The 121896-nt window shown below is 36.3% G+C and overlaps 3 protein-coding genes and 2 long non-coding RNA genes across 13 annotated transcripts in view; 3 read left to right on the top strand and 2 right to left on the bottom strand.

The window, feature by feature from the left end:
- The first annotated feature begins 1702 nt into the window (after window positions 1-1702).
- On the top strand, window positions 1703-19121 carry paxip1 (PAX interacting (with transcription-activation domain) protein 1). Of its 3 annotated transcripts, none has more exons than XM_079612151.1 (21): window positions 1703-1940; window positions 2581-2715; window positions 2873-2916; window positions 3088-3151; window positions 3255-3365; window positions 7702-8331; window positions 9596-10469; window positions 10623-10717; window positions 11121-11213; window positions 11392-11529; window positions 13849-13970; window positions 14182-14366; window positions 14483-14526; window positions 14689-14756; window positions 15092-15194; window positions 15333-15501; window positions 16797-16897; window positions 17092-17226; window positions 18140-18215; window positions 18375-18435; window positions 18691-19121. In XM_079612151.1, exons 1-21 carry the CDS (start codon window positions 1860-1862, stop codon window positions 18704-18706), a joined length of 3345 nt encoding a protein of 1114 aa, XP_079468277.1. In that variant the 5' UTR covers window positions 1703-1859; the 3' UTR covers window positions 18707-19121. The 3 variants fall into 3 exon arrangements, with proteins under 3 accessions (XP_079468277.1, XP_079468278.1, XP_079468276.1); XM_079612152.1 differs by having other exon boundaries at window positions 18375-18439; window positions 18695-18852; XM_079612150.1 differs by lacking the exon at window positions 18691-19121 and having other exon boundaries at window positions 18375-18646.
- Window positions 19122-21553: 2432 nt separating this feature from the next.
- On the bottom strand, window positions 21554-90428 carry LOC306998228 (sickle tail protein homolog). Of its 7 annotated transcripts, XM_079612138.1 has the most exons (21): window positions 89707-90407; window positions 50184-50464; window positions 43900-44095; window positions 43077-43275; window positions 42024-42117; window positions 36390-37180; window positions 35265-35366; window positions 35083-35123; window positions 34752-34918; window positions 33759-33934; window positions 31665-31801; window positions 30225-30372; window positions 29698-30133; window positions 29349-29529; window positions 28629-28876; window positions 28168-28308; window positions 27567-27683; window positions 26212-26286; window positions 24371-26089; window positions 23781-23903; window positions 21560-23146 (listed from the first exon to the last, which is right to left on the bottom strand). In XM_079612138.1, exons 1-21 carry the CDS (start codon window positions 89870-89872, stop codon window positions 22610-22612), a joined length of 6075 nt encoding a protein of 2024 aa, XP_079468264.1. In that variant the 5' UTR covers window positions 89873-90407; the 3' UTR covers window positions 21560-22609. The 7 variants fall into 7 exon arrangements, with proteins under 7 accessions (XP_079468269.1, XP_079468270.1, XP_079468264.1 ...); XM_079612143.1 differs by lacking the exon at window positions 27567-27683 and having other exon boundaries at window positions 21554-23146; window positions 25988-26089; window positions 89707-90428; XM_079612139.1 differs by having other exon boundaries at window positions 21560-23903; window positions 26212-26289.
- On the top strand, window positions 69535-72790 carry LOC306998230. The gene is made up of 3 exons (XR_013797531.1): window positions 69535-70034; window positions 70731-70832; window positions 71510-72790. It is a non-coding gene; the product is annotated as an uncharacterized lncRNA (long non-coding RNA).
- On the bottom strand, window positions 74601-76118 carry LOC306998229. Its single transcript, XR_013797530.1, has 3 exons — window positions 76001-76118; window positions 75740-75855; window positions 74601-74736 (listed from the first exon to the last, which is right to left on the bottom strand). It is a non-coding gene; the product is annotated as an uncharacterized lncRNA (long non-coding RNA).
- Window positions 90429-117673: 27245 nt separating the features above from the next.
- cUnh10orf67 (chromosome Un C10orf67 homolog) overlaps window positions 117674-121896 on the top strand; it is a 25796-nt gene continuing 21573 nt past the window's right edge. The window contains exons 1-2 of the mRNA XM_079614527.1: window positions 117674-117860; window positions 118024-118144. Coding sequence (XP_079470653.1) covers window positions 117775-117860; window positions 118024-118144 — 207 coding nt within the window. The 5' untranslated portion in view covers window positions 117674-117774. The remainder of the gene's footprint in view (window positions 117861-118023; window positions 118145-121896) is intronic.

The raw sequence follows: 121896 nt of genomic DNA, 5'->3' as shown, positions 1-121896 counted from the left end.
ACTGTAATTTCGTAACGCAATTCAACTTAGCCCACTACTGAATTAGAAAGACTAACTTCCAAGTGAAATGACATTCATATTAGGCTATAGCCTACTTCAACTATTATATCTACAGCATCATTCATCATTAGCCTATAGCCAATACGTTGCTCTGTCAGATTTACACAAGCGCGCATTCGCGGATCTCTCCACAACTGTTTATTGTTTTTCTCCCCTTCCCACTTACCTTAGGAAACAACACTTTCGCTTCAGCGACGGCAGTGTCACCCCAATCGGTAGAAAACAATATCCTGAGTGTCAGGATCTCGTGCAAGAGAGGAGTGACTGACCGCGCGCTACTGCAGTTTCTCAAGTCGCCACCTCGGCGCAGACCACATTGATACAAGGTTAAGAGCAACAAAGTGTTACCATATCACATCCCAATGACTTAGACAACGGAGATGTTTTCTCGTCTACGTTTTTTGATTGTTGCCTACCCTGTTTCCTTTTTTCGTGATTGTAGATTTCTGCAGTCTTTACGCAGGGGAATTCACATTCACCGAAGCTGGCAGCTATTTCAACACGTGAAAGGCAAAACAAACAAGCAGACTTGAAACTGAAGCTGCTGTATATTATAAAGCACCAATACAAGTTTTTCTTATAAGCTTTATCATTTACGCTGTCTCTAAACCTAACTCTCACATTGTTATTATATCTAGGCTGTTAATAATGTAGCCTATAATGTTGCTGCTTTTCGAGCATTTCAACTTGAGAAAAGTTTTTTTCAGTAGGCCTATGTTAACTTATTTGTGAATACAAATTCGTGAATCGTGTTTTTTTTTCTTTAACAAAAGTATCCTCACAAAGCCATAACAAGGCCTACAGAAAGGGAGAATGAATGGAAAAGTAGCTCTTAGCTGACTTTTTGGTTTTGGACTCACAAAGGAACTGGGAGCAGAAAAAATACAAATATTTTTCCTTGCAACTATGTAACCTTAAGGCTATTACATTATAGTAACATAAGCAATTTTTCTTAACATACCAACAAAAATCCACATTTATTTTTAATAGATATTTTTCATTTCATTTTCTTTATCCATGAAAATGTCTTCTGACTGACATGTCCTGGAGCCAGCCAGTGCATAGGCCTACATTGAAATAAAAGGTAATTAATGCTTCTCTTTATTTTTTATTTTTGTGGACATAATATTTTATTAGATTTGAAGTTTCACTAGGTTGCGTCATCCTTGTTATATTAGGGCTTATTAACAGCCCTTTAAAATGTTTGACCTGTAACTGAATAAGTTAAATCTATAATGATAACATTATACATCAAGTAAACAAACACAGGAAAGTGTAGAACTGTGTAGCAACACACTGATGCTTATATATTTAAATGGATCATTAGGTTACATTTCTTCCTATATAAGCACGAAATGTTTTGGTGCTACAAAATGAAACGCTCACAATACAAACACAAGTGTTTCATATTTGGCGCTTTTATTAATGTAAATAAGCGCGTAGGAAATGACGCGCCGCCCACAAATGTGACATATTCCACAAATATAGGGGTGTTATGAAAAACAGAGTATATTTTATTTTATAAAACTAAATACTTTAAGTCTACCAGACGATCTGCGAAACAGGATAAGTAAGTTAATAATGGATTTTGTCACATTTATTCTTACATTTTATATATTTGCCAGACGTAATTGCGTAAAGTGATTGATCTCCCCCATGAAATACATGTAAGCGCCCAGAGCCCGCCGAATCCTCTTTGGCGCTTCTGTACCTCTTTCCTATGAGGCCGGTGGTACGCTAATCTGACAGCCACATAATGCTTACTTTCCGCTGTAAAATAATTTAAAGCAGTCAAAACAATGTCGGAAGACGACTTAAAAGTACCGGAAGAGCTTTTCAAGGACGTGAAATTCTATGTGGTGGGAGACATTGATCAGAAGGTATATTTAACTGTAATACATTCATTTAGCCTTTTGGCTAATAGTGGCTTACTGACTGGTGTGTTAGCATAAAGGCTAACCCACATAAACACTCATAACATGGCGAAAAGTAGAGGATACATTTTGACAAACTGTATTTAATGTAACTCTTGAGAACATTAGGGTTTATTTATTCAGGACGCCCTCTTTTGTATGTATGGTGTACTCTCCTTTATCTGCTGTTAGCGAAAGTCCTGTCTTCAGTATGTTAGCCATCATCAGTGACAACAATGCGAGACTACCCACGTTGAACTAATCTTTTAGTTGTATCAGCGATTTATTTGCAAGTGAATGAATAATCATGCCCCTGAACTGTGTGTATACAGTATTTGTCAAGGGTAGCCTGTATCTTAAATGGGAAGTCAAGGAAACGCTATAACGCTAGCATCTGTAGCCCTCTTCTGTAACGTATTTATCATAGTGTCTCGTCTTTTGGCATTATGTGTAACGATAGTTTTTGCTTACATTTTTGCACGATTGTATCTACGGTTCCTGGTCCATACATTAAGAGCTTGCAGCAAGCAGATTATAAGCTTGTTTTTATGAATTATCTGTTTTATGACTGACATGGTGATGATCGCCTGCTGACATTTGCTTATAGGTTGTGCAACTTCTGAAAGCTGGGAAAGGAAAAGAAGTGTCTTACAATGCCCTCGCCACCCACATTATAGCAGAAGATGGGGACAATCCAGAGGTCGGGGAGTCCAGAGAGGTCTTTGACTTGCCTGTTGTGAAGGTACACCGACATAAAATTGCACTGTAGGGGTTAGAAGTCAGGCGTTTTTAGTTGGCAACATTTTACAAATCTCCTGCCTATAATTAGATGTGATCACTTACTGTGGCTAATAAAATTGTGCTGCAATGTTTAACATGCATATTAATTTCTGGTTCAGCCAAGCTGGGTGATCCTGTCTGTCAAATGTGGAGACCTACTACCGTATCCTTTTAAGATTCACTGGTTTGAAAATGTTCAGTTCTACTGTTGTTTTTGCACCCATGTTCACATGTCACCATCAACTTCATGCAACCTTTGAACTGATAATGAGTTAAAGAAGAATATCATACCATTTACCGGTAATTATTTTTACCTTGACGGTTAATACATCAGAGTTACAGGATTTTCTCCAGAGTCAGGACAAGTGTTCTTTGGCGTCACAGCTTGTCTGCCACATGTAAGTAATGCATGCATATTCATTAAAATCTGCATATTATCGTCTACCATTATCAGGCAGCAGGGTTGATTTTAGTGTTTATTAATCTTGTCTTTGTTTATAGCTGGCAGAGGATCTCAACACACTTTGGGCTTTTATCACGTTCTATGGAGGTGACTGTCAGCTCCACTTCAACAAGAAGTGCACCCATCTTGTTGTGCCTGAACCGAAGGGGGTAAGCGCATGTCTGTCATCTTGTCTTTATTTATTATTAGTTAGATGTCAGTCAGATTGAGGCTGTGTGTTTACTAATACTAAATATATAGGGCACAGTAAGGCATAGGGCATCAACACAGTCTTATGGTCCACATTCTCCATAGTAAAGTGGGGGAGGTGTGTGAGATTCAGCAGCTCAGTTAAAGTTTACGACTAATAGAGTGCCTTTAACAGCTGCTGTCTGCAAGACGCTGTCTAGGTTTACATCTATGGGTTGTTTTCTCTTGGATCAATTGAGGGATGGGACTGGATTGCTGGTCTCGGTTTATTGGCTCTGTTTTTGAGGTCTGAGTGGTGTATTTAAAAAGGGTCAGTTTTATTGCCCTATCTTCACTGTCTATCACACAAAATTATTGGGGGTCCACTTGAACCGCTTCAAAACATTTACTGGAAACACAGCACTAAGAATTATGCAATTATGCACTAGGTATTATGCAGGATTCTAGTCATCTTGCACACAATCTCTTCTCCCACCTTCCATCAGGGAGACGTTTGTAGAGTATCCCAACGCCCACATCACGTTTTAGGGATAGTTTTTATCCTCAGGTAATAAGGCTACTGAATGATAGTACAACACAGGGCTCCAGACTAACTTTTTGCCTTGGTTGCACTGGTGCGCCTAACTTTTTTATTTGGGTGCACAATTTTTTCCTCGGCTCACGTCACCTTTAAAGCCACAATTTCAAGGTCACATTTTTATCACACTCTATATACATTCATATTCTTGTTTAAAATCATTTACATAATATATAAGGTGTAGGTAAATACTTTTATTTTAATTTGAAGCACAATTATACTGTATCTAAAAATAAAAATCTTAAAAAAAAAAAAAAAAATGTTTAAAGTGCTTCACTGAGCTGCCAAACGAACTATTTTGAGTCTCTAGCTCTAGTAGGCTCTACCTCCGTCTCTGAGTCGGATGCCATCTCCGACGAAGGACCAGGGCTTGGCATCTTACCAGGGACTGGGGAGACTGGTGGCTGAAGTTGCTCCATGTCTGGGCTGTTGTCAGAGCATTGACCAGGGAGTAGGGTTTTAATGGTATTTAAGTAGCGGTTTTGGTATTACTACTCTTACCGATACTGCTTATCGATCCGGTACTTTAACTGTATTCTTATCGGTTCTTTTTGTTATATATATATATTAAACAAAGATAAACAATAGATAAAATATAAACAATTAAACAAAGATACGCATTATATATAGGCCTACACAGTGCTTTAATTTCAGGAAGGTCTACTAACATTACTGTTCAGGTATGGTCTAAAAAGAAATCTAATAAAGTAATCAAATGTAAAATAACACTGCATAGTTTATTATAGATCGACTAATTCTTATTAAAGCTGAAGTTATTCATTCAAGAGCGATGAATAACTTCAGCGTGATTTTCTTTTTGCCTTTTGTTGTTTGATTCGCAGTAATGGCGCAATCGTCCGCATGTTTATTAGACTGCGGCCCCTTTAAGACCGAACAGCATCTCTTGCGCAGATTTCTGTGCTTTTAATAGCTCTTTTTATTATTAAACGTGTCCCGCAATATAGCAACAGTATAGACTGCATTTTACAACAATCACGATCGTGCTGATTCTGTCGTTAAGTTTGAGTTTTAGGGAGAAATGACAGCATACTGCTGCCAAGGGAAGGAAGTTGCGCTAGACAAGAAGTTGCGCATGTACGGTTCCAAATTGGTCGCACTCTAAAGCCCTGCAACAGGAAGGAGGGTTGAGGTTTAAGCTTAGTTACTATGTTGACTGCTTGGATGTTTTAATGTTATTCATAATTGTTATTATTGACTGGTGCTGCTGAGAGAGTGCCAAGGCACATAGTATTTCATTGCTATGGTACTCTGTACTAATATGCATATGACAATGAACTTGAACGGAACAGTCTAGGTTTTCAAAGCCTGCCTTGCCTTTTATAGGAAACTCTTGGTAACCAAACAAATGTTGTTGGTTATATCTGGTGAGCAATGCTGAAACCTTTGTGATTAAACTCATAATATTGAGAAATATTCTGTGTACTTTGACAAGTATCATGAAAATATTGTCACTGCAGTGATGTGATCTCTTTTCTTTGACTTTTGGGGTTGTGGATTGTTCAGTAGGCATTAGTGTATCTGTCAAACCCAAAAATGTATCATTATCATGCTGCAATTTATCGTTAACAGCCTTATTTTAATAAACTGGCAATGAACCGAAAATGCAGATTATGGATTACAGAGCCCAGGCCTGGTTTCTGGGTGCTCTAGCCTTAAAGGGAAAGTTCACCCAAAAATAAAAATTCTGTTATATTTTACTCACCCTCAAGTTGTTCTGAACCTGTATGAATTTCCTTAGAATTCAGAAATTAACTTTTCATAATGTTCATATTCTTCAGCCTTTAGAAATAGACAACACAAAGAGATGGAAGAAAATGCTATTGTCGATGGTAACCTGGGAAACGTTATATTCACCAACAAATATAACGCATATTTTATTGAATGATGAGAAAATCGCTAGAGGTCAGATCCATTCTTTGAAATATCACATCTGACATTCCTTCACTGCAGATTATGGGTCGCCAGTTTTTCCTGTGACGTCGATGGCTAAAGTTTTTTTTAATGGGATTTATAACCTTTATTAAAATGATAGTTCACCCAAAAATGAAAATTATGCCATAATTTACTCACCCTTGAGTTGTTTCAAACCTGTTTGGAACACAAATACTTGTGGAGCATTTGCCAAATCTGTTTCACCAATATTCTATTATTACAGCTTATAAAAGGCTATAAATAACATATTTCAAGTTTCAACAACATATGACCAAAACCCATATTAAATCGCAATTGGAAATTATTGCAAACATTCGTTGGTGGTTTAAAGGGAGTTTTGAAGAAATCGTATAAATTGTCTTATGTAGCTTGATGCTAATTGTGGTTTTAATGCACCTGCTGCACAGGTCCAGTCATATTTCATGATGTATTTTGTCAAAAGAATTTCACGCAAGTTTATAAATAAAGTTTTTTATAATATGGATAAATATGGGCTCGACATTAACGGTTGTCCGCTTGTCTGGGACAAGTGGATTTTTTGAAGGGACAATTAGAAGAGAATTTTACTTTCCCAACTGGACAAGTAGCCTGATTAAAATGTCAAAAACAAAAAAAGATTATAAGCAGATTTAAATATATCAAATCTGATTGAACACTGATGAGAATATTACTTCAGAATAAATTATATTTACAACACTTTTTTTTTTTTTTTTTTTTTTTTTCGGTCAAGCTACTTTTTTTACTCGGACAAGTGAATGACAGATTTACTTGTCCGAAGGACAAGCACATTAAAAGGCTTAATGTCGAATCCCAATATACAGGGTCAAAGCAGTGTGAATGGGAGATAATACCAGAATAAAATCTAATAGCCTTCAAATAAAAAGCAAAAGAATAATGATAAGAGTAATGAAGATTAGGTCTCACACTCGGCAGAGGTATGAAAGAGTTTTCGAGTGAGAATAATAGAAACTTGAATAGGGCACTTACCTCCGGGGCAATTATCTCCAAAGCAGACATAGTGAGCTTTTCCATTGCATGGTATGGCTCAGCTCGCTTTACTTTGGCTCGGTTTGCTTTTCCACTGCAGTTTAGTACCGCTTTAAAGTGGGTTGGATTATAGACTGATCGTTATAGTTGCGCCAAATTCAAATGACTCAAAAACAATGATGCTTTTAGTGATGATTCTCTCTGGCCAATCAGTGATCTGCAGTGTTTATACATCAAATTTTAGTATCAGTACGGCTCGCTTGGAACCTCAACTGAGGTGGTACTAAAAAAAAAAAAAAAAAAACAGGTACTAGGTACTGTACATAAAATGTATAATTAGAGATAACATCCTTAGATTTGAAATGAAGCATGAGCAGACTTGTGACTTCAACTTCATTGTATTTCTAAGTTGCTACACCGCAGCCACATACTATTTTTATACATTTAAAAATCATTCTAAATATTTTTATATTTGTTTTTATGTATGAGCTTACATATCTCCATATTAATAACAGTCTGACTAATTCTAAATCTTTAACTGGAAACTGTTTTTAAGTTACCGGTAGTTATGTGTCTATTCAGAATAACTTATGAGCAGCAACTTATTTTTATTTTGGGTATGTTATTTATGGCCCACTTGCCAAAATGGCGAGTGCAGAGAAAATGGTTAAACAAAATGAAGAATATTACTATTGTAATATTTCACTGTAAAATAAAATTGTATATTTTACAGTACAACTGAAATTTGCTCTCATTTGTTTTTTTTCTGTGTTTTTCAGGCCAAGTATGAGTGTGCTTTGCGGCATAACAACATTAAGATAGTAACCCCAGAATGGATTTTGGACTCTGTAAAAGAAAAGAACAGGAAAGATGAGACTTTATATCACCCACGGCTTACATTATATGAGGCACCGGAAGAGGATGGCAGCGAGTATGAAAATGAGAGGAGCTCAGGTTCTGAAGGCAGCTACAGTGACAGACGCTCACCTCACAGCCGAAGGTCCAGCCCTACATCATCTCGTGGTGCTTCCCCAGTAGGCAGGCGTAGTCGTTCAACCTCACCGAAACATGAGCCCAAATCAGAGTTGATGTTCGATGACTCTGACGACTCGTCCCCAGAGAAGGAAGACCGCAACCTGAACTGGACCCCAGCTGAGGTGCCACAGCCTGGCCCTGCCAAGCGTCGACTACAGCCTGGAAAAGAAACTGGTTTGATCAATCTGTGTGCCAATGTCCCACCTGTACCTGGAGGCTTTGGGCCGCCAGATGCTCGGCTGGTCGGCACAGGTGGAGGTGTGCCTCTAGGGGTGGAGAGATCTGAGGTCATGGGTGGATGGAATCCAACTCCCAGGACACTGAGGAACATTACTAACAATGCAGATACGCAACAAGCCTCGCGACCCTCCAATGTAAGAAATAGTTTTTAGCGCTATGACTGTATGAACTATGTGACAGTAAAGATGTATTCATTGGTAGAGATTCTGATAAGTACACTATTTGGGCTGCACGATCTGGCTTATTACAATTGGCAAATCAGGCAGGCTTACTTACCCTATTTAAGTAAATGTATGTGCTACCGATTTCAGACTGAAGTGTTCCATTTACATACAAAATTCTAAATGCAGTGTTTCAGAGTCTCAAAGTGGCTTGGTGATCGGCACGCATGTAAATGACCTTACTCTCAAACCAGCACACTTATTTATTTGCTGGAAATGAGGTGGAATAGATCGTAGTTTTGCCTATTTAAACATTTAACCGTTTTTAAACCTTTTAGGCACAAGAAGAGGAGAAAGAGAACTAAATTCGGTACTCACACGCTGTTTTCTGTGCGCACACTCAAAATGCACACAGACAGTGCGTGAACACAGAATTGAGTTCTTTCATGTCTCCTTGCGTTTGAATGGACACAAAATTATCTCAAAATGCCCACCTCTGCAAGGATTCTATTAAACGCAGTCGGTTATGTCTTAAAGGAACACTTTTTTTGGAAATAGGGTCATTTTCTAACTCCCCTAGAGTTAAACCGTTTTACCGTTTTCGAATCCATTCAGCTCCGGGTCTGGCGGTAGCACTTTTAGCATAGCTTAGCATAGATAATTGAATCTGATTAGACCGTTAGCATCTCTCTCAAAAAAATTCGATATTTTTCCTACTAAAAGGTTGCCTTTAAAAGCTTGATTTTCTAGGCCAATATGACTAGGACCTATACTCTCATTCCTGCGTAATAATCAAGGAACTGTGCTGCCGTACCAACAGGCGCAATGATATTACAAACTTGGTGCCGGTCACGTTGGAAGTTAACGAGCTGGGGACTATTTTCAGGCGCTGCGTAATATCATTGCGCCTGCTGTACACATGGTACGTCAGAACAGAATGAGAAGGTTTTTTTTTTTTTTTGCTGATCTGAAAAATTATCCAATCCATATATATATATATATATATATGAATGTAGTATTTATTGCTAATTAACTTCTCATGTTGACATCCGTTAAATTGGAACATACTGTGATATCAGGTTTTGGCCATACAACTCACCCTTATATAACCCCCCCCCCCCCCCACCCCCCCCAAAAAAATAAAAAATTCTGAGTTTGATTATTTTCTTTACATTTATGGAGCTGGTATGATTTATATTTGTATTGTCTGTGTGTAATTAATTGTATGTCATTTTAGATCCTCCAGGGTCTTTCATCCTCCTCTAAAGGTGTGGTGGACCACTTGGGAAATCAAGGCCAGTCTGGTGTTCCCAACCAGATTCTGTTTATTCCAGGTAAGACCCAACAGCAACTAACACCTGAAGCACAACAGCAGTTAATGCAGCAGCAGCAGCAGCAGCAGCAGCCACAGCCACATCAGCTACCACAACATCAACAACAGCACCCACAACAGATGGCACAACAGCATACTATGATGCTGCCGCAGGTCATGCAGATGCACCACCACCAGCAACCGCAACCACAACAGCAGCAGCAGCAACCGCAACCGCAGCAGCAACCGCAGTCACAGCCGCAGCAGGGCTTTCCTCAAATGCCTCAGCAATCCCATCAGTTCTTACAGCAACAGATGCATCAGCAGATGTATGCACAGCAGCAACAGCAACAGCAGCAGCAGCAGCAGCAGCAACACACATTCCCACAGCAACAAATGCGACCACAGCAGCTCCAGAGGCCACCCTTGCAGCAGCAGCATGCATTGCAGCAGCAATTGCAGCAGTTACAACAGCAGCATAGACTCCAGTTGCAGTTGCAACAGCAGCAGCAACAGCAACAACAGCAGCAGCAGCAGCAGCAGCAAAACCAGCAGCAGATGCACCAACAGCATTTGCAGCAGCAGCAGCAACAACATTTCCTACAACAACAACTCCAACAGCAGCACATGCAACAGCTGCAACAACAGCAGCAAATGCAACAGCAGCATCTGCAGAACCAGCAACCTCTGCAGCATCAGAACCAGCAGGTTACTCCACATCAGACCCAGACCATGCTGCAACCTCCAGTGATGCCTGCACAGCTGCACCAACTCTTTGGGCATGAGCCAGGGCAAGACAGTAAGTACAGTTTTTTTTTTTTGTGAACTCAATACAAATGTTATTGAGATGTATGCTGAGTCTCAGCTAATTTTAGCTGACCTAAACAGTTATTTTTTTCTGAATGAACTAAGAAGATGGCAGATAAATTTAGCTTAATGCTTTTTTTTTCAGTCCCTGAAGAGGGATTCCTGGTTGGCTGTATCTTTGCTATTGCTGACTATCCAGAACAGATGGCTGATAAACAGTTACTGGCCACATGGAAAAGGGCAAGTGACTCCACCACACGTCAGCTAATACTGAATTAGTTACTTCAAACTGTAAACTTTGTGTTTTGTTTTTTTTGTTTAGAAAGCAGTTTAGAGCGTAAAAGTGCTTCTAAATATACAGAAAATAACAGATAACAGGTGATGGAGTAACCCAGTTCCAGTGCAACAAACTTCATTTAGTGGGAGGAATGAATTAAAATTGGATGTTTTCAAGTGTCAGGAAAATTATTAAAATTAATCAGTTTCTTAAATTCTTAGATTCTGAAGGAGAGTAGCACATGATGAAATGGTATTTTAGAGCATCTGTAAGAAGGTGCATCGACCCATCGCTTAACACCCTTTTAGATATTTTTGTTTTTGTTTTTCTGTCAATCTAATTAAGACATTGTTATTTTGCAAACAGATCATTCAGGCAAATGGAGGCACTGTAGACTCTGCTCTTAGCCGCTGCACTCATTTACTTTGTGAGAGTCAAGTCAGCAACACCTATCTCCAGGTAAACATAAAAGCTTGCTTTGAAAAGAAACATACATTATACATCATCCCCACTGTCTTTTATACTGCATGGTTTAATTGGTGGGAATACATCCTGAATGTTATGTGTGCTTTTTTAGGCTACTCTCAGTCGTGACATTTACTAATGATCTGTTATTAAACTGTTTTTCCTTCGCTAGGCTCTGAGAGAGGGAAAACGTTGTGTGACTGCTCACTGGCTTAACACTGTCCTCAAGAAGAAGAAGATGGTCCCCCCTCACAGGACGCTTCATCTTCCCTTCAGCTTCCCTCCAGGGGCCAAGCCCTGCTCGCAGCATGTAAGAACCAGCCCTTTCTATTCAAGGGGTTCAACATCATGTTAAATTAGGCCTGGGTAAAAACATAACAATTATAGATTAATTGCAGTATTCATTACATCAGTCTTTTAAACTATACCTGACTGTTATTACTTGGAAGTAATAGATATTAGCGATAATTAAAATAATGAATCATATTAATATATTGGGGTTAATTAAAATATGTCCATGTTTTTTAAATAATCCTTATATTTTATTGTTGTTATTGTTATTATTAATTATTGATAATTAGGGATACACGATACAAAATATCTGCTTCATACTGATATCCGATTATTTGAAATTACATCTGCTGATGCTGATAGTTTGGTGGCAATGTCTCAGGCTTTTGTGCTGTACTTGAATTTTATTATGCTGTCGAATGGTACGATAACCATTTTTGAAAATATCATGGTAAATGGTATTACAATGGGAGTTCAATTCAATATTGATTAGTTTGTATATATTTTAGGTAGTACATATCTCCCAACTAATGCTGTAAACTATACAGGGAACCTTCTCATTTAGTACATTTATATTATACGAAAGGTTAAAATGAATAGCAAAACCCAAACTATTATATTTAACTTTGTTATATTTACAAATTTGTTTTCAGATATAATTCACACACTCAAATAACATCTGTATGACAATTACATGAGAGATGATACATTTTACTAAGTTGTACTTAGGGCTGGGCGATATGGCCAAAAAAAATTATCGATATCGATAATTATCATGATAAATGTAATTTCTTTCAAGTTTAAAGGCAGATTTTTTGCTCCTAAGTGAAAGTTGTAGAAACCAGAGTGTTAATTGTGGTTTTAAACTACTCTTTATTGTCAGAACATATCGCTTGCCAAACAGGTGAACATTCACAAATCTGTCATTTTTCCTTAACAAAATAAATATCTTAATAGAAAAAATTATTTCTTAGTTTCTGCATGTGCTCCTTTTTATTTGGTAAAATGTAATATTCTGACTGTTTGAATTTTATTCAAATTAACCATTGGTCATCCAGCATCATGCATTTAGATCAGGATAACCTCGGATAAAACCGGGCATAGCCTATAGCACCTCACTATCATGGCAAAATGTTACTTTATGGTTTCTATGGTATTTGTATGACAAACAGTAGCCTAAATACTGTAATTATATTCCATAAGTCCTTTAATACATTTAATAATATAATACAATTCAATATGTATATCCCACATTTCATGGTGCAGTTAATATTACTAAGCTAACGTTACAGTAAATGATAGGAATTTGTAGACGGTAAAGCCTTCTGACTGTATCGTTGCGCAGTGTTTCTCCTGTTCGTCAGCGCTGTCTCATCTGCCTTTAAAGTTTTAAACTGGACTAAATCACTGAGACATTTGTGTTCTTCGCTGAATTCAAGCGCTTCTCACTGGATCTCGTGACCGAGACCAATCAGTGTAAACGCATCCTCTAGTGAGCTCGCGCTGCCATTTTGACTTTGAGCCAAGCGGATAAACGGTCCGTGTGGCGCCCGGTTCAAACTAGTTTCGTTCCGCTTTAGTAGTTCCGATATCGTTTTATCGAGTGAAATTATATTGCGATAATTATCGTTATCGTTTTATCTATAGCCCTAGTTGTACTGTATCTTTTAATATACCTTCTGATGTTCATTCATGTTTATTTTGTGCTATCAAAGTGGCATTTATTGCTTGAATTTTGTGATGAAATTGACAGAATTTGAAACCATGGAATGGGCAACCCTCACTTGACCTACTTGTGATTCATAGGGTCAAATAGATCCGGAGCTAACGCCAGTAATTGTTTTTTTTAACTGTTCTAAACTGAGATCGTGTTATTACATTATCGCTTTAACTTCGACAGCCTTAAATTCTACACGAGACATTTCTTCACACTCAGTATGAGTTGTAGTACTATTTGTTTTACTGCCCCCTTTTGATTGGCAGGATACAATTGGCCCTGATCATCAGCTATTAAAAAAAAAAAAAATCAGCCAATATTGATTATTGGCCAATACATTCATGATAACAATAATGTCCTGATTTTAATTTTTTTTTAATAAAAATACTTGTGTTATTGATAATAATAATAAAATACTAATCCAGGGCATGAACATTCACACATTTTAGTGTGTGAACCATACTCATTGATATTGAATCAATACAAAAACCAAATAAAATATAATCAAATACCCAGTCCTATGTTAATCTAATGCCATTATCTAGTTTATCATGCATTTGAGTGGCTTTTACATGAACTTCAGTGTCATTATCTGCTTTTGTGTTTTTTGTCGTAACTCAGGTTATTTCTGTGACTGGATTCGTGGACAGTGACCGTGATGATTTGAAGCTCATGGCCTATCTAGCAGGAGCAAGATACACAGGCTATCTGTGTCGAAGCAACACTGTGCTCATCTGTAAAGAGTAAGAACCGATGCAGTCTTCTGTTGTTGCCTGCTTCCAACTGTTTGCTCACTTTTTTTCTTCTATCAACTGTTAAGTGTCTTTGTGTGGAAAGTCTAAAGTAGAGTTTTTTTTATATAAACTAAACCAACAGTAATTGTTTTATTTCTCTGGAAACTCAATTTGTCTGTTTTTAGAAATTATCGTTAATATGCTATGCTAATGCCACCAGGCCGAGTGGGCTGAAATACGAGAAGGCAAAGGAGTGGAGGATCCCATGTGTGAATGCCCAGTGGCTGTGTGACATACTTCTGGGGCACTTTGAAGCTTTGAGGCAAATCCAGCACAGTAGATATTCTCAGTTCAATTTGCCCGAACCACTGGCACCCAACCCGCATCTTGTGCACAATCTTCTGAGTAAGTTTTATTTCAAATTTCAGCAATGTAATGTCAAGTTATTTTGATGCTATAGCTTGCAGATTTCCAAGCTATCGAGGAGGTAGAATATAACATGCTCTCATTTTTGTGGTCAGGTGCTTGGCGCATTCCTGTGAAGATCTCACCGGAGGCGTTGGCGGTGAGTGGGCTCTCACACGGACACACTCTGATTGCTCTCTCTCCTTTGTGATGCTTGAGTCTTGCAGTGAAGGTCCTCAGTGGATACACATGTAACAGCATGTCTGGGCAGAGGTGTATGTGTGCAGACTCAGTCATCTTTTTTTGTTGTCTTTTCACGCAGACCTTACGACTGCAGCTGAAACAGAAACAGGCTGACATCAGCTTGCAGCCGCCCAACAAGAGGCCCAAGTGAGTACAAACAGTGAAAGATTGCTGGAACTGTAGGTAGAGCTGTATAGCAGAATCTGGATTGTGGTGATTTCCGTTCTTCCTATGATTTTCTGTTCTATGTGTATACAGTACACGCATACTATAATGATGAGGAAATCTGCACCGTGCGCATTGTGCGTATACACTAGCGTACGCCTAAAGACAGACATATACTTAGGGAGTAGGTGACAAAAAAGCTAAAATAAATAAATTACATTAAAAGAAAGTTACATTAAGTACAAGAAGTTCAAAACCATGGAGAACTTTCCGAGCTGAATTTTGGACAAAATAACATTGTCTGTCTTATTTTGCAGGCTAGAGGAGTTGCCAACACCTACTAAAAAGCTTCCACCTGAGTCCACACCTTACGTGCTTTTCACAGGCTTTGAACCTCTGCAGGCTCAGCAGTACATAAAGGTATCTAAACACATGCTCACTTCCTGCTCCATTCAGATGCGCTTTCAGTAAGTAACCCTCATGGTGTTCTGTTTGCCCTCCCCTGCATCCTTTTATCCTTTCTTTTTTTCATTTCTCTCTCTCTCGCCTTGGCTGCAGAAATTGTATGATCTTGGAGGGGAAGTGGCTGACAGCACTCAGAAGTGCACTCATCTGGTTGCTAACAAAGTGACAAGAACTGTGAAGTTCCTCACTGCCGTATCCGTAGTCAAGCACATAGTCACTCCAGAATGGCTGGAGGAAAGCTGGAAAAGCCAGAAATTTGTGGGTGAGTCTGTGTGGAGTCTAATTTACATTTCAATTGATTATTACTGATGTGTAGACGCTCTGAGGAGCCTTGCTTCATATCCCAGCAAGAAAGGTTTTGGATAAAAAAATTAAATATTAATGGTATGTAATGAAAACATAGATTGGAAAAAAGTTGTTTCTTGAATTCATAAGCAGTTTCCATAGAAATGGATGGCAGTCTCAACTCAGCTCCATCTTGGGAAAGTAAAGTCCATCAGAAATGTGCTGATGTGGAAATTTTGTTTGGTATCTATAATTTATAATTTATCTATAATTTAACTTTGACATCAACACCAAAAAAGTTTTTTTTTGTAAATGAAAATTGGAATCATTAGTCTTTTAGTGTATTTTCCATAAGCTCCAATCTAGAATGTTACAACAAATGCATTAAAGCATTGAAATGCTTTGAATATACTGTTACCTTTTAGGTTTATTTAGTACTTTTCAAAATAAGGACTGATATGATCTGCCTACAATATTGTTTCAGTCACACCAGTAGCTGTAATTTAAAAGTGTAGTTCACAAAAAATGACCGTATGTCATCATTTACTCACCTGCATGTGATTCCAAACCTGTATGACTTTATTCCTTGTATTGAGAAATGTCTGCGTTTTTGTCCATACATTCGAAGTAAATGGTCATCAAAACGGTTTGGTTAACAACATTCTTCAAAATATATTCGGTGTTCTGCAGAAGAATATTTTTGGGTGAACTATGCCTTTAAAGGAACACTCCACCGTTTTTTGAAATAGATCTTATTCACCGTCTTTCCTACATTTAGATAGGTGGGCAAATGCATTTTTGTCTCAGTGCATGCATTGTTTTAGTCTGGCAGGGTCGCCGCTATCTTAGCTTAGCATAATGAATGGAATCCTTTGTTGCCAGCAGCATGTCCTGAGTAAAAGTGATAATAAAAAATAAAAAAACCCACCTAATTACTTCTTGTGGCCTGCGTATTCACAACGAGTACAATTAGCGATGCAGATTAAGACTAGGCGATTTCCTAGGCAGATATCGATTGGGACTATATTAGGGTGAAGCACTGCTACTTGGGCGCAGAGATAACACGTGAAATCCCACAACTTCTGTCAACAACATACCGGGGTGAATAGTAGCTGAATAGGGTGAAACACCTATCTAAATGTAGGAAAGACGTTGAATAAGCCCTATTTCAAAAAATGGTGGAGTGTTCCTTTAAGAACATTATATGAGCCGGCATAGATGTATTATGCATCCCTAGTGATAATTTGATTTGTTTGTCTTGCTTGTTTGCAGATGAGCAGAGCTACATGCTGCGAGATGCAGAGGCAGAGGTGTTGTTCTGTTTTAGTCTGGAGGAGTCACTGAAGAGAGCTCATGCAGCTCCGCTGTTCAAGGTGAGGACATTACAGTCCATACACTATCACATCCCCACTGTATCGTGTGCAGGTTCACTTGTTCACGTGACTGTGCAGAACAATAAGCCAAACAACTATTCATTTCAGCACTGACATGTGGCCTAATTGAATATCACAGAGAATGTGTTTCACTGATGGGTGTGTGCTCAGTCATCTCACTCTTCTTTTAACAGGGGAAGTATTTCTATATAACTCCAGGAATCTGTCCGAGCCTCAGCACAATGAAAGTTATAGTGGAGAGTGCCGGAGGTAAAGTGCTCTCCAAGCAGCCCTCCTTCCGCAAGATCATGGAGCACAAGCAAAACAAGGTACACTAATCAGATCCTCAATACAGGGGTGTACGGGGCTGTTGTATTGATGAGGATGCTGTGTCAGACTTAACCAACATCTATTTACAGCCTACACAACAGAGCTGTTTTCTAGATTTTGTGCTCTTTTTGTTTTGTTTGGTGTTTGGAATAATTGCTCACAATGTGAAATTAAAAGTACGTACTATTTAAGAGGAGTATCCAGGATTATGGTAGTACTTAATATACACTTCCAAAATATATATATATATTTTTTAAATAAATGAATACTTTTATTCAGCAAGAATGCATTAAAATTGTTCAAAAGCAACAGCAAAGACATCTATAATGTTACAAAAGATTTAGATTTCAAATAAATGCTGTTCTTTCCATTTATAAAAAAAACCCTTCACCACGAAAACATTAAGATGCACTACTGTTTTCAACATTGATAATAATGTTTTTTTGAGCAGCAAATCTGCATATTATAGTGATTTCTGAAGGATCATGTGACCCAGAAGTCTGGAGTAATGATGCTGAATTTTTTTTTTTTTTATCATCACAGAAAGAAACAAGTTTAAAATTTATTAAAATAGAAAATTCTTATAAATTGTAATATTTGACTGTTTGATCAAATAAATGCAGCCTTTGTGAGTGTAAGAGACTTTCAGAAACATTTATAACATTTTTCCCACCCCAAACCTTTGAACAGTAGTATATACAGTAATTATTAAATGCCATAATTATTAGTTATTGTAAGGTGTTACCAAAAGTTTTTGACTCATCTCATAACTATGGCCTGCTGTATAACTTTAAATAAGCATGCTGGAATTGTATGTAAGACATGATTTAAAATAAGTTTGTTCTGTTGATGTTTGTATGTGTAAAATAGTAACTGACTATTGCTCTCTGGATTCATCCATGTTTGATCTAGAACTTACCGGAGATCATTCTGATAACCTGTGAAAATGACTGGCATATGTGTCGAGAGTACTTCCTGAAGAACATTGGTAAGAGGGCATATCCTCCATGTCCAGTTCCCATCTTAGTATTTACATTTATCACTGTATAGTATAAAACCACTGTAGTATGAAAATGACATGCTATAGTATGTGTATAGATTCATCAGTCATCAAGCAGAATCTAATGATTTATTTTCTTTATTTCAGATGTGTACACTGCTGAGCTTATATTGACAGGGGTGTTGACTCAAACCTTGGATTATGAATCATATCCTTTTAAAATAGAAGCAAGATTTAACAGACAAATAAGCAACAATCACTTTTGAGTGGTTTCTTGTGATTCACTGAACCACAAGCATTTACTTTCAGTGATGTCGGACTTCTCTCAATGAATGGGAATTTGTGTTAAGCTTTGTGAAACTCATCATTTCTGATGTTATATGATGGCATTGAGTTAGACATTTGCAACATCTTTTTTTCTCAAAGAATTATGGATGTATGTTTTGCTCCTTAACAATCTCACATATAAATTCACATGATGTCCTTGTTAGGACATGAATATTATTTGACTGCTGGTGCCCTGCTCTGGACAGATGCTAAAGGTTACTTGTTAAATTTTAGTGTACAGTTATGTTATATTTCAATGTTTGTATTTTATTACTTGATAAATAATTTGTTACCAATTTTGTAAACAAAGTAACAGTGACTCTAAATAAATTACTGTTATTTGTAATGATTGTTTAAATCAAGGCAAAGCTGTTTTTACTGTGATACATGTTTGCCCCTTTTATGGTTTTGGAATAAAATCTGAATTTGATTGTGATTTTTAACTAATGAGTCTGTCAATGTTTTGATTCTTATACACTTTTCTGGAGACTGCTTGAACATTGACTAGTATTTGTTAATGTCAAGTCTAAAAGATAACCTAGGTTAAAATAAAGTTTCCTAAATCACAGATCTTTTATTCTATCTAAAATAAAAATAAAAATACTACCAGGCTTAGCAGGTCACAAAACATATTTACACAATGGCTTCCAATCATTTCTCCTGACCGCTGCTTTTGGGAGTACACAGGGTGCTCTGTTCTCATTGAGGCATTCTTCTCTTAAAAGCATTATTCCTGATAGACGAAATTCAATTAAATGTTAATGAAGTGTTGGAGTACTTACCGGTGGAAGGAAATTGTGTGCTGTCAGACAGTTCGCCTGGGGTGATCCCCTGGCTCCTGAGCTGGGTTGTGGAGAGGAGTTGGCAGTAATGCCCTCTAAAAGGGGATAAATTAAAACTTACCAGCCAAGGTCATGTGCCAGAAATGCAACAGGGGAAACAATAGGTGGTTCGCTCAGAGCTGGGGATCACCCCTCCCTCCAGTGTGGATATATAGATCGATACATGTGCCTGAAGTGTCTTCAAAATGCTTTTGTTTTGGTGTCTAATATACTGCATCGTGGAATGCATTCAACTACCGTATATATATTTTTGTAAACTTTTACTAAATTGTTTAATTCATGAATCCATTGAAATGGTTCTTCAACCTTGAATTGAGTTTTGTGAAATATTTATCATTTTTTCTTTTGTAACTGCTTTTCATATTGTTTAGCTCAACATTCATCATTCATGGTTCTATGGCGACAAAATGTTTTTTTTTTTAAATATCGTTAGATGCTTAATATTTGCTTATGTTGCAGTAATTTAAACTCTAGCAGAAGATTGAGAAGCATAAATATGAGCTTGCTTTTCTAGAGGCCCATTAAAGAAATAAAGCAAACTGCTATTGCAGCCACCTTAATTTCCTATCCAATTGACACTCTCGTTAATTGCGATGAATTAAAAATGCAAATTAGTGACCAGATCTTTGATTAACTTACACAAGTTCCTTGTTGGTTTGTTAATGTCCTCAAAGATTTATGATGTTGATGCTCGTGTACCATAAAACATCAGGAGACAATAATTAATCTTAAATGCTAAAAGGACTTGCGCTTTAATTACTCTTGTTCTCCTCCTCTCTGTAGCATTGTAGCATTTGGTCTCCTCACTTCTTAATAGTAAATGTATTATAATATACAAATTACATGCTAATTAGATGGTGCAAAGCTTAGGGATTCAGTCATTCTAAAATTTGCATATGAACTAATTATCTTTCATTAAAGCTGGCTAATTACAAATTTGAGGAGGACCTGGAATGAAAATGCAGCGCTCCTTTGTCCAGACAGTGTTTTCATATCTAATTAGACATTGGATTGTTTGTGTCTGTATGACCATTTGGAGAAACTGTGATCAGATCGGAAAAATTCATTTATACAAATTAGAATTTCACTTTTAGAATTCATTACAAATGCCCTTGAGTGAATTTCATGGTGCCTAGTATGTGAATGGCAACAATAAAACAGTCAACTCAGCTGATGATCAACTGCACCATGTGTCTGAACAGGTATGCTAAATTAATTCTTGAAGACTGAATTGAACTTGGCATTAAAAGTAATGCATATCTAAGCACAAAGAAGTCCAAATTAATAGATGTGCCAATCATTTGTCTCAGAGGAGTTTTGCTGTCCACATAATAGATATGACTCTTACATCAATCAGGTATTAATTGCTTTCACGTCTCATATAATGAAATGACTGCTAAAGGGCATAGGCAGAGTTCTAAAATGGCTTTTGAAACCCATTTTTAAAGACTTTTGTTTAAGATCCCCACTTCAGTTTATCTGATATCTCAATATAGCCTTTCTTAAATTGTTACTTAAAGGTCTGAAACATTAAAGGGCAACTCTGGTATCACGCTCAAAGTGCCTGCTTACAGTGAGGCATGTCACATGTAAATACATATATTAAACATATATATATATATATATATTAAAAAACATACTTTTTATTACTATGAGTACTTTATCTACAAAAAGTGTGCTAAAATGGATGCCAGTTGCTTTCAAATTATTGGGTCAATATTATTTTTCCATCACAAAATACAGCTCTGCAAAAATGTATGATTAGAACAAATACGAAAAAAGAAAAGAAAACGTAACACTTCACCCAAAATAAATAAAATGAATGTTGAGAGGTTCATCCATTTGAGCTTTAGGTGATTACAGCATGACTCTCTTCACTGAGAAGTCCTGCAGGTCAGTGCTGCCATCTGCAGCTAAAATATTGTTGTGATAGGAACTAGAAGTGCTGTCATTAGTGTTTTTTAAATAGTTTGATCAGGCCTTGAAACAGGTTTAACTGGTTTATGTTTGCTAGAGAGAGAGACAAGTGGGATGTTTTTACATTTGCTTTGAATTCTGCTCTTCGTCCTTCCATTTTTCTGTATTGACAAATACATATTCTAAAACATTCCACACTAACATGAACAGCATGAAAAAAAGCCTCAAGTGAAACGGAAAGACAATACACTGGAAGCCCTTTATTTGATAATCATCTCTGGCAAGCATCTTCCAAACAATTCTTTTGTACAATTTATACAGTATTACAAAATCAGAGGTACTATTTACAGCATTTACCTTTGCATCATCCATGGTTAAATGTCTGAAAAGCATGCATAGGAGTAAAATTTGGAAATTATTCATAGCCAATATTTTTTTGTCTAATATTTAACATTTCAGCATGTAAAGCACTGTTTATTTTTGGCATTTGACATGAGCTACTTAAAGGAGTACAATAATGGTGTAACACAAAGCTAAGCTACAGAACCACCACAATGGTTGTACAACATCCACTCACACTATATACACTTATGTTTTAGTCTTGAACAGAACTTTATGGCAAAACACTATAAACTGCATATTGTTAGTTAAAACTGGCAGTGCACTGAGGGCAAAGAGGCAAACATTTGGTTAAATCCCTTTTCAAACAGTCAAATCAATCACCACAGACTTGTTAAGCCAATTCTTATAGACATACATTGGGCGCCAAACGTCTGAGACCTTTAGTAAAATTATATATACTATATATTATATTTTAATAATGATTCCTTAATAATCATTTTTTGTTATAAAAATTATAACAGTTTAAAAATAATCAATGTGCTCTCAGACTTCTGGACCTATATATATATGTATGGATATATGGCTAGTTAAAACTAAAAACCCAGACATATCATGTATTCATCTAATGTCCTTTCCCTAAAAAAGCAATGTATATTTTACATAGTTCATGTAAGTAAACAAATGCACGTCTATAAAATATAAAGCCAACACTGTCAAGTTTAATCCATCACATAAACCAAAAACAAAGTTCATTATTCAGAAGCACCATATGTGGCTCTAGATTCTGAACTACTTCTGGATTTCAGAGGAAGTGCACAACGACAATAACATCACCCCAAACAAACAGGCATAACTAAATCAGTGTTTCTGTCTGTAACAGAAGTGACAGAAGAACACCTTAAATCCCACCAGAATGAGTGCAAACAGAAAGAGCAAAAGAGAGAAATGCACAGCTCATGCCATGTCCCCGGTAAAGGATGCTGGTGTGATAGCGGCTTGGCCACTGCGGGCCTTCAGAGACCTGCGGCTGCTGAAGCTGGACACGTGTACAGCTCGACTTCCCCGGCACATGGCAGTGGGAGACAGGAGGGAAGGAGAGGAAGGGGATGAGGAGGAAGAAGTAGAGTTTGGAGAGACAGGGGAGGAGGAAGAGTACGAGCTAGAGGAGGATGAGGATGAGTAGGAATAAGAGCAGGACTGGCCATTTTGAGTCTGCGGAGGGAGGGTTAGGTTTTGACCCTCAGAACACTGAGAAGGCCCGGGAGACTGTGAGGGCGAGACGGGTCTACAGCTGGGCCAGCTCAGACTGAGACATGGGATTGAGGACTTAGAAGAAGAGGTTTGGTTAGTAAGCTTAGACGTATTTGAATGAGGAGCATGGGTTGATCTATGTTTCCATGAGCTAGGTATAAAAGCTGGGATCTTAGAAGCAGGCAAAGCAAGGAAAGCATGTTTACTATTCCCACCAGCTTTCATAGCACTCCCGTTAGCCTGCAAACAAAGATGCCGGAAGACATGGAAAGTCAAGTAGGATGATGACACATACGTGAAAATATAGAGCACTATATTCCCTAAAAATAGTCTACATTACAATACAACACCAACAAAAATATTACTCTTGTAACAAAAGGGGTAATCTTGTCTCTTTTCTCTCACAGTTTGAACAATAAAGAGAGAAAAGAGGGAATAAAAGGATGAATTTGGCCACCAGACCGAAGAGGCCAGAGGTTCTTCAAAACGTCTTCATAATCCAAAGAAATGGAAATATAAACCATCACTCCCCAAACAACACAGTGGGATTACGATCTAAGATCCTTTGTGTTTGTTTTTATGGGTGATTTTTAGATGACAACAGTCAGTTTTCCTGTATAGCTTAATTGGTAGAGCATGGTGCTAACAATGCCACGGTCATGGTTAGATTCCCAGGGAATGCACGGGTTGGTAAAAAAAGGAAGCATATCTTAAAAGTGTCTGTTTAAATGATAACCATGCACAAGGAATTGGTTGTGATGAAGCATAGGGGAAGAGTCATATTGGATCCATGTGTGTCCACAATAAAATTACTCAAACACATTTCCCGTCTGTGTCTTCATGCCTTACACTGGCTGCCCTACAGTAAAACTACCTGTCGGAATTGCCTCTGGGAGTCCTGGAGCTTTTGGGGCTTTCCGGGTTTTTCTGCACTCCCTGCCTGCTGGCGGGACTTAGGCGAAGAAATCCGACTCGAAACAGGAGAGTCATCAGAGGTCTGCAAAGATCGACAAGGAAACAACGTCAGAGACGGACTGAGGCGAATGACTACTACACATCAGAACAAGGACAGAGCTTTTAAAGATTTCTTATTTGTAGACATGATTGGAGACAGTAAAATACAGGCAGCATGCTCAAATGTCTAACCAATTTCTCAACCAGAGTACATGCACATTATTAATCCCACAATAGATCAGAAAGACAGAAACGGTTCATGGGTTCAACCTCAATGAAAGTCTTAACAGTGAAAGTAGACAAGAGTGGTTTGAAAAAGAAGGACATCAAGTAGATAATCATGTCCACTGAAATCACACAGACCCTTCAAAACAGAGTATTCCCAAGAGAGTTCACCAGAAGACACCTATGAAACACATTTACAGTTGAATAAAGTCAGTGGTTAGAAAGTCAGGCTCTTAAAGCAAACCCAAGCCACCAGCAGAAGGGTGAAGAGGAGATGAGAAAGACCTGTTTACTGCTGGAGGAACTGGAGGTGGACGTGCTTGAGGAGGATCGAGACTGTGTTTTGGATCTCTTTTGCAGTGATGACTTGTGGGGTTTGGGCTTTAGAGGTGCCGGCCTTTTTGTGGGACTGCCCTCCTCCGGTTCTGCATGACTGCCAATTCTCTTTGCTTTTGATTCTTCTTTGCGGGAGACTTCGGAAACCAATGTAGGTCCAATGTCACTTATGGTACTTTCTAGCTGCTTAATAGTCTGCTCAAGGCTGTCTAACGTTTCATACGTAGTCTTACGGAGTTTCTTGGTTCGGTCTTTGGTGCTCTGCGATGTGCCAGTCTGGATTTGTGATGAAGACCTAAGGGTGGTAGAATCAGAGTCTGTGTGGGACTTGATCTCAAACCTTTTAGCTTCTTTGAGCACAGTCACGGTTCCATCTGGTTCCTCTTCATCCTCGTAGACAACGACCTGCAGTGTCTTTTTGCCAGTTTTTGTACCTGTACGAAGGGCCTGGCCAATAGCTGCAAGCTGCTTCTTGGGGAACTTAAACTTGAATTTCTTTTTCACATCTTTAGAAGATTCTGTCTTGTCTCCTTCCTCAACGTCAAGAGCAGAACTCTCGAAGGAACTCTGTTGTTGTAGAGGCACTGAAGCACTACTATTTCTCTGACTGTTCACACTGTTCTCAGTTCTGCACTGATCTAGAACGTTATTTTTAGGTGTCACCTGACCAACCTGACTCTCTGAGTTGGCTTCTGCTTCCAACTCCTCCTCATTCTCTTCATCGATCCTCTCCTCTGACAGCACCCTCTCCAGCTCTTCTTCACACTCAAAGACAGTGGACAGTCGCTTGTAGGCCTGACAGATATCCATCGGTTCGTCAAAAATTATGAAAACCGGCTTCTTGTCATATCCAGAGTCCTCTGGGCCAGATAGGGTATGTTCTGAGCCTACTTTAAGAGTCTGGACATCTGTGCCCTTGCTATCTACCAGCTGTTGGTACTCTCCTGTCGACAGAGCCTGAACCTTGTTTTTAGTTATCCTAAAGGCAATGTTATTTGGTGGAGGAGGACCTTCTTCTCCTGGGAGGTCTGGACTTAGACTGGCCTCCTCAGTGTATCTGACCTGACTTCTAGATGTTTTCTTTGTTACTTCCTGCCCAGTCTCATGGTCATTCAGCTGTGTTGAACATGAGGCATTCGGTTTTGGCTGATGGATCGGCGAGTGATTTTCAGGTTCAGCACTCTGAGGACTTTTGCTAACAAGTGTAACTTCAACAGTGGTTGCGTGATATCCATGCTTTATTGACTTTTCCAGAACAGGTGCGACTTGGTCAGAGGACGTACACAGTATCTGCGGTTCTAACTTCTCAACAGGTGAAACTTTCTCAGAGGGTGTGGGAACTACTTGCTTTAGGTAAGACAGAACCAAGTCAGTCTTAAGCTTTTTTTCAACAACAGGGCTGTTCTTTGAAGAGTTATATGGACCAGATGACACCTGATGAATATAGTTTAGCTTGCTTTGGACCTCCTTGACTGATTGGCCTGACTGAAGTGAAATTACAGATAAGTCATCTGATGTTAACAATTTTTGCTGCGTGGAAAGGTCTGAAGCATTCTCAGGTGCAACCTTTGAAGTAGAAAATGTTGCTTCCTTGGGCTCCTTTAGGTCATCTGGCCTATAGGTGCCCTCATTTGATGTCTTTGACGTTCCGGTGATATAATACATGACCTGACAAAGAAATCAAGAATTCTTTGGACTTCAAACAACACATTTAAGACAGAGTGAGCACAATATCTCACAATTAAATCTCACATAAAACTAATGGAAACAGTAAAACAAATTATATTTACCCCAGGTGAACCAGGTGATGCAGTTTTCTCCCTACTTTCAGATAGTGCTCCTTCTTCAGATAGATGAGTGGTGGTCTGCTAGGACAATTGGTTAGTACAGAGTCATTACATTACACTGTGACAGACCTTAATTTACATTCTCAAATTAATACCCAGCTAGTCAGTACAATGCAGAGAGAAACATAAAAAACAGATCAATGGCGCCCTCTAGAGTTATTTAGCTTTCATAAACAATTTGTGAGCATTAAAGGATTAGTTCACTTTTAAAGTGAAAATTCTGTCATCATATACTCACCCTTAAGTTGTTTCAAACCTGTATGAATTTCTTTCCTCTGCTGAACACAAAGGAAGATATTTAGAAGAAAGTCAGTAACCAGACAGTTTTTGGTTCCCATTGACTTCCATAGTATATTTTTTTCCTACTATGGAATTCAATGGGAACCAAAAACTGTTTGGTTACTGATATTCTTCTAAATATCTTCCTTTGTGTTCAGCAGAGGAAAGAAATTCATACAGATTTGACACAACTTAAGGGTGAGTATATGATGACAGAATTTTCATTTTAAAAGTGAATTAATCCTTTAAGTCTCATTCATAGTTTGCAAACTACAGTATGCTGTCAAGCATTGCTTAAAAATAATGTTTTTATTGTGACTAGACAAGGAGAAGTGAAATGTTATACATAGCATTTTCCATGCAAAGATGTTTGATGGTGATAGAGGTTGCTGAGAAATACATGCTTGAATTTGAGTCTATTTTTTTAAACAAAATATATTAGTGGAGAAAGTGACTTGCATCTAGTCTTTGTATAGACACTCCAAGCTCCAGAACATAGAAATGCTTCTCCTGTTTTGAAAACCCTGACACTGTTGGCCTGTAGGACAAAAAGTATTCTAAAAACTAAGTTAAACACACAAATACAAAATAAAATATTTGGTATCTACATATATATTGTTTATATTATATCTTTATATCTCTTTAGAATGGCTATTCTGGCCCTTTTTGAAAGTGGACTCTGAATACTAAAAAAAGGAAAAGGTCAGAAGTCAGAGTGTGCTGAATGGCCTTTCCGCCGCCCCAGTCACTCTGACCCACATAATCTTATACAGCTGGATCTATTAGCATTCAGCGGGAGAGTGTGAGTGACAGACCAGTGTTAGACACACATTCAAACATATTACACCCTCTCTTGATGAGGGGCTACGGTCAGGCATTGACGTTCGTCAGTATGTCAGTATATCAGAATGGGTTTTGCGTATTAGTGTCAGCAGAGCGGGAGGTTATGGGACACGATTGCACATGTGAGTACTGCCGTGAGACTGCCGCGGGGAGTTAGCACTCATCACATCCGTTACCTTTGTGTGGTAAGATAGGGAAAAACCTGGCTCCATGTCACTGTCTGAGGGCTCACGGGTTGTGAGATCGACAATGTATTTGGGCTGTAAATCTTTAATTGTGCACTTCTGAAACACCTGAGGAGGGGTAAGGTTTACGGGTATTAGGTGCCGTGTCTTGTGTAGTTTTCCATCCTGCGTTTGTGTAATTATGACTTGTCAAACAGAATATGTATAGTGTATTTACATTGTCTTACTTTTTATTGCTATATATAGGTTTTACACTGTGTTACGTTTTATTGCTAATTAAAATAAAGTCATGGATTCATGATGACATCAGATTAATAGGAAATCTTACCCATTCTCAACAATAGAGGGCAGCACAATTCAAACTTCTGAGAGAGCTAATACACCATAGTACCCTCATTCTGAAGCGTAACTGTTGACATTGGTGGGGCAGCCATTAATGTTAATATGGTCTCTATATTTGTGTCTTAGCACCTCTAACATGTCTCAACTTCCTGTGTGTTTGGTTATTCTATACGTGTGTTCGCAAAAGAATTAGTGTACGTTTATGTCTTTGTGTGAGTGGCTCCTGTGAGGACGATTGTGGTTTGCTCACCTGTAGCTCAGCCATGATCTTATCCCCTTCATCCTCTTCAACTTGTAAGGTGGAGGTGTTGACAGGAGGGATGCGGGGCTTGGGCTTGACCTCTGGGCGCACACGCAAGGGTTTGGGCTGCGGGGCCTCCTCTTCACCCTCCTATAGCCAAAACAACCAGTCGAGTGTGACTGACCCTCACCCTCCATTATGTCTCTCAAAACAACAAAAGCAGCTGGAATCTCTACTGTGATTTTCCATCATTATTATTCACAAAAACAGGACGCAATGTGCAGCGCACGGCACACCCATGCAAAATATAGCACAGTGTGATTTCAACACGTAGTAGGTATGTTGCATGTTAGATGTGTTGTTTTCAAATAATAATAATAAGGAAAATTGTCATGTTGACTGGGAATGCGGCTCAGCAAGGCCTGAGTCACATGGATCTTAATTAGAGGAAGCTGAAATAGCACACGCACCTGAGCACTAGTGGACTCTTTCCGGCTGCTGTAGATAACCTCTCCTGAACGTCCAGTGGTGAGTCCAGTTACAGAGGGGTAGAATCTGCGTGGAGGGGGAGGGGGAGGTGATTTGCTGGTCGTCTCAGTGCTGGGCTTCACTTTGTCAACACTGGCCCTGTGGGGCTTTTCTATGGTCGGCTTCGGTGTCCTCTCCAAACTGGTCTGGACTGGTTTATCTGCTTTGGGTCCATCCTGTGGTGCGGCTTCTGTTTGAAGATAAAAAGCGCCTCATTAATCCTGCAGTTTAGATTAAACTCAAATCAAACACACCTAAATCAGATAAACAAAGATTATTTAAAAACTCATTAAAACAACTGGGAGGTGCGTTGCAAACTTTTGTCAGCCAAACAACAACAACATAAAACAGGAAATTATATCATAGAGAGAACCCCTGCAGACTCTCAAGACTGTTTGTCAAGGTGAATAAATGTTTGGAAATATTATATAATTTGACCTTTTAATGACAAGACAATCACAAGACATATGTCATGTGATATGAATCTGCAAAACGTAAACATATTTATGAATTAATATCTAATTAGGATAAGATTAGGATGATTCTAATGGCCCTGGTCAGACAGGGGGCCTGTTTGGCCCATTTAAATATTTTTGAAAATAATGTGATTTTTTTAATTACTTTTAGAGGGATGCAAACTCATGAGGGGTAGACATACATACCAGGGAGCGGAGACTCATCTGGCAAGATGGGTGTATGAGAGAGGGCGCTGTCCACCTGGCTGCTCAGCTCCAGGTCAGGTATGGCCTTCATAAGGCTGGCCTGGGTCTGCTGGAGGATCCTTTCCATTTCCCTTTCCGCTTCTGGTCCAGCAGAGTGAACCGTGTCCTCCCGTTTTGAAACCTGTGGAGAGGCCAAAAGAAGTAGTTGTTTGTGGCAAACAGTTATTGGGAAAGTATATTTGGAGAAAGTTCCCTGCAGATAAATACATAGTTACAGAAATAATTCTTGTGTTTATGCCAGTCAACCAATCTTAATCAATCAAAAGTGAAAGGCACAGTTAAGCCGCACCTCTTCAGGCATGGGCCTGCTTGTGTTGACCGTGATCTCCTCCGCTTGCAGTGGAGATGAGGAGGATCCAGTCGTGCTGATTACAAGCACAGCTTCCTGGCCCTGCGGAGCAGCTCTCTTTCGCTGGGCAGGGCTGTTTTCTCTGCTCCTGGGACTGACCTTCGCCACAGTGGGGGAGTCCCTGCCATGGATGGGTGTGAGGGGGGGACTGGAGTGGTGTGCGCTGACGGGAGCCGTCTGAATGCGGTGCGCAGCAACAGGAGAAGATGGCACGGGTTCCGAGCAGCTGATCTTGGCAGGTGATCTTGGTTGAGGGGTGGGGGACTCATGAACAGGTTTTGGAGATCTGTACTCCTCCACAAAGGAAACTGAATCAGTAGGCAATGCCTTCACTTGGACTGGGTCAGAAGTGTGGTTGTGGCTCTCGGTGGCATATCTACAGAAAACAGAAACCATAACAATGAACCCTTCAAACAACTACAAAGCTCTAATGGGATTTAATATTTGAAGTGGTTCACGAGTTGCACCTTCTCAGTCCACTGAGAGTGTCAGTCAGAGCTTTGACCCTCTTCAGCATGCTGTCCATTTTGTGAGGCTCCTCCTTCAGGAAGCGCACCGCCTCCACCTCCACCCGCAACACACCACGCATTTTCATCTGCAGGGCTGGGAACTCTCCTGAAATGATGCAATTCATTATTTTACAAGACAAAGATCTACACTGGTGTTCAAACGTTTGGGGTCTGTAAGATTTTTTTTAATGTTTTTCAAAGAAGTCTCTTATGCTCACCAGGGCTGCATTTGTTTGACCAAAAATACAGAAAAAAAACAAAAAAAACGTAATATTGTGAAATATTGTTACAATTTAAAATAACTGTTTTCTATTTTCATTTATTTTAATAATTCATTCCTGTGATGGCAAAGCTGAATTTTACATAGACAGTATATAACAGCAATTACTCTAATCTTCAGTGTCACATGATCCTTTAGAAATGAACGGTTATGCTGCATAATATTTTTGTGGAAACCTGTCATGATCTCAGCCCGTGTTCCCCTGGTCTTGTGTGGACTTGTATGTTATTTCCTGTTCTTTGCCATGTTTTTTTGTTGATAAGTTCTTTGATTATTCCCAGGTGAGCCAATTACACCATGTATTTAAACCCCAGTGTTTCTTGTGTTCCTTGTCAAGTCTTGTCCTTCAAGACAGTGTGTTTGGTGAGCTCATTCTGTTCCCTGGTTCTCGTGTTTGATTTACTTTTATTATGTTTGTTTGAATAAATGTTTGCTGTATCTAGATTCTGCTCTCTCTCGTTCCTCTGGTTAAATCGTGCCACAATGATAGATCGGATGGATCTCCTTGTTATAAATATCAAATATATTAGATCCGACCCCGGATGCCGAGTGCTTTTGAAGCCAGAGAAGAGTAGAAGCAGGAGAAGAAGTGATGATTATAAAAAGAGCAGAGTTTATAATCTTAGTTACGTACAGTATGTTTCAATGATCAGACCTTGTCTAGATGTTACATTACTCAATGCTTTGACTTCATCTGACCAGTTCAATTCCAACAAGTGTTATTATACCAAGGGAAAAACAATGGAAATTAAATTACTGCTTCACAACATCGTCATGTGACATTAAAAACCTTGAAATGAAGACATTCTCTTATCTCCAACTCGTGAAGCAAATATCCCACACAATCATAAGACTAAACAATAGAAAATACATAAGTCATATATAATATAAATTACATAAATTAATAATAATAATACAATTATAAATTATATAAATCAAATAATAAGAATACTATGAATAAATGAATAACAACTACATAAATGACTAATGATTATAAAATATATTGAATATGTATAAATCTTACTGACCCCAACAGTAGTGTACCACCTTCTTTTAGAAAAGGAAAGTCCACAGGCATATAAAAATATTTTTTTTTATAAAAATATAAATGTAATCACCTTTGAGTGTGGCCAAAGCTTCTCCAACTTTCCGTAAGTTGACTGCCCCTTCCTCCACATCCTTCAGAGTGACTGGCCGACGGTTCATGACAGACGTGGATTCTTTCTTGAGCATCTCCACGTAGTTCTCCAGCTCTCTGTTACATAGTTACAACAGAGGATGTGTCATTTTTCAGCACAACTGTCACTTAAATGGCAAGTTGAGAAATCAGCGACTACCTTACAATATCATACAGAGGTGTATACAGTACAATATAAATACAGAATATGCAATGGGGTCTAAAAGTTTGAGACCACTAGTGAAAAATGCTTCTGTTGTTTTTTTTATTATTAACTTTTTATTACAAATAAATCATCTGTATAAAAAAATGGGTAAAAATGAAACTGAATGATTGCCATTTATTTCAGAATCTTTAAGTATTTGTCTTTGCTTTTTAGCTCGAGCTGCACAAGTTTGTGTAAAACCTAATGATCATGATATCCAGCATGATTTGAGAAAAACATCTTGTGCTCAAAAGTTTCTGTTCATTTCATGGTTTAAGTGAACACAAATCCCATATTTCCAATGTAGTCTCCGACATTTGGACGCCACAGTTTATATTTATTTCAAATGCATTTAATCCAGCATTTGCAGCTTTTAGCGACACTTAATACTGTGTAATGAGCAAGTCTTGACTGTGAGTTCTGCTGAAGGCTGAAACCTGTTTAACGTGATTTAGGCTTGTTTGTTGACTGACAGTTAACACACAGAGAAGTATGGCCGTGTAAGCTAAGATGGCAACAAAAGTCTGCCCTCAGCCAAATACCTCCAGTGGATCATCACAACCTACATCTTTTTACATCTTCTTCCCCCTTGAAATGGTTAAGAAAGAAGTGTGCATTTTTGAAACTGGGCATCATGATTTGTACCTGCATTTAGAAGCCTTTAGCATGACCAGCTATGCAGGAATCTGCAAGCTAGTACACATGCGATGAGATCATAGTTTAGCACCGTCTCTGTGGGAAATGGTCCATGTTTTCTGTAATTTACCCGAGGGGTGTCTTAAGGGTTTTCCCATGCACAATGTCAAGTTCTGCTTTTGATTATCTTTCTCACTATAACACAATCTAATGTTAGCCAGTATTATTATGCATATGATGAACTAATAGATGTTTGTAACTAGAATACAATTTTTGTTTGTTTCATGCAGTGTTATTTAGTATATACTATACACTTTTACACACAATTTTATCTTTATATTTTCCATTTTTTATTTTGATTTAAGTTGTAGTCATTTAGTTATGCGCTATTTTCATTGTTAGTTTTTTAACTTTATATATTTCTTTTTTTAATAATTTTAGTAATTATTTTATTTGAGTTAGTTGCCAAGGCACAGTTTCAAATTTTCATTTAAGCTTTTAACTTTAAGTTTCTGATCCAAAATGTACATTTTATTTCATCTTTATTTCAATTAACATCAATTATTTTGAATAGTTTTAGTTAAAAAACACATGTGGCTAAACACCCTCTGAAGCAATCTGACTTATATTTCTCCACGAGAACAACAGGCATTCATCGTGACAGGAAACAAGAAGAAAGTTTCACAAGCCTTATTCTTCCGAGACAGGTTGGGACAGTGGATTATTCAATGCGTCATTTCTTGCAATCACACACACCTCCACCCAAGGAAGGCATGGTTCATTTTACTTTATCAAGGTTTACAACACCAAATGGGTTTTAGAATAATGCTACACAAATTTTGTAATTCAGTACAGCACTGATGATGTAAAAAAGAAAAAGAAAATCCCCTCTGCTCACATCTATTAAAAACCAACACTGATCTTTGTTTATTAAAGAATGCGTTCAGCATTGAATGGGGACAAGGGATTATAATTAATTAGTGAGGAGATTAGAAGTGAGCAGTTAATCAGCTTCAAATCTGGCTCATTTGCAGCAGCTTTGCTCTGATTTTCCCCTCTAGATCGCAGCATTTGTTCTGTTCATCCACAGCTGTCTCTCACATTCTACAGATGACCAATTCATGATGAATTCTTCATGGGTAATTAATGTCAAGGTCAGGATCAGCATTAGCACACCAGTCACTGTTGTCTTACCCGAGCTGCACGAGAACCCTCTCCTCCATGCCCAGATATCTGTGTCTTTCTTCTTCCACCTGGACTCTTTGTCTATGAACAGTGTCCTCGAGGTGCAGCACAGTGCCTGAAACCTTCTCTGAGATCTCCTGCTCCGCCTGTCGCAGCATCAGCCTCATGGCATCCTGGTTTTGCAGCTGTATATGCAAAGCAAAGCTCTATCAACACAATTGTTTTCTGACCCAATGTATATTATAACCCATGTGTATATTATAACCCATGTATATATTATAACCCTACATCACATTACTATAACATATACAAATGTTTGCATATATATATATATATATACACACACTACTATTCAAAAGTTTGGGGTCTGTAAGGTTCACTGTTCAAAAGTTTCTGTTTTTGAAAGAAGTCTCATACTCACAGAGGCTGCATTTATTTGATCTAGTAAAACAGTAATATTGTGAAATGTTATTACAATTTTAAATTACATTATTTATTTTTTTAATAAAAAGGTTATTTATTCCATTGATGGCAAAGCAGCATTTTCAGCATCTTTACTTAAGTCTTCAGTGTCACATGATCCTATTCTGTGCTCAAGAAACATTTCTTATTATTATTATCAATGTTGAAAACAGTTATGCTGATTAATATTTTTGTAGAAAGTGTGATAAACAATGTTTCAGGATACTTTGATGAACAGAAAGTTCTAAATCACATAATTTATCTGAATTAGATACATTTTGTAACATTATAAATTTGTTTACTGTCATTTTTTATCCTTGCGTAATAAAGGTACTAATTAATTTAAAAATTCTTACTGACCCCAAACTTTTACATGGTATTTTGTTATATTTAAAATCGAAATATATGAAGATAATTGCTTAACTATAGAATTGTTGCATAACTATTCAAATACTTTTTTTTTTTTGACTGAAAGCACAGGACAAACATTTAATAAATAGAAAGAGCAGATGCCCCTTTAATTTTAGTTCCCCTATTTACCTGCATCTGTTTGAGTTGGTGGAGCTGCAGTCTGAGGTCAGTGACGTTTCTCCTGAAGTTGGAGAGGATTGAGCATAAAGCAGGGTCTCTGACAGGAGGCTGAAACTGTGCTGAAGGACTGTCTATCTGCACAGATGGGTCCTTAGATGATGTTACAGTACAGACGCCTAGAGAAAAACACACATTTCTGATGTTATTCCTCTGGTAACAAGTAACAACACATATATGGCATATTCTGTCTGAGTTAAATTAACATTAAATTTTGATTTATGATTCACAGGAACAAGAAGGAATTATAAAGGACGCATCATTATCAATTATGTTTACTCACCATCATTCTGTACCAGAGAACCCATGTTTACTGGTTTGTCACTATAAAGAAAGACAAAACTGTGAGTTTTAGAATCATTTTGCATGAGTTTTAATAATATTGTTTTTATCTTCATATTATATCAATACAAATTTAATTCATGCTATTTATGAATCTAATTAAATGTGTCTGTGAACATTTACCCAGGAGTCTCTTTGGCATTTGTAGTTGGCCCTTTCATTAGAGCATGTTGAACAAGACCAGTAAGACTGGCTATCTGCTGCTCCATAGCCTTTATTCTTTCACTGCAAAACACACAGGTCACATGTGTTTGTTAGACTTGTTACTAGACATGAGTCTAACGGTCAATAAAGACAATTCCATAATTGATCGCAGGCCATTCAACTGTGGATCTAAGGAGTATTAAACAATGCTAACAATGGTAAACAATGCTCAAAGGGGAATCGGCAGGGGACGTTGTTTCTGAAGGCAAAACTCTGCAAAACTGTGATTGTGGAGGCATGGATAACAGCATATATATGAATGTTGGGCTTTGGTCTGAGGAACTCTTGTCCTCTTCTCAATTTCACTTCACTTCAAAATGTCTAATCTGATATTTCTCCCCATCAGCCCTTGATTACTCAAGCACTATTTGAACAAATAACAACATCAGAGGGAAGGGAAGTATTATCACTTTGATTAAGATCAAAGAAAAGCATAGTATATATTACTCTACCATTCAAAATTTGCAAGAGTTTTTTAATGTTTTTGAAATAAGTCTCATATCAAAAAATATTGCAAAATAGTAATATTATTACGATTTAAAACAACTCTCTCCTATTTAAGTATATTTTAAAATGTAATGGCAATACTGAATTTTCAGAAGCTATTTCACCAGTCACATGATCCTTCAGATATCATTCTAATATTGGTGCTGAAGAAACATTTCTTAAACATTACTATCAATGTTGAAAACACGTGTGCTGCTTAATATTTTAGTGCAAAAATATTGAGCAGCACAACTGCATAACATTTTATTCAGGATTCTTTGATCTAGTTCAAAAGAACAGAAGCCTTTATTTGAAAGTTTTTTTTTGTAACATAATAAATGTATTTTCTGTCACTTTTGATACATTTAATGTATCCTTGTTGAATAAATGTATATATTTCTTACTCACCTTTGTAATAATTTAGAACGGTTGTGCACGTAAAAAAAAATATCACGACTCACGAGGGCATGAAACCTGTATCCCTGACATGAGCACAAAGTCTCTGGAGCATGTGGACAATGAGCTGCAGAAAATTAAAAAAGCCAAATTCACTCTCACCTCTGAGGATCTCCAGCTGCCACATGACCTTGAAACGTCCTCTCTCCATGACCGGGCGGAAGGTCGGCGAAAACAGGGGAGGCCACGTTGCCTCTCACCCTAGTCGCCACCTCCATGGCTCCATTACTGTCCTTGCGGAAAGATCTTCGAACAGGTGACACCCTTTCCGCTGCCACACCCTGAGAGGGCATGTGGGAGTTCTGGCCTGGGAGCATGTCAATCATTCTGACCTCATTGACCCTATGAGGGGAAGCAGGTGGAGTTTTGGAGCCCATCGAGGCGAGCTGACTCTCGCTGTACTTGCGAGATTTCTGTCTGTAGAGGGAGTGCTGCAGATCCTGGCCATCAGCGTATGCGCCGACAGACTTGATGGAGGAGCGGTGCTGGATGTAAGCTGCCCCATCTGGGATGTCTCCGGGATGGCTGCCTTGTGATGAGGCGACGCTGTGTCTGGCCTCAGGCAAACCGTACGCTTCTGAATACATAGGAACGCTCTTGCTGCTCAAATCCTCATCTGGTTTTACGTCCCGTCGCTCCAGGATGGCACTGGAGCAAGGTGTGATGGAGCGACTGGAGGGCACGCTGGATAGACGGTCCCTGGGTAAGGTGGTGCCACCGGACATGGCAACAGTGTGAACTAAAGGCATCCTGGAAGGGGAGGAGGGCATGGAGCGAGGTGTAGGAGGAGACATGGAGCCCTGGACTGAATGAATGGGACTGTGAGACAAAGTGTGCACTGGGCTTTGGCCTCCCGGCTGCTGTCTGCTGCTGTAGAGTCTCTCTCTTGTGATCTAGAGATAGACCAAAAAAGCACATATGAAGGAATTTGGGTAACACAAGCCCCACAAAGCAAGTTTTCGGGGGGGTATGTAACACTTTGTTGTCAGAAACAACAGGTGTAAAACGGTGGTCATCAGCTTGTTTTGCTACATCAAGTGGCAACCCAACACATTATCATTTTACAAAAACACAAAAATCAAAAAAATTTATTTAGCTAAAAAAATTTTGCCGTCTCAATCGCAAAATCCTTCCAGGGCACTGAAACGTTCACTCCCTAAAAAGTCCCACAATGCACCTCACTATGTACCCGTAGCAGAAATTTGTGCAATACATAAATTGCACGAGCCAACTCAATACATGACATGACACGCGATGAAAAAACAAACCATTATTTCATTATATTTCAGCATAAACATACATCGCTAGACAGGTCATGAACATAATCTAGCTAACATTTATACTTACTCGGCTGAAATGTTTCAGGTATATGTAGGAATCAAAGTGTTTATCATAATGTACTTTAAATAACAAATAAATAAATAAATGAATGCATGTCAGAAAAATCTATTCTGCTGTTGTTCATACTAATACTAATAGTGATAGTACAACAAGGAGCTTGTCATGTCACCATCAGTGTCCCAATGGTTATCCAGGGTCCTTACTGTCCTTACCAGTGCCCGAATTCATGTACACGATATTCTGAGTCACGACCTAGGGAGATGATTGAGACACACTCTAGGCAATTCAATTTGGCTAATTAGGTAACTGAACTATATGCTGTTCTGGGTGTTGTGTTCTTGGGTGATACATTGAACCAGTTAGTAAAATTCTTCAGCAATGAGCCACCTCTCTGTATTTAAGGCAACATTTTTTACATATCGCCACTCTAGCATTCTTTTTGGTTACAGTGAAATGCTTCCACACTGTGACTGCTGACATGTTTTAGCTTATCTGTAGCGTAGCGTAGCGTGGCTAAAATAGACTCTGATACCGTCGAAAAGTGTCAATGGATCATTAGTATTAGGCCAAAACAATTTTTCATGTTTCATGTTTATCCTTATTTGCAAGCAATGTAGTAATGCATTTAATGTATTCAGGTTTATTTTATTTTATCTTAGATTTGTGCTACTGTTAATAGTTTTTGGCATGGGTTTGGTATTGGTCTAATTTGGCTAGTTTCTACCAATTGTTTGTGTCAAAATGCTGTACGTTTGACTACAAGTACAATCTTAGATGTCAGTAAAAAAAAAAAGGTATGGAATTGCCCCCATAATCTGTGGAACGGGCAGGACTCGAAAAACTCAATTATTTCCAAGACCACCTAGAATCATTGGACAGTAAGTGCGTCAATCAATCGGTCGTACCATCCCCCCTCCCCCCATCCATGTCCATGTTCTTTGAATGGGTGGAGTCAAATGAAAGATGGTAGGACCATTTGAGTTGTGTATTTTCAAAATCTGCCAGCCGTTTTGCAAATCACATACCCCACCTTTAAAAACTGCTGGTAAACAACTCTATGACAAAAAAAGTCAATGGATATGAAAAGGATCTTTGAATTTACTGAAAAGGAACTTTTTATTACATATTTGTCACACAAAAAAAAAAGATTTATCTTTACAGAGAAGTTTTCAAAGCAGGAAACTAAAAACAAAAACTGTATTGTGTGACTGTGTTGATATGCTTTATGTTTAGACAAGTGAACAGCTATGAACAAAAGATTGAACCAGTGCAAAAGGACAGACAATAGCCCTGCCCAGACCTGTCTTTGTACAGTGGTCATGCTTAAGCGTGCAGTAATAAAGCCCACAGACAGAATGTGCGTGCAGGTGTATTATCCGCCATTTAGAGCAACAACACTCTCTGCATTAGCCTAAAGATGAACAACATTCTCCAAACCTGTCCTTATAACCTCAGGTCTAGTTTCAGACTACCGTACATTCATAAGAGGAACCAGGAAAATATAATTGCACTTAATGTAGTTAGTTGATGATTTGGCTGAATGCTTATGTCCTGAAAACTGTATCAAATGAATGACAATACAAGACAATACAAGCTGCTTCAAATAAAATACCTCAGTTAAGTCTGTCTGTCATTGCTTCTTAAAGACTTAGTATATTTCTAACAGAAAGCCTCTTTAATTAAGTTCTCATGAAGGACAACCAAACTGAGTCAGGCATGTTTAAACAGGTGTAGCCATCGTTTCATTATTGTATTACCTAAGCTCAAAATAGGTGTCCTCTTTCAATAAGTACATAAAGACCTCCATAAAATTGCCTTAATATTTCTCACGTGACTACGGAAACCAGATTTACTACAAACATGCACATCTAAACATAAAGGTCTTTGGGACCTTTAGTTCTTCACATGCCAGAAGTGATGCAAAGCACCTTGGAAAGCAAATTCAGAGAGCACTAGTGTACATGGGTCTATAAATAATGTGTATGAAGGACAAGCTTCAACTTTCCAGAGATTTAGAGCGTTGATAAACAGCTAAAATGAAAGGGCAATATATCATCAAGCCCAAGCATTACAGAAAATGGGTCCAATTTTACAATCCTTCAAAATAAGTGCATCGCATCAACAAACTTGTCCATGCATGTTTGCTTTCTCACACTCTCAGAGGACCTGTTTTACACATCCATTTGTTTTTCTAGTTCCTATCATCCCACTAATCTTACATTTGGTTTAGGTGGGAAAGGGGTTTCCCAATACCACACCATTTGGGCAGAGCGCAGTGTTTTTGCACAGCTGTGCCAGTGAAGCTGTGAGGTCACAGGTTAGAGACCTTATGCAGGTTGTTGTCCCATAAACACTAATTGACAGATGTGCAAAGCACACTGCGTAGAGATAAAATGGGAGTAGGTGGTTGGCCATTCCAGCTGTGAAGGACAGGAAATGTGGAACATAAACACAAATGCGTAGGCACATCCTTCTGTGAAAGACTAGTTGCTGGTGGTCAAGTGGTCAAGACTAGTAGGGTTTTCTCTTTGGTGTGCAAACTGTCATAATGCTAAAACCCTCTGAAAGATGTTACGTTTATAAATTCATCCCCATTAAAGTACTGCTGCTCCAGCCATCAAAGCATCACTCCTAACAACAAGTTCAATAAAATGTAATGCATTTATATCGATTTTCAAATTGCCTGCTGTGAGCAAAATTCCTGTAATTATGCACCGGCTTCCCACTCTTTTGGACCGATTCTTTCCATAACTTTTATAGTATTGTACTGTTTATAGTATTTATTAAAAGTTATTTATTACTAAATAATTTTTATTTTTTACATTATCAGTTTACATTTTAATTTTAATTTGTTTTAGTCATTTTGTTACGCGTTTTTGTCTTTCAAAATGATTCCATTTAGCTTCAATTTGATTTTATTACAGTTTTAGTCATTTTAGTAGTTCAGCTTCTACTTTATTTCAGTTAGTTGTACGTTTTTCCATCTAATACAGATATTATTTTATTTCAGCTTTATTTCTAATAACAAAAACGATTTTTAATAGTTTTAGTTAATAATAACAACATGGTATCCATCACCTTATTCAAGAACCACGTTTGACTGGAGTCAGGTGGACATAACTCTAAGCCAGCCAAATTATAGAGGGCTTACTAGTGGACTAGTTGTTCTGACAACCCGCTGTCTAGATGATTTAGCAAATGTGCACTTTTGCACATCCCTAGTCTAGAACAATTCTTCTGAACAAACTATGGGTTTGAAGCAGGTCTGTTCTATTGATATAGCTGTGTATCATCAAGCCACCGTTCTTCACACTAGATGTGGTTATAAAAGATGCATAAGCCTCAGTAAACAGCAGGCTGCTTGCGTTATGGGTGGTGTGGTGAAGCAGACAGGAGCTAGTCCCTTCTGCACTCTCATTAGAGCAGAGAAATGCTAGGTCAGACGCATCGGCTGCTGTGCTCTCCTGAGAGCTTGACCTCAGTTCATCCCTACACCCTGCCCAGGAATTTCTGCCTTGGCTTTGAATTATGCTCTTCCCAATCCTCCATGGCCTGCTGAACTTAAGATATGGATGAGATAGCTGGAGACACTGCACTCTTTTCCCAGAAGTGCTTATAATTAGATAAAGCAAATGACACCACAGCACAACAGCATCCAAAATGTTTAATTCATCCCGCTACGTTCTGGCCTAAAATAATCACAACTAAACTTTTTAACATTCTTTTTATGCATTCCAAAACTAAATCTAGCAGCTAAAGCAATATTCAATATGATTACGGTAAGATACACAATCATCCTACTGTACATGTGTAGGTCAATATCATAAATTGACAGTGATTCATGGAAAGCAAATGGGTTTGATTAGAGAGCAAGATGCTTAGAGCATGGTTGCAATTAAATCCGTTACTCAAATCAAATTCCATTTGTTGCATAATAAGGAACAGACATTGTTTGGCTTTTTAAAATCTGTTCACTGTTTAGCTTCATTGGTCTCCAGCAAAATATAGCATTATCGACATTCCTGATGTCAGACAAATCACTTTAACGCAGCATGTCAACACTATTGTGCCTTTGCCATACAGTAAAGATCTCAGCGGAGTCGACCTGTTTTGCTAAAGGTAATTGGCCATTATAATTGTGCAGCAGTGGAGAGACCAATCATTGGGCCCTCTGCCAACATTAATGGGTGTGGCAAGAGTTTGCTTCAAAATCTGAGCTTTAAAGAACAGATCAGAAACTTATCCTTCACGCTCCTACCACCTTTCAACACCAGATGCAAACGGTGTTGAAAAGGAAAAGAGCCTTTTGAGTTGATGATGATTTTTTGAGTTGAACATGTAGAATAATAATAATGGGACAGTTCTGTGGGACTGGGGTCACACTCTGTCACTCACCCTAATATCTCCATTATTGGCTCTTGCACTGTGATTGAAGGCCTGGGCTGGGTCTTTATGATACACTTTCAGGCAAGACTGTGATGTGATGTTTCTGTAAAGAAAAAAATATTTTAGAATATTATTATTGTTGTATTTAATATACAACTGTTCAAAATGTTGGGTTCAGTAAAATTGTAAAAAAAATTAAAAAGTAATTTATTAATGTGATGGCAAAGCTGAATTTTCAAAAGACATTATTTCAGTCTTCAGTGTCACATGATCCTTCAGAAATCATTATTATTTGTATATTTAATGCGCAAGACACATTTCTTATTATTATCAATTTTAAAAACGGTTGTGCTGTTTAATAGTTTTTTCTGGAAAGCATGCTACTTTTTTATGATTTTCTGATGAATAGTAAGTTCAAAAGAACATAATTTATTTGAAATATATATTTTTTGTAGCAAAGCAAAAGTATTTATTGTCACTTTTGACCAATTCAATGAATCCTTGCTGAATACACTTATTAATTTCTTCCAAAAAAAAAAAAAAAATCTTACTAACCCAAAACGTTTGAATAGTGGTGTATTTTTTTTTGGTGGAAAAACTCAAAAGTGTTTTGGTGCAAATAACAGAGCATTATCACTTTGACAGAAAGGTAAGAAGCATGTCAACACAAGCTCCCTCCTCATAACTATAAAGCCTGTTAAGAAACCAAGCCCATCCTGTGCCAAATAACACACACACACACACGCACACAGAGACTGATCACATTCTCTTTCTATTCCTGCAGACTTATTAGAAAGCTGCAGGCCAGTGAAGAGTAGGGTGTGGAAAAGGGAGTCACCCAACAGTTTGAACTTACTTAAAATCAAAAACTGCCTGCAATTTTGTGCACTTAAGAACCAACCACACTGTAAAATGGAATGTCTGTGATAATCTTTGCGATATCGTATCCAACATAATATAACGTGTTGTGCATTGCCCGTGACACCAGATTCATGATATAATTCATGCAACAACAACAAAAAAGCACCCTGGTATACACCTCATATAGTGCAAGACACACACCTGACATCAGTCAACTCATAGTACATATTCCTCATGTCATCTTTGATGTATATAGCCACGCTGGGGGACTCCAGTGTCTTCATGGTGAGTTGCTGGGGGAAGGAACTGACAAACAGAGCCCTGAGGGTGTCTGCACTGGTCACCTCGTTGGGCATTCGGATCTGTTTTGTCTCTTCTCCATACTGCAGGTAGAGGACACCTACGAATAAACAAAATAAGAGATTGATACCAGCATAATATGTACTCTCATGGAATGAGTAAAGCTGTATAACACTAAAAGTTGCCCTAAATGCATACAGAACAGAATATAGACTAATAAGACTACAAATTAATATATGTATATAAGGCTACCGCTACCATACATAGTATTTAATATAGTATAGTATATATAGTATAGTATCCAAAAGTCCAGCTGGTAAAAAAGCAAAGAATTTAAAAATGGCGTCAACATTTGGTCTGATATGCCCAAAGGTAGGCAATTTGTCACAATGTGTTGGAATTTATATTACACACTATTTCTTTAATAATGATGCTATTGAAATGGTTTCAGTAAGAATTAATTCACAATATTCAAACATTGTGTTAAAATAACAACAGCCACTCAAACTTTTTGATCATCTACTATATTGTGCAACATAGGTTCGTTCAACATTTCTTTTAATCTACTAATATCTGACTGACATCAACTCTTACCTTAAATCTTGACAGACTTGATTTGTAACTTAATCCACATTACTAAAAAAATATCTATTCACAACAACGAAGAAAGAAGAAATAAATCAAAGGCACTCCCACAAGTGAAAACACCGAGTCAGTACTGTACCTAATGACCTGTCCTTGGTCTGGTTAGATGACTTGACCACGGGGAGGCTCGCTCGGGAGCGGCTGCCTCGGGTGAAGGCGGAGGGGGCTTCTGCCTCTGACATGGCCTCCAAAGACTCAAGGGAGGCCAAAGAGAGATGCTCCCCTGGCTCCCCTACAGCAGACTGAGGGGTTACACTGTGCCCAGAACTCCTGATCTACAAGACAACGCAAAATGATCAAACAAGAGGTTAGACAGAGCACAGATTTGGATCGAACATCAAACAGCATAGTTTCATGCAGCATCACATTTTTGTGTGAATAATTCAACCCTAAAGATTTGGGCGATGTTATTTAAGCATTATTATACTATTATTTATTCATATTTTGAATTAGCTTTTACAGTACCTGTCAAAAGTTTGGAAATATTACACTTTTTTCAAATGTTTTTGAAAGATGTCTCTTATGCTCAGTAGAACCAGTAATATTGCGAAATATTATTACAAATTAAAATAACTGTTTTCTATTTAAATATATTTTAAAATGTAATGCATCCCTGTGATGCAAAGCTGAATTTTTAGCATCATTATTCTAGTCTGGAATGGATTCTAGAATGGATCCTTCAGAAACCATTCTACACTTTTCTTATTATTATCCATATTGTAAAGAGTTGTGCTGCTTAATTGTGCTTTTTTTAGGATTCTTTGATGAATAGAAAGATAAAAAGAACAGCATTTATTATATTTATTAAAGCATTTATTAAATATAAATCATTTTTTAATTTTCACTGTCACTTTTGATCAATTGAACGCATCCTTGATGAATAAAAGTTAATTTATCTCTTTTTTTTAATCTTACCACAAATGTTTGAAATGTATCATTTCAACAAAAATGTTAAGAAACAAAAACTGTTTTCAACATTGATGATAATAATAAGAGCATAAGAGACATTAAAAACATTTTTAAAAATTATGTTTCCAAACTTTTGACAGGTTCTGTATATTTTTTATATATTTTCAGTTTCAGTAGTTTTAGCCTTTTTTAAGTTTTTTTTTTTTTTGGGTCATTTTTTTTTACATTTCTATTTCACTTTAATATATTTTTATTTCACTTGTAGTAATTTTAGTACTTCAACTTCAGCTTACCGGTATTTTATTTCAGTTAGTTGCCAATAACACAACATTTCTCATTATTATTTAATATTTCTGTTTATGTTTTTTTATCTAATTTATCTAAATTTCATTTTATTTCAGCTTTATTTTAATTGACGATTTTAGTTTTAGTTAATAAGAACAACACTGTTGGATGGTATCTATTCCGCACTGGTAAACATTTGGAAATTAACAGTGTGGGGTATTCGAAATGTCAAGATGTGAGCAGAGGTACAGTCATAAACTTTAATGCTCAATGAAAGGCCATCGAAAGGTCAGAAAGGATGGTGGAGAAATGCTAAATGGACAGACAAAGATCTATGCAGTAAAATAATAAACATATGAGAGAACAAAAAAGCTAAATATAACATTTTAATCCTTCATTTAGTATTATTCAACCAAACTTTTAATTTATGTGCCTAAAAGAGATTAAATGAAAACAATTAACTACTAATGACAAGGATGGTACCAAATAAAAAGAAGACACATTAGCAGCCTGACTCCTCTTTTTGCATGGCACGTGGATATACAACCGTCAACAAGTCAATTACGGCTCAGCCATGTAATTTAGCTCGCATTAAAAGAAAAATGGATCGATTTATCTCCAGTGACACAAAAGCAGTAAACACACAAAGACCAATTAGTGTGCTCTGGCACAGGCATTATCCTTTTATAGTCTATATTCACAGACCAAAGTGCATCTACGTGGTTGTCCTCGCAAAAACACCTTTTGGACACATAGACAGAAGACGTAGGACGATGGATATATCGAATTCACTGAGGAGGATGGGTTTTCACCCTGAGGCTGGAAGTCATTGCTTCCTTCTCGGCAATAGGAAGAAGCGACAGGCAGAAGGCCACATATACTGAGTCAGAGAGCGTCTCATCACAATGTCAGCACGCACACTGACCTGCTCTGACATGCACGCCTGTCAGATTACCACCCTGCATGACCCGAAGGAACTTAATCCTTATATACTGCACTGCTTCATTTTTGACTGTGGTTTTGGTGACAATGCAATTATGAGGTCAGGGGAGAAGCACACAATTACACCTTAGACTCTGCGTTTGACGCAGGCATTTCCGAAAGCGTCTCGAAACGTTTCTGTAAACACCTTTTCAGAACTATATTTAAATCAGACCATTATTTTGCACATCCCCACAGATTAGTTTGTGCTCTTAACATGTTTTGACTGAACAAATCTGCACAGACACTTTAGAGGTCTTGTGTCATGCAATTATTTATTTTTTTAAATACTGCTGTACTTTTGGGAGGATCTCTGCTTGAAGGTATAGTCAGAGATGCGAAACTCTCCATGACACGCTGTATGCAAGTTGATACTAATCACTCAAACACGTACGTCTAGCACATTTATATAAAACAATGGAAAAGTCGCGCAGTGGAATATAAAAACATTGTGTGAACATCCCCTTAAAGTTTCAAAATGGTTAAAAAAGGTCTCATGTTTAAAAACCCAAGACACAGGGCACTTCAACAGAAGAAAATGCAAGGTCTGGTTTTAAATTGAGTGCCACGTTCTTAGAATGGTGTGTCATGCGAGAGATTCTGCAAAGTGCGAGGACAACAGTCAAACATGTTTATGCGATTTTTAATTTTTTTAATTTTTAGAATTGCCTGTAATGATCAAGAAACTGCAAATGAAGCAAGATGCAAGTGCAATGGTCAAAGATTTCAATCTAGCGCAAGTTTACAAACACAATGGAAAAGCAGTACAATGGAATGCAAATAGGCCTATGCAATACAAAGGGCAATAAAAGAAAACGCAAGTTCTAGAGATGGACTTCTAGAGTTCAATTTATTTTAACTTGAGTGCTGCATTTTTAGAACATTGTGTCATTAGCGAGATGCTGTAAAAGACGGTCAAAGATGTCTGCCTAGCATGTTTACATAGAAAAACAATGGAAAAAACACCTAACCCTGAAATGCAAAATGGAACAGCCCCAAGAATCCAAGAAGTCATCTTCACTTTTATTTTCATGAAACTGCTGCACTGACACCAGATTCACCAAATTGAAGTAGGCTACATTAATGCACAAGTTTTCGAAGTCAAAAACTATGACTGACAGAAAACAGTGCTCTGGCAATAGGAGGCATATCCAAAAAAAGTTCATTCTGAAGGTCCAGGCTGCGACTTGAAAGTGATGAATATGAGTTTGATCTTATCTTTGCACAGGTGTTGCATTGTGAGACGACCAACAATCGCTCCGGTGTGCACAGACGAGACAGGAGCAAATAATAGGCTTTTATGTTGACTTGAAAAAAAAGTGGCCAGATTAATGGTGCATCACAGCTGGGATCATTTCAGACATGCATAATGCAACTGTACGTTAAACATTTTATTGTGTGGATTAAATAAAATAAATATGGGCGCATTCTTAAGATTGCTTCCCTATTCCACATGCATAAGCAAGCCGTGCCGACATACGCTGGCACTCAGGCATTGTCAGAATGCGTTACCTGCAGAATGCCAGGAAACTGAAAGAGGCCTGAAAACAGCAGTTTAAAGCATAAGGGTGGGCTTGAGGGGGGCAGGTCGCACGGTTCACTGCACTCTCCTCTAATCACAGGCAGATGAATGGCCACAGACCATGCTTCATCTGAGCTGGTCTAATGCCAGGTCTTTGAAAGCACTGGCAGGGTCAGATAAATCATACCTCATTCTCTCTGGGTCTGGAGAATATTGAAGAAAGAAAGAACGAAAGAGTGAAAGGGGGATGAAAGAAGACACACTCCCTCCTGCTGGATGGGCTTCAGTTTTATTCAGTGCCAGGGGCGTGATATGATATTACTCATGGCTGTGCCCAGCCACAAAGAAAACTTACCATAACTATGCTGAAAAGCAATATAAAAAATATATCAAGAGACAGACACGTTGCACTGAAAGAAACCAGTTATTCGGAGCGTAAGTGATACTTTTAAGTTAAAAGAAGAAGAAGAAAATCCCAAGAAACCCTTCCAAAAAGTACTCTGGAGGCACTGTGCACATAGCATGGTAAAGTGATAGAATCAGATGGTACATTATACTTTTTATCATGGTATTTGCATGGTACTCCAGAGTCCTTCAAAAAGAACACCACATGTTCAAAACACTGTGATATTACCATATTCCTTTGGTAGAAATGGCATAATATGTATAATAATATATAATATGATAACTGTCATGATATTCGAATTGATACGTCCTTCTTTCTGAGTATTTTGATCCAAAAGAGAACCAGTATATCGACTTCTCTGCTTATGTTCAGTTTTCACATGCATTACTCCGATGACTTGCAGCAAGACAAAGCGTTCATTCATTAGGTAAAAAGTTCATAATTTCGTTTAATGCCCCTATAAACGCGTTATTTAACTACTTAAAACCTATACAATATAAGTAAAATAATTTGCTTCACAACAGAACAAGTTGAGACAAGTACAGTTTACACAGACTGATTTGCTGACACTGTAAAACAATTGTCATTTTAGCTTGATTCACAATACCTTGATGCAAAACTTCCACCTTGAATCTTCAGACAATGGAGCAGGACATATTCCAGATAGTAAACACAGTAAATGTCAATAGCAATAAGTCTGGTTTCCTGCCTGCGAGTAATAGATCGCTGCAGAAGTTTGTCTACAGTGTGAGGTGATCTTTGAAAGCCGTGACATCAGCGTCTACACAGAGACACACCCACATGAACTTAGCCTACCTGATAGACTTGTTGGGCTACACTGGAAGAGATTGCGAAATGCGCTTCTTGTTTACTACAACTAAGAGCACGTCCTAGCGACGGTTAGTTCACTTTTGAAAATAGCCTATTGGTTGGGGGTAGGTTATTGTTACTATTTTTTTAAATCACATTATCACAAGCCTCTCTGGAATAGGCTACTTAATTCTGATTGGTCCATCGCGCCATGCAGACAGTGGGACAAATCAAACAACACTAAACTTTTTCGAGAAACCCATTTTGTGTTATGTATTAGCCTATTGTCTCTAGTAAACTAACAATATAGCCTACAATATAATATTTCAACTCAAGTCTAAATTTCATGTCGATTTATTAAACGTGTGTATAATTAAAGTAATAATTATTGATTAAATGAAATTTAAATGTAGGCTAATTCTAAATCAAATCCTATCATACGGCAGCAATTGACCAATGGCAAGTGACGTTTTTGGCCATCAGCGACATTGCAGGATCGCTCACAGGTTTGTAACGCTTTATTTTAAATGTGGCCTACTCTGCACGTGGGAATTTCTCTTTACGGTCTGCTGTATTTGTTGTAGCCTACTTGGCATTACAAAGCAACTGATACTAGAAATACTGTAGGCTACTGAAAAATACTAGAGAATTGGATGTCAGCTGACCTGTAGTAGGCATAGCTTGATGGGAAGTAGGCTATTGCATTTCCTCTGTGTGTGCATCTGATATAAATCTTATGTTCACGTGACACACACACACACACGCTATAATTTATAATAAATATTATTTATTTAATGCAGGTGTAAAAGTTTTTACAGTTTTAAACACATTTATTTCTTTTTATTTAGACTTTATTCAAGCATATATTCAAATAACCATTGCAAGCGTTTACGCTAGGATATAACTACACACCACTCAAGCTTATCCAACCATCAAAGATACAATGAAAATGTCAAGCGGAAACTAGCATAAATAAAAATGTCAGTGCGCCTTTAATCAAGAGTAAGGCGATACACGTGTAGATCATAGGAAGGATATTCAGTCAGTGTGCTATGTAGATGAATTATGCAATCATATCAGCATGTGTGTTGAGGGACCAACTGTAAAGGTTCTTGTAAGGCATGTAACATTGGCTCATTGAAATATATAATGTCATGGAATTTACCACATTACTGAATGTAATGATTAACAGAGGAAATAATGGAAATTTAAAGAAAATATTTATCCACAATAATTCACATAATTGACAACCCTTTGTTTTTGTGCTTCCCTGCTGCCATATTATTTTATCATATGCTTCCATCTCTTTTAAATGTTTCTTCTTTGACTTGACTTTGATTTTCTAGTAGGCTATAGTAATCAAGACCAAGTTGAAAACCTACTTAGCATTTAGTGGAGTTTTGGAAAGCCAACCAGAGTAAAATTTGTATTATTTCAGAGCTAAGCTTACCTGGTCTCTGAGTCTTTCCTGGTGCCCCATGATGACAGAAGCGTGATGGGGATACTTCTGTTTCAGATGCTCAAGAAAGGCCTCTTTCTTATGGTCCATGTTGTAGGACTGCATGATGATCACGTCCGCGGCAGTGCGAGGCCCTCCTACTGTGTGTCTCCTTGGCACGGTGCGGGGGGACCAGGGCTCTGACTGCTCGCTCTCATCTGCGGTGCTTTGTTTTCTGCTGTGGCTGTCCACATCCTCATGGGAGCACAGCCTCTGGTTGCTTATTGCTGGCTCTTTGATTAAAGGCATAAGAAAACATACACAGGAATACAGATTAGATAGGGGCACTCAGTGGGCGGCTGTACTTGGCTTGAGACCTACAATTAATTAGTGTGATAAGCAACACAGTCAAGGCAATGACCGGCTTAGAGTCAGACAGCTGCTGGCCAAGAGAGCAATTATTGAGCAAAGCTACAAACAGGCTATTTGTTTCCCAAACAGCTTGCACCTTGCCAAAAGAGGTCTCTGAGCACTCAGTGCGATGGCTCATTATTAGCCCGGGCTGACTGCATGGCATTGAGGCCCTCCAGTGGGGACTTTCTACAAAGCAATGAGTCAGAATGCCAATTCCATTCAACAGTTGCATATGACATGCAGTTGTTGTCAGATTAAAAAACATTTAATAAAACAAAATATAAATATTGGATGACAAGCTTAAAGTTAAATGAAAATTAGGAATGTTGCCTTGGCAAGTAAATGAAATAAATAAGTTGAATCACTCAAATTGAAACTGATATAAAAATGTATAAAAGCTAAATAAAAAATATATTTAAAAAAAAAAGACAAAAAGCACATAAAATTTTGCTAAAATTCAACCGAAAACAAACAATTGTAAATATTATTTAAGAATATAATTGTATAGATAATACTACAATACCACTATATGGGCACAGATAGTTTGGATATACAGATTTGAATTAAAAAAAAATTATGTTGTGGATGTGTAGGGGAGCCATTTATTAATTTTCTTATACAGTAAAACAGCTTAACAAGTCCTTAAAAATCATTTTAGATACTGTACCATGATACTTGATATATTGCAAGCAATGCACAAAACTCAGTAAAAAGTTGTCTGCAAATTAAATTTCCATCGTTCATGGAAACTGTAGGGGAGTGAGCAATGGCACAGAGTTCGAAATGCAACAAGACAGGCGTGTGCTGACTCACCCAAAACATCAGCTTGACTATAAACAACCATTCTTAATAAACAGACTATTCCATGGATCTTCAATATTACATTTTTGTTCTGGTGAATGTGCCAACAGGTTTACTGTAAAGAATTATTGCCTCATTATTGGCTATGACAGACACATTCCATCATGGGAAGCTAATGGGAGACAGGCAGTAAACCCATCTAATTTCCTCTCTCATGGTAGCCATTTGGCGTCTCAAGCTTCTTGTTAGGGAAAGAGTTTAATGCTTAATGAGGACATGGACATCTAAGAAACTTTCATCAAGAGATAGGAGATATTCTATGGTATGTGCATCGAATTACTCATTTTTTTACTGTGCCAGTGTCCTCCCTTTCAGCTTCACTGAGGAGAAAAGAAGACAAACTTTATGTATTTCATGTGACCTGTTTGTAGTACAAGACTAAATATAGGGCCTGGGATGATCCAGTCACAGACAATATATGGTGAGATTTGTGGTTTTGTTGGTCTTTCTTTCTACAGGCCTAGTCTTTGTCGGACTCTAACATGCCAACTAAGGTGTCATCTCAGTGAAAATCTCTTTTGCAGGAGTCCAATGACTTTCCTGACCTTAGCTATCCACAGCCCATTGCTCTCTTATATGAAAATATAGACACTTTAAAATGACTTGTTTCTTCACAGAGACGTTGTAAAAGAAAAATCACACTGTCAACAAGACTGAAGAGGGTCAGACCGATGAAGATGAAAACGTTTCCTGTTTGCATGCCTATGCACTTATTCCCCATAAAATATATTGCACGAGGGCATATAAATCATTTTTCTCATTTTTGTGCAGAAAGTGTCACATATTGTGAACGAGGTATGTTGAGGAGGAGTGATAACTTACATCTGTACTAGAGGAACATTAAACATTTTTACAGGGCGTTTCTCGCCTCCGACCAGAAGAGAGATGTTCCCTACATTTTCACAACCCATTTGATTTGGTGTGTGATCAACATCAGGCATCTAGACAGCCCCCGAGAGGAAGGCCACGGTTAATGCTGCTGAGTGGTCATCATAGATAACTGATGATAGCCAGCTGTCCCTGTGGTGATTATGTATGAATGCCTGATTGTTGCTGGACTAAAACATGCACTCTGAAAGCTATCATATATACATAACTGCAGTATTATTAGTATATATATGAGGGAGGACATGTTGTCCCTTGATTCGCAGATGATCTCTAATATATATAATGAATATTATTTAAATGAACAGTTTTCTATTTGAATATATTTTAAAGTGAAATTTATTCATGTGATGGCAAAGCTGAATTTTCAGCATCATTCCTTCAGTCTTCAGTATCACATCATCCATCAGAAATCATTCTATGTTGATTTGCTGCTCTAAACATTTCGTAGAAACTGTGATACCTTTTGTCAGGATACTTTGAAATATGAATCTTTTGAATATCTTCATTAAAAGATACTTTTGATCAATTTAATGCATCCTTGATGAGTAAATATATATATTTTTCAAATAATCAAACAATCTTACTGAACAGTAATTTTATTTTATAAAGAAAATTGGGACAAACATTTTTGATGCTCAAAGCGCTGTAAGATATGATAATGAATAATTGGCATATTTTGTGTTAGTGTCGCAGTGAGCTGTTTTGTTTATTAAATCTGTCATTGTTGAAGCATCTCTCCATTCATCCATTTGTCATCTACATTATTTTTTTATTGTCTTTTAATTACTTCTGATGAAGAAAGAATGAACTAACATTATCTCCAGTGGCCTTGAAAACCCCCTCTGGGTTACTTATAATGTTTACATCCAATTTCTCCCAGTGTAAAACTTGCCACTTAATGGTCTTTTAATGTTATCCAGTTTCAAGTGTATGGATTAATAAAAAACTTCCCCTATCCTTTCACTTCCTCGGAAAACTCTCCTCAGTAAAACAGGCAACCACTGGAGAAAATCCAGGCATTGTCTGTCATTTTGCAAGCATGTAAGGTCACTTTATGGAGAGGATTTCCTCTCTCCACTCACAGATGTTGCTTATGCACATGGGACTGTATCTCCAAAACTAAACTTAAGCATTATGGTGTGGACATGCTGAGGCAAAGCCAGACAGCATTAGCCATTTGTCAACACATTCGAAATTCTCGCTCTGACATTTCATCTGAAGTTTACCATTAAACACATCACACGCAGGACTCCAAACTGTGTTTGACTAATGTCTCATCACTCCACTAAGCTATAAGTGTGGATGACTTCAAGAGGTTGAGGGATTTGCTGGTCTGGCTTCACAAGTATTTGCTTTCCTCTGCAAGTAAATGTTGATTCCTCTGCCTCTTTCGTGAGAGAATTAGGTAGCAGTCACATGTCATGTAGACACACAAAATCTACTATATGGGGTCATTAAAGGGCCAGACAAGAAATTCATTGTGTGCTTCTTCCTGAGAGAATAATCAGCCATAGATGCACAGCTACGATGTGACAGAAAAGGAGGAAATCCCTAATGTTATAGCATCTAATGTAATCAGGCTAAATAAATGGTATCCACATGCAAAATATTTTTTTTTTTTTACTGTATTCTGGTCAAATAAATGCAGCCTTGGTGAGCATAAGACTCCAAACATTTGACCGAAAATAATATATATAATTGTTTATTTATTATTATTTTTTAACAAATGGTCAGATAAATATTGATTTAAGAAAATCTGGTTAGATCCACTGTGAGACAATGATTCTAGGTCATTAGATATTATCTTCCCATTCTGAGGATAAAGGTTTTTTTTATGTGAAAAGGAAAATGACTTTCCCGCACTGCCAACTGGCATTGTGAACATCCTATGGCATTTGACATAACTGGCGTGGCTATAGAGTGTTTTATATGTTCAGGCTGCTGTGTATTGTGATTAGTATTCAGTGTGGTGTCTTCAGTTGAGAAAGTATTATGTAGGCTAAAACTAAATAAAATGTGGGACTTTTAATGACTTGCTTTCAATCGGTTTTCACTACAGCACTTGCATTATAGGTGTTTGGCGCCTGTGCTAACCATGATAAGCAGCTTTGCATACTTACCTCCCTGTCCTGTTATGGGAGAATTGCTTTATCTTCCAAATCCTAAACTGTGTTTGGCACTTGTTTATAGTCCAGTAATAAATGCTCTGAGTCTTAAGTGTTACGTAACTCCAGGGACACTGTGTGAATAAAATAAAAACACATTCTCGTCAACTGACTTAATGATTCCTTGACCTGTTTGAACACATCTTCAGATATACAAAGTGCAAATTTCAAAGTATTCAAAATAATACAGCTAGTACCTGAAATCAGGGCCCAGTTGTTCAAATGTAATCTGGTCGGATTTCAGCTATCGGACTGGATCAAATCTTCAAAATGGGTTGTTCGAAAGAAAAAAGGGATTCTGAAATCGAATTAGATCACAAAATCCTAACAGTTGACAGTTTCTAACAGTTGCATCCAGTTGTTATTGCAATAATATATTTGTTTGTTTTTGTTTTGGGACACATGAGGGGTTACGGACATGGTGGGAGAAAAAATGTGGTGGGAGGAAAAATATGAGATGGGAGGAAAAATGTATTGAAATGTTTTAGCGTTCGAAAAGTTTATCCCAAGAAACTTTACATTCACTTTAAAATGTTTTGAGTTTTTGCAAATTAAAGGTAGGGTATGCCATTTTTGAGAGACTAGCAATAGTGAGCTAGCTTAGAAAGCATAAGATTCAAGCTCCAAAGCCAGGCCTCCTTCAAAAACACATGAGGGTGCAAACAAAAGCATAAAAGACAGCCTAAAATTATCTCATGAATCTCTTAATCTGAAAAAGTGTGTATCTGGATCAGGGTGATACAAATTTGCTTTGAAAAAACAGCACAAAAGAAATATGGATTAGCTGATCCTGGACAGCAAAACATGGCAAATAATTCTGATCCAAATTTAACTTTTTGAACAACTGGGCCCAGGAGTTAGATGACTTGATTAAATTCAGTTTGGTTTACTAAATGTCTTTGATTTTAAAAAACTATCAGTGCCATCTAGTGTTTAATAAGACCGTTTTATTGGCTGTCTTTGAGCTTCACACACTGAAAGGAATGTACCTCCCTGAAAAACTTATTCCATGACCTTGCAATTATTTTGATAGCCCCTTGCAGTCTAAAGTAGACCGTGTCCATAGAAACATGTAAAGTGCTTTATTAGCCAAGACTAATCTCAGTGTAGCAACAACATATTTAAACCAAAATTAACTGATACAATTCTGATTAAAAAAAAACGGATAAAATTCAACTTCAGGCTGTTCAACTCTAGCCTGACTACGTCAGACTTCCTACTTCCGCTAATTTCATTTCGCTCCTGTATTCAGTCTGAGATAGCGGCAGAGCCCGTCTATGGAGAGCCTGCCCACTCCCTATTAAGCCCTATTGTACCGAATTTTTCTCTGGTCGTAACCAGTCATTCACTGACCAAACAGCGCTCATTAGCAGAATGCTAGCGTGTTATGAGCAACAACAACTCAACCCGTAAGAAATCGAAAGAACATAAGTACTCGTTCATTCAACTTTCGACCTATAACCCATGTTGAACTTGCCAAAGCTACAATCAAATCTGAGATTTCTCAATGGCAATCGGGTGAAAGAGACAAATTTAGCCGTCTAGCCCCATAGACTCCCATTCATTTTGCACTCGGGCGATCGCCCCCAGTGGAACTCTGGTGGAACTACAACCAAAAATTCGGTACAATAGGGTATATGTCGAACGTCGCATGACGAAACCGGAAACCTGGTCTCATCGCATCCGCTTGTCATAGAAAGTGTTAACAGCCGTATGAACTGACGCCGATATCTATGGAATTTTAAGGTAATCAGCTAACCTACCTATCTCACTTTGTTATTGGCGTTTTATTCTATTTAAATATCTTAACGTTAGTGTGAAGATTTTTTTTTTTTACTTTTAAATATCGATCTTCACATGCGAGGGACATTGGTTATGATCATCTTTGCTCGCTCCTTTTAAGTTATCTTGAGTAAAACAGTAAAAAAATGCATGAAGCACATACAAAAGACCTGAACCGGAAGCGATGCGTTCTGTTTTCCGGTTTCGTAATGCGACGTTCGACATATAGCCTATAGGACTTAATAGGGAGTGGGCAGGCTCTCCGTAGACGGGCTCTGATAGCGGCCTATCTTTCAGTTTTCCACCGGCCTTCGGACGGCCGGGCCAATCAACGAACAGAGGGCGGGCTGAGAGCCGTGACGTAGACGCTAAGCGCCGAGTTTACATTGTAGGTTAAAGAAATCGAAAACCGAAACGAGACACGGGATGCAATCGTTTATATACTGTCTATGGATGCAATTCGCTCTGTTATGGTGAACCAGTGCCGCCGCTCCCACCACGCGCTGAGCGTGGAACCAAGAGCTGAGGAGGCACCAAAAAAATAGCGTTCCGGGAGTCTCCCGCATATTGATAGCGGCTCACTGATGTCCGCGAATTAGTTAAAATCTCCGGAATCTAGAGCGAGCGCGCCCGCGAGACAGAGACTGTGCTCCAAACCGCGTAGCGTGTGCACGGCAGAGAGGGAGAGAGGGAGAGGGAGAGAGGGAGAGGGAGAGGGAGGGGGAGAGAGGGGGAGAGAGAGAGCGAGAGCAAGAGACCGCGCGCGTGCCTCATGAAGCTTCTCGGGGTAGAGGGCATCATAAAGGAATTATGCTTAGGGCACCGAAATGGCTAGCAGCGGCACTGGCTGTGTTTAAAATATCTAATCCTAAATTTGAGAGTTGGCTACAAATATTTTCTTGTTTCACTCTGTCAAAAGTAAGTTTAGAGGCCGTGATTGTACCGTGGATGCGTAGATTAACTTATCTGATTGGCTTACGGGTAACCAATGATTTTAAACTTCAGACAATCGCCCCCTAGCGAGAGAGAAAACACTTCCCTATTATGCCATTCCAGACTCTGTCTACGAAGCAAAGTGAAGTAGCAGAGTCTGGTATTACCAGGCTAGTTCAACTCTGCTTTCTATCAAGGATCGGAGCATATTGTTAGAGAACCAACTGTAGTGAAGTGAAGAGCGTAGGAATCTTCCATTAACTTGGCAATGCACTTAGATCAGGACACCAGCATCAACACAGTCAGGAAATATCACACAGATCCCCCTTGCACAGGCTTTTCCATTCATTCGGCCTTGGCTGTTTTTCCTGCCCCCATGTAACTCACACATAGGCCTACTAACAATAAGCCAATCCCACTCCTCCTCACCTAAAATTTAAACACAGTATAAACTATGGCAGCAACACTTTGCTGGGCTGACAAAGTTATAGCTCCAGTCCACCCACTAATACAGACTGCTATAGACTAATTTAAATTGTAATTTTATTTAAATTATTTATATTTCCTTTTGAATGGTTATGACAGCAGCATCATACCCCAGTGTCTTTAAAATATTCAAAGTAAGCTGTTAACAATTTGTTTTGCTTATTTAAGCTATTTTGCTCATACCCCGGAATGGAGTTGTGTGGCTTTCCATCATGACTTTATATTCTCCAGTACCGTGTCGCTTTTATAAAAAAAATAAAAAAAGAACAAAAAAAAAATTACAAATAAAACACTAACAAAAAGGGGTTTAATACCATAGACAGTATATAAACGGTTATTTTGTAAATGTGCCTACAATGGGGGAGGAGTCAATTGCACGAGCAGGTACGGCGCGCGCATTAATGAGTTTAAGCTCATCAACAAACGATCATATTGGAGAGCTAAAAAAGACTGCGTGCGGACTTAAGACAGAATAGTTCAGAAGATAACAGACATATTGTCCTCTTGTAATCTGCTATTGGTGAGTAGCTACCCTGATCTTTTTGAAGATTCACTCACCTTAGCTAGCCTAGCGTCAAATAACGTTTGAATATAAATTATTGCCCTTTGTTCGCCATAGCTAGCCTGTGATGAAAAAATAAAGAGAAAATGTTGTTTTAGATCTAAACATATAGATCAATGCGTTGAACAGGCGTCTTTTACCGTTATTGCATCTCTTCTGGTTTGTCAGTTTGTCTCGCGCCATGTTTACTTCAACTTTTGAAAACGACACCCGCGCTCTTTTCCATTTTGTTTGCGTTTTAAAAGCAAAAGCGCGTTTCTTAATTTAGCTTACTGCAGTTTTAAAACCCTCTACATGGACATAATAAATACGTAACTACCCCTATGTCTATGGGACTACAAGTCGACAAGTTTCAATAAACCGTTATTGATTCAAAGAGCTGATATGGTAATAATAAAGGTTTTAAGCAAAATTGATACTGTGCTTAGTTCTGTGTAGACTTTACAACGTGACCTTAAATTGGGAAATTAACGTTAAATAGGTAAAATGCAGGGGAGATGTAGGCTACTGTAAACCTTATTCCACCCTAATTTGTGTAAGTAAGCAGTCTAAGTGACAACATGGAAAAATGCTCCTCAGCTGATATTACACAGAAACTCGACATGGATGACTTCAGACTGTTCCAGCAAGCTCATCGTTTTAGTACTTCTGCTGTGCTGAGGAGACGGTGAAGTTGATTTAAAAAACAAAAATTAAATCTTGTTCTCTCCAAGCTCGGAACAAATTGCTGTGTTCTCTGACAAGCATGATTCATGAGGCGAACTTGCATTAGATTGTCAAAGGAGTGTAAATATTAATATGTGAACTTCAGCTGAGCTTAACCAGGGTTCTAAAGCACGACATAATATAAATGGACATGTGCACAGAGAGAGCTCATTAAAGTACATCACACACAGAGACTTTGTAAGCAATGCTAGAAGGCTAGTGCAGAATATGCACGTGATGCACTGGGTGAAAAGCTTTGGGTTTTGGTGATCATCGCTTAAAGGACAAGTTCGGTATTTTACACTTAAAGCCCTGTTTACAGATCGTATCTGATGAAATAGAACGGTTAAGATTAAACTTTGGACAGATGCTGCTGTCGCGAGAATTTTAGGTTTATATCGCTTTCCCCCCTCACCCCCACAATGGTTGTCTATGTGCACTGGAAGATTCCTTCCTAAAACACATTAAACTTTCGTTTACAAAGACGTGAAACTCACCGAGTGGTCAGGGGTGTTCACTGATACGGTTCCAAAAAAAATAACTGAAAAAGATGCATTCCAACAGGTTTTATTGTAGTTTTTGTCCAACTCCATGACTTGTATTGAATGTGCTGTGTGAGGTGCGGTATTATTCCGCCGCTGGAGTGTCTATTATTCAAGCTCTCAACGGAAGAATCACGGGTGTGACACGTTTGGCAAAATAGGTCCACAAAAGCTAAATAAACCTAAAATTCTCGCGACAGCAGCATGTGTCCAAATTTTAATCTTAACCATTCTATTTCATCAGATACGATCTGTAAACAGGGCTTTAAGTGTAAAATACCGAACTTGTCCTTTAATTGTTTTTTGGGCAGTAGGTTTACAACTGGGCTGATAGAATGCGTTGTCCATAGCATTGAGTTAAAGGCTCAAACACAACTCTGGAAGTTAGCCTACAACGTTTTTTTTCAAGAGTGCTAAGATACACTAAAATCATGTAGTGCAAGTCATTTCCTCCTTGAAGCAGACATGTTTTGCAGTGACAAATCCTTTAAAGGGACACTAAGTAGGAATTACTCCCATCTAGTGTTGAATTAGTATTTTGCATTGTGATGACGGGTACTAGGATGACGTCATCACTGCCAAAGTCATTACAAACTGTTTATGGGCTTATTTATGTTTCTTTACATTTGTTATTTATGGTTTTGTGTTTGTTGACTATGGTGCAGTCCCTTAGGTTCACTATTCTATAACATTAATTTATAATAAGTTTAAGATATGCTGTTTGAGTTGATTGCAGATAGGTGCACATATCAGCGGTCATCACAACATGTTATGTCTACTATAGTTTTCCTTTGTTTTTCTCATTAACCACACAGAGACAAGTTTGTAGTTATACGTTTTGGTATTTATTATTTCAAATCTGTAGTTATTGCCACATGGCAAACTGTTACCCCACATGTTGTCTACTCACCATTTCCTGTTCCTGTGACTCCTCAAAGGAGGGGGCGGGACCACAGCTTTCCCTTTTCTTGTGTTGGGGCAAACCATCTCTAATAATAGGGAATGGGACTTAACCCTTGGTAATGTGGGCATGGGGAAATGCCTTATGGTGTTTACATGTAGTTTAAGTTGCTGAATGAGTTTATTTAAATTATTGTTGGAAGTTATTTTTGGAAGTTATTTTGCTACAAAGGTTTTTGTATTGATGCCCCTGCAGTTGGTACGGTCGTGAGGGTAATGAGCCTGTCCTAGGCTATATAAGACAGTCTAAACTGAACCTTGGGAGGTAAAGATGGGGTTATTTTGCTGAATGTACTCCTGAAGATTATGCTGCCTGTAGCAATTTGTTTTTCCTTTGGTTGATACATCAAAGTTTGCACTGAGTTAAGTGTATATTTATTTTTGTTTAATTTTGTAATTTTTTATTTTTATTTGAGACATCACTGTGAATATGTTCACCCCTTCTTATCCACTGGCATTTAATAAAAATCCTCTTTGGATGATGTCTGAGTCCTGAGCCTATCTACCACCTCCCCTTGACCTTCACGGGACACGTTATGACATGCATTCAAACTAATTTTACTCTCCAGCGCCTCACTTTTTCAAATGCGCATTGCATCTACGGTAGGCGATATGTACCAAAAATAGGGTAGGGTGGGGGGGGGGGGGGGGATGTTTTGAAACATTGTTATTCATAAAAATAAATCATGAGAACATGAACTTCATCACTGCATGTGCAGGAATTGTAAAATCTTTTTTCTTATTAACTGAAGTAGCCTAACGCAATATTTTTACTCTAATAGCTTATCTTTCCCCACACATATGAACTGTGATCATGCAATAACGTTAACTTTACATCGCGATGCTGAGCTACAGTGAAATGGTAAGACATTATCTGTGATAGCAATTCGCCTCATTCGCGCAAACTGGAGTAGAATGAGGCTCGCGTCTACCGCGCCACGCTAAACACCGCGCCGCAGGACCTCTAGATGTGCATAAACTCGTCTTTACATTGAAATCACTCGCGCCAGACGCTCGAGAGAGTGAGTAATCATCACCACGGATCCGTGATAAGTTTTGTGATCCGTCTCGCCACTATGTAGTAGCAATATGATCACTTTGAGGGGAGGATAAATTTATCCCCACCGGGGATAAAAATAATTAAGCAGAGGCAGGGATACATTGACCAGAAAAGGGGAAATCCCATGCATTTTACGTTCTATTTTTGACTTTTTTGGCGACGATGTTTTCTTCTCCTGTGGCGCGGCATATGTATGGTCCATAATAACAATGCAATCCAGACTTTTACACTTGCCGGTGCAGTTTCAAGCGCCTCTCACTGCTCTGCACCTGCGTTTCTGCTGGTTTCGGCTGGCTCTGAACGAAAACGCATTGTGGAAACGCGTTGGCTTAGTACTTTTTGTCCCTCTCTGCTATTATAGTTTTGCTAGATGGCGGAACTACATGAAGCCTCCGTGGACCTACCCGTCCCATAAAGATAATAAATTCTTCATTTATAAGGATAAGTCAGATAATTGGCCGAGGTATTTGTACACCATTGAGGACATATTTATGAATAAAAATATTGATTTTAGATAATAAAATACCTAAAAAGATACTTAGTGTCCCTTTAAAGTCCCTTCAAAATTTGAGCTTTGTGGATTTTAGTCCATTTTTGTTAGCTTGGCCATATGTATTAGTAAATATAAGCGCAAATATATTAGTGTTTTGAACAGGTAAACATTTAAAATATAGTCTAGGCCTATATTCTTTCTGTATAATGGCCAAAAAAATTTCATTCTGTTGTTGTCCGCGAACAACTTCACCTGCCCTCAAACATGTAATTTTACTGACGACTGCTTCTCGAATCTTAGAGTTCAACACGGGATTCGCAAAACCCTTTCTCTTGAAAGATGGCTTAGCACCCAGTCTATTTGGACCAGCTTACTCCTCAGAATCACAACCTGTAAGTATGAATAATTATTGATGTATATATTTTACCGGGTGTTCAAAATACATCGTTTTGTGTTTTATATTGTGCAAGTTTCCGGCTAACTCACATTATTGTCTTACTGAAATAGTTCTGCTAATCTGCTGTAGGCCCACTATTACCTGTGTCGATTTAATGCAGATTGTCTGCTGTTCTTAGTATTTTGAGTAAAGTTAAAGCAAGATTTGGTTTGCAAATTTTTATGTTCCATCAGTCATTCACATTAGTGCTCAGCTACGCATGCGCAACAAATGCGCCATTATTGATACGGTTAATACAGTTCCCGCATGTGCACCACAATAAATTAGAAATATACACATCAGTTTGTTGATGGACATACACTTGTTGATGCTGATGGTGAGGAATTACAGTCCTGCTCAAGTCATCCTTGCGATGGAGGTTCGGGTGGAATAACTAGTTCTTCCAATGTTTCATCATCGGACTCATGCTTGGATTGATATGGTAAAATCGACGTCATTGTTACTGTCTTTACAGTGTGTACAATCGTTGAGGAAGCTTCCTGAAGTTCAGTTATGGTAATTGGCGTATAGTTTCCGACACTCGCTGTAAGCGGTAGACCAATCGTAACACACTGGGCTGTCTGGTCAATCAGAGCAGAGTAAGGTCACGGAAAGGAGGGATTTAGAGAGACTGATTCATCTGACGAGTCGTTTGAGAATCATTGAAAAATTAGGTGATGTGCAATGTATATTATGTAATTAAATTAGGAAACCTTAATTAGGAACCTTTGAAATAGCATAATAGCGGTTCTTTTATAAAATGTAGAAACATAATACAATGTACCCATATAGTTCATGTACAAACATCTGCCTGTTCCATGAACATCTGCTACTTCAAATGACATCAAATGTATTATACAAACATTTGATAGTGTTGTTGCCTGTTGGACGTATTGAATGAGCCTTCCCTGCTCTCTAACTCAGCGCTGGTGGCACATTTGCGTTAAATACAAATCCTCCCTAAGTCAGCAAAGCATCGGAATGCAACCCATCCAGCAGCCACTCATACAAATGCCTCGGCTCAAAAGATTTGGGCTGATGCATGGCCATCAGCATTTCAGCAGACCTCAACAACAATTAAGCCTCATCAACCAGTGCTATTTCATAGACCATTTAGCTGGCTCACAGTAGAGCCCTGCATTCTACCCCATTAGGACTCAAATCTCTGTTAATCTATCACAAATATCTGAAGTTGAACCCTGGTTTCAATACTGTGACACTCTCTGCACATAGCCAACTCATTACTAATGCCATGGCTCATACAGAACAAATTATTCTGACAATACATTTTTCATATATTGAAAATCTTATTTGAGTATAGAAATGTTCACCTTAAAGTCGGCATTAAATAAAATTCACCCTATTTATCCACTAAATGCATGTTATAGTTTGCATTGTGAACAATTCATCCATGTGTGCTTTATTTTTGTTTCTTTAACCTCCTAATGTTTAATCAAAATGTAGATCATGTGAAACGACAAACTTCTCTCTGGTGTCGCATACTATGCTTCGATTTCTCCAACAATTTCGTCTGCTTAAACCCGCCCCTTCACAGTCAGCTTCAAGCTTACATTCATTTTTGAGAGCAACGCCCATGTCAAAATCCATTCACAACAGTTAGATCGAACAAAGTCACCAACATACTTTTTCTCTTTTTCGATAATCCATTAAACTTGGGTGTATGTCACAATGAGAAAAGTTCTGTCGCTACTACCATTACATCGCAACTTTAATGAGGCTGTAAAGTTGTTGAAGCTACTAAGCCCAACCCACATAATTTCCCCAAAAAATTTTCATCTGCAAATAATGTGCAGTTTTACACTTCAACCGCTAGAGGGACAAAAGTTAAGTATTGTAGGAACACTGGTGGAAGGATACTTTGCTATATGGACCATTCCCAGCACTTGATTTTTTTTATCTGCTGCAGTGTTAACAGACCGTAACAGACCATAGTTTGTGCTGAACTGGTTTAATACAAAAAACAAAACAACAACTCATAAATAAGAAAACTCATTGTTATAATATTATCACCAAGAGTTTTCTAATTGTAAGGGCTTTGCTGCATCTAGTTGCAGTGTTTTTAACAGACCATAAAGCTATCAGACATCTTATTTCCTATAGAGGACAAAACTTTAGATTAAACGGAGATGACTGCTTTATTGCTCTCTAATGCAAGAAACGATCACTTGGCCAGCATGTGTGAAAGTATATGACACAAATAACATCTTTACTGCAAATGAGGTGAGCAACACTCCACTTTGCACATTTCACACTCTCGTTATGCCAATGCCAATCTATTGAAAGCGAGGTAGACAGAGCCACAACTCTGTTCCTGTTCCTAAATCATACAAGCACATATGTGGTTCGCCAAAATAAAGCACTCCTCAAACATTTTCTGAGTAGAGGAACAAGAAAAGTGAAAACTTTTGGCTCCATGCTGATACCTTTTTAGCAACTGCCAAATTTTCATTCCACGATCATTCTATTAAATGAATCAGCTGAAATGATACAAGCTTCCAATTCCTGAAAATTAATACCGGTAACCTGAATATGAATTATATGACATGGCCATACTTCATCACTCATGGTGGTGCATAAATAAGGATTTACCTTAACAATCTACCTCACTCTGTTGTACTGTTGTATTTAAGATAACATGCTCTTAGTGCCATAAACATATATTGCATGCTTGTCATGTTTCAAAATCGGAAATATCCCACTCTTTACACTGGTTCAATGACAAAAAGCTTTGCAAAAATGCTGAAGTCTAAATAATTATAGCACTTTTACTACAGGCTGATTCTGGTTGTTAAAACGTGCAATATAAATCTCAATGGCAAAGTTCAATATCTGCAAAGGAGTTCTTAAGCAACAATACAAACATAAAACCAAAGCATCCCAAACTACAGTTTATGAAATGTGTGCCTATAAATGAATTGACATTTATAGGGGTAATTCAGTCCTACAAAAACTCACCAGCTGTAAATGTCCTCTGAGTAAGTTTGCATGTGCATCCTGCTCGGTGTGAGCCTCACACTGTGTCCCTCTATTAAATATATGAGTGTCTCGCTCACTTTTCAAACCACTGCTCTACTCTCTGCCCTTCAGAGCTGAAATTTATGTAAGTTAGAGAGTGTGTGAAGTAGAGATGCAGCAAAAAGGAGGGTCTATTGTAAGACTAACCTTTGTAAACTCTCAGCAAACACAGGACAGGTGACAGAGAGATCACTGACTAAAAGGTAAAGACAATTAGTTAAGAAGTGTTTATGTTTCTGGTTCCAGAGGGTTTGGACACAGGTTACGGCATCAGAGGTTTAAGACAAAGAACACAATAAAGCCAATGAGAGCATTCCTTCACGTTTCAAAGCACAGCTCTCATTCTGTCAGCAAGGGGTTCGTTTTTCAGCAACAAACCCTACCCGTGACCCTGAACAGACAACAACAGAGGTTTCAACAACATTTTTAACAAAGTTTAAAGCAGTAGAGCTGATTTTGATCTCTGCACCCCCACCTTAATAAAGTGGGATAGCAAGATGTTTCTCAGAAGATGATGCTAAAAGTTCCATTCCTCATTGTTTTTCGTATAATATTTCCAACACCTGCCCATTGTTTGAAAGAATTGGAAAGGGTTTTGCTTGTTGTAGTTAATCACCAATTTCCGTAGCTGGTTCCTCCACCCTCTCTTCCTGTCCATCCCCAGATAGAGTGAGAAAGAATGAATCAACAAAGATTTGAGCCAAAGCAACAATGCCTAAAAAATGCTGGGTTGTTTCAACCCAATTTTGCGTCAAATATAGACAAACCCAAACATTGGGTTAAAATTTCAATTTACAAATTTAACCCAACGGCTGGGTTTGTCCATATTTGACCCAAAATTTGGTTGAAACAACCCAGCATTTTTTAGAGTGACTACACAACGAGTAGCCTATCTCAACAACATTCTTTTATACTGTAGTATTATACACTATCACTCAAAATGTTGGTGTTGGTAAGATGTTTTAAAGTGTTTTTAAAGAATTCTCTTAATATTGTTAGAGAAAAAAACTGTAATATTACAATTAAAAAAAAAAATATATATATAAAACATATATAAAACTGTACTTGTAAAACTGTGATGGCAAAGCTGAAGTTTCAGCAGACATTATTCCAGTGTCACATGATCCTTCAGAAATCATTCTAATATGCTGATAGACATAACACATATGATCTACATATAGGTTTTAAGAGTCTCAAAAAAATTACCAGCAGCTTTAATGTTCAAAGCTGCACTTTTTCTATCAAGTAACTTTCTCCCCAACCACTTTTAACATTTAAAAGAAAGACTGAGAACAAAGTGATAACAGTCCAACTATACAGTCCAATGGGCAAAACTGACATTTATATGAAGGGCTGCCCAGAGGACATCATATTTTTAGTCATTCCTCTTTCAGCACCATTAGATAGACACCAACAACACAGATAAAAGTCCCTGAGCAGGTCAGCTTTATTCAACCAATGAGAGACTTAAGAGCTGCCACAGCCAAGTTTACACCTCTAAGCTCTTTACTAATGGTATTCTGTTTCCAAGCTAACCCATAAGGAGGGTATAAATACTACACTAGGTCTCTAGGATACAAAACACACTCACGAAACTCTTTCAGACTTCAGGTTTTAGTAAAGGAGAATTGACTACAAATCAGCGCCTCTCTCAGCTTTGTTCAGTGTTCATGTACATGTCTGGTTTTGTTTTAGACCGTCTAAAACAATGTATTACTGTTGCCAATTGATTAAAAGAAATCATAACAAATAAATAAATTGCGCATTTTTTCTGTAGCCTAATTAATCACACCTAACATTAAAATGTGTCATATATTTTATATTGTAAAGCATGTTTTCAAACTGAATGTCAAAATCAATGTAGAAACAACATAAAGACGGTATGGGCCCTATATCTTGCACCCAGCGCAATTGACTTTGTACATCGACGCATGTATCATTCCTATTTTGCACCCGCGCACAGCGGACTTTTCCCTCCACAGACGCACGTCGGTGAATTAAGGCCATTGCACACTGAGTCCGAAATTCGCATCCGAAATTTTCGCACGTTAAAAAATAAATACGACCTCACCTTATGTCAATCACGCTTGCACACTGCCTCCGAAACCTTCGTCCGTCATAAAAAAAATAGAAACGGGTTCGATTTTCTGCGTTTTTCGCATCCGTAACAAGCAGTTTGAATGGTGCTTTGACAGTTCAGAGCCACCGAATCACGAATACGAAAAAACGCATACGAAAATTTCGGATTCAGTGTGCAATGGCCTTTAGGGTGAATTAGCGGTTCAGCGAAAAGAGGAGGCGTGTTCCGTTGCAAAGGTTCCCTGGTGCTATTTTCCAGTTTTAGAAAGTAATTCCGCCACTGACCAGGAAAAACCCAGTCTAAAGACATTGGCGCATTGCGCGTTAGTCATATGGTATTTTAAGGGCGCGTGCTTGGCCATTATGTAGCGTGTGAACAACGCGCATACACTTTGATTCTCTAATATAAACAGACGCAGCAGTTTTCATTTTTGCAAATTATACATTATTACAAGGAAAAATATTAACACACGAGGGAAATCATTGTTGTGTCCGTGAATATGTGAAAAAAATCTATCTAGATTAAAAAATAAATAAATCTAGATTACACATTTACCCAAATTATACGCCTGTTTAACCGAAGCTAATCTGGGTGAGTTTCTCCCATCATCCCCAATGTCACTTCTCTGTATTTTACGGCCCTGGTGAGAACGCCGGTCTCCTCGGCTGTGAATCGCTCCTGGCGTGCGCTTGGCAAATCTGCCTTTATAATAGCAATCCGCCAGGGAACAAGTGTGCCTGCTCTTAAAGGGAATGTGAGATGACGCTCTGATTGGTTTATTTCACGTTACGCCCAAACCACACCTATGAATAATGAAGCTACTTCAGACCAAACCATTTTAGATTTGCGTCGGGCGCAAGAGTCGTTTATCCCGCCGGTATAATAGCAACAGCGCCCAGGATCCGCCTTTCAGATTGTTAAAATAGGGCCCTATATTTTAAATATCTTTATTAAATACTGGCCAGTATCACTGAAACCAATACTGATACTGATGTCAAATGGATTTTCCCCCCCATCAATTTCTGGGTATAAAATTAGTAACTAAAGCAATTCAACATTACATAAATAATTGGAAGCCATCACTTTTAACATTTAGCTAATAGACTTTAAATATATATAAACAACTTTTAATATAAAGGGCCTTTATGTAGAATTCAGAAACCCTTGTTATTAGCAAACACTAGTGGCCAATCATATTCATTGATAACCTATCATATCCAATCATAGCGCTATGGAGGTATTGTCTCTTCTCACGTGACTTTCCCCCATCAAACTCACCGCATGCTTTGGGGGTGTGACAAGACCCCCAAACCAATTCAGCTGAAACTCCACCCTGCAGCCGATTCTTAAGATTGTATTGGTCATGTCTGTCAATCACAGTACTGATTGCCCACATCAAACATTGATGATCACTAAACCTACCCGTCACTGTAACCGTAACCAATGAAATTAGCTGCAGGGTGAGATTTCTGGTGAAGTGGTTTGGGGAAAAAATTGCACCTTTGAGGGTATAATCTAAACAGGCTGTTGGACAGTGTTACTTTATAAAAACAAGTGAATTTTACACTTTTTTTAATGTCACATATTGTGATATTTGCGTAGTTTTTTTTTTTTTTTACTATTGATTATTTTCTCATCCAATTTTTTTGAGGAGACACTGCCTGCCTCCCTTGCCTCCTCGGAGGAAACGCCCCTGAGTCAGTCATGAACTGATTTGTAGGAGACATAAAGAATGTATTTGAGGAACTGTCTCAGTCAGTGTTTTGATTTAAAAAGGAAAAGGCTGCCAAAAGGATGTGACACCTTAAAGCAGCACAGTGCAGGGAGGGACACAGATGTAATGGTGGTGGTGGAGGGCTTTCCTAGGTTGACAAAGCCAAGCTGATTGATCTAGTTCACTTGTGCCCTGAAGCAGGGTCCTCTGGACTGCCATGCTGCAATGGTTCACTACACTCTCAGTGAGCGTGTACAGCACACATCCCAAACAGCACAGATGAGCGGAGGAGAAATTCATTATGGTCCTGAGAAGGATCGTTCCTCTGCTGTTTGCTCCTGTGTAGTAGCAACCCAGTCTCACGGCAGTTCGTGATATGGTCACGTAATTTAATCTATTGATTCGTGGCACGGGCACGTTTATTTCGTTATTTTCGTAATTCCAGCACGTTTTTTAAAACTAATGTATTTCAATGGGAAGTATCTTTCGTGATCAAAGCACGATTCTATCTGCCTATCGGGCTGCAGTAGAGAAGCTGTTTAATCAACATTTATTCACGAGATCTTATCATGGTTTATGTATTTATTTTAAATATATTATTTCGTTCTTATTGCCAGGGAAGCTGGATTGCTTTGCTGTTTATTGATATTTAAAAAATATATTTTATTAGTAGGAAATCGCGCTGAAGAAGTCTCATTCCGAACACCTCGCGATATTTGGCATCAGTTCACGTGTGCCAGATGTTGGTAAGTAGTCGTAAATACGCTGTCCTAATAATGTTTGATATAATGTATTTTCTGTGTGTCGAAATTAATCAGATTAGCTCAAGTTCAGTCACTGCATTATATCTGGCTTTGAGTTTCATTGCTTTCTATGAAAATGGTTTCTATGGTGATTAAACACTGTCTGTCACGTGATGTGCTATACAGTAGGCCTAGAGTAGACCTTCAATCAGTTAATCATATTCATATCAGGTTTTTAAGTTGTACAATTAGTTCCAAAGTTGTATGTGTAGTAGAAGCACAGTAAAAACAACACCATGCTTTTACCACAGTAACATTAGTTTTACTGTGATAAGTGTAGTAAAAAGACAGTAATCACACAACTTACCATGCTTTTACCACACTATTGGTAGTTTTAATGTGGTACTTATTGTAAATGCACAGTAACCACAACACTAACCATGCTTTTACCTCAGTAACCTCAGTTTTATTGTGATGGGTAGTAAAGGACAGCAATCACAAAACTTACCATGCTTTTACCTCAGTATTGGTAGTTTTAAAGTGATAATTGTTGTAAATTATGCATATTAACCACAACACCTACCATGCTTTTAATGCTTAATAATGTAACATCCAATATTTGTAAGGAAAATCAGTACTTTTCCATTTAAATAATCCTATATATTATACATAATGATATTTTATTTTCTCTGTTTTCAGCTGAAAAGACCAAAAGGGCCTTTCGAACTCAGTCAGCCCATTATTGTTTGAGGACAAGTAAACGGAGGAGACGGACCGCTGCAAAGACAAATATTCGCAATGGTACGTATGTGTTGGTTTTAACCCTAAATCAAACATTTTATCAAGCATTTGTTGTTTCTTAAACCTGTTCTTACAAAACCCATAGCCCAATCAGTATGAACAGTCTCAAAGTCTTAATAATTCACACGATTTAACAAGTTGTCAAATTCGTACGATACTAGTACATATTTGTATACTCGTACATAATCTTGCAGCTTTTACTCCTAGTCCTCATTGGCTACTGCCTCAATTCCTGTACATATTTATCGCGATATTTGTAAATCAGTTGTGCCCCTTCTTGGATAGTAGTCTGATGTCCCACACACTGTCAGAAAGTTTATATTAATTGCATTGTGTATTCATTAAAATTATTACAAATTAGTCCCTGTCTGTTGTGTTCATGTTCCAATGTCCAATGATACATGATGTCTCTCCACACCTCATAACCTACCTCTGTTTGCAAGAGTGGAAAAGCACTTGTCACATGACATCAGATACGCGATTATTTTGTCGTAATCAGATCAGTTACACTGCTGATAACTGTCCCGTTTGCATGTAAATCATGTTATTTTTAAACGAGTTCATATGATTATTGCTTGCTATTAAAGACATACTTTTATTCATAGAAATGCCCACATATCAGTGAACGTATTACATAAAAATGCTTTTAACATTTAATTATGCAACACTCTTTACAGAAATAAATCCTACAGTTATGGATAAACTCCCAACATCATCATCAAGTCCTGTGCTGGGCACATTGGGCAACAAGTGTCCTCCAACGTATTCGATCCGTGGACAAGTTCTCCGCATCTTCCCATGGGACACTGACATTCTTCAGCTCTTCGTGAAACATCTGTCTCCATGTCTTCCCAGGTCTTCCCGGTCTCCTGCATCCTCCTGGTGGTGTCCACTTCATCACTGTCTTTGGGTGGTGTTGTTTGGGCATGCGACGGATGTGTCCAGCGAGGTGCACCCTTTGCTCTGTCACAGTTTCTGAAAGTCTTCATGTGAAGTCCCACTCCTCCTCAGGATCTCTTTGATATATGCAGAACCAATATTGAAAATAGTGATTTATCTTTTTTCCATATTGTTAAAGCATTGTGTTTTCTCTTTTCAGCTTCATAAACTGTGCTTGATGTCTGCCTAATGCCTTTATCAAAGAAGCGTCAGTGCTCATCAGGTGTTTTGCTAAAGGACATATTCATTGCCATCCATTAGTTCTAGTCATGCAGTGACTTCATGATGCAATAGACAAATGTATATTTCTGCAAGTGTATAGCAGGTGTTTTTCCGAACAATTGAAGATAGTGAGAGTGTTCAGGAAAACCTTTAGAAAACAATCAATATTTATGGAATTATTATTGGTGCTGAAAGAATATTACAGAAATGAGACACTTGACATACTGGACATTATTCTGAGTTTGTTACCTTTACATTTAGATGGACTTAATGTCTTACATTTAGCTTCATTAAACCTTTTATTACAGTGGTCACTATAGTAAATGTCCACCATAACTACATATATGGTAACATCATTACTACCTGGTTAATGTAAATGTAATATACCCGTGAATGTATTTTATTGAAGCATTTTCTTACTGACATTTATAATCAATTATTATAAGTTGCCTTTCATTTAGTGACAATAAAAGTGACTAATGATCACAAGGATATAGAATTAAAGTTGAGAATGTAAAACGTTGTGCTTACGTTTTTGCCTATTTGTTCTTTAAAGCGAAGAAACAAATATATTTTCACATAACAAAGTTGAATCTCATCTCTTGGTTTGTAAAAATATAACTTCATCATAGCTATTTTTTTTTAATGTTACTGTATATGTCCCTATAATAGATTGCCCCTGTATCTTATACCTGTTTTTTATGTATATAATTAACTTATTTTTATACTGTTGTGCGTAGGTTTGGCACTACATTTGTCTTTAAACAGTTTGACATTAAATATTGGAATATGCTTTCAAAATTGTGTGCATTCATTGTGATTTTGTTACATTTATTTGAATATAATTGATATACCTTTGATATACTATACATACACTGTAAATAAATGTTAGAAGCACATTGCTTAGAAAAAAGTTTCTCTTTCAAATGTATTTATGAATCGTTCTAATCAAATAAGCACATTTGTGTCATTGATCATGTGATCTCGTTTTTGGATGGTAACCACACAAAGGAGTCTTTTGTTTTTAAATGTGAGTATTATAATTTAATTAGAATTAATACATTACAGCCCAAATATTGTTTGGGTTTAAATATGAAATATTTAAGGTAACTATCCCTGTAGCCGGAACCAGAAGAGATCTGTCATCATTTACCATAAATGGGCAAGTAAGTGTGACGCATCTGTTCAGCTGGGTTGTTATTGGCTGTGACTTTATCGCAGAGCTCGCTGTGATTGGACTATCGTTTAACCCATATAAAACGGCGCTTCATGTTACAAAGTATGTTTTGGTGTTATTATTGCGTTAGTTATACATAAAGTTAATGATAAAGTGTCTCTATGTTGTGAGAAATTGTTCCTTTACTGAGATCCCTACCCTAACCCTAAGCATGTCTGCCCATTTCAATGAACTACAGGACAATGTTTCCTGTTCCATTGATAGCATGACAAAGATATCTGGGTAATGTAGTTTAAAACGTTTAGTAATGAAACAATAAATGTTAAATAAATAATATCTTTAATGGACAACTGGATATCTAAATTTGTTCATTGTGCAAACCTTTATGACATATATGAGGGACAGGCTGAAATTTGATAATTTACTGTGAGCACTTTAAAAATAACCTTTATGCCAGCTTTCTGTATATGTCAGAAAACTGGGCCCAACATTATTTAGTAAACATAGCATGAGCAGTTGTCCTGCCGATTTTCTCTTTGATACATTAACCGGACTGTGAGTTACAGCCATTTGAAATGTGCAGTTTTTTGCTCTTCTGGGGGCCGATGCTGGGCCCTTGGGGGTGGAAAGTGCAGTACAATCTACACAGATCTACACACACTATTACACAGGGATAATGCACCATTCAGTAAAACAAACAAAAACAAAACAGTACCAACATTTCCTTTTCACCCCTTGATTGCTGCTTATATGCCTGACATCAGTAACTATGCTTTCATTTTAAATGCAGTAGGCTAGTAGATGTTCTAGAATGATCAACATGGATCATCTTCAGTGTTTATAGCAAGATAGCCACTGCAGCCTTGTTATTCACATAGCTTCCCTTTGTTTCACTGCAAACATTGCAGTTGCAGCTTATACATGCAAGTATGTGCAACTTTTGTTGCATTGTTTTGTTGCAACTTTTGGCCCAAATATAATTAACCAGATCTAAATGTGTATGTCCTAAGAAAAAGAGTCATGGTAATTAATTATATGTACCAGTATTTGTTTTTAAATTATGAACTAAACTAAAGAAATAAGAAATAAAAAATTCTCAAATATTGTTTTTATTTACTGTACCAAACACCACTTTCAATAAACAATATTCACCATACTTTATTACACAACACTTTATTGGAGGACATAAAGTAGCATTAAGACAATGAGATTCAAGATAAATAAAAATGTGTCTTCAAAAATACATTAACATCATATTAATCCATTCACAGCTGCTGAGCCACAAAATGAGTGCCAGAGAATCATATTCAGTCACCTATGATACAGAAAACAGATTTGATATTGTGTTGGAAAATAATGATTCATTATCACAGCTAAACTGGTTTCTTGCTCTTCCCTGTACATGTCTCTATCATGTTCATGTTCTTCTTCCTCGTCTAAACAGTTTGTTCAGTTGTACCCTACAGTACAACAGAAGAACAGAAGATGTGATCACTGATGTGGTGTAGCTTTTCTCAACCAGAGGAAGAAGTCTCAACATCCCATTGTCAGGTGTTCTCCAGTCCTCTGAAAGTAAAGCAAAAAACACAAACATTACAAATTAAGTTGTTTAATGGACAGTCATGTCAGCTTATGGCTACGTTTACACGTGGACGGCTATTTTCATAAACGGACATTTCACCCCTCTTCGTTTTTAAAAATAACATCGTGCACATGAACCCGTGTATATGCCGTCCAGAGCATGCCAAACCTGTAGGTGGCAGTGTAACGAGAAGCTCAAGCCCACGTTAGCCAATCAGAATCGCGAAAATAGTCTCATATTATGACGTCGTTGCCTAAAACTCAGTTTACATGCAAACGTGCAAACAAAGTTTTCCAAAATCTCCACTTTGGCTGGAGTTTTTTGGAGAGAAATAATCGTTTTCTGTGATAAAAACTGGGTTATCGTGTAAACGAGAGGCCAAACCGCAGGGAAATATCTGTGTCTTCACTTCGTGTAAACGGGGCCTATGTTCTGCGATATATTAAGCAGTGATGGGCTACTCTGGCCCTTAGCATCCACTGTCCTGCAGATTTAGCTCCAACCTCAAACCCTCCTGCCTATTGTCGATAAGTAAAGCTGAAGATTTTCATATGTGCTCAATTAGGGTTGGAGGAAAACTCTCAACCTCAAAAAGGAGAATGCAAAGGGGCCAGAGTTGCCCGTTCCTGATTTAAATTTACAAAGCAGCAGTCAGTACATTATATAATATACACATTGATTTATTTTATACACATATATATATATATATATATATAAAATATTTCAGCAAATAATATAAGCTAAGTACTGAACAAAAAATGTTTTACCCATATCAACAGCAACCTATTTTAAAATATCTTTAAGAAAGGCATGGTCTCTTTTGCCTTTGCAAGTGATGCTTGATTTTTTTCAAGACTACATACTCTTCTGTCACTTGTTTCAAGAGCTTCACTTGGTCAAAAACCAAGTGATAACCTGTACAATGTAAAATTGTCAACATCAAATTATGTACTACATATTACAGCATTGTTTCAATACAAGACATACCAATGGATTTGCGCACCTTTCTGTCTTCTTTGGGCACCAGATGTTCCTTCCTCACCCGAAACAAAGGACTTATTCGATTAGCTTGTGTTGATATAAGGACTGGTCTTCCTTCTCTGCTGTAAAACAAGAAAGTCTCTACTTACTCTATGTGCAATTACTATTGTTCTTGAAACATAAATTAAGACAGTTATAATTTACCTTATGATTCAGGAGAGAGCATTTGATGAGTAAATACTGATTGAAATCTTCTAGAAACTTTACCTGGGAAGGGCTGATCACGGCAAGATCCGCTGCGACTCACTAGTAGCTCTTGTGAGGGTTGGCTCTTAAAAGAGCTGTTGAGTGTGATGTTGTAGTCGTAGAGATGTAAAGTAATCCTGCAATACAGAAAGGAAGGTAATTTTATTACATTACATGCAAGCAGTCAGTTATACAACTGTAGGATTTATTTCTGTAAAGAGTGTTGCATAATTAAATGTTAAAAGCATGTTTATGTAATACGTTCACTGATATGTGGGCATTTCTATGAATAAAAGTATGTCTTTAATAGCAAGCAATAATCATATGAACTCGTTTAAAAATAACATGATTTACATGCAAACGGGACAGTTATCAGCAGTGTAACTGATCTGATTACGACAAAATAATCGCGTATCTGATGTCATGTGACAAGTCAGATGAGCTTTTCCACTCTTGCAAACAGAGGTAGGTTATGAGGTGTGGAGAGACAACATGTATCATTGGACATTGGAACATGACAGGGACTAATTTGTAATAATTTGAACACAATGCAATTAATATAAACTTTCGGACAGTGTGTGGGACATCAGACTACTTTCCAAGAAGGGGCGCAACTGATTTACAAATATTGCGATAAATATGTACAGGAATTGAGGCAGTAGCCAATGAGGACTAGGAGTAAAAGCTGCAAGATTATGTACGAGTATACAAATATGTACTAGTATCGTACGAATTTGACAACTTGTTAAATCTTGTGAATTATTAAGACTTTGAGACTGTTCACACTGATTGGGCTATGGGTTTTGTAAGAACAGGTTTAAGAAACAACAAATGCTTTGATAAAATGTTTGATTTAGGGTTAAAACCAACACATACGTACCATTGCGAATATTTGTCTTTGCAGCGGTCCGTCTCCTCCGTTTACTTGTCCTCAAACAATAATGGGCTGACTGAGTCCGAAAGGCCCTTTTGGTCTTTTCAGCTGAAAAAAGAGAAAATAAAATATCATTATAATATATAGGTTTATTTAAAGGAAAAAGTACTGATTTTCCTTACAAATATTGGATGTTACATTATTAAGCATTAAAAGCATGGTAGGTGTTGTGGTTAATATGCATAATTTACAACAATTATCACTTTAAAACGACCAATACTGAGGTAAAAGCATGGTAAGTTTTGTGATTGCTGTCCTTTACTACACCCATCACAGTAAAACTGAGGTTACTGAGGTAAAAGCATGGTTAGTGTTGTGGTTACTGTGCATTTACAATAAGTACCACATTAAAACTACCAATAGTGTGGTAAAAGCATGGTAAGTTGTGTGATTACTGTCTTTTTACTACACTTATCACAGTAAAACTAATGTTACTGTGGTAAAAAGCATGGTGTTGTTTTTACTGTGCTTCTACTACACATACAACTTTGGCACTAATTGTACAACTTAAAAACCTGATATGAATAATATGATTAACTGATTGAAGGTGTACTCTAGCACATCACGTGACAGGGTTAATCACCATAGAAACCATTTTCATAGAAAGCAATGAAACGCAAAGCCTCCGTGGAGATGACAGATATAATGCAGTGACTGAACTTGAGCTAATCTGATTAATTTCGACACACAGAAAATACATTATATCAAACATTATTAGGACAGCGTATTTACGACTACTTACCAACATATGGCACACGTGAACTGATGCCAAATATCGCGAGGTCTTCGGAATGAGACTTCTTCAGCGCGATTTCCTACTAATAAAATAATTTTTTAAATATCAATAAACAGAAAAATAATCCAGCTTCCCTGGCAATAAGACAGAAATAATATAATTAAAATAAATACACAAACCATGATAAGATCTCGTGAATAATTGTTGATTAAACAGCTTCTCTGCTATAGAATCGTGCTCTGATCACGAAAGATGCTTCCCATTGAAATACATTAGTTTAAAAAACGTGCTGCAATTACGAAAATAACGAAATTAACGTGCCCGTGTCACGAATCAATAGATTAAATTACGTGACCATATCACGAACTGCCGTGAGACTGGGTTGGTAGTAGAGCTTCTGACAGGGAGCAATGGTGAGGTGGTTAAAAGAGCAGGAATGAGGGACTCTAATCTCTCTTTTTTTTTAATGCTGTGCCTAAACAAGAAATAATACCATTATGTGGACTAGACAGTGTACAGTACCAAATTACTAGCCTTTCTGGGCAGACTAACCAGTGACAAATGTAATATAACTGTGTAATTTATCAATGGCTGAAAATGCCCCCCTCCAAAAAAAAAAAAAAAACAGAAAAAAAAAACCTTTTGCCTACAATTATGCATCAAGCTACAAAATGCATTCTTTTAAAATCACCTTCATCATACAAGACTTGCATTAAAACAGAAGGAATTTTACAGACTTTACAGACTTCTACTTCTATGATTCAGGTGGTTAAAGATATAAGAAAATGAAAAAGCACTCAAAACATTAGTGTTTGTCAAGACAAGGGCTCAGACATGAACCCCAAATATCTAGCTATAAAAAGGAACAGTGTGGCATGTTAAAACCAGTGGCTTTTGATCTATTAAGACCAGGCTTGTTTGGAAGCAGTTGAAGCATTGGGAAATTTAGTGTTGTCCTTGTATGACAGCTACAAGATGCTTCTGTGATTTGACAGCATCTGTTGTAGTTATCTAAAAGGACAGTTGCAGCCAAGCATAAAGATGACGTATTCTGTTTTCATTGCTGTGCAATAAAAGTAATTTAAAAAAAGTTAAAGCTTCAAATGAGGATGCACATAATAAACTGTTCTCGATACATGTGTACAGACCACTGACAGAGCTTTTTCTTGCATGGGCAGTAATAAAGAGCTCAAGTTATGTACATTAGTTTTTTCTTCTTGGCTCATTATGCACATTGAAGAACTTTGCTCACTTTGAGCTTGGAATGTTAATTTTGCATTTAGTTTAATGTCAGGTCTCTCTCATTATTGAAAGTTTCTATTTTCTTAACTATTTTGTAAATTTGCACTGTAACTTTTACTAAACTCACAAAAAATGCCCTGAAAATAGCAAAACCAGCTATCTAGCCACAAAACCACCAAATCATACTATTGGAAATACATCTCATGCCTTGTCTGAGTGTGTGTGTGAAAAACAACATACAAGACAAGAGAGAAAAGAGAAGAGGCAGAAAGAGATACCGGTAACACTTTACAATAAGGTTCATTTATTAAACATTATTTAATGTATTAACTAACATGAACAATACATTTGTTACAGTATTTATGAATCTTTGTTAATGTTAGTTAATATGAATACAGCTGTTCATTGTTTGTTCATGTTAGTTCACAGTGCATTAACTCATGTTAACAAGATTTAATAAAGTATTAGTAAATGTCGAAATTAACATTAACAAAGATGAATAAATGCTGTATAAGTGCAGTTCATTATTAGTTAACGTTAACTAATGTAGTTAACTAATGTTAACTAATGAACCTTATTGTAAAGTGTTACCGAGATACCAAACCACACTATTTTTTAAATTAAACATGACCTCCACCTTTGTTAATGTGTTACCTCAGGAAACTGTCTCCATTCAATACCACACACCACTCTTGCCAGTTACAACACTTATACTTGTGAAACATTGTGAATGTCTGATTAGTGTGACTTTACTCACGTCCCACTTTACTCACAGGCTATTTCAAAATAAACAAAATAAAATGAGCGGCATAAAGTCAGTGGCTTGTCAAACAAACACTTTGAAATCAGTTCTACAGAATTATTATTTGACACAGACTAGCCTCTGCTGGCAAATGATCTGAAATGAATCTTCTTTCCTGACTATAATGAGTAGGAAATAAATTATCTGAGAAGAAGGATAGTGCAACCCGAGGAAGAGCTACTGCCATCTTCTCCCTCCAGTCACCACTAAGTCTCATTATAGCCCATTTTCGTTGTGTGTGTGTGGGGGTGTATCTTTAATAACTCAGGCTGAAGAGGCCAAGCTAAGCATTCTGCAGTGTGGATCTTGGCCCACTCAAGTTTTGAAGTATCTGTGGTTCAACAGTGAGGACTGATATTCCTGGGCTCAGCAACTATATAAACGGACAAACTGAACTCGATCGGAGATTAGACTGAACGCATGCTCACAGCAGCTTTTAACTCTAAATCATTATCAGAAAATTGCACAGAAGTGGCCTGTATATTAACCAGCATTCTGCAGTTCTTCCATGCAGAACGTGCCACTGAATGACAGGAATGTTAATGTGGACACAGGATTGATTCTTTTGGAAAAAAATAAGCTTCATAATTTCAAAAAAACTATTTTATTTATTTTTAGAAGAGGTTGTTGTGCTCTGCATACTCTGTGTTTTCTGTACTGTTTTGCTCCAAAGCTGTGGAAACACTGAGAATGCTACAGAGCTAAGCTGGTGGCAGGGACAAAAATGAGGTTGGACAGGGCAGCAGAGAGGAACGGGACAAGACATGCACACATCCTGTGTGAGATCACACTGATGTCAAACCATATCGCTTCCTGCTGATTAAGCTGACGTAACGGCACATGAAGATCTGGCTAATTCCTGTATTACATTAGTGCATCAGAGGCAGATGCGGGGAGGTTATATAACTACAGAGCATCAAAGTTCAGTTCAGCAAGATGAAGACTAGGGATGGGAATTGATAAGATTTTATAAATATAAATGCAAATTACGATTCTGCTTATCGATCAGATTCTTTAACGATTCTCTTATCAATTCCTGATAGCACTGTGTGGAAAAAAGTAGACATGGTTTTTCGGCAAAAAAAAGAGTGGTTTTATTTGTTTTAAAGCTTACACTTGAGTAAGCTAACTGTACTTTTTATGTAATAAATGGAACACTATTGTAAAGTGGTTCCGATTAGTTATACACCGATTCAGACGTCTCGTGAGTTCAGTGTTGGAAAGATCAGTTGTTTTAAAGGGGTCATATAATGGTACATACACTTTTACAAGTTGATTGTATTGAAATGTGTGTTGGCAGTGCCTGTACACAACCATCACATGATGATAAAAATCCATCCAGTGTTTTTTTTTTTTTATCTTCTTGTATGTTTTCCTCTGTCTCAAATCTAGCTGTCTGACCGTGTGAGTCACACGGTCGGACGCCCCTCCCACGATTGTTAATTCGCCTTTGGCTAAGCCACACCCTAGAATGTAGATTGACCAATCACAGCGCAGCCAAGAACGAGCTCCCACAGAGGTCTCCCACTTTTTCACAGCGCTCCATTGACTTTAACGCTGGTGTCTCATATTTTTGAATGTGAAATTTAGAATTTCAGAATGGCGTCTAAGCAATTGTGGTGTTCTTTTCTTGGGTGTAATGACAAACACAGCAGTCAGTTTGATGTTCCTAAATCTGAACCGCTGAAGACACAGTGGCTGAGTTTTATTTCCGAAGGGAATATTCCCCACGATCAACGTCAATGCTTTCAAGTTTGCACGAATCATTTCTCACCAGACTGCTTTATAAATAAGGGTCAGTAAAGCTATTTTGCTAAGAAGCTGTTACCTAAAGAAAAAAAGAATCGGTACCAACTATTCGTGTTCCTGCTGCACCTCCAGAAGATGTGAGTGTAAAGTTTTATTCATCACTGACAAGCCTACATTTAATGAAAAAAAGTTTTTCATGACCATTAGCTGTAACATCAATCTGTCAATGAACTAACGTATACATCAGTAACACATAGCGTTCGTATCTCACTACTCTACCCTGCCAGTACATACAAAGATAGATCAAAGTGATATTATGTTAACCAACCATTCAGAAACGTCCTGTTCGAGCCTTAATTGTCGAACTTCTTGTTCTGGGTCCAACTCCGGTTCAAATTGATACGGTTGCACAGATGTGTCCTCAGAGACTCCCGCTGCCATTCTTTCTCCAAAATATACCCTCAACTATTGTCAAGGCAACACTCCACGTGTGTTGTGTCAAAACGCCCCACAGAACAGAGACGCGGGATGAGCAAAGCTCATTATCATTTAAAGACACATGCACTTAAATGGCGTGCAGAAAACAAAGCTGTTTTTGACCAAGTAAAAAGAGTGTTTTCTTACAATACTAATGATAATTTTTAATTAAAGTATATTACAAACTTTTAATTTAGACCCTAAAGAATCATATTAACTTAAATGGCATTATATGACCCCTTTAAGCATTCATTAAAGGGATACTTCAGCATTTAGCATTAAGCTTTGTGTCAGTAGAAAACCTGTAGTATTTTAGAATTACCATGCTTCCCTCCATCATGTCTCCATGAGACGAGAGATTTATGTATTTTTTGTCTGGAAAAAATCCTCCGATGATGCAAAAATCGTCATTTTGCGTCATCGGAGGATTTTTTGGCCAGAGGCTAGAGACTGCAGCCAGTACTAGTAGTAGTTGCTAGTTCCGCATGTTTTCAACCATCCCATAGAGGGTGGGATCTTACTCACAGAATGTACAAATAGTGTCAGCCATCTTTTTTTGGAAGCTAAGCTAACAGGCTCTTGCTCTGTGGAGAAAGCTGAGTAGTAGGGGTTGCCATACATCCTTTTTCCCGGACATGTCCGGCTGTCGAGGATGTCCAAAATGTCCAGGATTCGGCTTTTGCTTTTTACAGTTGCCATTCATTGTTTACACGCACACCTTTTGTTTCAATCTAACTGAATTCATTCCAATTGGTGAATCTGAATGTAGTGTTTACATGAATGCTAAACAAGTGATCGGTTGATGTGCGTTTTAGCATTGCTAAGAAAATTCCCGCTCCTCCCTGAGAGATACTCTCACAGTAAAACATAATAAATGGCTACTGTTGAACGCAAAAGCCGAATCTCTGACATTTTGGGCGATCTTGAAATCCCGGACAGACTTGTCACGGAGACTCACAATAAAACGGCGTCTTTTAAGTTTCGAGTCAACTAGTAGCCTAGCCTAGTTGTTTAACTGCGCTCTTACCGGTAGGCGTGGCTTGGTAGTGGCCTCGTAGGGCAGCGAAGCAAGTGCATTGTTGTCTTTCATCCGCATGAAACAAAAATACATTTTCTGGCTTTTCTCAGTCTAGAAGGCTCCAAATTGAAAAATGATTTCACATTTCTACTACATAAATGACCCATTTTAAAAACACATTTATCTTTCCAGAGGTGAAGTATCCCTTTAAAATTAATCGGTTCAAAGGAGTCATTAGTTCGCGTATTGGACGTGTCATTATCGGACGTGTACGCGTTGTGTGTAGAACGTCCCACAAGATTTGTGTCAACACAGAAAACATTTCATTGTTCATTGTTCACAGTGTTATTCAAAGTGTGGTTTATGTCAGCTGAATGTGCGGAAAGCTTTTCAGCGAAGATAAGGCAACGTATTTTAGTTAATACCCAGCGCTAATTCAGGAAAAAAAATCTCAGAATCCTCGACATGAAACTTTGGTCTTCCGACCTTTTACCATCATGTCGATTTACTTAGATTAATATGTGCAAGGGAGAGAGAGAAAGGCAGCGCTTAGTTTGGAGACGGTAGTGATGGCAATTTCAAAACACTGCTTCATGAAGCTTCGAAGCCTTTACAAATCTTTTGTTTCCGAATCAATGGTTGGGAGCGTGTATCAAACAGCCAGAGTCATGTGATTTCAGTAAACGAGGCTTCATTACGTCATAACTGTTTCGAAACACTTCGAAATTTTAATGGTTCACCACTGGGGGCGATTATCTCTGTCAACCCATGAATCATGAGGAGTCACTGAGAACCAATGTGTATGTGGGTTTTACCTGATCTCTGATCAGTTTTATACATTTGTAGACGTTTTAATTAGACATTAGTATAAATAAAATGAATAATAGAGTTTAGCGGAGTTATTCATAGAATAAACAAAACAAACCCTGACAATTGATAAGATAACATAGGCTATATACACTTGATAATCTTATAAAATGATTAGATAATTCCAATTGAAAGCCTCGACAAAATACGGCAAATTTGCTTCAACTGTTTCAGAGTTCATGAAGCCTCGATCTGCCCACCCCTAGGAGATGGTGAAGCCTTGTTCATACTATTCTCGCTTGGCTCCGGAGAGAAAGAGTGCGCGCGCGCGACCAGGGCTCTGGCGCACCGTGCTATGGTGCCCGATAAAGGACAAAAGGGACAGTTGTGAGTTCACGGTCTGTATATACTATGCCTGGGATTGGGAGCAGGAGCATCGATAAGAGGAGTCGTTAACGTCGAGGGCATACAATATCGATGGTTCATAAAACTTAGAACCGGTTCTCGAGTGGAACCGGTTTTCAATTCCCATCCCTAATGAAGACATCTTCACTTTTCTGTGTACAATAAGCAGTTTAGTAAGCTGATTTAGAGAAATTTTAAGCTTTGATGATAAAACAAACACAGTTTGGAGACGCTAAAGTGATGTTTTCTAGTGTAAACATCCTGTTTCTCTCTTACAGGGTTTATGGCGTGATGAGCATTAACTCTAGAGGAAATCATAAAGAGAACACATTTGTTGTTCCCGAAGATTTTCTGAGAACTTAAAGGGCACCTATTATGGAATTTTGAAATTTACCTTTCATGTAGTGTGTAACATGGATCTAAGTGAACAAAAACATCCTGCAAAGTTTGAAATATGAAAGTGCACCGTATATAAAGTTATTGTCTTTCAAAAGTAAGAGTCGACTCTGAGTCATTTTTATGAATCGTTAGAAGACCGAAGCTTTTTCTCTGACTAGATGACGTCAACTTGTCAAGTTATTTGAATACGATACGCCCACTTATTGCGCTCCAAGGCCAGGGAAAACTTCATGGCGACGAGACGCTGTGTTCTGAAGTGCGACTCAAGTGAAGTCAGCATTTGAAGACTAAGTGGCTACAATTCATATATACAACTATACCACAGAAGTATAGTCCGAGCCTTGTGCTTTGTTCGCGCCATTTTGAAGACGATTGCTTTACCAACTTAAATGCAATCAAACTTGGATTCGCGAGCCGGCTGATATTGAAGGAAGGTTCAGTTCCAAGTGTATTTGCATCAGCTTCATCCTCCGTATCACAACCTGTAAGTGTTATTAATAATTGTTGCTTTTATGTTTTATGTAGCATGCTTAATAATTATTTTGTCTGTTGTGTAAGCACCGTTTAGCTTCTAGGTCTTCAATGGCAAGTGTATTGAAATATGTGAAGTGTTTGTCGTTGTTTTCGGAGTTGTCTTATAGAATAGATGAATACCTCGTAGTAACATAACTGCATTTTTTTTTTTTTTTTTTTTTTAAACGTTATGTTTATGCATCGGGCTAACGCAAACAAAGACTGATTGTGCTTTTACAATATGAACTCTGGGCTATGCTCGCTAACATAACATTAAATTATTTATCTTATTTTTAGTTTTTTACTACAAACTACAAAGCAGTGGACTATAATCATTATTATAACACAATTTAATTGATAAAAGCATTATTGTACTCCGTGTTAAACAATAAGTATTATCTCTGTAAACACTGCTGCGTCATCTGACCAATCAACGATTAGCGTCGCGCAAAGGCGGGGTTTGGAAAAGTAAGTCGTTGAACGAATCATTTGGGAGTTGGTGAGCAAATCAGGTAAAAATAAATGCATATTATACGACAACTAAAGTGTTTTTTGTCATTGCATGCATGTAAAACTGGGGGACTCCCAAAACAACATTAGGAACATTTTAAATGTCATAATAGGTGCCCTTTAATTTTTTTGCCATACAGTTGCAGAGAAGGAAAATGTAATCCCACAATTTAGCAGATAGGGGCCCAAATGATCTCCAGCCTTGCATTTCTTCACCATTTCTTCTGTAGCCTATATCACTTGCTTTTGAAATGTATTTCTTATTCTTTTCCCCAAGCTAGCACTAAAAAGGCAAACATAATTTAAAGCTTTACAAATAAAAAGCAGCTAGCTTGAAGTTACTGAAGGGCCAGGTTGGTCATTTGGGGTGGGGGGTTATCCATGTAATAGCCTCCAAATGCTATGCAAATTTCATAAATATAGTGAGATTTTGTGAATCTATGGTTTGAAAATATAAGTTATGTTCTTAACATGAACCTTTCTGAATGAGCCGTCTTAATAGAATGGTCCTGATTTTTTAATGATACATGTGGGAGAAAGAAAGGAACTAATTCACAAGTTTGAATCAGATTTTCCAATGCTAATAGGCTTTATATTGAATGTCCAAATTAACAAACAGGAAAACAAGTGCTAACAGCAGTATGAACTGAAGGCGATATATGGACTTTAAATAATCAGCTAACCTGGCCTATTTGAATTGTTGGAATATTATTTCATTATAAAATCTGAATGTTATGAAAATAAGATATCAATTGACATATGTAATGGACAACTTTGGACATGGTAGCAAATGGGTACAAGGACAAACTAGTTTGGACAAACTTACTCATCTACTTTCACAAAAGTTAGTAGCGTACTATTAGTTAGTTAACAAACCCTCATATCTCAGGTGGAACTTTTGCTAAAAATGCCATTTGGAGTTCAGCTGAATAGGAAAAAAATACATTCTTTATAAACATGGGCTGCAGTTCAGTGCACAGATAGCCACAAGAAAAGAGGCTTTAAAATTAGGTGGCAACTCATGAGGGAAATTGGTGCTGCAGGTTTTTCAGAGGAATCTCTTTCAGCACATTTGGAGCCTCTGAGGGTAGAAAGAACTCTTAAGAGTCCACGCTGTGTTGGATTCTGTGCCTGTGGAAATGTCATGTACTGTATCTTCAGCAGCATGGCAGGATTGGTGCTGTCTCTAGAATAAATCTCTGTTTTAACAGACCCGACAGAGGGAATGGGTGACAGCAGGGGACAGTGGTTTTAAGGCTGTGCCTTCAATCTCATACCTCTCTAAGCAGTGTGAGTGAAAATCATTGAAGTGAAATAAAGGTATTTTGGCATTTGAAAGTCACTGGAGACTGATAACATAAATAGGCGCTATACGTAAGTATAAATCCCAAATACTGTAACGGCATCTAAAAATCAAACTGTAATCAACTTAAAAACATGTAGTAACAGATATGTAATAACAATATATATATATATATATATATTTATATATATATAGTGCTACGTAATATTTTGATGAAAACCGATTTGATGAATAAAACGTTCAGGAGAACAGTATTTATTTGAAATAGATTTTTTTGTAATCATGTCTTTGACTTTACTGTTACTTTTAATCAATTTAACGCATGCTTGCTGTAATAAATTGTTGTTGTTTTTTACTGACGCCAAACTTTTAAATGGTAGTACATAGCTTTGTATAAATTACCATTGAAATTAAAATGACTGCAAACATTTTGGTGACATGTTTTGCGGGCGGAGCCTACCTGGTAGAAAATGACAATTCTGCAGTATCAGTCTATGGAAGCCACAGAATAAAACAAACAAAAAAGGGTAATAGAGTGCTGCAGCCATGACTTCAAAACCCAGAAGACAAGTTCACAAATGGTTCCTATACTGTAGTTTTTTATAATGGTGTTTTTCATTAATGGGTAAAATTAGCATACCTTGACATTACTTCACTCTTAAAAATAAAGATTCCAAAAGGGGGTTTTCGTATAGCGATGCCATATACGAACCATTTTGGTTCCCCAATGAACCTTTAAGTGAACAGTTCTGAAAATAACCATATTTGTCTTAGTGTAAAACATTTTAATAATCTAAAGAACCCTTTTCCACTCTAAAAAACCTTTTGTGCAATGGAAAGGTTCCATGGGTGTTAAAAGCTCCTAATGGAGCTTAATCTTAATTTTGGATTACAAGGAAGGTAGTGGCTGATAATTTGCCAAAATTTGAATGAAATAATATAAGTTACTGTGAGTTAGTGTTTCTAACTTGCAAGGACAAAGCACAATAATGTTTTTGTGTTTGGTATAGCCTAATAAAAAGGCTCAATCCTTGTACCCATTAGCTACCATGTGGTTGCTAAACTGACCTAATTAGAGCGGTGACAGTTCTTCAAAACTTTTGCCTAACCGAACTGTCAAACTTGCAAGTCAACATCAGCTCAGAGATCTTCTCATTACTGCTGTTCTCTCTGAAGATCACATAGTTTTCTCAAATCTTTTTTGGGCCCCAATGTTGATACAACAGTGCACATAAGTACACACAGATGTCATTGTTCATTTATTACAGTTTTTCTGAATTGCTAAAACACTAAACCCCATTCTCTGAAGCAAATTCGCAATAGCCTAAACCAATTTGTCAAATAAATCACTCTTTCTGTAAAACATTAAACAAGTTCAGGTAGTTAAAACACTGTTTGCAAATCTTATGCACTCTTTTTTTCAAAAATCTAAACACATTTCCACTCACAATGTTGATACCAATAATGGATGGTAACAAATACAATATAAGAGGGAGAGGAGGAAGAGTATGTGTATAAGAGGTGGTGAACAAGGAGGATGAGGATGAGGAAGAGCAGGTGTGGAGAATGCTGTCAAGGCTGGGTATGCTTTAGGGTTTTTTCCCTTTGCCTGCAAAGATGACATTGTCTGTGATGTGGATAAAGTCCTCCGGCCGGACCCAACATGAAGACATGATGCTGAAGCAGAATAAATCTCTCATTGACCTTGATTCTGCAGTTGCACAAATCTTCTGAGTGATAACATGCTTTTCTTTTAGAGTTTTTTATACTGTAACCTTTTTGGCTTTTGCAGTTGGGTCACTTTTTCACAGTATGCAAGAGCTGAATATACAGACATTCAATGGACCTACTATACAATATCCATTACAATACTACACTTGCAGTGCATACAGTAGGCTATACCATTTATTCACCTTACTACTGTACGTTGTCATTACTATAGCCTACCCTTTTTACATAATTGGAAAATTAGTTTACTTTGTTACAACATACTTTTTTTTCTTGCAACTTCATGCTTTGGATTCAGTGTTCTCCATTTTGTATGTAGTGTCTAACGAATTATCTGTAGTGTTTATAATTTTTGCTTGCTGTGTGTATGATCTGAAAGCATTGTTTGATTTTGAGCACAGATACAATGGTTTTGAGGCAATTGTTTGATTTTGACCAGAAGAGTCAGAGGTTCTCTGAATGTGGTTTGAAAATTTGGCTTTGTGTGGTTTTGAGAAAGTGAGTGATAGTTTCAAGAAATGTGTTTTAGCGATTCAGAAAAACTGTAAAATATAGCTGAGATGATAAAATCAACATAAATTGTCATTATAATCAGTCTGAAATTGCACAGAGATAGACTGATACAACATTCTGGCTCATAAACTATTTTTATTCATTGTTATGTTTAAATCAGATTTACAAATATAGATGTGTTCATCTATATTCAATCACTTTCTAAAAACATGAGTAACTCGGTGAGTCTAGCTGAGAGTGGCTGGTTTGATTAGCACCAATGAGGTCAAGTGATGTGAGAGAATTTGATGATGAGGAGGGGAATGTAACTAATCAGCAGAGTGAACAGTGAGGGTTAAACCCCTGCCTTAATCTCCCCATATAGAGGGGGTATCAGCCAAACTATACAAGCGCACTCATGTGCTGCAGTCAGGAATACTGGACAATAGCTCCTCAGATGGGCGATCTAAACTAATCACGGAAATGTTATCATCTGTATGCGTGTACATGGTCATGTGTAATATTTTGCAGTGTGACATATACAAATACATTTAATCAATATAATCACTTGCTATAGTGCTAACAACATTTAGATTTATGAAGCAGTGATACCTGGATTGGTGGCAGAAGACTTCTGGGTTGGTCTGGATCTCACCAGGTTGCCCTCACTGCCAGCCCTCATCAACCTCTCTCCGACGACCAGCATGTGTGAACGGTTCCCTTGAGGTTCCTTTCGGGATTGCTTGGAGGGTTTGACCAGATGTGAAGGTTTGGACATCTCTCCAGGTTCTCCTTAAGCACTCGCGTTAGGGATTTTTCCAAAATTCTCCCCTCCCTCTGAAACTGCACACACCTTCACCTGTCCAAACTTTGCAGATAACCTGACATCCAACTAATTAATTTGCTGCTGTTCTCTGTTCAAATTAATTCTTTCTCTGACGAATACTGGAGAGTGAAACCAGTTGAAGTAGTTGAGGAGTCCTTGGAGACCATCATATGTTCAGCTTGAGGCAGCACAGTGAAGACACAACTGAATGCTTGAAAAACTGGATCATTGGAAGAGCTGAGGTTGATAAACTCTCTCACTATGTAGAAACGCACATGCTGATGTCAAAACACTTCTCCCGCTTTGGAGAAATAATCCTCCTAATAATCCAGCACCAGGAAAGCATCAGGCTCTAATCAACTTGTGTAGTTGCTCGTGAAACACAGTGCTCTTAATGCAGATGTAATCTCTGTGTTAAGTCGCCATGCAGATTTAACCAGGGAGCCAGCAGAGATGATCACTGTGTGTCAGTTGCTTTCCTACTGCTGTGCATGCAGACCAGAGCCACTGCTAAGTCACATTCTGAGAGAGAGAGAGAGAGAGAGAGAGAGAGAGAGAGAGAGAGAGAGAGAGAGAGAGAGAGAGAGAGAGGAGAGAGATTTACTCCCATATGCATGGTTGTGATAGGCTAGGAGCTCCCTCCCCACCTTATCCACATTTAGTGAGTATTGTACTGCTCTGGAATGATTAGCACAGAGGTAAACTACAGTATCTATGTTGAATGAACTTATCTATCTATCTATCTATCTATCTATCTATCTGTCTGTCTGTCTGTCTGTCTGTCTGTCTGTCTGTCTGTCTGTCTGTCATGCTTTCAAAAGTCTGAGTAAACTTGTGAAAATGCTTCTGGTTTGCAATTTTGGGAGGCAATGTGACACTGACTCTGTTTTACACCTCACCTTGAACTTGCATAACATCTTTCCACACATCCAAGATGATTTTCTCATGTTATGTTGACGTAAGTCTGCCCCCATCTGGATCATGTTACTATGGATCTGGAGCTGAGGGGGCAAACTTATTTTAAAGTTAACTGAATAACTGTCACGCTATTCGATAATGGCACAGTTCAGGTCATTAAAGACTTAAAAAAAACCTGAAGCTATAAGAAAGAAAAAAATTACTCGAAACAATAAATGTCGAAAGCAGTCCTCCTACTAAGTCTCTCCCATTCCCCTCCGGAGTGACACTAAAATAAACCTGAATGAGGGATGGAGAAGAGTGATGAGACTGATTGTGCTGCAAAGCCTGTGAGGGGAGAGAGGATCTTTAACAAGACCTGTCTGCTCTTCATGGGAGTATAATAATACAGTGCAGAACCAATTCATAATCAAGAATGTTTAGAGTTATTTAAAACAAAAATATCTCAGCATGAGCCAGTATTTTTAATTGGGATGAGTGCTCAACTATAGCTCTGTTCGCATGGATGTTTTTACATAGCCTGCAGTGAAATATTTACAGTCATCAACATATTGTGCATTTGAACTTAGGGTGCATTGATTGGTGTGTTCTTCTAACCACTCACTGTGCTGCTATATATGACACCAATAAGAGTATATTCTTTGTCTTTTAGAGAATGTACTTTTGAGCAAATAAGACAATTCACCAGTATTAGATTATTCTACTGTACCCTGTCATAAAATGCCATTTCCGTACCACATTCTTCTAGCATAGGCTACTAACAGTATTTCCATGTAAGTACAGTATAGCACTATATCTTCAAGCTAAATTCACCTTAACCCTTAAAATGGCAAAACACAAATTCCTAAAGAAGATTAATTTATTGCTACACTGTAAAGTTGTATAATAAAGATTATTGGAGAACATTTCTATTTCAGTCTTTCAAAATGTAATGTTTAATTCAATGTTACTTAATTAATGGTAAAATTGGCTATTTCTGTGTAAAATAGTTTCAACAACATTTTTTTGTATTTTCCAATGACTTGAACTAAAATAAAATTTATTTTCTTTAAATATTGCTTTTATTTTCAGTTTTACAGTTTGTATGTACAATATAGGCACACTTACAAACATAGCATGCTTCTACTTTTCTTTTTAGATAAAGATGGTGACTTTTTATAGCAAGTCAGTTTTTACCCAGTTGGATCACTCTTAATTTTTTTTTTAAAGATTTTAGACTTTCAGGGTAAAAAATGTATAATTCGGGGTTAAAATTATGTATTACCTTTTTACACATTTTTGTCTCTATAGTAGCTCAAAAACTATGGATGCATAGTTTGAGAATCCAACAGCAACACAACGATCTTGAATTCAGTCTAAAAGCCGCAGAAGGATTTGAAGATGTTCAGCAGTTCATCTGGCTGTTTTTTTAAAACTCCGCCTATTATAAGAATTTGTGGTCAAAAGCAAACATTTCTGGTGTGTAATAGGACATGCTACTAAAGCATATCATAGACATTTCACATCAAACACGGCCTGCAGCCACACAGTTTCTCAGATTAAAAGAAGACAATCCACATCCCCCTCTGTGATAGCCATAACACATGTGCTAAACTCAACTTACAGATGCACTGAAGTATCTTGTCGTCACAACAATTAGGTGATGCCCACGTCTCCCTGCCCCCTCTGGCATATTTTTGTGTCTGTCATGGGTTACCGTGCTCTAATCTGAGCCAAAAATATCTCACAAGCACATAGTCCAGGGAGTTCATGCTGTCATGGTTCTCTGAAGAACAGGAATAAAATGGCTTTAATAGGTGTTTATTTTCAGCCCACCCTCAGTTCACATGAGAGCAGGCCTAAAGAGGTCCAAAGAATGAAAGCTAACAGACATGTAGGAACACAGAATCCAAGACTTTTATGTGTATCCTCATCTCATGACAGTTCGACTCGTCAGCCTGTCAACAACGGCTGGAGCTGATTTTATTCAAAAGTACACATTCAGCAATCCTGCCTGAACAGACTACCTATCAACTCCGCTGTCAAGTGCTGTCACATGAGAGAAAAATTGTTGTCTGGTTTTATTATTTACCATGTGGGTTAGGAAGAGTTCACAGAGACATTGACCACACTGCATTTTTCCTTTTAAAACATTTTATCTGTAACACCTCTCTGTAAACCCTACTTTGGCTAAATTATTATTAGTATGATTTTTTTTTCCAGGTTACACCAGTAGGTGGCAACAAGTGACTGTCTTTATGACTGAGTTGTTGAATCAGTTGCTCGGAGATGAGCATTTAATTCTGCTGTTGCTTATAAAACAAAATATAATAAAGCACTATTCTAAAATGTAGAATCATTTAAAATGTAAGTTTACAATATATTATAATATTATATATAATATTTTAATATATATATAGTGTATTATACTGTAAAATGTTTTATATATAAGTATATAAAATGTTATAATCATACGTTATATTAATGAAATGACCCTTCACAACATAATGTTTTACAATGAACATCTGTTGGAGAGGAACATAAGTCAGTCCCTCACCATACAAGTGTCGAAATAGCCTGTACATCTTTTCTCTATTTACGGATATGACAAGACATGCACAGGCGAGTATATATGTATGCAATTTCCTGCAAAAAAAAGATCTTAACATGTCTAAATAATAAACACTTAATAGGCTTACCATTGTGAATGGGTAAGACGAAAACACGTTTCGAAAGAAGGACTGATGATGTATTGATTCATTATTTAAATTTTGTTAATTTTTAACAAAAAAAGGTTATAGTGTACCTTTAACTATCAATAATATTATTATATTACCAGTATACAGTAACTGTTTGTATAATCTTTGGTCGGTATTATCTAAAAATTCCCATTAAATCTTGACACACCTCTGTTCTAAGAATAAGTATGCTCAGGAAGAATGGTTCTATGGTAGCTCTGGAGAATGGTCAAGACACTGTTTTTCAGTTTGTAATGTTTCAATTCTGAGTGGGTTATAGGCAAAACAAAAATGGCCAATTGGCCATAATGGCATCATCACAATTTTAAAGTTCGGTGAGGCAAATTACAGATTTATTTAATCATTTTGGGGGTGAGAGACTTCTGACCACCCTGTGCATATATTCAACATCATTTCAATTTCAGGCAAACATGCATAATTACACAACATTTTATTTTCTGTCTTTACATCTGAACCAGTGTACCATGATGACTTTGAGCTCTTTCCCTGTCCTCTGTTTAAGGGGAACGTGCAGTCTTCTTATCAGGAAATGAGTTTTCCTCCTCTTAATTTAGTTTGCCTTTGCTATGAGCCAAAGGGTACGTACACACACTTACACACTTGACTGATCTTTGTACTTACAGGGTGTGTGTGTAGAGGGGGAGGACAATGATGGTGAAAGGAAGTAAGTAACTATGGGCTACAAACCTACTTATGGGTTATTGATTTTTCTTTTTCTTTTCGTTTTTACAAAGCTCAGCCACGGAGGCAGGTATAGTCCTGAGTATAGTCCAGCTAGTGTTATGTTGTGAAAGGGTGCAAGAGTTCACCAAGAAGGAGACGGTGTCACTACAGCCCTTCATGTGTTTCTTCTCCATTAGCCACAGTAATATAAATGTCACCTTCTTACCCAGAGACAAGATAAAATAGAGCCCTCATTATCTCCTCTCAGGATGAAATGCCGTAGCTGTGTCATGGTCAAAAATAGGCCACTCTGACTTCCCTGAGTAAGAGGGGAAGAGTGCACAGTGGATTTGCTTAGAATATACTCCCTCCTCAAGCTGCTTATTGTGACACCACTTGTTAGACAAAACATAATAAGACATGGCTGTTAAGTTCTGTTCAAGACCTATTACAATGCTAAAACCAGATGCTATTGGACAAATGTTGCATATCCGCCACTTTTTCATAATTTCCAATAAATGGACAATAATGTAATTTTTTTTCTACATCCTCAAAAGTGCCATTTGCAGCCAGAGTTTAGCACTCGTTTTAGGAATGGGGAAGGTGGGCACAAGTTGATTGTTTTGGGAATGATCCATTTCAGGTGCTTATATCTATCCATAAATCGATCTATTTTATAACAGCTTGTCCTAGGGTGGCATGGATTCTGGAGCCTATCCAAGCATCTTGGGCCGAAGGACAACGTCACTCCTAATCCAATCTTAACTCGCAGCGAGTCAGCTAAACAATTAATAGGTGATGACCTGCATTACGTACCCATTATGATTGTTGCGAGGTAAATCACTGTTGAAGTTAGCATGAAACAGAATTTGCAATAGTCTTTTCTTCTCTATTCTCTATTACGTTCTTTGAAAGGAAGAACCCAAATGCAGAAAATGCTCAACTTCACTTTATTACAACAAAAAAGCTGTGTGAGCCATTGGGCACCAAACTAACTCTGGGGAATGGACAAAGGGAAAGTAAAACAGGCTGGGGTCGAAATCCTGATCAGTCAATTAGCATATAATATCCAATCGTGAGGAAGAGTCGAGGTCAGACGAACCAAGAGATCAAGGTCAGATGAACCAAGAGATCAAACAAGGGGCAGACCCTGACCAGGCTGATAATCAGAACGGCAAGATAGTTCAAGCAAGCAAGCATTGTACTAAGAGAGAACCCAGACTCTAAAACCAGAACCAGGTCAGATGGTCAAATCCTGGAGAGCTATCCAAGGTCAGAGAGTTTTGGGGGCAAACAGGCAACCGCAACGCAACTGAGAAGAAGAGAAAAACGTAAGCAAAAGAAAAACTAAACAAAACAAACAGGGATCCCAAACTTAACAAAATATCAGGAACAAAGGCTGTACACTAGAAGAGAACAGAGGGAAACAAAGGATATATAGCAGAGATATCAAGCAACAAACAGAAACAGGCGAGCGCCCACGCTGATTGCAGTCGCACGTGGAAGAGACAGAATCAAACTCGACCCAAGCTGCTGAGTCTTTAGCCTTTTTCAAGAAATTATGTTTTATAAACAAGGTTCGGGAGGAGCACGTTTAGATAATTAACACAGATAATTAACACAAGTGGAGAGCACTCAGCAATCAATGGTAAGAGGTATATATACACTCAGCAGTCTCACCTCATTCCATTGACAGTTTTTGCAGCATCCCTCCACCACCCCTTCTCCACGCTTCTAGTCCTAAACACTTACATACGGGGGGAGTACTCTGGGTTCGGGCCGAACTCTGAGCTCGGAGCCCTCCCTCCGGACAGCACGCCAAATACGCATTAAACCTTACCCCTTCAAATTATATGTAAGTGTGAACTCGTGAAACGGCTGGAAACACATTATTTTCCATCAACACTTGACCCTTTAATACTAACACTTACTATTCTATATGCTAGATTAAAGGCTCCTGCACACTGGGACGATTATCGCGCGTGCCTATCACAGATGTTTAACGCCTTGTGACTAAACAAAGTTATCAGTGTGAGTATGCACACCGATACGCAAAACGCCAGGCGTAAAAGTATATTTGCTTTTAAAAACGTCTCAGGTTAGTTTTCTGGTTTGAAAAGCGTTAAAAACTTTCTGACCAATGAGATTGGCACTTTTGTTCAGGTGCCTGGAGCTGCTGAAGTTACAGTAGGCCTACTTGGTGGCGCTCAACCACAAAACGGTCTTGCCGAGCACACATTGATAGAAGAAGACGACAAAGAGGAAGTAAGTAGACAAAGAAGAAGACACAATGAGGCAAGATGAATGTAGAGCTGCTGGTCTCTTTGGTGTCTGAACACAAATAACTTATATCCATGTTCTGTTTGCCAGTTAGCAAAAGTGTGTAAATGGTTTTGGCAAGCACGTAAAAACTGTCTCTCTTCTTCAGTGTGACAAGCGAGTGTCAGAAGCGTAAAGTTGCGTAGCGCCACTTTGTGTACCGGGGTGTTTCAATAAGCACCATCTACTGTCAGGGAATGAATTTGCACGTTCACTCGGCACACAAACGTCTCGAAAAACGCTGGCGATGAGCGCCAGGCTGCACGAAGCTTAACGTGGGACTAGCCACAGCACTTGCATATTGTTGCCCTATTGTTGGTTTTAATTACATTTAAAAATGATGATGTGCATGGATTAATCATTTACAATAAATTCTGCAATATTCCATAAAAAAATAAGAATTGTACGTATTTATTTATTTTTGATTACTTTAAAGCCTCTGACAAACCAAGCAGGTTTGTTATGGTCAAATTGTGCAATTTGAACACCACCAAAAGCTGGAGGGCACTCCCGAATGCGCAAATTTAAATAACTCTGTATTAATATTAGGTGTAGGCCTACTGTAATACAATGTTTATATCAGGCTGATTGTTTTGTACATTGTCATGGACTATTATTTTTATTTTTTTAGCAAAGCTAATAAAAATAAGATAATATTCAAGCTAATTTCTCATGTCCACATATTTAGCCTAATTATTTGGTGCGTAGGCCTATGTTATAAGCATTATGATGTACGGTTAATGTGCATTATGCCTTGGCAGTATGTCACTGGACATTAAAAAAAAATATTTATCTACACAATCATCTAATATATACTGCTAGTGGTGACTGTAGAAGATGGTTTATAGGTGGGCTGTCAGTCAGTTGAGCCTTGTGTGCTGAAGGTAGCCAACTAAGTCCATTTTAAATTAACTGGACCCTAATACCAAGTCTAGGTCACCCCCCCCCCCCCCCCCACTCTAATTTCTTCCTTTGAAGTCTACTCCTACTCAGATTGCATTAATATCCATGCGTCTGATGTTCTCTCCCACCGACCTGTGATTACAGACAAGCTACGGTAAGAGCAGACTCTGGGGGTTGGAAAGACAACTATTTCATGTTGAAAACAATATTAATTTAATCACCGAAAATGACTCATACCCGTTTAACCAAAGGAACCAAACTATCCAGAGTTAAGAGACATTGCAGCCTGAAATAATCAGTCTGAATGAATGGAGTTGTATGGTGACTTATATATCATTGAAAGGTCATACCCAGAGCTGGAACATCCTACAAACAGCACTCAGTAAAGGCTTGTGTCAGAGTCAGACTCACAAAGTTAATGGGACAACAATGAAAAACAATGACTATTCTGTCAGACAAAAGCTGTCAATTTTTTAAAATGTGGTTATGGTCAGTCGCATAACAGCAAGTGCCAGTCAAAACTTGAGTCAGAATCTGCAATTGTGAATGTGAAAACTTTTGCAGTGAAAAAACATGACTCATTGTTTTGTTTTGTAAAATATTAGCCATAATAATCAATATTAGCTTTTGTATAAAAGCCATTAGTTTTAGTAGATATCATCTCTTTGAGCAGGTTTGGCACAGTTTGATCTAAGAGCATTAACATGATTAAAAAATCCCAGAGGGATGGTGGACATTCACTGAGAAATATCAGAACTGGAACTTTCCATCTCATAAAACACACAGTGGGGCAAACGAAAATGGCATATATATCACCATATGACACGGGAAAAAAACAGTTGTTTATTTTAAAGCACTTGACAGATCTTGTAATATTCGTGATCAGTCTATTTTACAGCTCTGTTTACAATATTGCATCCTAAATCACAGCTACAGTAGAATAATATAAAAACTGAATAGAATAAAATAAATTAATTATATGCCCTGTGCACTGAAAAAACGGCAACTTAAATACAAAGCAAATGAGGGTCAAAATAATGACAAACACTTGTGATGATTAATGAATCTCCATAGAAACTAATAAATGTCCAGAAACTAAATGAAAGTTCCCCCCGAGAAGGCGCGACCTCGGAGTCGGCGGAGGGAGGAGCCATGATGGGGGCTTGGCAGGTGATATCCGGGGGATGACTGATGGAGAACCATGGTGCAGAAGGAGAACCAATGGAACCGAGCGACACCGCTGGCACAGTGGAGACCAAGGCGGAGCCGGGGTGACGGGGTTCCAAGAGGTGAACCAGAGTGCTAGTGGACTGAGGCAGAGCTGGTGTGACAGAGGACCGAGCACAGCAGAGGGCTCGCAAGTCCGTGGCACAGGCATGGTGATGACTGACCAGGGTGGAGCTGGAGGGTCGCTACTTTTCAAAAATAATCTATACGTATATTCAAAACTAATTGCTAAAAAGAAACAAATTTTCTTAAAAAAAACTACTTCTTTCAAAAAAGAATCGCTTCTTTTCCTAAACAGAATAGCTACTAAAAAAAAGAAAAAGAAGAATCACTGATTTTTTTTAAACAGAATTGCTATTTTTCAAAAAGAAGCGCTATTAAAAAAAAAATCTATACATACAGTATAGCTACATCCATCCTAAATAAATCAATATGTTTATTCATATCTAATAGCTACATCCATCCAAAATAAATCACTATGTTTATTCATAACTAATAGCTACATCCATCCGAAACATTTCTACTTTCTAGGATTTCTACTTTTAATTAATTGCTACTTTTATCAAAAAGAATCGCTACTTTTATAAAAAAAAAAGAATCGCTACTTTTCAAATGGAATCGCTAATTTCAAAATGAATCGCTACTTTTCTTAAAATGAATCATTACTTTTTCAAAAAAGAATCTCAACTTTTAAAAAAAGAATCGCTACTTTAAAAAAAAGAATCACTATTTTTTCAAAAAGAATCGTGACATGACTCAATACCTTTATTCAAAAATAATACCTACATCCATCCCTAATAGCTACTCTTTCATAATGAATAGCTACTTTTCAAAAATAATTGTGACATGACTCAATACATTTATTCAATACTAATACCTACATCCAACACTAATAGCTACTTTTTCAAAAAAGACTCGCTACTTTTTTAAAAATGAATCGCTACCTTTTCCAAAAGGAATAACTATTTTTTCAAAATGAATCGCTACTTTTTATAAAAGACTCGGTACTTTTTTCAAAAAGACTCGCTACTTTTTTCAAAAGAATCGCTACTTTTTATCAAAGAATCGCTGCTTTTTTCAAAAAGACTCGCTTCTTTTTCCAAAAGAATCGCTACTTTTCAAAAAGAATTGCTACTTTTTCAAAAAGAATTGTGACATGACTCAATACATTTATTCAATACTAATACCTACATTCGACACTAACAGCTACTTTTTCAAAAAAGACTCGCTACTTTTTTAAAATGAATCGCTACCTTTTCCAAAAGGAATAGCTACTTTTTCCAAAAGAATCGCTACTTTTTATAAAAGAATCGCTACTTTTTCAAAAAGACTCGCTACTTTTTCGAAAATGAATCGTTACCTTTTCCAAAAAGAATCATGAAATGTAGGTATTTGACTCAATACGTTTATTAAAAACTAATATCTACATCCATCACTAATAGCTACTTTTTCATAATGAATCGCTACTATTTCAAGATGAATCGATACTTTTTCAAAAAGAATCGCTACTTTTTTTTAAAAATAGCTACTTTTTCAAAAAGAATCGCTACTTTACAAAAAAAGAATCGCTACTTTACAAACAAAAGAATCGCTACTTTTTCAAAAGGACTCGCTACTTTTTCAAAATGAATCGCTACCTTTTCCAGAAGGAATCGCTATTTTTTTTAAAAGGAATCGTGACATGACTCAATACGTTTATTCAAAACTAATATCTACATCCATCACTAATAGCTACTTTAAAAAAAAGAATTGCTACTTTTTAAAAAAAAGAATCGCTACTTTTCAAATTGAATCGCTACTCTTTTAAAATGAATCGCTACTTTTCTTAAAATGAATCATTACTTTTTCAAAAGATAAGCAACTTTTTTCAAAAGGAATCGCTACTTTTTCAAAAAGAATCGCTACTTTTTCAAAAAAGAGTCGCTACTTTTTCAAAAAGAATCGCTACCTTTTCAAAAAGAATCGGTACCCTTTTTTTAAATCGCTACCTTTTCAAAAAGAATCAGTACTTTTTCAAAAAGACTCGCTACTTTTTCAAAAAGAATCGCTACTTTACAAAAAAAGAATCGCTACTTTTTCAAAAGAATCTGTACTTTTTCAAAATGAATCGCTACCTTTTCCAAAAAGAATCGTGAAATGTAGGTATTTGACTCAATACGTTTATTAAAAACTAATATCTACATCCATCACCAATAGCTACTTTTTCATAATGAATCGCTACTATTTCAAGATGAATCGATACTTTTTCAAAAAGAATCGCTACTTTTTCAAAAGACTCGCTACTTTTTCTAAATGAATCGCTACTTTTTCAAAATGAATCGCTACTTTTTCAAACATGAATTGCTATTTTTTCCAACATGAATTGCTACTTTTTCAAAAATAATCGCTACTTTTTCAAAATGAATCGCTAGTTTTTCAAACATGAAATGCTACTTTTTCAAACATGGATTGCTACTTGTAAAATTACTCACTATATTTTCTAAAAAGAATCACAACATTTATCCCTAGTGCTATTTTAATAAATATTAAAATGACATCAAAACATACAATCAATCAATACAATCACTACATTTTCAAAAAGAATTGCAACTTTTTCAAAAAGAATCTTTACATTTTCAAAAAGAATCATTTCATTTTCAAAAAGAATTGCTACATTTAATCCATGGATTTTTATATTTATTCTAAAATACATCAATACATACATTACAATACATACAATACATTAAAGTGACGATGAATCAATACAATCATCGCTTTTTCAAAAAAAGAATCGCTACATTTTAAAAGAGAATTGTTATTTTTTCAAAAAGAGCCGCAACATTTATCGGATTTATGGACCAACAATGGATTTATACATTTATTCATAATACATCAATACATACAATCAATGAATACAATCACCACATTTTCAAAAAGAATCTCTACATTTTCTAAATGAATCGATACTTTTTCAAAAAGAATCGCTACTTTACAAAAAAAGAATCGCTACTTTACAAACAAAAGAATCGCTACTTTTTCAAAAGGACTCGCTACTTTTTCAAAATGAATCGCTACCTTTTCCAGAAGGAATCGCTATTTTTTTTAAAAGGAATCGTGACATGACTCAATACGTTTATTCAAAACTAATATCTACATCCATCACTAATAGCTACTTTAAAAAAAAGAATTGCTACTTTTTTAAAAAAAGAATCGCTACTTTTCAAATTGAATCGCTACTCTTTTAAAATGAATCGCTACTTTTCTTAAAATGAATCATTACTTTTTCAAAAGATAAGCAACTTTTTTCAAAAGGAATCGCTACTTTTTCAAAAAGAATCGCTACTTTTTCAAAAAAGAGTCGCTACTTTTTCAAAAAGAATCGCTACCTTTTCAAAAAGAATCGGTACCCTTTTTTTAAATCGCTACCTTTTCAAAAAGAATCAGTACTTTTTCAAAAAGACTCGCTACTTTTTCAAAAAGAATCGCTACTTTACAAAAAAAGAATCGCTACTTTTTCAAAAGAATCTGTACTTTTTCAAAATGAATCGCTACCTTTTCCAAAAAGAATCGTGAAATGTAGGTATTTGACTCAATACGTTTATTAAAAACTAATATCTACATCCATCACCAATAGCTACTTTTTCATAATGAATCGCTACTATTTCAAGATGAATCGATACTTTTTCAAAAAGAATCGCTACTTTTTCAAAAGACTCGCTACTTTTTCTAAATGAATCGCTACTTTTTCAAAATGAATCGCTACTTTTTCAAACATGAATTGCTATTTTTTCCAACATGAATTGCTACTTTTTCAAAAATAATCGCTACTTTTTCAAAATGAATCGCTAGTTTTTCAAACATGAAATGCTACTTTTTCAAACATGGATTGCTACTTGTAAAATTACTCACTATATTTTCTAAAAAGAATCACAACATTTATCCCTAGTGCTATTTTAATAAATATTAAAATGACATCAAAACATACAATCAATCAATACAATCACTACATTTTCAAAAAGAATTGCAACTTTTTCAAAAAGAATCTTTACATTTTCAAAAAGAATCATTTCATTTTCAAAAAGAATTGCTACATTTAATCCATGGATTTTTATATTTATTCTAAAATACATCAATACATACATTACAATACATACAATACATTAAAGTGACGATGAATCAATACAATCATCGCTTTTTCAAAAAAAGAATCGCTACATTTTAAAAGAGAATTGTTATTTTTTCAAAAAGAGCCGCAACATTTATCGGATTTATGGACCAACAATGGATTTATACATTTATTCATAATACATCAATACATACAATCAATGAATACAATCACCACATTTTCAAAAAGAATCTCTACATTTTCTAAATGAATCGATACTTTTTCAAAAAGAATCGCTACATTTTAAATGAGAATAGCTACTTTTTTTTAAAAGAATCACTGCATTTTCAGAATGAATTGTTACGTTTTCAAAAAGAATCGCAACATCCATAATGGATTTATACATTTATTCAAAATACATCAATACATACAAGCAATCAATACAATCACCACATTTTCAAAAATGAATCGCTATTTTTTTCAAAAAGAATCGCTACTTTTTCAAAAAGAATCGCTACTTTTTCAAAAAGAATCGCTACTTTTTCAAAAAAGAATCGCTACTTTTTCAAAAAAGACTCGCTACTTTTTCAAAAAGAATCGATACTTTTTTTCAAAAAGATTCGATACTTTTTTCAAAAAGACTCGCTACTTTTTCATAATGAATCGCTACTTGTTTCAAAAAGACTCGCTACTTTTTCAAAAAGACTCGCTACTTTTTCAAAAGACTTGCTACTTTTCTAAATGAATCGCTACTTTTTCAAAATGAATCGCTACTTTTTCAAAAAGAATCGCTACTTTTTCAAACATGAATTGCTATTTTTTCCAACATGAATTGCTACTTTTTTTAAAAAATAATCGCTACTTTTTCAAAATGAATCGCTAGTTTTTCAAACATGAAATGCTACTTTTTCAAACATGGATTGCTACTTGTAAAATTACTCACTATATTTTCTAAAAAGAATCACAATATTTATCCCTAGTGCTATTTTAATAAATATTAAAATGACATCAAAACATACAATCAATCAATACAATCACTACATTTTCAAAAAGAATTGCAACTTTTTCAAAAAGAATCTACATTTTCAAAAAGAATCATTTCATTTTCAAAAAGAATTGCTACATTTAATCCATGGATTTTTATATTTATTCTAAAATACATCAATACATACATTACAATACATACAATACATTAAAGTGACGATGAATCAATACAATCATCGCTTTTTCAAAAAAAGAATCGCTACATTTTAAAAGAGAATTGTTATTTTTTCAAAAAGAGCCGCAACATTTATCGGATTTATGGACCAACAATGGATTTATACATTTATTCATAATACATCAATACATACAATCAATGAATACAATCACCACATTTTCAAAAAGAATCTCTACATTTTCTAAATGAATCGATACTTTTTCAAAAAGAATCGCTACATTTTAAATGAGAATAGCTACTTTTTTTTAAAAGAATCACTGCATTTTCAGAATGAATTGTTACGTTTTCAAAAAGAATCGCAACATCCATAATGGATTTATACATTTATTCAAAATACATCAATACATACAAGCAATCAATACAATCACCACATTTTCAAAAATGAATCGCTATTTTTTTCAAAAAGAATCGCTACTTTTTCAAAAAGAATCGCTACTTTTTCAAAAAAGAATCGCTACTTTTTCAAAAAAGACTCGCTACTTTTTCAAAAAGAATCGCTATTTTTTCAAAAAGAATCGATACTTTTTTTCAAAAAGATTCGATACTTTTTTCAAAAAGACTCGCTACTTTTTCATAATGAATCGCTACTTGTTTCAAAAAGACTCGCTACTTTTTCAAAAAGACTCGCTACTTTTTCAAAAGACTTGCTACTTTTCTAAATGAATCGCTACTTTTTCTAAATGAATCGCTACTTTTTCAAAATGAATCGCTACTTTTTCAAAAAGAATCGCTACTTTTATAAAAGACTCGCTACTTTTTCAAAATGAATCGCTACTTTTTCAAACATGAATTGCTATTTTTTCCAACATGAATTGCTACTTTTTCAAAAATAATCGCTACTTTTTCAAAATGAATCGCTAGTTTTTCAAACATGAAATGCTACATTTCCAAAAAGAATCGTGAAATGTAGGTATTTGACTCAATACGTTTATTAAAAACTAATATATACATCCATCACCAATAGCTACTTTTTCAAAAAGACTCGCTACTTTTTCATAATGAATCGCTACTTGTTTCAAAAAGACTCGCTACTTTTTCAAAAAGACTCGCTACTTTTTCAAAAGACTCGCTACTTTTCTAAATGAATCGCTACTTTTTCAAAATGAATCGCTACTTTTTCAAAAAGAATCGCTACTTTTATAAAAGACTCGCTACTTTTTCTAAATGAATCGCTACTTTTTCAAAATGAATCGCTACTTTTTCAAACATGAATTGCTATTTTTTCCAACATGAATTGCTACTTTTTCAAAAATAATCGCTACTTTTTCAAAATGAATCGCTAGTTTTTCAAACATGAAATGCTACCTTTTCCAAAAAGAATCGTGAAATGTAGGTATTTGACTCAATACGTTTATTAAAAACTAATATATACATCCATCACCAATAGCTACTTTTTCATAATGAATCGCTACTATTTCAAGATGAATCGATACTTTTTCAAAAAGAATCGCTACTTTTTCAAAAGACTCGCTACTTTTTCTAAATGAATCGCTACTTTTTCAAAATGAATCGCTACTTTTTCAAACATGAATTGCTATTTTTTCCAACATGAATTGCTACTTTTTCAAAAATAATCGCTACTTTTTCTATTTTCTAAAAAGAATCACAACATTTATCCCTAGTGCTATTTTAATAAATATTAAAATGACATCAAAACATACAATCAATCAATACAATCACTACATTTTCAAAAAGAATTGCAACTTTTTCAAAAAGAATCTTTACATTTTCAAAAAGAATCATTTCATTTTCAAAAAGAATTGCTACATTTAATCCATGGATTTTTATATTTATTCTAAAATACATCAATACATACATTACAATACATACAATACATTAAAGTGATGATGAATCAATACAATCATCGCTTTTTCAAAAAAAGAATCGCTACATTTTAAAAGAGAATTGTTATTTTTTCAAAAAGAATCGCAACATTTATCGGATTTATGGACCAACAATGGATTTATACATTTATTCATAATACATCAATACATACAATACAATACATACAATCAATGAATACAATCACCACATTTTCAAAAAGAATCTCTACATTTTCTAAATGAATCGATACTTTTTCAAAAAGAATCGCTACATTTTAAATGAGAATAGCTACTTTTTTTAAAAGAATCACTGCATTTTCAGAATAAATTGTTACGTTTTCAAAAAGAATTGCAACATCCATAATGGATTTATACATTTATTCAAAATACATCAATACATACAAGCAATCAATACAATCACCACATTTTCAAAAATGAATCGCTATTTTTTTCAAAAAGAATCAATACTTTTTTCAAAAAGAATCGCTACTTTTTCGAAAAGAATCGCTACTTTTTCAAAAAAGACTCGCTACTTTTTCAAAAAGAATCGCTATTTTTCAAAAATGAATCGCTATTTTTTCAAAAAGAATCGATACTTTTTTTCAAAAAGATTCGATACTTTTTTCAAAAAGACTCGCTACTTTTCATAATGAATCGCTACTTGTTTCAAAAAGACTCGCTACTTTTTCAAAAAGACTCGCTACTTTTTCAAAAGACTCGCTACTTTTCTAAATGAATCGCTACTTTTTCAAAATGAATCGCTACTTTTATAAAAGACTCGCTACTTTTTCTAAATGAATCGCTACTTTTTCAAAATGAATCGCTACTTTTTCAAACATGAATTGCTATTTTTTCCAACATGAATTGCTACTTTTTCAAAAATAATCGCTACTTTTTCAAAATGAATCGCTAGTTTTTCAAACATGAAATGCTACCTTTTCCAAAAAGAATCGTGAAATGTAGGTATTTGACTCAATACGTTTATTAAAAACTAATATATACATCCATCACCAATAGCTACTTTTTCATAATGAATCGCTACTATTTCAAGATGAATCGATACTTTTTCAAAAAGAATCGCTACTTTTTCAAAAGACTCGCTACTTTTTCTAAATGAATCGCTACTTTTTCAAAATGAATCGCTACTTTTTCAAACATGAATTGCTATTTTTTCCAACATGAATTGCTACTTTTTCAAAAATAATCGCTACTTTTTCTATTTTCTAAAAAGAATCACAACATTTATCCCTAGTGCTATTTTAATAAATATTAAAATGACATCAAAACATACAATCAATCAATACAATCACTACATTTTCAAAAAGAATTGCAACTTTTTCAAAAAGAATCTTTACATTTTCAAAAAGAATCATTTCATTTTCAAAAAGAATTGCTACATTTAATCCATGGATTTTTATATTTATTCTAAAATACATCAATACATACATTACAATACACACAATACATTAAAGTGATGATGAATCAATACAATCATCGCTTTTTCAAAAAAAGAATCGCTACATTTTAAAAGAGAATTGTTATTTTTTCAAAAAGAATCGCAACATTTATCGGATTTATGGACCAACAATGGATTTATACATTTATTCATAATACATCAATACATACAATACAATACATACAATCAATGAATACAATCACCACATTTTCAAAAAGAATCTCTACATTTTCTAAATGAATCGATACTTTTTCAAAAAGAATCGCTACATTTTAAATGAGAATAGCTACTTTTTTTAAAAGAATCACTGCATTTTCAGAATAAATTGTTACGTTTTCAAAAAGAATCGCAACATCCATAATGGATTTATACATTTATTCAAAATACATCAATACATACAAGCAATCAATACAATCACCACATTTTCAAAAATGAATCGCTATTTTTTTCAAAAAGAATCAATACTTTTTTCAAAAAGAATCGCTACTTTTTCGAAAAGAATCGCTACTTTTTCAAAAAAGACTCGCTACTTTTTCAAAAAGAATCGCTATTTTTTCAAAAATGAATCGCTATCTTTTTCAAAAAGAATCGCTACTTTTTCAAAAAGAATTGCTACTTTTTCAAAAAAGAATCGCTACTTTTTCAAAAAAGACTCGCTACTTTTTCAAAAAGAATCGCTATTTTTTCAAAAAGAATCGATACTTTTTTTCAAAAAGATTCGATACTTTTTTCAAAAAGACTCGCTACTTTTTCATAATGAATCGCTACTTGTTTCAAAAAGACTCGCTACTTTTTCAAAAGACTTGCTACTTTTCTAAATGAATCGCTACTTTTTCAAAATGAATCGCTACTTTTTCAAAAAGAATCGCTACTTTTATAAAAGACTCGCTACTTTTTCTAAATGAATCGCTACTTTTTCAAAATGAATCGCTACTTTTTCAAACATGAATTGCTATTTTTTCCAACATGAATTGCTACTTTTTCAAAAATAATCGCTACTTTTTCAAAATGAATCGCTAGTTTTTCAAACATGAAATGCTACATTTCCAAAAAGAATCGTGAAATGTAGGTATTTGACTCAATACGTTTATTAAAAACTAATATATACATCCATCACCAATAGCTACTTTTTCAAAAAGACTCGCTACTTTTTCATAATGAATCGCTACTTGTTTCAAAAAGACTCGCTACTTTTTCAAAAAGACTCGCTACTTTTTCAAAAGACTCGCTACTTTTCTAAATGAATCGCTACTTTTTCAAAATGAATCGCTACTTTTTCAAAAAGAATCGCTACTTTTATAAAAGACTCGCTACTTTTTCTAAATGAATCGCTACTTTTTCAAAATGAATCGCTACTTTTTCAAACATGAATTGCTATTTTTTCCAACATGAATTGCTACTTTTTCAAAAATGATCGCTACTTTTTCAAAATGAATCGCTAGTTTTTCAAACATGAAATGCTACCTTTTCCAAAAAGAATCGTGAAATGTAGGTATTTGACTCAATACGTTTATTAAAAACTAATATATACATCCATCACCAATAGCTACTTTTTCATAATGAATCGCTACTATTTCAAGATGAATCGATACTTTTTCAAAAAGAATCGCTACTTTTTCAAAAGACTCGCTACTTTTTCTAAATGAATCGCTACTTTTTCAAAATGAATCGCTACTTTTTCAAACATGAATTGCTATTTTTTCCAACATGAATTGCTACTTTTTCAAAAATAATCGCTACTTTTTCTATTTTCTAAAAAGAATCACAACATTTATCCCTAGTGCTATTTTAATAAATATTAAAATGACATCAAAACATACAATCACTCAATACAATCACTACATTTTCAAAAAGAATTGCAACTTTTTCAAAAAGAATCTTTACATTTTCAAAAAGAATCATTTCATTTTCAAAAAGAATTGCTACATTTAATCCATGGATTTTTATATTTATTCTAAAATACATCAATACATACATTACAATACATACAATACATTAAAGTGATGATGAATCAATACAATCATCGCTTTTTCAAAAAAAGAATCGCTACATTTTAAAAGAGAATTGTTATTTTTTCAAAAAGAATCGCAACATTTATCGGATTTATGGACCAACAATGGATTTATACATTTATTCATAATACATCAATACATACAATACAATACATACAATCAATGAATACAATCACCACATTTTCAAAAAGAATCTCTACATTTTCTAAATGAATCGATACTTTTTCAAAAAGAATCGCTACATTTTAAATGAGAATAGCTACTTTTTTTAAAAGAATCACTGCATTTTCAGAATAAATTGTTACGTTTTCAAAAAGAATCGCAACATCCATAATGGATTTATACATTTATTCAAAATACATCAATACATACAAGCAATCAATACAATCACCACATTTTCAAAAATGAATCGCTATTTTTTTCAAAAAGAATCAATACTTTTTTCAAAAAGAATCGCTACTTTTTCGAAAAGAATCGCTACTTTTTCAAAAAAGACTCGCTACTTTTTCAAAAAGAATCGCTATTTTTTCAAAAAGAATCGATACTTTTTTCAAAAAGATTCGATACTTTTTTCAAAAAGACTCGCTACTTTTTCATAATGAATCGCTACTTGTTTCAAAAAGACTCGCTACTTTTTCAAAAAGACTCGCTACTTTAAAAAATAGAATCGCTACTTTTCCAAAATGAATTGCTACCTTTTCCAAAAGGAATCGCTATTTATTCAAAAGGAATCGTGACATGACTCTATACGTTTATTCAAAACTAATATCTACATCCATCACTAATAGCTACTTATTCATAATGAATAGCTACTTGAAAAATGTGCGATTCTTTTTGAAAATGAAATTATTCTTTTTGAAAATGTAGCGATTCTTTTTGAAAAAGTAGCAATTTTTTTTGAAAATGTAGTGATTGTATTGATTGATTGTATGTTTTTATGTATTTTTAATAAATGCATTATGGATAAATGTTGTGATTCTTTTTGAAAAAGTAGTGATTCAATTATTTTAGAAAAATTATCGATTCTTTTTTGAAAAAGTAATGATTCATTTTAAGAAAGTAGCGATTCATTTTGAAAGAGTAACGATTCCATTTGAAAAGTAGTGATTCTTTTTGAAAAAGTAGCTATTCATTATGAATAAGTAGTTATTAGTGATGGATGTAGATATTAGTTTTGAATAAACGTTTAGAGTCATGTTACGATTCCTTTTGAGAAAAATAGCGATTCCTTTTGAAAAAGGTAGCAATTCATTTTGAAAAAGTAGCGATTCTTTTTGAGAAAAATAGCGATTCCTTTTGGAAAAGGTAGCAATTCATTTTGAAAAAGTAGCGATTCTTTTTGAAAAAGTAGCGATTAATTTTCGAAAAAGTAGTGATTCATTTTGAAAAAGTAGCGAGTCTTTTGGAAAAAGTAGCGAGTCTTTAGTAGCGATTCATTTTGAAAAAGAAGCGAGTCTTTTGAAAAAAGTTGAGATTCTTTTTGGAAAAAGTAATGATTCATTTTAAGAAAGTAGCGATTCATTTTGAAAGAGTAGCGATTCTATTTGAAAAGTAGTGATTCTTTTTGAAAAAGTAGCTATTCATTTAGAAAAAGTAGCGATTCTTTTGAAAAAAGTAGTGATTGTTTTAGAAAAAGTAGCTTTTCTTTTTGAAAAAGTAGCTATTCTTTTTGAAAAAGTAGCGATTTTCTTAAAATGAATCATTACTTTTTCAAAAAAGAATCTCAACTTTTTAAAAAAAGAATCGCTACTTTTTCTAAGATAATTGCTACTTTTTCAAAAATAATCGTGACATGACTCAATTCATTTCAAATTCAATACGCTTATTCAAAACCAATATCTACATCCATCTCTAATAGCTACTAATTCATAATGAATAGCTAAAATACATCAAAACATACAATCAATCAATACAATCACGACATTTTCAAAAAAATTGCTACTTTTTAAAAAAGAATCGCTACATTTTCAAAAAGAATAATTTCCTTTTCAAAAAGAATCATTTCATTTTCATAATGAATCGCACATTTTTCATAATGAATCGCTACTTTTTCAAGATGAATCGATACTTTTTTCCAAAAGAATCGATACTTTTTCAAAAAGAATAGCTACTTTTTCGAAAAAGAATAGCTACTTTTTCGAAAAAGAATCGCTACTTTTCCCAAAATGAATCGCTACTTTTTCGAAAAGAATCGCTACTTTCTTCAAAAAGACTCGCTACTTTTTCAAAAAGAATCGCTACTTTTTCGAAAAGACTCGCTACTTATCTCAAAAGACTCGCTACTTTTTCTAAATGAATCGCTACTTTTTCTAAAAGAATAGCTACTTTTTCAAAAAGAATCGCTACTTTTTCAAAATGAATCGCTACTTTTTCTAAATGAATCGCTACTTTTTCAAAAATGAATCGCTACTTTTTCAAAAAGAATCGCTACTTTTTCCAAAAGGAATCGCTATTTTTTTTCAAAAGGAATCGTGACATGACTTTATATGTTTATTCAAAACTAATTACTACATCCATCACTAATAGCTACTTATTCATTATGAATAGCTACTTTTTAAAAATGAATCGCTACCTTTCCAAAAGGAATCGCGTTTTTTTTCAAAAGGAATCGTGACATGACTCTATACGTTTATTCAAAACTAATATCTACATCTATCACTAATAGCTACTTATTCATAATGAATAGCTACTTTTCTTAAAATGAATCATTACTTTTTCAAAAAAGAATCTCAACTTTTAAAAAAATAGAATCGCTACTTTTTCTTAAATAATTGCTACTTTTTCAAAAATAATCGTGACATGACTCAATTCATTTCAAATTCAATACGTTTATTCAAAACTAATATCTACATCCATCACTAATAGCTACTTTTTCACAATGAATAGCTACTTCTTCAAAAATAATCACTAGTTTATCAAAATGACTCACTATATTTTCTAAAAAGAATCACTACCTTTTCAAAAAGAATCACAACATTTATCCATAATGCATTTATTAAAATTACATCAAAACATACAATCAATCAATACAATCACTACATTTGATTTTTTTTTGCTACTTTTTCAAAAATAATCGCTACATTTTCAAAAGGAATCATTTCATTTTCAAAAAGAATCGCTACTTTTTCAAAAGTAGCGATTCATTTTGGGGAAAGTAGCGATTCTTTTTTGTAAAAGTATCGATTTATCTTGAAAAAGTAGCGATTCATTATGAAAAATGTGAATGATTGAAAAATGAAATGATTCTTTTTGAAAATGCAGCGATTCTTTTTGAAAAAGTAGCAATTTTTTTAAATGTAGTGATTGTAGTGATTGATTGTATGTTTTGATGTAATTTTAATAAATGCATTATGGATAAATGTTTTGATTCTTTTTGAAAAGGTAGTGCTACTCTTTCAAAATGAATCGCTACTTTCTTAAAACGAATCATTACTTTTTCCAAAAAGAATCGCTACTTTTTCAAAATGAATCACTACTTTTTCTAAATTAATCGCTACTTTTTCGAAAAGAATCGCTACTTTTTTCAAAATGACTCGCTACTTTTTCCAAAAGAACAAAAGAATCGCTACTCTTTAAAAAAGACTCACTACTTTTTCTAAATGAATCGCTACTTTTTCGAAAAGAATCGCTACTTTTTTCAAAATGACTCGCTACTTTTTCCAAAAGAACAAAAGAATCGCTACTCTTTAAAAAAAGACTCACTACTTTTTCTAAATGAATCGCTACTTTTTCGAAAAGAATCGCTACTTTTTTCAAAATGACTCGCTACTTTTTCCAAAAGAATCGCTACTCTTTCAAAAAAGACTCGCTACTTTTTCAAAAGAATCGCTACTTTTTCAAAAATAATTGCTACTTTTTCAAAAAGAATCGTGACATGACTCAATTCATTTCAAATTCAATACGTTTATTCAAAACCAATATCTACATTAATCACTAATAGCTACTTTTTTCAAAAATGAATAGCAGCTACTTCAAAAAGAATCACTAGTTTTTCAAAATGACTCGCTATCACTACATTTCAAAAGAGAATTGTTACTTTTTCAATTTTATATTTAAAGTTATAAATTTATAAAGTTATATTTATTCTAAAATACATCAATACATACATTACAATACATACAATACATTAAAGTGATGATGAATCAATACAATCATCGCTACATTTTCTAAGTGAATTGTTACATTTTCAAAAAGAATCGCAACATTTATCCATAATGGATTTATACATTTATTCAAAATACATCAATACATACAATCAATGAATACAATCACCACATTTTCAAAAAGAATCGCTACATTTTCTAAATGAATCGATACTTTTTCAAAAAGAATCGCTACATTTTAAAAGAGAATAGCTACTTTTTTTTAAAGAATCACTGCATTTTCAAAATGAATTGTTACTTTTTCAAAAAGAATCGCAACAAATGGATTTATACATTTATTCAAAATACATCAATACATACAATCAATCAATACAATCCCCACATTTTCAAAAGGAATGCTACTTTTTCAAAATGAATCGATACTTTTTCAAAAAGAATCGCTATATTTTCAAAAAGAATCGCTAGGCTACTTTTTCAAATAGAATTGATACTTTTTCAAAATGAATTGCTACTTCAAAAAAAAAGAATCATTAATTTATTTAAAAAATCGTTACTTTATCAAAAAAGAATCGCTACTTTTTCAAAAAGAATCGCTACTTTTCCTAAAAAGAATCGCTACTAAATAAATAGCTAAAATAACTCTATACGTATATTCAAAACAAATGTCATCCATCCGACATGAATCAATAAGTTTATTCAAAACCAATCCATCACTAATAGCTACTTTTCTTTAAAAATAATCACTAATTTTTTTTTTTAATAGCTACATTTATTCAAAATGTATATCGAATAAGTTTAGGATATTTGCTATTCAGTCAATTTCTATGTCAGCCTTGTTCTCACTTTCTCCAGGGTAAGACTAAACCATCAGCAATAATCAAACTTATGCCATATGCCATTTTGAACCTCTGTCATATGCTGCCAACTCTAACTAATTATTTTCTCTGTTTATTCAGAAGGGAAGCTTTAGCTTATGTCACCAGAGGCCATTTGTTAATATCACGTTTTCCCCCTCCCAGTGGTGTGTTCTCAGGGGACTGCCATGTCTCGTTTTGGTTTCCTAAACAATCTGGCCCTGATTAGATCCCATGGGGTTCATTCAAAGTCTGTGTTGAATGTGTTCCTTTTCCACTGTCTGCATGCTGTGCATTACATGGAACAATCACAGAGTAGGTGCTAATTTATTAGATTACCTTCCAAAAAATAAAATAAAACATATTTGAACAAAAATAGAAAAACACTTTTTTAAATCAACACATTTTTTCCACTTAATTTATTCCATTCCATTTCATTTCATTTGTTTTACAATTTTGTCATGTTCTTTTTGCTGTTTAAACAAAATGAAAAAAAAAAAAACCAAGATATTTATTTTATTGCTTATAATAGATAACAATTAATTACCAAATTCAATAGCCTAATTAGAGAAAATGTCTTAATATGACAAATTATTAATTGCCAGCCTGCCTATTTCTGACTGCTGCGGCAAAAAAAAAAAAAAACTGACTACCCACTGACCTATTTTCTACAGTTTAGTAAATATGGGGATTACTGTGACTACTTCTGTTCCCATATTGATATCAATTTAATTAGGAAGTATGTAAATGAAGAGTCAGAATTATGTATTAAGAAGAAAAAAATATTAGTTTTTTTATTTTCTTTATAAAGTTGTAGGTGTCTGAAATAGCCAACATTTAAGTTGTATTTGTTTTAAAATAAATGTAAAAAAATAAATGTAAATTAAAAAGGCTGTTTTATTGTTTATTTGGCTTTCTTTTATTTGCAAGAATAACTGCAGGTTCAGACGTTTTAACCAGTGGAGGGCAGCAAAAAGCGACCTTGTGATTGTGCCTGCTTTTAGAGTTATCAACCAGAATAGTAATGTCAAATCTGATTCCTGATTTGATAATGAGCTGAAATCATCTTAAAATGAACTGTTTGCAATGACACTAATTTCATTTGTTGGCATGGCAAATCCATAGAAACCCCATGAAACTGAACCCCTGCGTGCACACTAACGAGAGCCTGGAACATTTGTCCATTTATGTCGCTGAGTGTCATGTTGACATCTATAAATGTGCAATATATAAATACATCTGTGAAGCATTTTCATAATTTGCATAAATTAGTGTCAATAGGCAATATAATGATCTTGTTGTCCCTTCCGAGAGCACCCATTTCCCCAGTCATTCTGTTAGATTTGATTCTTCCTCAGAATGGTCCCCATGAATGGAGTCCATGTGACAACACCCCTTTCAGCATTGCTCTCCTCAGGCTCGCACTGGGGCCCCAAGGCTTCTGCAGAGTGCTGGTTCAGAATAAATGAATTAAGACTGATTTTCATTGTCAGCTGGTGGGCCATGTCTTAGGGAATTTGTTGCTTGACTTGGCTTTAAAAAATACCCTCCATTTTCTGTTAAGTTGCCTGCCTCATCATTATGACGCAGAGCTACTCAGAGCAGTTTCTTAATGCAGCTGCTAAAAGATATGAGTGGTTTAAAGTCAAAAATACTATTGCAAATATATATAACATTTTAATCTTTAAATTAAGAATTTTGTTGTGAAATTGTACATTTCATGTTAGAACACAGTTGAATATTATTACAAATAAAACTGTATTTGTTTGTTTTCAATAAATTGCGCTCAAAAGGAGAAACAACATGTATTTTTTAAATAAATAAATAAAAAATGTATCACACTTGACTTGACTGAGACCCTCTGAACAAATAAATATGATTTTGTATTTGAAGATTACATTGTTTTTACATAAACGTGTGAGCTGAAAAGGGTAATCAGACAAAAGAATACACTGAAAACATTAGGTGTGTGTTAAAGAAGCATGTCCAAGATGGTTGCTCTCACTTTACGCCTGACTGATACTCAATGATGCGTACGTTATTGATCTTCATTTACAAGAACCGCATGAAATAACAAACCGCTTTGGACTGCGTACAAGATGAAGATGAGAAATCTCCATGTAGTGAAAATAGAGCCAAAAATCTCCACTATTAGCCACTGAGAGGACTACGCTGATTAATTAAAGGGCCATATTGGCTTGCCCCAGGGCAGACTCTTACAGTAGAAGCAACGCTGTCTCTGAGGGGGAGGGGACATACCTAGAGTCTGCTGTTGTGACTGCTTCACTGAGGGTAGGGCTTACACCATGCAGGGGAGTATATTTCAGTATCAGGGATTATGCCGTTTAAGCAGACTCAAAGAGATTATGCCATCTAGACAGACTACGGCAGACTAATCTATTTTAATGGACTTTTCCTTGTCTGAAAATGAAGAGTGGGCTTTATGATTGGAGACATGAAAGTGCACAACAGCCCCCTTAAAATATATTAAGGAGGTAAACACATACAAAGTCTATTGTCTGTCTTCAGTCTGAGATATGAATTGACTAGAAATGATTAATAAACACAGTCGTCTGCTGTCATGGTGAATTAGGATAGCAGAGCTAATCAAGGGCTTCAGAATTGTAGCCTACTTGGAATTTCATTTGTCAATATCTGTTCTGCTAACAAGTGGAGCAGGGTCAGGTCCCATTTAAATCAAGTTTAGTCTCTGCAGGATTAAGCAGGAATTTAATGCCCTTGGCTCGATTTTTTTTTTTTTTTTTTTTTTTTTTTTTTTGCCTTGAACTGTTTTAAACTAACACTTACAGTGCAACTTTGAGACAATAACTTAATCATTTTGCATGACACTTGAGCATGGTTCTCAACCTTTTTTTAATACTGCTCTCAAGTGTCGTAGGCTAAAAATAAATCCGTAAAATAACAGAAAAAGTAGGCTAGCTTATTACCCGGACATTAGCAATTTTACGGACATTTCCGTTAACCCTAAACACAACACAAGAAAGTTTAAAATACAAAATACAGTTAAAACAGCCTGTAATAAATAAATAATTAAAATTCTTTCAAATTAATACATATCTCTAACATACAGACCAGTTTAAGTAAATTATTGACAACATTTTAATAGCCATAAAAGCGAACGTATTTTATTTTCTACATCGTTATTATTTAAAAAGATAAAATAGGCCTATTTGTATCATGTGAAACGAGCTGTATGGAAGCTTGTTTCCGCCACGGAATAACAATTTAAAAGATTGCTACTTTTTTCTCACTCGCAATTTGGAATTCTTTTGGAATTGTGAATTTATCACGAAATTAAGATAAAAGTAGAAATGACCTTTTATTTTTTTAATGCAGTGGCGGCCTGCTCATGTTGCAGTGTGCATAGATATACAGAATAAAGGCCTTTATTATGTATATCTATGGCAGTGTGAGTCGTTGGTTGGCTTCTGTTGTTACGGCAACCGTTTTGCGCACCAGAAATCTGTAGAAAAAAAATTGTGAGATAGCATTTTATGCCCTGTAGTTTGGAGTCATGGACGTGATCGAAAAGACAACAAACATAATTGCAAATGAAGCAGAGGAGGCGCTGATTTCAAAAGAGATTGAGGAAATACGTCGGTAAGAAGTATTTTGTTCTGCTCTCTTGTAGCCTAAAACAAGCTGTAAAGTTGCAGAAGGCATCCAAGATCAACTTCAGCTAAGTTTTGCCGGTGAACTATGCCGATCTTTTCACTAGGGTAACTGAACTTAATTTCACCACACGATCTTTCTCCTTCTTCAGGTATTCTCTGTCCAATCAGTTGAGGGCAGGTTTTTTTGGACAAGATGCCTGTGTCCAAACTGACGAATCAGAGCTGCCAAATATAAAGATTCTCGCTGCCGACACTGCAGATCTTATGAAGGTGATACCCGCTACACAGTAAAATCGGCAGTGTAAAAATTGCAGTGTTAAAAGTTATTAATTCCCAAAGAGTTAAATTAACAATCAACAATGTTAAAAAACACTCCTCTTCAGTGTAGTTACAAGTGTAATTTTATTTTTACACTGAAAGTGCAAAAAAAAAAAGCGCCGAATTGTATTGACTCCGCCCCTCGATGACTGCTGTCTCGAAAGACGACGACGCCATTTTATCTTCATGCGAGCGAGACGGTAGGTTGAATTGCTTTTTTCTTTCTAAAATAAAAAAGTAAATACACTTGTTAACATTTTTGGTAAAATATGGTGGTGAACACATTTAGAAATGATAAACTGCGCGTTTTTGTCAGGATTAAGGAAGCTCGTCAAGTTCATGAGATGCAGAGATGTAACGTTACAGAATGATGTGAAGGTTTCTCATGACGATTTGATTTCCTGGATGAAGGTGATTTAACGTTTAAAATACGTTTGTATTATAAATTATATTTGTATTACAAATATATTTTTAGCTCATTTCATTTTGGTTTGTTGACAGAAAGCCTTCCCGCCCTCAGTCGCGCCGAGGCCTCAACCGGTCTTACGACAAGCCTGGCAGTAAAGTTGATGAGGAGGTCTGAAACAGCAGCAGCATTTGGGCCTCTTTTTTCTGCGCAGATGAGAGAATTCTTCAAATGGTAAGTTTATATTCGTTTTGTGTGTATAAAAGTGGCTGTGTTATACATGAACGCGTTAACGGTTCCGTTTTTGTGACGCATGCGCATTATTAACAGCTCGTTTAAGTATCTTGTAAATTAGCGCGCAGTGCAAACAACAAATGCACTTTTTGTAGACTGAGGTGAGGGAGCGTTTAAAAACGTTTTATTCGCCCTATGTTTAAGTGAGAATTACATATCTGTATGTTTGTTCTTATCACTGAATATCATGTCGTCATATCTGCGCCGTCAAGACACAAACATACGAACTTCCCATCAAGTTTTTTTTTTTTTTTTTTCAAACATTGTGAAAGTGCATTAAAGCTAATCTGTAAATCCATCTGTCTTTCAATTCAGTTTACAGGTAACATTTGCGTATGCACTGGCAGAGCATACAGGTACTTTAGTTTGAAATCAGTCTTTATCAATTCATACTGCATGTTATTTTGGGATAAATTATGTCCTAACTATTTATCTGTCTGCATTTTATTATTATGAATCTGTATGTTCTGTTCACATTATAAATACCATTAATAAATTATGGGTAAAATAAATTCTAAATGCGTATTAAAATCAAGTTAAATTTAAGATGCCTTATTACTCATTTAACTTATATAAATGTATTCAATAATCAGATTAAATGCACATTTTGAATATAAATAATTTTACACCCATGCTTTATAGACATCTCTCAGCATAATCGAAATTAAGGGTAATCACAATAATCACAATTATTTTTACCTTATTTACAGCCCCAATTTAAATTGTATTGCATTACTGAATTTTGGAAATATTAGCATCAACTGACATATTTTTTTCAAATCCTTTTTCAATAGATTTGTCCCAGAACCCTCCAGTGTCAAGTGAAGGAAGCTCCTCTCATGAGATTGCTACAGAAACCAAGCAACAGAAATTAAGACGAAAGCAACAGAATGCTGAAGATGAATCCAGAATCGTGAGTGTCATTATATTTTATTCTATGTGCAGTACAAATTTTAATACATGACGAATTAACATGAAACATTTAAACCTAACTGGGCAACCACACAATGCCTTTGTTCAGACCTGAAATGTACATGTGTCTTGGGTGATTGATGTATCTTGATTGTCATAATTCATGATGACACATCAATCACTATGTCATTGTGTTAATTCAAGATATTAAACTGCAAAAAGTTAAAGGGTTAGTTGACACACAAGTGTAAAATTGTTGTAATTTCTCACCCTCATGTCATTCCAAACCCGAAAAGACTTTTGTTCATCTTCGAAACTCAAATAAATATATCAAGAATACTGCACGCAACTACCACTTTGACACTTCAAAAAGTTCATAAAGAGATCATAAAACGAACCCATATGAATTGAGCCATTTAGTCCAAATTTTCTGAAGAGACTTGATCGCTTTGTGATGAATAGATTGAATTTAGACTTTTATTCACATATAAACATGAATCAACCAACATAAACAGAAGAAAAAGAAAATTTGGACTAAACTGCTTGGTTCATGGATTAGTTTTAAGATCTCTTTGTTAACTTTTTGAACCGTCAAAGTGGTAGTTGTGTAGCTGTCAATGGAGGGAAAGAAAGCTGTCAGATTTCATCAAAAATATCTTCATTTGTGTTTCAAAGACTAAAGAAAGTCTTGCGGGTTTGGTACGACATGAGGGTCAGTAAATTACTGAATTAAAATTTTTGGGTGAACTATCCCTTTAATAAAAGAATGTGGCCTAGACCTCATCAGAACAATCGAATCTCAATGCGTCTTGGGTGCGTTTACACCTGTACTTCGAGTTGTTCGCTTGTGCAAGATGAATGTTAATGCCAGGTGTGAACGGTAATACTCTGTGACTACACAATCATCTGAACAGAATTGTTCCTGAGAGAGATGGTTGTCATTATGCTATGTAACTGTTTGATTGTTTTTGTTTTGATTTTTGGTTAGAAGACCTCCGCTAAGTTCCTGGAAAGGCTTCTCCCAAGGCCTTCAAGGACCTGATTGACTGCAGAATCTGCTGTGCAAGATGATGAAAATGATGATTCAGGTTAGACTATAGTTCAGAATAAGATTATCTATACACGTTCATTGCATGAATGCATTTTGCTGAAGTTGTCACGTGTTATTTAGAATGGGGCAGCGATCTTGCATCAATTCGTCTCCTGCAAGAGACCTGGAAAGATGTCCTCATATCAAGCTGAACAACACCTTGTCGTCTCCAAAAAGGTACATTTGGACATTTCTGTCACACTGCCTATTGTCTGCCTCAAAATATTGCCATTTTGTGTTGATTGTATTGTGGAAAACGAATATAAAGACGGCCAATTGGAGAGCTGACTTTGAGTGTTATTTTTGTCTTTGGCAGGGACCAGCATACAAGACCACCTTGACTGCATTGAAGAGACCACACAGCATACCTGCTCGCGGCCGGTGATGCTGATATGGCAAAAACTCAAATACTACTTCCTGTTCGCTGAATGGGACAAAGAGGAACTGCATACATGGATGCTACACAACTGTTGACAAGTAGTTTTCTGCAATCTTGTTCAAATCTACCTGTCATATTTCTTCATGTCTAGGCAAATTAACATGATTTTATGTTTTTTCTTGACTTTTTTTTTCTTGCAACTCCTCATGAATGTGATAATTTGACCTTTACACATCTGGCATATGTTATAAAGGAGCCACTTTGCCTATTTGTTAAATAAACTTTGGATTTATACATCTGTCTGAAGACTCTTGATTTTATCTTGTACATTGACACTATATAATAGTGTAAATAGTTTTTGCACTGAACAGAATACTTATAAATAACACTTATAGTGTAATCCAATAGTGTAAATCCAATGGAATTAAATCAACACCAGGGGTGTTAAAAACCCCAAGTGTAAAACTTAAACAACAATTTAAGTGTAACACTTTACACTCGAAGTGTAATTTTTCTACACTGTAAGGTGCTATATTAACACTGTAAATTCAACACTACAAACGGTGTACTTTTTACTCTAGATAGATTGGGACCATATATGATCCGGAGTAGTGTTAAAATTA

This window comes from Phoxinus phoxinus (assembly GCF_949152265.1).
Source record: "Phoxinus phoxinus genome assembly, chromosome: 5".
Classification (NCBI taxonomy): domain Eukaryota; kingdom Metazoa; phylum Chordata; class Actinopteri; order Cypriniformes; family Leuciscidae; genus Phoxinus; species Phoxinus phoxinus.
Note: the sequence above shows the minus strand (reverse complement) of the source record. Positions and strands in the feature narration are given on the sequence as shown.

Coding starts and splice junctions, on each gene's coding strand:
- paxip1 (XM_079612150.1), top strand. CDS start 1,860: ATGTCGGAAGACGACTTAAAAGTACCGGAAGAGCTTTTCAAGGACGTG. Junction 3,366..7,701: donor TTGTGCCTGAACCGAAGGGG/GTAAGCGCATGT, acceptor TGTGTTTTTCAG/GCCAAGTATGAGTGTGCTTT. Junction 13,971..14,181: donor ACTGTGCTCATCTGTAAAGA/GTAAGAACCGAT, acceptor TAATGCCACCAG/GCCGAGTGGGCTGAAATACG.
- LOC306998228 (XM_079612138.1), bottom strand. CDS start 89,872: ATGTCCAAACCTTCACATCTGGTCAAACCCTCCAAGCAATCCCGAAAG. Junction 26,287..27,566: donor CCCTATCTTACCACACAAAG/GTAACGGATGTG, acceptor TTGTCCTAGCAG/ACCACCACTCATCTATCTGA. Junction 26,090..26,211: donor CATCACCTGGTTCACCTGGG/GTAAATATAATT, acceptor TTTCTTTGTCAG/GTCATGTATTATATCACCGG.